The 144,179-nt window shown below is 41.6% G+C and overlaps 3 protein-coding genes across 7 annotated transcripts in view; 1 reads left to right on the plus strand and 2 right to left on the minus strand.

The window, feature by feature from the left end:
- ATP5MC1 (ATP synthase membrane subunit c locus 1) overlaps positions 1-1,996 on the minus strand; it is a 3,761-nt gene extending 1,765 nt beyond the window's left edge. The window contains exons 1-2 of one of the 2 annotated variants that reach the window (XM_072646140.1): positions 1,553-1,996; positions 522-573 (exon numbers count right to left, since the gene is read on the minus strand). In XM_072646140.1, coding sequence (XP_072502241.1) covers positions 522-560 — 39 coding nt within the window. In that variant the 5' untranslated portion in view covers positions 561-573; positions 1,553-1,996. Of the gene's footprint in view, positions 1-521; positions 574-1,467 lie in introns of both variants that reach the window. The other variant, XM_072646139.1, reaches the window with a different exon arrangement.
- Positions 1,997-31,660: 29,664 nt separating this feature from the next.
- CALCOCO2 (calcium binding and coiled-coil domain 2) lies at positions 31,661-61,380 on the minus strand. Of its 2 annotated transcripts, none has more exons than XM_072646149.1 (13): positions 61,299-61,380; positions 52,513-52,703; positions 45,802-45,904; positions 45,409-45,542; positions 43,259-43,384; positions 42,027-42,154; positions 41,286-41,376; positions 40,500-40,622; positions 40,137-40,223; positions 37,008-37,103; positions 34,606-34,744; positions 33,555-33,583; positions 31,661-32,693 (listed from the first exon to the last, which is right to left on the minus strand). In XM_072646149.1, the coding sequence occupies exons 2-13, from the start codon at positions 52,690-52,692 to the stop codon at positions 32,520-32,522; spliced, it is 1,410 nt and encodes a 469-aa protein (XP_072502250.1). In that variant the 5' UTR covers positions 52,693-52,703; positions 61,299-61,380; the 3' UTR covers positions 31,661-32,519. The 2 variants fall into 2 exon arrangements, with proteins under 2 accessions (XP_072502250.1, XP_072502251.1); XM_072646150.1 differs by having other exon boundaries at positions 61,286-61,360.
- Positions 61,381-62,474: 1,094 nt separating this feature from the next.
- TTLL6 (tubulin tyrosine ligase like 6) lies at positions 62,475-120,311 on the plus strand. Of its 3 annotated transcripts, XM_072646146.1 has the most exons (17): positions 74,923-75,437; positions 82,356-82,430; positions 83,248-83,328; positions 84,661-84,851; positions 85,889-85,927; positions 87,302-87,420; positions 87,595-87,725; positions 88,772-88,928; positions 90,985-91,128; positions 93,601-93,686; positions 98,846-99,071; positions 101,041-101,216; positions 102,622-102,810; positions 108,132-108,288; positions 109,174-109,458; positions 111,329-111,686; positions 112,458-120,311. In XM_072646146.1, exons 1-17 carry the CDS (start codon positions 75,349-75,351, stop codon positions 112,715-112,717), a joined length of 2,763 nt encoding a protein of 920 aa, XP_072502247.1. In that variant the 5' UTR covers positions 74,923-75,348; the 3' UTR covers positions 112,718-120,311. The 3 variants fall into 3 exon arrangements, with proteins under 3 accessions (XP_072502248.1, XP_072502247.1, XP_072502249.1); XM_072646147.1 differs by lacking the exons at positions 74,923-75,437; positions 82,356-82,430 and adding an exon at positions 62,475-62,555 and having other exon boundaries at positions 84,661-84,852; positions 85,887-85,927; XM_072646148.1 differs by lacking the exon at positions 74,923-75,437 and having other exon boundaries at positions 84,661-84,852; positions 85,887-85,927.
- Positions 120,312-144,179: the final 23,868 nt, after the last annotated feature.

Consider the following 144,179-nt stretch of genomic DNA (forward strand, 5'->3'; position numbering starts at 1 on the left):
CTGCCACTCAGGTTAATGGATATAGACTTGTTTGGTGTTCTGGGGTGGAAAAAGCAGTCCATACCAGTATCCAGTCAGTTACAAAAGACTTTAATACTCAGGTCATCTCAAAGGTCCCAATAATGCAGGAACCCCATCTTGCTAGGATTCAGTGCGACACTTCCAAGACCGAGGAGGGTCATCCATGTGGTAGGCTCCTCACCCCTGTGAGGTCTCAAACAGGAGTGTAAGGAGAGTGAGCTCTACTTCCTGGTTTCCTTCCCTCCATTCACTGGGGAGGATCCCCAAGCTGCTAAGAGTACCAAGTCACAGAACTTCTGACAACATCTAAGACCAAAGAGAAATCCACTTCAAATCATCTGCTTTTTACAACATTATTCAAGCTACTGCTTTTCTGTACTCTGCCTGCACTTCCTAGGCATCTCATGCAGATCGCTGGTATCTACTCTCTTCAATTCACCCATTTATATGCATGGCACTGCCACCTTGCTAGTACAAGGCTCCCAGGAGACAATGCTTACCAGGGCCGGAGAAATGAGGAGAGCCCCTGTGGTCTGCATTCTGCTCTTTTTACTGAGAAGGAAAAAAAAAGGTAAGAACAGTGGTCTTCACTAGACCAGTTTCAGAAGCAGGCTTCCCTCCTTTGCCCTCACCCCTGCCCCTGTACTTCCTCGGAAAGTAGGAATCCTACCACTGCCCTCCATCCCGTGCCCTTTCGCCCTTCCTCAACCACATGAAAGATAAAGGGCAGGGAATGAGAGGTCAGTGGAGCAGATTCGGCATCCCTCCTCCCCACCTACTGCAGCCGTGATAAGAAGGTCACTGAGGGGCGGCTGAGGGTGGCAAGAAAACCACCCCACACCCCCACGGAGACTTGAGACAGAGGTTGGCAGGTCCCATGGGGCCAGGGCTGTTCTCAGGAACAAATGCTACATGGGCTCATCTAATGGAAACTCCTCACTTTAAAAGGGAAAAGTGAGGCCCGGGGGAGTGAGAGGACGTGTCCCCACGCGGCAGAGCAAGATGAAAATAAAACCTCAGTCTTGGGATCTGGAGCTGGCCGGAGGGGCCCTTAGAGGTCACCTAGGCCAATCCAGCTTGCTCCTTTTGGAGAAGACCAGAGAGGTTGTGTCGAGCCCAAGGTCACACAGCACTTAACGGAGCATACGTGAGAATCGAAGCCCGGTCCTCTGTCTAGCTTCCAAATCTAGGGCTCTAGCCACGACACCACTGCCCGGGGAAGGGAGACCACCCCAGGGCGGAAGCAGCGTGAGCCGCCGCCGTGCCAGCCGCCTGCTCGCTCCCCTGGAGGCAGGGAATCCCGCCTTTGCCCTCCTTCGCCCGCCAGCCATTGCACCCGGCGCCCTCGGGTCCCCGCTCCAAGCCCCGGAATCCCCGTAGGCGGCATGTCTGAGGCACAGCCACGCCCCGGCTGCCTCCTGCACGCAGGCCTGCAGCCCCGGTCACCTGCGTCCCGCGCTCCTTCCTGCTGCCCCGCTCCCCAAGGCCCGGCCCGCCGCGGATGCCTCTAGCTCCGCTCAAGGTGACTCACCTCCCGGCTTCAGCGATTCTCGGCCTCAGAGCCCAGCTCCGCCGCCCACGTGTCCCGTGGTTTCTCCGCTCTCATTGGCCACCGCCCCAGCCCACCCCTTTCTCACTGGAATCCGTCAACCGACGAGGCGCGCCCATTGGCTCCCCGTCGGGCGTCTTCTTCGTATTTTATTGGATATTTCCAGCGAGTCCCGCCTCTTTGCGGCCCAGGGGAAAGTGGGGGCGGGGGGAGGGAGGGAAGGCCTTTCTCTAACACTCGGTTTCTGATTGGTGGATCTTCCGAAATGTTTCTACCATAGAGTACGAAGGACCGGAGGTTCCATAATCTCCTGCACAAAATGGCTGCCAAGGTGGGACCGAGAAAAAGACGTGAGAAAGCCGTAGCGTAGGGACGCCACTTGTCCTTGGAAAGGAGGCTTCCCGACAGCCTGCGTGGGCGTGTTGCATCTTGGGATCTGTAGTCGCGTCATGGCACCAAAGCAGGCTGGGAACTGTGGTTCTTTGCTGCGACCAGCTTCGGGAGCCTTCCCCAGACCCCGCTTCGAAACTTGGCTGAGAAGGTGCCAGGGAGAGTAGTGTGGCAAAATCGATGGCCTCATGTGGTACCTCTGTGAACCTGAAACGCATTTAATCTCTCATTATCGGAACTTTTTTGATCATACGTCCCTATCAGCAAACGCCTTTTGAACATGCACCTTCCATGTTTGTATATTTAATTGATGCACGAATTTAGAAATATCTCTCTCCCTCCCGAATGTTCTTGGTTCTTATGGACTACTGGTGCCAGACTTGTGGCAGAGCCTTCCGAGCTCATATTGGTCTGATCACCCACAGCCGGACACAACATCATGAGGCCATATTGCCCTCTTCCAGCAGGAATAAGGACAAACAATAATATTTAATTACTTGTATCGGATATGCTCATGATTATGCCCCAAAATAGACATTTTAAACGGATGAGATAAAGAAGAAATAATGTTTGATCCGTCCAGATCCAAGACCACCTTTCTTCTCTTTTCAGACACCCTGTTTTCCAGAACTGTGCCCTGAGCTTGGCATGACAACAATCCTTTGGGCTCTGGATGAACTTTGCTGCCACTAAATCACAGAGCTGATGATCCCTGAGCTTGGGCAAGCACCACCAGGCCCAGATATGAGGCCCGACTATGAATGGCTTTTTGTCTAGACAGTGTTGCTGCTGGGTCGAATTGTTGTTGCAAGGTCTTAGCACTGTTGCTACACTATGGTGTTTGATTCTTCATCTAGCCACAAATATATAAATCAAGATTTAGTCCCACTGCCTCATGTCTCCTACGAGAGGAGGCCTCTAATTTCTCTCCCCCAATGGAATAAAGAAAGCTTTTTGCTTTTATCTTGTCTGAGCTCTTTGGTATTTTTGGAGTTAACAATGGTTGCAAAACCTCTGTGACAATTTGGTCACTTGTTACCAGAGTTGACAGATCCTAGAGTCAGTAAGGAGCCACTAGAGTTTATTGAGTAAGAGAGTGACATGGTCATATTCAGGCTTTAGGAAAATCAATTTGGCAACTTGTGGAGAATGGATTGGAAATGAGGCAGGAAGATCAGTTAGGAGGCAATAACAGGGGCAGTAAGGTGTCCAGGTGGATGGAGCACTGATTCTAAAGTCAGGGGGACCTGAGTTCAAACCCAGCTTCAGACGCTCACTAGCTGTGTGACTCTAGGGAAGTCACTTAACCCCGAAGGCCTCCAAAAAAATTAAATGGAAATCATTACAATGTTCCAAGTGAGAGATGATGAGGACCTGAGCTAAGTGGCAGCCTACATGAGAGGAGACATATCTGAGAGATGTTGTGGGAAAAGAAATGAAATTTGACAATTTATTGGAAATGTATGGGGAGGAAGCATGAGGGGCAGAATACGATGACCTAGTGACTGGAAAGGTGGTCCCAATAGGGAAGTTTAGATTAGGAATTGATTTGGGGTGAATGAGATCAGTGATTCAGATTTCAACCTATCCATTCCTGTTTATTGTGTGAGAGAGTCTGTCCCACCCAAAATGAAAACAGGAAAGGGCAAGGAGTAGAGAGCCCAATGCCAGGGGGTATTTACCACAGCCAGTAAGAGAGAGCAAGAGGGAGGTCACAATGGAAGACTTGGAGTTTTCCCAATGGCACCTGCACATAGCCTTAGGTTCTAACTATCAAGGGTTAGGGGAGATTGGGAGACTACACAGGGGAGGGAGTGGGGAGAGTGATGGAGGCTAAGGGGAAGTATGGATACATCGGAGACAAACTATAATAAGCTACTGAAGTTAAGGTAGGATGTAAACCCTCTTCCCACCCTCTCATTGGTTGACCTCAGGGTCAGCTCACTGTGCAGATCTAGGTGATAAGTAGCAAAGCAATATATATATATATACTGGTAGGAGAAGTTTCCTCACTGACAGTTTCCTACATCAGTGAAATCTCAGTTCTGTACCAAAAATGTGCTGGACACTATGCTAAGTGCTGATGATGCCCTCCCACCGAAAAAAAGTCCTTGTTCTCAAAGAACTATCTGGGGAAACAAAAGATAGGGTTGGACTACAGGATCTCCAAGATCACTTCCAATTTTAAATCTATGATCTATGATAGAGAAGCTGGGTTCAAATTCTGACTCTGATGTTTGGGCAAGTCCTTTAATGACTCTGGACCTCAACTTTCTCATCTGTAAAATGAGATTCTCTGAGCTACCTTCCATCTCTCTCTTTATCACAGGATCATAGATTTACCTGGAAGGAATCTCAATGGCCATCTAGTATAGCCTCTTTAATTTTAGCTCTATGATCCATACAAGGTAATTTTGGTGGAGAGGGAACACTAATAGCTGGGAAAATCAGGAAAAACCCCACGTACAAGGGGGTGCTAGAGTTGAGCTGAGTAAGAAGTTGAGAATTCTAAGAAGCTCAGGTAAGAAAGTGTATTCCAGGCATAGGGGCACACATCCTAGGCAAAGGCAGGGAGATGGGAAATGGATTGTCATGGGTGGAAAAATGACAAGACCACCAGTTTGGCTAGACTATGGAGTGTGTGAAGCGAAATGCTGTGTAATAATCAGTCAACAAGCATATTAGTACCTGTTAGGCTTCAGATATTATACTAAGCTCTGAGGACACAGAGAGAAAAACTGTACAATCCCTGACAATATATACAAATATAGGTAAAAACAGGGGAATATACAAAATGAACACAAGGCAGTTGTTTCCCATCAGGAGAGTCATGTAGAAGGTGACTCCTGAGCTGAGTCTTTAAGGAAATTGGAGATTTTGAGAGGCAGAGGTGAGGGGGAAACACATTCTAGTCATGTGGAACAGCTAATGCAAAGGCCCAAAGACAGGAGATGGAATGGACCAGTGTGGCTAGATCTCAGGGCATGTGGAAGGGATTAATGTACAAGTAGATCAGAAAAGCTAGGTTGTAAAGAGTTTAAGTGCTAAACAAAGGAGTTTCTTCAAATGTGCCCAACTCTTCATGGCCACATTTGGGGTTTTCTTGGCAGAGATACTGGAGTGGTTTGCCATTTCCTTCTCCAGCTCATTTTACAGTGAGAAAACTGAGACAAATAAGATCAAGTGACTTGCCCAGGATCACACAGCTAGTAAGTGTCTCAGGTGAGATTTGAACTCAGGAAGATGAGTCTTCCTGACTCCAAGCCCAGTGTTCTATCCACTGTGCCACCTGGCTGCCCAGAGGAGCTTCCACTTGATCTTAAAAGCAACAGGAGTTCATTGGAGTTTATTGAGTGGGGGTGGGGTAGGGTAGCATAGTGAGACCTATACTTTAGGAAAATTACCGTGGTAGCTCTAAGGATGTATTGGAGTGGGGAAAGGTGAGAGCTATAGAGACAAAATAGGAGACTATTACAATAGTCTAGGTAAGTAGTAGGTAATGATGACCTGAAAAAGTGTGGTGACCTCTTCAGGGCAGAAAAAAAGGATATATATGAAAGATGACACGAAGGTAGAAATGATAAGATTTCGCAACTGAATGAATTTATGGAATATGTGCAAGTGAGGAAATGAGGTTGACACAAAGGTAGAGACCTTGGGTGACTGGAAAGATGGTAGTGTCAAGACAACAATAACAAAATGTTTAGAAAAAATGGGTGGGTTGGGGAAAGATCATGAGCTCTATTTTGGACATGTTGAGTTTGAGATGTCTTGGGGACATCAACTTCAAAATATCCCCAAGGAAACTGGAGTCATGGAACTGGAGCTCAGGACTAGAATTGACATAAGTGGATAAATAGTTGGACCTAGAGAAGATAATGAGGTCATCATAAGAGAAAGTGTAAAGAGAAAAGAGAAGAGGGCTCAGAGCAGAGCTTTGGGGTTATACCCACAATTATAAAAGAGCAAAGAAAACTAAGAAGGAGCAGCCTGACAGGTAGGAGGAGAATCAGGAGAGAGTGATGTCAATCTCCCTTGGATTTTCAGAAAGGAAGGATCTTTGTTCTTTTCCCTCTCCCCCAAAAGCAATGGTAACTACATCCATGCGGCAGCAAGAACATATACTTGTCTAGACAAGCCTAAGATTTCATATCCCTAAATGCCTGCTCTTCCTACTTTCCATATTTGCTACAATCCACGCAATCATGCACCAACACTCCCTCCACTTTGATCTTGGCTTGTAACCTTTTCAAATTGAAGAACTTACCATCAGTACGGTAGTTGACCTTGATGCCTTGTTCATCCTCATTGAAAGCATTTGTCAACATGGCTCCCAAAAAGCATGGCAGCAAGCACACAACGCTGTTTCACTCCACTGATGACTGGGAAGGCACGAGAGCTTTGTCCATTATCCAGAGCCCGTGCAAACATGCCATCATGAAATTGACGTACAATATTGATGAACTTCTCTGGGCAACCAAATTTAAGCCCTCACGACTAACAGTGTCAAAGGCCTTTGTCAGATCTACAGACATTGTGTACAGACTTCTATTCTGCTCCTGGCATTTCTCCTGGAGTTGTTGGGCAGCAATTACCATATTGACTGTTCCTCGGCCCTTTCTGAATCCACAATAGCTCTCAGGTAGATGACCATCTTCCAGGCGAAGGATCAGCCTATTAAGGAGGACTCTAGCAGGAATTTTGCCAGCAATGACTAAGAGAGAGACACACCCCCTCTGTGATTGTCACAAGACAACCTATTATCTTTATCCTTATAGAGATGGACAATGGAGATATCCTTGATCTCCTGGGGGATAACCTCCTCTTGCCATATAACCTAGAAAATTTCAGTCAGCTTTTGTATGAGTAATGGTCCCCCTAACTTGCAAATCTCAGTTGGAATAGAATCAGCACCAGGTGCTTTGCCACATGAAAGGAGCCTAATGGCCCCCAAAACCTCTTCTTCAGTTGGAAGTTCAGCTAAGGAGGGATTGACTTCAACCTGAGGTAAATGGTCAATGGCCTCAGCATTGATTGATGATGGTCTCAATGCAGCCTCTGAAGCTGAGATGCAACAAAGTATGGATCAATTCTCTGCTGCCTGTGCTAATTTTAGCCTAATAATTAACACCAAAAAAAAAACACAGGTGCTCCCTCAGCCACCATCACACCATCCTTATGTGGAACCATCAATTACAACAAATGGAGAAGTTCTGAATGCTGTGGATAAGTTCACTTACTTTGGTAGTGTACTTTGCAGGGATGTACACATTGACAATGAGGTTGACCCACACGTTGCCAGAGGTAGCTCAGTGTTTGGGAGGCTCTGAAGAAAAGTTTGGGAGAGAAGAGGTATTAGAATGACTACCAAATTGAAGGTCTACAGAGCCGTTGTGCTGACCTCATTATTGTATGCCTGTGAAACATGGACAGTCTACCAGCGCCATGCCAGGAAACTGAATTGTTTCCATTTGAACTGTCTTAGGAAGATTCTGAAGATCAGCTGGCAGGATAAGGTACCAGAGACTGAGGTCATTGCTCGAGCTGAACTGCCAAATATTCAGACTATGCTTCAGAGAGCGCAACTCCAATGGGCTGGCTACTCTGTTCGAATGCAAAATGTACGCTTCCCCAAGATTATTTTATGGAGAACTCAAATAGGGCAGCCGATCACATGGTGGCCAGAAGAAGCGATACAAGGACACTCTCAAGAACTTTGGATTTGACCGTGCAACATGGGAGACACTGGCACAGGATTGCTCAGCATGGCATGCCCACATAAGAAAAGGTGCTGTGCTGTTTGAGCAAAACAGAATTGAGACAGCACAAAGTAAACACAGGATGCGCAGATTTGGGATGTTCACCCCAAATATTCACATGAACTATCTATGCCCAACCTGTGGTAGAGCATTCTGAGCTCATATTGGTCTGATCAGCCACAGTCGGACACACTGAAATTTCACTTTACAGTAGTGATTTCATTTTGGTCCTCTTTGAAGACAAAGAACAACCAACCATCCAACTATATGCTACAATCCAGTGACCTTGGCTTCCTTGCTGTTACTCAAACAAGACTCTCCATTTCCTGATCCAAGGCATTTTCACTGGCTGTGCCCTATGCCTGGAATGTCCTCCCTTCCAATATCTGCCTCCTAGATTTCCTGGCTTCCTTCAAGTCTCAGATAAAATCCCATCTACTTTTTTTTAAATTTTAAATTATTAATTTAGTTTTAGTTTTCAACATTCACTTTTATAAGATTTTGGATTCTAATTTTTTTTACTTTCCCTTCCCTCCCTCCCCAAGAAGACATGCAATTTGATATAGGCTATATATGTATAATCATATTAAACATATTTCTACATCAATCATATTATAAAATAATCAGAACAAAAGGGAAAAACCATGTGAAAAGAAAAAAACAAAAATAGTTTGCTTCAATCTACATTCAGACTCCAATAGTTCTCTCTCTGGATGTGAATAACATTTTCCATCATGAGTCTTTTGGAATTGTCTTACATCATTGAATTGCTGAGAAAAATTAAGCCTATGAAAGTTGGTCATTAAACAATATTGCTGTTACTGTGTCCAATGTTCTCCTGGTTCTGCTCACTTCACTCTGCATCAGTCCATGTAAGTCTTTCTAGGATTTTCTGAAATCTGTCTGCTCATCATTTCTTATAGCACAATAGCATTCCATTATATTCATATACCACAACTTGTTCAGCCATTCCTCAATTGATGGGCATTCCCTCATTTTCCAATTCTTTGTCACCAGAAAGAGTTGCTATAAATATTTTTGCACATGTGGGTCCTTTTCCCTTTTTTATGATCTCTTTGGGATACAAACCTAGAGGTGGTATTGCTGGATCAGTGAAATCTCACCTTCTAAGGAGCCTTTCCTGATCCCCCAAAATACTAGTGACTTCCTCCTGAGATTATGTCCTATTTGTCCTGCTTATATATGTACAGGATTGTTTCCATGTTGTTTCCCCCCTTTGGCTGGAAGTTCCTTGAAGGTAGGCCCTGTTTTTTCCTTGCTTTGAATCCTCATCACTTAGTCTGGTGAAAAGTGTGATTTCCCAGTCTCCCAACACTTCTCCCATGAGTGCTGCTTGTTCCACACTGCTTTTCTGGTGTTTGACTCAGTCTGTGTCTCTTGGTTCCTTCATTGGGCCCAAGGCGTCCGCTTTTCCTTTCCCTTAGAACAGGAAGGTCAGCTGATTAGTCAAGATCTGATCCCACTCACAGGGCTAGGTAGTTCCCCAGGGGACTGACTACAAGAACATGAGAAGATTTCTTGCCCTTCAGCATCCTGTTACACAAGAATAGTGGAGAGCTGGCTGGGCACATTTTCTGAAAGGAGCCACAAGGAGAGATTGAACGTGAGATTGAAATTTGGATCATGGTGGGTGGTGGCAAGCTGCTGGAGGTGGGGAAGGTATAGTATAAACGTATAAGTGGAAGGGAAGCAGCACTGCTAGGTATATACCCCAGGAGGTTAAAGACAAAAAGTGGGGTCCCACATACACCCAAATAGTCATAACAGTATTTTTTGTAGAAGCAAAGAAATACAAAACAAGGTAGGTGTGAGTCAGAGGAGCAGTGGAGGAGGTACAATAGATAGAATTTTGACTTGGGATGAGGAAGACGTGTTTTCAAGTCCCAGGATGGAGAGGAGACCCATATTTGGGAATGAGGGTGATGGAAAAAGCAAAAGATCTCAAAAAATATAAGTTTTTTTTTTTGTAAGAAAAAGGTTTGACTTTTTCATTTTCATTTAAAATTTTCATTTTAAAACTGTGTAATTTGGGCAAGTCACACTCTAAACTTCAATTTCCTCATCTGTAAAATGGGGAAAATAATGGCACCTACTGCAAAGAATTGTTGTGAAAAGATCAAATAAGATCATATGTAATAATAATAGCAACTAACATTTTTATGGTCCCAGTTATGTGCCAGGCACGATGCTAACTGCTTTACAATCATCTCATTTGATCCTCAGAGCAACTCTGGGAGGTAAGGGCTATTATTCCCATTTCACAGATAAGGAGACTGAGATGGGGGTGAAGTGATTTGTCCAGGATCACACAGTTTATAAGAAGAGTCTGAGGTAGAATCTGAACTCAGTTTTTCTTGATGCCAGGCCCAGGGTGCTATATATACTGTACCACCTAGCTGGCTTAATACACAAGGGGCTTTGCAAATTTAAATGGTTTGCTATATAAATTCTGATTGTTGATATTATTATTACAAATTGTGGCAATGAATGTAATGAACTATTTCTGTACTCTAAGAAACAGTGAATATGATGAATTCTAAAAAATAGAGAATTTTATAAACTAAAACAGAATGAACTAAGCAGAACTGGTACAATTATATGCACGATAATGGCTGTAACTATAAAGAACAAAAATTGGACCACTGTGTAATGATAATATCACTACCTACTGCAAAGAAGAGCTGAAAACACGGCTCCTTTGCTAGGGGTTGGGAGGCAGGGAACTAGGGGAGTGGAATATTGTATGTACTGTCAAATACAGTTGATTCATTCTTGGTTTTGCCCAACTGCTTTTCTTCTCTTTCTTTTAAAATCTTTGATACAAGGGAAAGTCTGCTGGGGAGGGTGAGGGGAAAGGAGAGAACTATATTTGAGAATGAGCTTAATGGAAAAAATAAAAGATCTCAATAAATGTAAGATTTTTTTCAATTTATTTATTTATTTTTCATTTTCAACATTTGCTTCCATAAGTTTTAAATTTTCTCCCCCTCCCTCCCCCCTTCCTCCCCAAGATGGCATGCAATCTGATATGGGCTCTACACATACTAAATATAAGATTTTTTTAAAAATAGAGGGACTGACTTCACTAATTTTCATTTTAAAAATTTCTGTTTCTAGCTGGGTTAGTGAAGCCTGGCTGGCCTTGGAAGTGGGGTTCCGTCTGCTAAAAGTGATGGAAAGAAGCATATCTTCTAGCAAAATTATTTTGCAGGAACCTATAGCCTTCTAATTGATCTCTCTGCCTCAAGTCTCACTCCAATGTATTCTCCATTTAACTGCTAAAGTGATATTCCTGGGGCAGCTAGGTGGCATAGAAGATAGAGCACAGGCCCTGGAGTCAGGAGGACCTGAGTTCAAATCAGACCTCAAATTCTTACTAGTCCTTGTCACCCTGCTCAAGTCACTTAGCCCTAATTGCCTCCAAAAAAATACATGAAGTGATATTCCTGAAGTGAAGGTCCAGCCATGTCACAGTCTCAATAAGTTCCAGTATTTTCCTGCTATCTCTAGAATCAAATACAAATGTCTCTGTTGGTATTTAAAACCATTCGTAATATGCCTTGATCTGCCTTTCCTGCTTGTACATCATCATTGTCCTTCTCACACTCATACTTCCAGCAAACTGACCTTGTTTCTCTCCCCCACACATCATACTTCCTTCTCTTGTCTTCAAGATTTTGTACAGACTATCCTTTCAGGCCCAAAACGCACATTTTCCTTATCTCCTTCTCAGAATCTCTAGTTTACCTCAAAGCCTGGTTCAGGGCTGCTCTACTAGGACACCAACGTTCATTCCCTACTCCTCAGGGCCGAGTGCTAGAACACCCCCTGCCCCCATCAGCTGCTGCAGATCTTCTGTTTATCTTTTATTCACTTTGTCTGTATTTTCTATCTATTTACATGTCTCCTTTCTGTTTTCCCAGATAGGATTTAAGCTCCTGGACTGCAGGCACCAGTCTTGGTTTTGACTTTTTGTTCCCAGTACCTGACACATAGTGAGCATTTAATGCATGTTTGTTAGATAGACTGATTTTAGTGGAAGGAAGGTTAGTAGCGCAGTTAGGTAGAGAAGTGGATATGATGGGGTACAAGCCCAAGCCAAGACTTTTTCCCCCTTGGATCAGGAGGACTTTTGTCACATTTGTCTGAAGGGCCCTGGAAAGTTTGGCCTTGGGGGAGGGCTCCTTGGATTCCCCTTCCATTTCTCCCAGGCCAGATATTCCCTATTTTCTATTTAGCATTTTTTTGATATTCCTCCCTTTGATCCTATTACCAGCCACTCCCATCAGTATCCTCCCTGGGTTTGATCTATCAAGACCATCCATGGGACCCCAGACTACCTGGCAACACCTGGATGCTACCCTCAGTCTTTTTCTGTATTTAAGTTCCATCTCGCCTCCCTGAAGGTGCTCAGATTCAATCCAGCTCAGATTCTGTCGAGCTGAGATTCTATTTGGTGCGCTTGTGAATATAACCATTACAAATGCTTAGGCTCCTTAAGAGTCAACCCAATATGGCGGATCTTTAATATACTTTGTTTTTCTTTGGCTTTAAGAAGGCTTGAGTAGAATTCATTTGAGCAGGACCCAGCGTGTGAGTATTTTGGGGTACAACACCCCTAACCTCAGATAGAGCACTGCTCCTGGACATGTATTAGTTGTGTGACCCTGGGCAAGTCACTTAACCCCAATTGCCTCCAAAAAAAAGAAAGAAAAAAAGAAAGGAAGAAAGAAAGGAAGAAGAGAAAGAAAAAAGAAAGAAAGAAGCCCATGGAATCAGTCAGGAGACTTGACTTCTAATTCCAATTTTTGATATTTACCGTGTGGCCATTGACAAACTATTTAAGTTCTCTGGACTTAGACTCAGAAGACCTGTGAGAGTCTTTCCATTTCTAGATCCGATGAGCTCCTATGAACAATATAGGCAGGCCTAGCCCATATATGTTTGTATTCCATACTTGTATTCTTTATCTCAGAGGGGTGTTAGAGGAAAAGTACTCTAGAAAAATTTGAAGTAATATAGAATGCCTGAAAGACAGCATGGCACAGTGGAAAGCTTGAGAATAATCATAATAACCATAATAATAGCATTTATATAGCAATTTAAGTTTTATGAAGCAATTTACATGTACTGTTTTGTTTGAACTTCACAATAACCCTATGAAGTAGATTCTATTATTAGCCAGATTTTATAGATGAGTAAACTGTGATAGAGAAAAGATTAAATGAATTGCCCAAGATTATACCGCCTAAGGCAGGATTTTTGTTCTTTCTGGCTCTTAAGATGAGTATTTTATCCACTGTACCATCTAGCCCTTGAACCTGGAATTAGGGGAGACCAAATGCTGCCTCAGATATTTAGTGTGATTTCAGGCTTAATCTCTAAGGTCTCAGTTTCCCTATATGTAAAATGAAGGGCTTGAACCTGATGGCTTCTAAGGTCTCATTCAGCTCTAAATCGATCATTTTCATTTGTTTCATGGTAAGCAGGGGCTTATTGTATGGAGAGGAGGGCACATGCCAAGCTAACTTGGGGGAAGAAAGCCTGCTCAGAGAGAAACCTGAGAATCCTTGAATTGGCAAAATGACCTCCTATGGAAGAGGCAAAGTGCAAAGCAAGACTGTTAACAAGTCAATTAATGCCCATTTCCAAAGACATTTCTCATACTTGCTATACAAGACATTCCATTCTCTCTCTTGCCTCGTACTTCATACAGGCTGGCCCCCAATACCTACCAGGTTCTGCCTCTTGGAATCCCTTGTTTTCTTATAAGATTAACTCAAGTGCTGCCTATTCTACAAACAGGACTTTCCTGATTCCCTTCGTTGTTATTGATACTTTCCTACCATTACTCCAAAATGGCTTTGTCTTTTTTTTTTGTATAGTACTCTCTCTAGGCTACTTCCCTAACTTGGATTTGTGTTCAAAAGTTGGGTCTCCCCAGGGCAGCTTGCTACTAACTTGGGTTCTAGGGGTTGCCCTGTGGGTCCCTGCTCCTGCTACTATAACCCACAAGTCTCACACCCCCAGTGTTCTCTCTTAACAATCATTCAGTAGACATAATAGTTTTCATTTTTTTGTAATACAATTATAATTTAATTTTTTCCAATCACACATAAAGACAATTTTTAATATTCTTTTTTAAAAACTTTGAGTTTCAAATTCTCTTTCTCCTTCTCCCCTTTTCCCTCCCTGAGATGGTAAGCAGTTTGATATAGGTTATAGTTATGCAATCATGCAAAATACATTTCCATATTAGTCATCAGACACAACAGCTTTTAGCAAAGATATTTACTAAAAAAGTAGCTATGAAAGGGCTATAAAACTGTGCATAGCCTTTGACACAGCAATACCACTACTAGGTCTATATCCTCAAGAGATCAAAGAAAAAGGACCTATATGTGACAAAAAAAAAATTTATATATATATATATATATATATATATATATATATATATATATATATATATATATCAATATAGCAGCTCTTTCTGTAGTGGCAAAGAATTGGACATCAACAGGATGTCCATCAATTGGAATGGCTAAAGAACCTGTGATATATGATTATAACGGAATACTATTTGTTCTTTAAGAAGTGACAAGTGGGCTGATTTCAGAAAAACCTGGAAAGGTTTACATGAACTAATACATAGCGAAGTGAGCAGAACCAGAAGAACACGGTGTACAGTAACAGTAATATTGTACAATGATCAACTGTGAATGACTTAGTTATTCTCAGCAATACAATGATTCAAGATAATCCCAAAGGATTCATGATGGAAAATGCTATTCATCTCCAGAGAAAGGATGGAGTCTGAATGCAAATTGAAGCATACTATTTTTCCCTTTATTTTTCTTTACTTTTTTCTTGATCTGTGTTTTCTTTCACAGCATGACTAATATAGAAATATGTTTTACATGAGTGCACATATATAACTTATATAAAATTGCTTACTACCTCAGAGAGGGGATAGAAGAGGGAAGGAGGGAGAAAATTTGAAAACCAAAATTAAAAAGAATGAATATTTAAAATTGTTTTTACATGCAATTGAGAATAAAAAAATTAATTAAAATAGTAGCTATAAAACATTCCCCTATAAACTTGAGGTCCAGTTTCCCAATAATACATATACCAGTCATAGGAAGAGCAACCACAGTCTTAGAGTACAATGATAATGAGGTACCTATGTAAGGAACATGTGGCCAAATCTACCCATACTCTAGACTGGGGTGGGGAACCTGTGGTTTCGAGGCTATATGTGGCTCTCTAGGTCCTCAAGTATGGTTCTTTGAGTGAATCCAAACTTCACAGAACAAATCCCCTTAATAAAAGGATTTGCTCTGTAAAACTTGGACTCATCAAAAGACCCCACCCAAGGACCTGGAAGGCCACATGTGGCCTCAAAGACACAGGTTCCCCACTCCTGCTTCTAGCACTTCAGAGCTTGAAAAGTCTTTCTGTCCTAGTAGAGTTCTTACAAACCTCCCACCAAGGTATAGGATCTCTGTTGGGTAGGTTGTTTAGGTATCTTAGGTTGAACCTTCAGGCACTGGATGGGATGTTTCCTCCTTCCAGGTGAGTAACTTTGCTGCTATGTAATGGTCAATGGAGGGTTCTTAGGAAAGATGTTCCTATTTCATAAAGAGAGTACTGAATGTGAACACATGATTAATAAACACCTCATTACTTCTTTTTAAACTAATATTTTATTTTTCCCCAATTGAATGTCAAAGCAATTTAAACATTCATTTTTGAAAATTTTGAGTTCCAAATTCTCTTCCTCCTTCCTTCCCCTACCTCCAATCTAAGCTGGTAAGCAACTAGATATAGGTTATACATGTGCAAAAACATATTTCCATGTTGGTCATTTTGTGCAAAAAACAGACTAAAAACACACACACAAAGTGAAAAATAGTGTGCTTTAATCTGCATTTTCATCATGAGGATTGTCTTGGATCATTGCATTTCAGGGAGTAGTTGTCATTCTTGGATGATCATCGTACAATATTGTTCTTACCATGCTCTCCTGGTTCTGCTCATTTCACTCTGTATCAGTCCATGTAAGCCTTTCCAGGTTTTGCTGAAATCATCCTATTCATCATTTCTTATAGCACAATAGTATTCCATTACAATCATATACTTGTTTAGCCATTCACCAGCTGATGCACATTCCCTCAATTTCTAATTCTTTGCCACCACAAAAAGAGCTGCCATAAATATTTTTGTGTAAATAGGTCTTTTTCCTTTTTTAAAAAATCTCTCTGGGACACACACTTAGTAGAGGTATCCCTGGGTTAAAAGGTATGTAGTTTTATAGCCCTTTGGGTGTGGTTCCACATTGTTCTCCAAAATGGTTAGATCAGTTCACAAATCCACCAACAATGCATTCATGTTCCAATTTTTCCACATCTCCTCCAACATGCACCATTTTCCTTTTCTGTCATATTAGCCACTCTGATAGGTGTGAGGTGATCCCCACACCTCATCATTTCTGTGATCTACTCTTTGCTTTCTGTATTGTGGAGGGGGAGATGAAACCAAATCCCCATCCCAACATGTAAATACTTCTAATTTACTTATTTACACGTATGTTGATTCTCCCCAGGAGAATACAAACTCCTTGAGGTTAGGGACAATTTCATTCTTTCATCTTTCTGAATCCCCAATGCCTAGCACAGTGGCTGATACTTATTAAATGCTTATTGAATTCAATGGCATGATTCTCTGGCTTGGACTCTCCATTCCGAAAGGGAAATTGAGTCTCATTCCTCCCCCCATCCACAATCCAGGATACTTTTACTCTAGTCCTTTCCTCTACTTCATCCCTTTTGTCAGCTAACCCTGTCCTTCCTGTCCTTCCAGGCCCTATTCTCCTCCTTCAGGAAACCTTCCCTGATTTCCCCCCGCACTTCTTCTTCAATGTCCCCAGGTTTGGCATCCAAAGCTCTGTTCCTCTGGCTTTTGTACTAGCTCCAGGACTTAGGGTATGTTTTGTCTCTCCTATCAAAATGGAAGGGATAGAGTTGAATCACAGAATCTTACAGAGGTAGTAATCTACCTTGATAGTAATCTAATTCAATCACTTTTCCAGTGCAGGAATCTTTTCTTTGGGGCCCCTGATAATTGTTCAGACTCTGCTTGAGCACCCCCAGGAACAGGCAATTCAATACTTCCCAGGGCAGTACATTCCATTCCTGGGGAGGTCTCATTGTTAGGGAGTCCCTCATGTAGCTTCCTTGTACAGGGCTTAGTTATGCCCCACTGAAGCTATGTAGAATAAGTCTATCCTGTATTACACATGACAGCCCCTTTTCAGCTCCCTTTCAGTCAATCTTATGTGATAAGATGTTAAGTCTTCTCATGATCACTGTACTCTGGCCACAAACCATTTCGTTACTGCTGTTCCTAAAATGTGGCATTCTTAACTGTGATGTTAAAAAATTTAAGACACAATTTCTGGACAATTAATCATTTTATTAATGATGCTAGTATTTTAATAAAAGGTCAGAGGCATTCTTGAATGCTAAAGACAGTCATGGCAGCAGGCTCATGGCTTATATGTCCTTGGAAGAGAGATGCTCCTAAGGTTAGCAATCAACTCTGATTGGTTAACAATTAATGAAAGAATGAATATTACAGTAAAGGGCTGGACTCCTTCTAATTATGTCATTTACTTCTAAGTTGCCCCCAGCCTTGGACAATCTAAACAAAGAATTTGCCCCAACCCAAAACTGAGTAGATGGTTGGCTGCAGTATGACCAAGATTAAAGAGAGTTAACTTAACCTCATTATCAGTAATGAGTAAAGTACAGGAAACTGAACTTTGAAATGAGGATTATAGAAAGGGGGGAAACTTTGGATCTCCCCAAATCATTGGTTGTTAATAATCATTTATCTCAAAACGGAATACAATACTTGAAATGTGGTTCGTCAGGACAGAGTCCAGTTTATTCTGCCTCTGTTCAACCTAATGCCAAATTAGCATTTTCTGAGATCATATTACGTCATTGATTCATATTGATTGGCATTGCTGAGTCCTTTCAGTCATGTCTGACTCTTTGATAAATTCTTTTTTTCTTTTTTGGAGGAGAGGCAAGGCAATTGCCCAGGGGTCACACAGTTAATAAGGGTCGGAAGTCGGATTAAACTCAGGAAGATGAGTCAGTCTGACTCTGGGCCAGGCACTCTATCCACTGCACCACCTGACTGCCTAGTTCATTAAAATCCCCAAATCTTTTCCACATGGGTTGCTGTTAAGTCACATCTCCCTCAACCTGATTTTATGCAGATAATTTTTTTTTTTGGACCAAAGTGGAGGATTTTGTGGTAAAATTTGACATTCCTCCATTAGAATTCTTCTCCAATGGCTCCACCATGACAAATGACCCTGAGTTCTCAAAGGTTATGCCAGCCTGTCAAAAGACTCTGTGTCTATCACCAAAGGAATTCCCTAGTTAACATTGGGAAACTTTGTCACTAGAGAATTAGTGGTAGTTTTTGCTTTTCAGTCACAGAAACCCATGACTGTCTACTACGGCAGAGGGATCTGCTGACTTTACTGGTGGCAAGACAGCTTACACACTGTATTCTGGAGATTTAAAGTCTAAATTTCTTCTTCTTATGTACGGTCCATCACTCAGACCTTTCTAGATTCTTTTACAGCTTGGTGTCTGTTAAGCCTCATACTCCAACATCCTGGATACTCTATGAGGACTATAGAGCTCCTAGCACAACGGAGCCACCTTCCATTAAAATGTGCTTCAGTTTTTGTCTGAGTTTTCTACACACTTCTTGACTTGTCGCTCATGGTTTATCTTGACAACTGTCACATCCATGCCAGATAAAGTATAAAATTGGGGCACCAGAATTGAGATAATATTTGTAAAGCATTTTGCAAACCTCAAAGTGCTAGACATATGCTAGCTCTTATTCTTTTCTTTTTAAAGCTATTATTATCTTCAAAAAGATTTCTGATTTTAGTTTTGCAAGCTGCAGGGTTGAGAGGAACAGTTGCCTTCTTCCCTTGTGCATTGGAAGGAAGGTGTTGATTTCCAAATGCCCAAGCTTCATAGAAGGCTGCTCTCCTAAGCAGGTGATCACTGTTTCCCACTGGCTCTGGAGTCAAAGGACCTGGGTTCAAATTCTGCTTCTCACACTATGCTCTATGTGGCAAGCTCCTTATTCTGCCTGGCCTCACTTTTCTCATCTGTAGAATGAAGGAGTCATACTAGATCAAATGAGACAACATATGTAAAGGTTCTTTTGCAAATTTTAAGGCATTCTCTTTGTTTGGTCATTTCAGTTTTGTCCAGCTCTTTGTGACTCCATTTGGGGTTTTCTTGGCAAAGATACTGAAGTGGTTTGCCATTTCCCTCTACAGTTCATCTTACACTGAGGAACTAAGGCAAACAGGGTTGAGTGACTTGCCCAAGGTTACACAGCTAGTAAGTGTCTGAGGCCAGATTTGAACTCAGAAAGAGGAGTCTTCCTGACTCCAGGTATGGCATTCTATCCACTTTGCTACCTAGCTGTTGGCAAGGCACTCTATACATGTTAGGTATTATTACATTACTTCTGTTCTGTTCCAGCTCTAGACATATGATCCTATGGCTAGGAAAATGTTTCTGTAAGACAGAGACTTTCCTGGGTGAGACATTCCAACATCCTATTCCTTCAACTCCCTCAACACCAGGGGTTCTTACTTTTATGTGTGTCATGGACCCCTTTGGCAGTCTGGTAAAGCCTATAGACCCCTTCTCAGAATAATGTTTTTAAATGCAGAAAACACATAGGTTTGCAAAGAAAACCAATAATTATTGAGCATAAAGATATAATTTTTTCACATCCAAGTTCATAGACCCTTCTGAAATCTATCCAGAAACTCCCAGGGCCAAACTATTGCCCCTAAGGAACAGGATGGTCACTTGCACCTTCTAGGAGCAACCCCTAGAGGGCAGTGTCACACAACAATTAGCTTTCCTCGTCCATTTACTGAATTCGATTCCCTTTCTCTGCCCATTGATTTTCTTCAGTCAGATCTGGGGCTCTCTCTGTTCTGCTGCTGGAAGAGGAGATGGAGACAGGCAAAAGTCCACCCCAGGAGTAAAAGGTGACCTACACCCTGGCGCTTAAATAAGCAGACCAGGCAATGGGTGTCAGCAGGATTCAGGTTAGAAACATCTGCAAATGAACACGGCTCCATCAGTGTCTGGCTCTGCTGGTTAGTTCAACTGAATAAAGGTCATCAGACCAGAGTAGAGTCCCTTGCATAGAGTAGGTGCTTAATAGTTGTCTTTTATTAGATTAGATTGGATTGCCCGAACAAATCACTCCCTGCCTGACATCTTCTTGTCTGGTGAGATGAGAATATATGGCTTAGTACAACCCATTGTAGATAATGAGAAGACAGGTCCGATTCAATGCTCTCTCTTCCAGGAAACATTCCCTACTCTCTATAGTTGATGATGACATTCTCCCTCCTCAGATATCACTTTAATTTGTACCTCTCTAGTGCATGTATCATGTTATACTTCAAACCATATAAACAATATGTATGTTGGCATCTTCTCTCCCCATTGATTGATGTCAATAAACCTGACATTGGGCTAGATGGTAAGGATACAAATAGAAAAAAATGCAACAATCTCTACACTCAAGAAGCTTATGTCTATTGAGGGGAAATATACAGAATAAATACAGAATATGCACAGAATACAAATAATATAATAGAAATATACAAAATATATACAGAATAAATAAATGTATGCAAAATATCTTGAATAAATACAAGATAATTAAATAACAGGGAATGGGGGGCACTGCAGTTGGGGAGGATCAGAAAAGGCTTCCTGTAGAAGAAAACACTTGAGCTTTGTCTTGAAGGAAGAGAGATGCTCTCTGAAGAGGAGCCGAGGAGGGAGTCCATTCCAAGTAGGGGAAATAGCACAGAGGGGAGGGATAGAGAGCCACACGAAAGGAAAAATACCAGTTTGGTTGAGAATGTGGGAATGGGAATTATATACAATGAAGTCGAAAAGATAAGTTGAGACTGGGTAGGGAAGGGCTTTAAATGCTTGTGTTTTATCCTTACTAAGCAGGGTAGAGACATGGTCACATCTTCACATTAGGCATATCACATTAGCAGTCTGTGGAGACTAGATTGAAGTGGGAAGAGACTTGAGACAAGATCACTGCAGTATTTAGGTGAAAGATAAGGGGGCTGTGACATACACAGTTTCTGGGTAATTAATCATTTTATTAATAATGTTAGCATTTTATTAATAAAAAAATGGTCATTTAGCAGTCTCTCTCTGGGAACAAAGACAGTCATGGCAGTGGGCTCATGGTTTATATGGTGTTGGAAAAGTGGGTGCTCCAGAGTGTGGCAGTCAATGATAGCTGAACTTAACAAAGAGAAATAGGCTCATTCCAATGAGGGACTGGGAAAGTGACATCTTGTCACTCTTAGACCAAGGCACTACCTCTATACCGAGACCACTCACAGCCTTGGGCAACCTAGGCAGAGGATCTACCTCTCCCAAAGTAGCTTGAGTGAAAGCAGGAATTCATTTTAGATTAGAAGTCTGACCTAGTTGCTTTGGAGTAGCACTACCCAGAATGAAGAGAATGTTAATCCTATCTTCCATCTGTCTTTTTAGGACAAGGAAATAAAACAGAGAAAAAAGCTAGGGTCTCTCCAATTTTAATAACTGGCCATTAATATGAGAGAGAAGGGATAAAACTAAGATAGATGCTGTATAAGTAGAGAAGGGGTCAAACTTAAAGAGATATTGTAGAGGTAGCACCAATATTTGCCAACTCATTAGATATGTGGGGTTAAGTGAGAGTGAGGTGTTGAGAATACAAGCTTAGGGATACAATAAATTAGAAAAATGTTACTTGACTAATGGGCTGAAATAGGTATGTTGGGAAGAGGAGTGGATTTTGGAGGAAAGATAATGCGTTCTGTTTTGGGTAGATTGAGTTTGAGATGTCTCTGGGATATTTAGTTTCCTATGTTGAATAGACAGTTTGATCATGGAGGACTGAAGCTTGGAAGCTTGAAATCATCTGTGTAGAGATGATAATGAAGCCCATGGAAGCCAAGAGTAAATGGGGAGAGAGAAGAGGGTCCAGGATATGCCCTTGGGAATACCTGAAGCTAGAAAGTTGCTATGGATGATGAATCAGTAACAGATACATAGAAAATGGTCAGGTAGGAGAAAATCAGTGGAGCAATGTCATACAAATACAGACAGAAGAGATTATCCAGGAGGACTGAGTGAGGGGTAGTAGTTGAGTCATTTCAGTCTTGTCCAACTCTTTATGACCCCATTTGGGGTTCTTGATGATGCTGGAGTGATTTGCCATTTCCTTCTCCAGATCATTTTACAGATAAGGAAACTGAGGCAAGGTTAAATGACTTACTCAGGATCACACAGCTAGTAAATAGGTGGGTTTGGATTTGAACTCAGGTCTTCCAGCCTCCAGGCCACTTCATCAACTAGCTGGAGTATAGAGAGAATGTCAAATTCAGGAGAGGGGTCAAGAAGGTTGAGGACTGAGAAAAGATCATCAGATTTATCAAATAAGAGATAACTAGAAACTTTGGAAAGAGAAGTTTCAGTTGAGTGATGGGGTCAGGACCTAGTCTGCACTGGGTGAGTGAGAAGGTAGAGATAATGAGGAGTTTGGCTAGAAAGAAGAGATATAGGACAACAGTTAATGACTTCTGGACAATAAATCACCTGAGGGTGGGAATCATCTTATCTAAACATCTCTAACTCCTAGCACTGTGCTCTGCATGCTACAGACTCTTAATAAGTATCTTTTGTATCCATTTGCATTGTACCTACTTCACAAGGCAGAGAGGAAGACACCACAGAAATGGGAATTAAGTGTTGGTTTGGCTATGGTTATCATTATATTATTAAATTAATATGACCACTTAGAGGGCTGTTGTGAGTCTCCTATAAGACAACATGTATAAAGTGTTTTCAGTATGGTGTAGTGTAAAGAGAACTGGATTTAGAATCAAAAGAACTGACTTCGAATCCTGCTTTTGCTACTTGTCACCCCTGTAATCACAAGTAAGTCTTCTCCCCTCTCTGAGTCTTTGCATGCTCTCCTGTAAAATTAAGGGGTCCAATTGGATGATATCTAATCATCTTCTGTCTCTGACATTCTATGATCCCATAAAAACCACCATTATTATTATAAGCTTCATATATGTTATGATGTATGAGAGAGATGATGGGACACCAATAGGAGTGCACTCAGGGCAAGAGAGAATGTTCAAAACTCACAGAAGTCTTCACTTTGGAAGTTCAATCAAGACCATCTATGACATTCTTAGCTTTCCTAAGCAATACAATGATCCAAGACAATTTCAAAAGACTTGCGATGGAAACTGCTATCCGTATCCAGAGAAAGAACTATGGAGTCTGAACGCAGACTGGAGCATACGATTTTCACTTTTGTTGTTTTTTTTCTTTCTCATGGTTTTTCCCTTTTGTCCTAATTCTTCTTTCACAAGATCAGCAATGTAGAAATATGTTTAACAGATTGTACATGTATAACCTATATCAGATTGTTTGCTCTCTTGGGGAGCGAGGGGAGAAAGAAAAATTTGGAATTCAAAATCTTACAAAAATGAATGTTGAAAATTATCTTTACATGTAATTGGGGAAAAAAATACTATTGAGAAATGTTTGTTCAAAAAGGGATATGCAGATTATTCAACTGGTGTGACCCTGGTCAAAGGTTGGCTTAAGAGTTGACTAGGGAATTGACTAAGAAAGTCTTCCATTTTGAGTTAAACAACAGTCAGAATCCTTGAGATAAGTTCCAATATTCCCATATCAAAATAAGAAGAAGTAGGGGCAAGGGGGCAAATGTGGTAGGAGAGATGCAAGGAGAGACCTTGAAAAGGGCAAGCGCTAGAGAACAATGTGGAAAAGATTAAAGAGAAGCCATGTGACCCCAAAAATGGATGTCACATTCTCCAAACCTCTGTTTGGAGAATGCATTAATCAAGAAAATCCACAGATGACTGCCAGAAAACAATAGAAAACAACAACCTTCAAACTTCAAGATATGTAGTGATTCAATTTATTAATTTCAGTGACATACAACAATTTAGCAAGCATTTAGGTGAAAGACCTTCAAATATGAAGGAGAAAATTTGAATAACACAAAATTATTCCACAGTCATAAGAAATCACAGAAGGGAATGGAATTGTAAACCACCTACCTCCTCCCAAAAAGGTCAAGCTGCAACCCCAAATGACATATTCCACAAACTTGAGTGTAATCACCAATGTTAAAAGATGGAGTTCAACAAAAGGAGAGGAATTTAGAACACAGGATCATAGGATCATAGGTCTAAAGCTGGAAGGAACATCAGAAGCCTAGATAATCCAACCTCATTTGAAGTATTCCTCTCTCCTTAAACCCCAAACAAAAAAATGTGAGCTGAATATTCAACTTGTAAACATCCCAAACAGAAATATAAGAAAGGTAAATAAGCATAACTTATCAAGAAAAAAATTAAGAAACTGGGTTATTCTGCCTGGAAAAGGAAAGATTTAGAGAATATTATATATGTTTCAGATCAAACAAGAGAAACCGGGCTTAACATGAATCAAAAGCACTGTAAAAACGTAAACAAAAACAACACTGTTATGTTGCCAAATTCTGACTAATTTTGACAATCTTGGCTCCAGAGAAAAAGAGGAGACATACTTCTCTCCTCCCAGTAGAGAGGTGGGGAATCCAGGGATAGGATGATGTAGTACTGTCAGATGTGGGATTGGTACAAATTTTTCTTCATTATGAGTGTAACTCCATTCCAAAGTCAGTTGTTTTGGGACTCTCTCCTTATTGGAGATGAATGCCCTGCCCTGCATGAACCAGTGAACTTTGACACAGGGAGGAGCCAATGAGACACTGGGAAATAATTTTGACATAAAAAGAAAGCATTTTTTGGGAAATAAAAAAGATGCAGTGATAGGGACTAATTGATGTTAGCTAAAAGAATTTTCCGGTGGCAAAGAGTGGGGGCCCTTGGGACAAAATGTGGCATCTTTTTTAGGGCTTCTGCAAAGGAAAAAGGTTTCCATCCATCTCAGAGGATGAAACCAACTCTTCATGGAGGGAAGAAGCTGTATGGGATGACCTTAAGAGATTTTCCTGGTGATTCTCGCCTGGTGAAGAGGTTCTGGACAGTGTCCGGAATTCAGAGCTGATCTTAAACCATGGCTGTTTGAGATCCTGTCAGGTCTTGCCTGGAGTTTATTGGCAGGAAATGGTGCACCATCGCTTCCAAAGGTCTCTATTTATAGCTCTCCTCTGGGCCAGGATGAACATCCCTGTTTATAGCCAGGAACTGCCTAGCAATAACTGTTTCCCCTTCTTGGTCTGTAGAGAATATTGCTGAAGTTGTTAGATGAAGGGAGAAGAGGATGAAAAGAGGAAAGGGAGAGAGAGAGGAGGAGGATGCAGGGAGGGAGGAAATAACAATTTTATTAATCCCTCTTACATAGTATGTCCCAAATGTTGCAGTGCTCTTTTAAACTTTAATAGCTTAAAAAACTGCCCTAAGGCTTTTGGGATATATTGTATGATGTCGCTAAAAAGCATTTTCATATATACAGTATTTCCCCTGATTCTCAAAGCAACCCTGTGAGGTAGGTAGTACAAATATGATTAATTTCTATTTTAGAGATAAAAAAAAAACAGCTCAGAAGGGTATTGTAATAACAATATCAATACAGTGCCTTAATGTTTATGAAGTTTTATAAATATTATTGTATTCTAATCTCATAATAACCCTGGAAGGGAGGTGTTATTATTATACCCTTTTTTCAGATGGAGAAACTAAGGCTGGCAGAGGTTAAGCAATTTGCGCAGGGTGACACAGCTAGTAAGAGTCTGAGGCCAGATTTCAGGTTCTCTGGATTCCAGATTCAGAGTGTTTTCCCCCGTCACTTAGCTGCCCAACTTGCTCAGAGACAAGTGACTTGCTCCAAACCACACTGCTAGTAATAGATAGGCTGCAACTTGAATATGAGTATAGGAATTATGGGTATAGGGAAGCTAGATGGCTATAGAATATAGAGTACAGAGGTATAGAGTATAGAGGGTATAGCATACTGGGCTTGGAATTAATCTTCCTGAGTTCAAACCTGGCCTCAGACACTTATTAGCTGTGTGACCCTGGGCAAGTCACTTCACCCTAATTTGTCTCAGTTTCCTCATGTGTAAGATGAACTGGAGAAGAAAATGGGAAACCAAGAGCAGCCTAAAAACAGGGTGATGAAGATTTGGACACGACTGAACAATAAGAAAGGAATCTAAAATAATTCTATCATCATGCCATTAATAAGTGATTGAGGGAGATTGTGGAATATTTTTTTTCCCTGAGGGCCTGCTGGCATGGTTCAATTGGGGATTACAAAGGTATACAGGGATTGGAAGAGACAAGCTTTTCCAGACCCTGTCCTGTGCTGGATTTTCAAGGTTCTTCTCATCATTACTTGGATCTTTGGATCAAATCTGAACTGGATTCCAGGGCTAGGACAAATAAAAAAGTCCCAGATTTCCAGTAACTGGCAGTTGGGTGGGAGAGACAAAGTCTCTATCCTTGGGGCGATTTCCAGTCTGGTAAGAGATTATATCAGGGAGCTCCCAGTTGTTTGGGAAAACCATCTCTGTCCTCAGGAAACTTTCAGTGTGATGTACTAGCATAGACATAAGTGAAATTAAAAAAAATATAGTCAGCTTAACTAATGCTAATGATGAGAGGGAGCTGGGGCCCTGATAACTTTAAAAAATTATTTTGGTTATGAGGTATATTTTTTTTCTCTTTGCAGTTTTGCTCAATTCTGCTTTGCTTATTATGATAATCAGATGGTGTAGAAGAACTAGCTTATGAGGATTTGAAAAAAAGCCTTTACTCATTGACTAGTAGAGGAAGGTATTCCAGAGGTAAAAATCTGCCTCAAGTTAAGCAATACACAAGTAAGTAATTTCAGGACTGACTGACTGTATAATTACAAAAGTGTGTTGAGGAGAAAGGGGGAAGAGGATCTTTGATCATGCCAGCTGGTTGGAGATGATAGTTCAATTCAATATGTATTAAGAGTGGCTACTATAAGCTCAGCACTGGGCTAGGAACTGTGAATGGAGATTCCCTGGAGGTGTTGGCATCACAGGAACAAAAAATTGGAGTGTATTAGTGGATACCATCTATGAAATGGCATGGGCCAAGGGTGGGGGACCTACAGCCTTGAGGTCATATATTGCCTTGAAATGGTAGGTTCTTTACCCCTGGGGGCAAAGGTTTGGGGGTAGAAAAGGGAAAATAGCATGGATAAGGGGAGGCCAAGGAGACATATTGGGGTATATTGATGAATTGGACTGGGGACAGCAGGATTCAGGGTAGGAAGGTAAGGTCATCTCCTCTAAGTAGACACAGAGGACCCAGGAAGCAGGTGTTGAACCTGCTCATGAACAGATTAATTAGGCATACAATATTGACCCAGTAAAAAGGTGTCACTTGTTTGCATAAGCAGAATTGGTTGCTACAGCTTAGACTAGAGGAGGAGCCAGAGTGACTTCTCCCTAAGAACCAGTTAGTTAAAATCTTTATTCTTAAACCCCAGAGAACCCATTTTATTTATTTAAAAAAAAATTTTTTTTTATTTAACTTTTAACATTCATTTTCACAAAATTTTGGATTACAAATTTTCTCCCCTTTTATCCCCTCACCCCCAAACACCGAGCATTCTAATTGCCCCCGTGACCAATCCGCTCTCTCTTCTATCATCCCTCTCTGCCCTTGTCTCCGTCTTCTCTTTTGTCCTGTAGGGCCAGATAGCTTTCTATACCCCTTTACCTGTAGAGAACCCATTTTAAATCCCATTCTTGAACAGTGTCTTGCTGTGTCAGTACTGAAGACAAATTAGGAATCAGGCAGAATGTTAGAGAAATCTCAGAGACTTGAACTCCTTATAACGATCATTAAAAGGGCATTTTTTCTACCTAGCAAATCTTTATCCTTCCTTGCCAAAGTGTTCCTATGCACCTTTCCAAATAACTTAAAACTCACTTTCACTCAATTTTTCCTGATTTGTGCTTAAATTTCTTGGCCAGGCTTCATTCTCCCAAGGACCTATCAACTCCTTGCAATATATCCCAGCTTTGTCAATATTTTTCATTTCAGTGCTGTGATCCCTCTATCAGTCCTGGGTAATGGGAACATTACCAGGGATGAAGACTATGCCTTCCAAACATACTGGAACCTCTCTGGTAGCAGGAGCTCCCAGACAGTAGGGAATGGATCACAGCACACTGGGAGTTCCCAGTAAACAGAGACTGACTCTCCCTCATCTGACTGAGAGGCTCTTTAAGTTTCCTAAAACTAAGAGTCCACTTTAGTTTGAGGAATAAAACTGTCTTTTTCACTAGTCTCATAGGATTATAGATTTTACAGACAGAAGGGTCAAATCCAACTCCCTCATTGTACAGATGAAGAAACTAAGGCTCAGAGTGTCAGAGGCAGGGGTTTCCATCTAGGTCTTCCAGACTCCTACTATACCACATTGTCTCATAGCTCTCCCAGGGTAGAGACCAATCTTGAAAGCATTAAAAAAAAAAAATCTCCCAAAGCATCTGCACAATGGGCATTCGATAAATGTTGATTGACTGTGTGTAGGCAAGAAGCCTGGCTCCCTCCTGGAGTCACATTTACTTTCATTCTACTGGGAGAAGGCAATAACATTAGGCAGAGAAGGCCAGATCCCTTAATGTGATTACTTGAGATTTGTGGACCAGTGGGAGACCATCCCTCCAGCTTTATTAGTTACATCCATCTCCATGATGAGAGCAGCAGAAAATGTTATCCACTATAGACCACGGATACAGACGACCAGATGATCAGGAACCAGCTCTGGAATGGGCAGAGGTAGATGTGATGGGGATGGAGGTTGCTGTGGGATTCCCCTGCTCCCCAGCATTGCTTCAGCTGTAGTAGTATGCATTTGAAATCAAATGTGAGATGAACTGATAATGAAATGGGGGGCAGGGGAGAGAAGACAATGTATTTTACAGGGCTAGATGGGCTAAGGAAGGGGGTTAGCATATGAGGAGGGTAGGAAATTACTGGGTGTGAAGGACTTTCAGTCTGATTAATTTTAGGGTAGGAGGTTATTATTTTTGTTCATTTCCTTAAATCAACAAGTTACCCTTACTCCTTCAAGAGATCCTGTCCCTACTTTTAATAATGCTGAAAAATACTACTGTGACCCTAGATACTCTTAAGGGTCTTGAGTTTACTAATTCTCTCTACTCTTCAGGTGAGAAATGAAAGTACAATTTTCTATGTGCAAATCATGTGCAGTATATTTTTAAAATTTTAATTCCAGGCTGACTTGCTCACTTGCTCAACACATTATATAGGATGGGCCTCCTCCACTGTCCAGGTGACATATACTCAGAAAATTAGCCTGAGCAAAACTGAACTAGCAAGGTAAATGGTGTTTTTAAAAAAATTCTATTTGTTTTTAGTTTTCAATATTCACTTTTATAAGACTTTGAGTTTTAAATTTTCTTCCCCTCCTTCCACTCCTCCCTCCCCAAGATGGCATGCAATCTGATACAGACTATACATGTACAATCATATTGAACATTTCCACATCAGTCATGTTGTGAAAGAAGAATTAGAACCAAAGGAAAAACCACAAGAAACAACATAAAAAAGTGTGCTTTGATCTGCATTCAGACTTCATCAGTTCTTTCTCTGCATGTGGATAGCATTTTCTACCATGAGTCTTTCGGAATTGTCTTAAATCCTTGTATTACTGAGAAGAGCTAAATCTATAAAAGTTGCTCGTTTCACAATGTGGCTGTTACTGTGTACAATATTCGCCTGGTTCTGCTCACTTCACTCAGCATCAGCTAATTTTAAATCTTTCCAGGTTTTTCTAGGTATATGTCAACAAAATAATCATGGTGTAGTCCCAACTCAGAAGTGGAGATTACCTACCCTAACCTCACCTTCTCCAAGTGTCAGCTGTCACCTCAAAGGGTCCAATTCTAACCACTCTGTATGTATATTGTGCATATATATGTCTAATTACTTAGGTTCCCTAAGCTATTGAAAGCAGGAGTTGTCTTTGCCACTCTTTGTATCCACAGCCCTTAGTATAGTGCCTGGCATATAATTAGACTTAATGTGGGAGGTAGAAAACACTGGTAAATATGGAACACTACGTGGGAATATCTGCACAGCTAACCCACAACACTGTGTTGACTAGTAAAAACCAATGAGCGACATTCTTTACTGAAAATGGATGAGGAAAGTGCAGAGCCTAAACCAATTGATAACTTGGATGTTAGAACAAATCTTTGCTGTAAAGGCTTCCTCTGAAGGAATACCACTGAATGCCTGCCCACTTTATTCTAGGTTTCCCCTCAGGAATTTGTTACCACCAAGGTTGGTTTCTTGAGATCACAGGCTCTGGTGAGTCCAACTAGCCTCTTTCTCAGTGTCTCTAGAGCAGGGGAAGTGATGTATTCAACTTCTTCTTAGCAAGGTGTAAAATGAAAGGCAATGTAGCAAATTGGCTGGAGAGTTACACTCAGTCTGGAAGTTCTAAGTTGGAATCTTGCCTCTGACATTAGCAATAAGTCACAACCTGTTTCTGCATCTCTAAAACAGGAACCTGCTGCTCCTACTTTGTGGTGACGCTGTGAAGCTCAAATGAGATCCAGTACTTTACATGCTTTAAAGGGCTATATAACTGCGAATTTTTAGTGTTATAACTAGATGGATCTCCTAACTGGTAGGGAGAATACTGACACTGTGGACCTGCATGAGAATTGGGGAGAGACATGTGGCTCAAAACTCTGCGAGATATGTGAAGAGGTTATGGAAGCTGCAGACCTGAAGGCAGGCCCCATTTTCAGCTTGCTACCCTAGACTTCAAAGAGAGTCTTCCCTTGCTTGAGATCATGTAGTCTCTCAGTTGAGCTGATATATATATTAGGGTATATTCTAATGTGCCTAACTTCTCCAGTTTCTGACTGCTGTTAGTTTGGATAACAGGTTTATTGGCTATGTACCATCTGTCATGGTTTTCTTTGTGACCAGTATTTGCTGGGGAGCTAAGCTAAGCTGGTTAAGTGTAAACTGCCTTAATCATTATCTTCAATGAAGGGACTGGTTTTTGTTTAGAAATTGCACCCTTGCATAGCAATAGTTGATGTTACTGACAGAAATCTAGCCCAATAACCTTCTTAAAAATAGGCAAGCAAGCATCCAGTCACAGTTCTTCTCCAAATACCCATCGATGTGGAAATTGTAGTCTCACCTGGAGAAAGGTCACGTAGATTACAGAGATATCTATCCAAGTTGCTTGTCTTTACATTTGGACAACCCAAGTGGACCCATGTATTTTTGGATGGGAACTCAAATATCCTAAAATTATACAAGAGTAAGAATAGTACTTATTTTCCATCACCTTGTAGTAGCCTATACAAGGTTCTTCATACAGCAGCCACTCAATTTTACTCACTTAACAGATATGAGCAGATAGGGTGGAGAGATGTTTTCTCTGTGATTTAGTTCTACACATTTGGACAAGGGACTTTGCAATGAGCTCACAAAGAGGGCTCAAATTCTTAATTATGTTTCTGAAAACTGGAATATGGGATTTTGAAACAAGACTCAGGATTTCTTGAGCTACGCTTGATCCACTTCCCACTCCAATGATATGTATCCCTTGGGTCCTCATTTGCCAAACAGTAGAGTGGGGATAGAGGTAGGAGTGGGGGTAGTTACAAGGTTTCTCCCTCCCAGCATCCTCTGGGGCCATTTTTCCATATCTGCTAGAGCAAGTCACAACTTAAATCACCAAAGTCACAGAAATAGATGAGGATTTTATTAGTTTTCAGCAACCAAAAGATTAACAGAATTAAGTATCCATTATTTTTGCTTATCCAAAATAATTTAAACCCACCTGCTGCTCAGGGAAACAATTACAAACCACTGGCTTCTAATTACTCACTATAAAAGGCTATTACAGCAAGGACTGTATTGTTTGCATAGAAAAAGGCCCAAATGAGGAAGTTACAGCCAGAGAAGCTGGAGGTATCTCTGAGAACATTTCCTGTGCTCAAGATCACAGAACTCCCCCCTACTTGCTTCAAAAAAAGTTACTTCTATGAGGAATGGGGAGGCTGGGGCAAGTTAATTCACATGGCTAGACTAAGGCCTGGATGCATCAGTCCTCTGCTTTGCTAAATGTGGCCAACCAAAGCAGCTAGTGAACAGAAGGAAACTCTCAGTCATGTCCTCAAATGACTTTTAGATGCAGGGTTATAACTCAGAATAGTCCAAATTCATTTGGACCAGTTTCATCTTGGCTTGACCAGTTCAACAGCAGTTTAGGCAACAGAGAGGTCTAATCACTTCATTGCCCAAGTCAGGCTCTGGTCTGTAAAGCCAGGACACTCTGGGATAGGTTCATTGAATCTCTTTTTAGAAAGGTAAAGGCTACAGGCTAGTACATCCTGAGCTGTTATCTGAGCTAAGAGACTGATCCAAAAAGAGGAAGGTTAACAAGTATCTCAAAGATGAGTCATCAGGATACCATGCCCAGAGAAAGGAAGGACTGAGTGGATTTAGTAGTTTTAGGTTTAGAACCAATCTTGACTCACTACTCTTAAGAGGGGCTTTCTGGCCTACTCTACCCAAGGCCAAGCAGTTGTGACACTTTTTAAAGTGAGTGGCAGAACACATGGTCATCATACACTTGTCGCTCAGTCTCTGAGAAGACCTCATCACAATATGGGCAGTCCAGGATATGGGTCTGTAGGTGCTGCTCAAAGACGTTTTCCTCCACATCATCAGGGAAGACCCCATGGCAGATGGGGCACTTTTTGATAGAGGGCTATGAAGAGGAAGAGACAGAGATCAACAACCATTCAGCCAGCCAAGGAGTGGAGGGTTTCTGGTTCAGAGGTGGAATTACCCAAACAGAAGCATAGCTATGGGGTTTCAGATCTGGAAGAAGGCTAAACTCATCTCCTGTCCCAGACTCACTTCCCTTTTGATAAACTATTCTGCCTCTCAATCATATGTTTAGGATGAGTGATGTACTGAAATGGCTACCAGTTCAGAATGTGCAGTCTTTATTTCATCTGAGTCACATCTGCCCAAGTGCTCTGTTGTTCAGTCATGTCTGACCCTTTATGACCCCATTTGGGGTTTTCTTGGCAAAGATAATGGAGTGGTTGGTCATTTCCTTTTCTTGCTCATTTTTCAGATGAGGAAACTGAGGTATACAGGGTTAAGTGACTTGCCTAGGGTCACAGGGCTACTAAGTGTCTGAAACCGGATCTCAAAGAGGAGTTTTCATGAAGTCCACTGTGTCATATATTTGCCCCAACAACAGTAAGAGTAAAGCAGTTGTGCAGACGTGGTTCCGATGGAAATAAAGAGTATACAACCTTCTGAATCAGAAGTCATTTCAATGAATCATTCACCCCACCTCTAATTGTGACAAATAATTCCCAGAGGTGAACTGAAGCAGAAAAGGCAATAGATTAGCTTTGTCTCCTTCTATGCACACCCACTTCAGAGGAGAGGGCTCAGTTCTGGTCATAGACCAAATTGACCACTGACCCCTATAGCAGTAATAACTATCCAATCAGTTCCTTCCTGGTCCTCAGGATCAGGTTACTGGACTTGAGCAGGGAGGGATATTCTCTTTAGGATTTAATATGAGAAAGCCCAACAATCAGATACTTACCATGATGGGAACATGGATGTCTTGGGTAGCTGGAAAAAAACCAAAAAGGTTTCATTCACAGAAATTAACTTTTCCTCTTCTCCAGCTGTTACCTAGCAGGCTTATGTGTATGTTTTCCTCCCCACTCACTCCCACTCCACTGCCTCCATCTCTCTATGAGCACTTTTATATATAACTAACTCTGAGGTGGGAGGCCCTGAAGTCAGTCACAAAGAGAAAGAAACAATGGCAGGAGGCAACAAGAAGTGTCAAAAAGAGGTAACCCTACCGGTAACAAAAACACCTTAAACTGACATCAGACTACATAAGCTCTGCAGATGCAAATGTATTTTATGCAAACCAGATGCAATTTTTAAAAATGAAAAAGTCTTGTGATTGCCCATTTCACACATCTGGATGTGGCTCAAAAATAATCCCAATGGTACAGTCTCAAATGGCCCTCTGGGACACAAAAGAAAGTTGAGCCAATAAACCAAAACCAAACTCCCTCCCTTCCCTTCAAGCATGTTCACCAAGGAGTCCTGAAAGGCAGGTACAATTTGACTCTCCTCCCCGTCTCGCTTCTCCCTTCTTCTCTGCGTGTCTAATGAAGCCCATACCTCCCCTTCCTTACTAAGATCTGTTTGGGTGACTCTCTCCCCCTTCCCCCCACCCCCAGCTCTTCCCCAGGTGCCTGTTACTGGATAGCACATCTCATCTCTCCTTCTCACATTTCCCAACCTTAATTAGCTTCCCCAGCTTTGGTGCTTAGTGTATATCTTCCACCTAAAGACATTTCTCTGATTTATACATTGGGTCTATAGCCACGGACTCAATTTGTGTCTGCTGCCTCTGGGCGAATGATCTGATTTGCATCTCCCAGGTCCAGATTTATTCCTCAATTAACACATTCTGCCAAGCAATCTTTCCATTGGGCCCTCAGCTTCTGCCCAACAAGCAGTGTCTGTCCTGACAACAGGGCTGCTATCTTAATGAGCAGAAGACAGATTTAATGGGGGGATAGGGATGAAGGCAGAATATTACAACTGGAATGATGTGGTAGGGGTCTTACCAGAATAAGGATTTCCAAAAACAAGTCCAGTGTTTTCTTGTAGGGCTTCTTGAACAGGAGTAGGGTTAGAGAGAAGATTAGAATCAGAATCCTCACACACATAATAACACAGTAGCCTCTCATTTTCCTTCTGCAAGAGCTACAAAGAGAATATTTGGATGAGGTTACAGGCAGAAGTAATGAACTGATCAACGCTATCAGGGAGAGGTTCCACTAGTATTGGCTCTCAATTATCCACTGGCATGGGGCGAGCCCATAGCAATAAAATCTTCAAGTAATCAGTAATTTCCTAATCCAGGCAATTTTAAATAAAAAACCAGTTATATTTCTTTTTGGCTTATGAAAACGAAGAGTTTGCATGCTAGACTGGCTAACAGTGGGAGAAAATGACCTAAGAACATGCTGTGAACTAAGTGCCCAGGCTAGGACTGAAAATTTGCTTGAAGAGATCCCACTATTGCTTCAAACTTCTCTATTACGTAACTTTTAACTTTGGGCATGTAGTATACACTGGAATTCCCCTCTTCTTTTTTTCCCCTCACCTTAAGCAATCACAGGAACAGGGACAGAGTTAAATGAAAGACAGGAAGAGTTTGAGACAGATCATCACCTTATTTATTACTTTCAACTATCAAGTACTTAACTGTTAATATTCCTTAGGTTTCTATGTGTATCATAGTTTTCCATATGCTATCTCCCAATATTAAGATCTATTCTGAATACAGCTTGAAACCCTGTCATTTCTCTACCTGTTAGCAAACTCTTGGGACATCTGTGAAACAGTGGAGAGTAATGACCCCCAAGGTCAGGGGATCTGGATTTAGGTCCTACCTCTGGCCTTTGATACTTCTGTAACCTTGGGGAAGCTGCTTAACTTCCCTGGGTTTCAGTTTCCCCATCTATAAAATGGGGAGGCTGGAACAGATACATGGCCTTTGCTGTCTCTTCCAATCTAAGATCCACATAACCTGCTTTCATTACTAGCTCCTTCAGCCAAGAAGCATCGATTCCAAACTCAGGAGCAGTTGTGGCAGGCAGTCAGTCTCAGCCAACAGAAAATAGAATGCTGGAGCCACATTTTCTGTGGGAGCATTTATACCTCAAAATTGGTAATCTACAAATATTCTGTTGCTTGTCTACACTTAAAGAGTTAATAACGGAAGTTAAACTTGCAAGTGTGTGTCAGCATACATTTTTCTTCTTGTTAAACACTGACCAGCACCTCTGCACTGCTCTAGAAATTGCAGTAGAAAGCTCAAGGAATGAAATCATCCCCAGACTGGAGGCCTGGTGACTATAGGCCAGGTGTGGGGAATCTGTAGCCTTTAGGACATGTGACCCTTTTGATCATCAAGTGTAGCCCTTTGACTGAATCCAAACTTCACAGAACAAATACCCTTAATAAAAGGATTTGCTCTGTAAAACTTGGAATTGTTCATAAGGCCACACCTAACGACCTAGAGAGCCATACATGGCCTAGAGCCTGCAGGTTCCCCACTCCTGCTATAGGCTTATATGAATGGGCATGTATATAGCTCTTTAAGGCTTACAAAGTGCTTTTCTCCCTTTATGTCATCTGAGCCTCACAAAGCCCCTGACAACCCCTGAGGCACAATGGCATATCTTTGATTCAGGGGTCAACATAACATGTTCCTACTCTCAAGGTACAGGCCAGAATCACAGCTTGCTAAAATTGGAAGGAATCTTGAGGGTATCTTATCCACTTCATTTTACAGATAGGGAAACTGAGGCCCAGAGAAATACTGGGTGCCCAGCTACAAGGAGGAAGGAGCTAGAACTGCTCCTAAGCAGTCAGACCATGAACACTGTGTTCATACAGGCGCATCCTCCATTCTGTGGCCTTGGACTGACAGACCAAATAAATTCCCTCCCTGCTTATTTGATACCACTGTCAATCCACTAAATGGGGCTCAGTAAATTTGGGTGAAAAGAGTAATAACAAACCATTGATGATAAGGCAGCTGTGTGCCTCACACCAAGACAGCTGCTGTGTTTTCTGTGCATAGCTTGGCAATGGAAACACTGAGCCAGGGGATCAGCAACTGCTCACATGGAATTAGTGCCTGGGACCAAATCCAACCCTTCACTCCAACCCTCTCCTCATATAATAGCAGTGAACTGGATGAGAAGAAACCAGTGAAGTTCAAACCTAAAAATGACCTGTTTCAAATGAAACCACTTCTCTGCAATGTGCCTAGGAAGTTACAGTTGTCACACAGAAATCAACATTTGGAGTTGGACTAGAACATTCTCCCTTTTTCAGGATACTCTACCAGAATGACCATCAGTGAACTTTCAAGTTCCTGTTTCATCATCAGCTAACAGTCCACCATTCCCCTCCAATTTTGGGAATCTAATCTCTTGTCCTTTTACATCCTTACATCTTTTTCTCCTTCTAATCTGGTCTTCTCCCTCTGTAGCTCCTGACAGAAAAACTTGCTCTCATCTAGCCTCTTCATCAGGTCACCAATCTGGTTCTGTCAAGAGAAAAGACATCAGATTAAGAACAGATTTTGGTTTGGGAACTGGGCCCATGTGCAACATGAAGTAGGAACACAGCAGAAACCTCTAGCTCTCACAGGTGAGGTGGGGGAATGGGGAAGTGAGTTGGCACCCAATATCCCCCTGGTCTTACCAGGGATATAAGCAAGGCAAAGTTGAAAGTGGGTGATTGGATAGAACCCTAAAACTGACCACAGGGAAATCTGAGAGAGCTGTGAGCACAATCATTCTTGTTTGTGAAAAAAAAAAACAACTTCATTCCAAATGTTTCCACACTCTGCAGTGAATCCTACCTTAGCCTACCCTATCTGGTGAGAACCAGGATTAAGACTACACACCAAGTGATTCTAAGAAATTAGGGAGCACTATAAGGGCCTTGTCTAAGGTCACAGATGGAAAAAGGATTGAAGTCTTCTGCTTTTCAGTCTGTTGGTGTCCCCTTCCCGGCTGAAGGCCTAACAGATTAGTTCAATAGTTGCCGGAGGCTTAACGGTTTCTCATTTATGCTTTCCCCACCTCCTCGTACATACATACACGTGCACACACTTCAGAAAACACTAAAGTTAATTCTCCTTTTTATTACAGATTTTATTGGAATGCTGATGCCCAAGTTGCTGTATGGTTTTAGCTGGCCCTGATGTAGCAAGGGGGAAGGGTCTACCCGATGGCAGGGGTGACTGCAGGCTCCTTGCTCCCCAGCCCCACAGGCTCCTGTTGGCTTTTCTTGTCCTTCTGTTTGTCCCCGTTCGCTTCCTCAAAAGGCAGAAATGAAAAAGTACCATCTAAGGCTGTGGAGGAACTTGCCTGATGATGATAGGAACCCTTTCTGAGATCTTTGGTAGGGAGGGGGCCAAAAGGTCTCAGGGGATCTCAAGACCACAAGTACATGCAGACATTATGCTCCTTTCCCCACCCTTACCCCAGCCCTTAAATTCCCTTCCACTCTGCAACTAAGAGGACAGCCCCCAGGGCTTAGCTGCCTAAAAACCCCCATGGCCTATTCCCCCTGCCTTCCCACCCCTGCCTTGGTCACCTACCAGCACAGCCGCCTTCAGCTGCCTGATCTGTTTGTGGAGGCGCTGACACTCTTTGTACTTCTCTATGAAACAGGCTCTCCCAGCCTCTACCTTCGCCTTCAGCCGCTCCACCTCCTGCACTAACTGCTTCTCCACTGGCGCTTTCTTGTCCCTAGGTCTCTGAAGTACAAGATACATTGCCCCCAGGGTTAGCTGCCCTTTGGAGGGATATGGAGCTGGTACCTGAGAGATGGTGGAGCTTGTGGGCCCCAAAATACATACTATGAAAATCAATGAAACGCAGGCACTGTGAAGCACGCCATCATAAGACCTATCTCTCACAAAACAGTAGGCTAAATCATCAGGCTCCAATTAATCTAATTAAATAATTTATTGTGCCATACACAGTAGAATCTTTCCTTATAGTCTCATTCTGATGTCTCACTGTGGCCTAGAGGTGACTGGGTATACTCCAAGACTATTTCTGTAAAGCACAAGCTCTGGCAGGTCTTTACCAAGGGGGCAAGACTTAGGAGTCTATGTCCGTGAATTGTGTACCTGTCTAGTTAGCTAAGTGTGAAATGGCACACTGCCTCAATGGCCAGGGCTCCTTATAAAAAATGGAGAAGATGCCATCTGGGTCAGTTGAAGGAGTAATCACATCAGTGAAATCAAACATCTTTCCAAATAGAAAGCACAGCATCACAACAGAAAGAATTACAGTCATCTCCACTCTTGAGTATACAAATGCAAGACAAAAGCTCCCAAAGCTCAGGATCTCTCCAATGCTTGCCAAACAATTTTGAAAAGTTCCTTTTTGACACCTGTTGTATCACCCATGACAGATAATGGTAATATACTAAGAGTTCACAGTGTTTTAACCTTAAGAAAGGAATGTCTTCATAACTAACCTAGGTAGGTAGTACAAATGGTTGTTGCTCAGTAAGTGTTATACTACCATGCCAATTAAGGTCAGGGAAAGCTGGACCATACAACACTGTAATATAATATGCACTTGTGTATATATACAGAGACCTACAAGGACACATACACACACGTTTACCTATTTGCATAATTTTAGCCCAGACTTATGATTTCTTTGGCATAGGGAATACAGGGAGAATTTTTCAGAGCTGCCTGGAGTACTAAGACATTAAGTGACTTACTCAGAGTCACAATGTCAAGTATGTATCAGATCTGGGACTCGAATAGGACACACGTAAGTGCGTACCTGCATGCGTATGTATTGGTTTGCCTTGTGATTTCATCTGTGTAGGGCATTTCCAGGAAGGAGTCTAACTTCCTCTAACTATACAAATCAGAAACTCACAAGTTACTGTGTGAGGAAGTTGCCTGGGGCACTGAGTGATTCACTGTGTTGTCCAGGATCACATAGGTACTATGAGTCAGTCAGTGGTCAGCCTTGAAACCCGCTTTTCCCAATTCCAAGTCTGGCTCTTTATGTGGTCTCTCATTCATTCACACATATGTATACACATACATGTACTTGTCATCATAAAACTCTCACTACTTGGAATGCTACAGCCCCATTCTCTTGAAGAGTTACAAGTTTTATATACAGTATATCAAATATGTCTGTCCTGATACCATCTCTAGGAGGAGGAAGCAAAGGATTATCATCATCTTTTTGGTGGAGCAGCCAAGGTCCTCAGAAGTCAGGGAACTTAGGTGAGGCTCACATAGTGCCTATAAAAGGACCCAGAGAGCCCTGGGACCCAGGATTCCTACCTCTTTGTTGAGGATACACCAGGAGGTGACAGCCAGCTTTCTAAATGTCCTTCTAAGTCACTACACTTTTCTACAGGAAGATCCTCACTACCCCTGTTGTCTTCAATAGCCTCTCTTTTCCTACTTTTATAGAAATAGAATGCTCAGAAATGAGCATTCAAAATGCTGTCCTCTCCATGTCCCTAAAACAATCTCTATCTCCCCTTCTCTCAGGCCCCTTCCCTCAGAACCATTCAGACGTGCCGTGAACTCCTGGTGCTTCCGGGCTGATTCAGTTTCCTTTTGTTTCATCTCTTCCACAGTCTGTTCAAGCTTCTGCTGGTGCTCCCTCTGCACAAAAATACAGACTTAAGCCGAGCACCATCATTGGGGGAGGGGGAAGGAGGGTCTATGGGTGAACAGGACTCAAGGGGACCCCCTCCTCCTAAGCTTCTGGGAGAAAAAAAACCCCACTGAGACACCAACATTCCAGATGGGTTCCCTTGGCCTCCCCCAGAATCACATGCAGGTAAAGAAGCTGACAATGGAGGGGCAATGTGCAAAATGGGCTATCATTTAGAAAGGTCTAGACAGATTGGGTATTTCTATTCTTCCCCATGGGTCTACCTGTTTAGTCAAACTGAGAAGTAGCTGTTCATTTTCCTTCTTCAAATGCTCCAATTGCTCTGTTCTGTCCCGGTCTCCCTGAGTTAGTTTCTCCATTTCTTTCTCTTGTACTGAAATTTGTGCCTAGAGCAAAGAGGGCCAATAGGACAAAAACACAGAGGGAATAGAATGAAAGAGAACTGCTATTCTGTAAAGCACATAAAGACAAAAGATATGTTTTCTCAAGGGAGCCCCCAAACTTTCCAATAAAATATCCCTAGACAGTATTCCACTTCATCCTCATGTGTGGAAACTTTATCTCCACACATTTATATGCTAAGCTGATATCTCCACATGGATATGACTGATTCCATAAGCACCTTCAATGCTAGCTCTTAAGGGGCAGAATCCAGCACAGCTCCAGAACAAGGGGTTCTGGCTGCAGTGCTTGGCCCTTCTTTCTAGGCAGGAATTGCCCTCAAGGTTAGATCAAATTGAAAAGGTTGAACGGGAGGATTTGCAGCTGTAGTCAGTACTATGTATCTTAAATAGGAATGGAAATGAGCAAATATATAAACTACTTGTAGACTCTGGGATGTAAAGTTATGAGGCCAGGCCTTAAAAGTAACGAGGCAGGGGCAAATCAAAATTGTAATAAATGGAAAATGCAAACTCAGATTCTGGCCTAGTGCTTCGTGCTTACTATCCCGAGCTACAAGCATCATTAAGTCACTGTGGAGGAGCAGAGACGGAACAGAAGTTGTCTAGGAAGATATTCAGGATGGGGGCGACTGCGTCATTACCTACCTGAAGCTGATCAAGGTGATCAAGACTGGTCTTCAGCCTGACACCCATTTTCTCATTTTCTGAGGCCACATTCTGGTTCTGCACTTTAAGTCTAGGAAATGAAGAGGTTGATTTTAGCATCTGTCCCTGTGTCCCATCCACTGGGTACAGGAAAGTGAGATCAGTTATATCCTCTAGATGTCTTGAATGGCTTAAACAAGGGCAGCTTCACCTTAGCTCTGCCAAGCACCATCCCCCAATCCCTTCTACAGTCTTGTTTTGATTGCCTGACTCTTGCAGACCCTGTCATGCTGGGGTCCCTTAAGTGTATTCTCAAATTCTTGAGCTTCAATCCAGAATTCTGGGGCTCTTCATTTGAAAGGAGATCCTCTTTGCTTTTTGGACAAACATGCTCTTAAGAGGGGCAATGTGGTAGAGTGGGAGGAGTCATGAAGTTGGAACAGGGTTTGAATCAAACCTCTCACTTTTACTAGTTGCGTGATACTTCTTAGCATGTTAAACTCAGTTTATTCATATAAAATAGGGGTAACACCTACAGCTTCTACCTTACAGAACTGTTGTAAGAATCAAATGAAACTGGGCATATCAAATGCTCTGTAAACCTTAAATAAATATCAAATAAATGCCAGCTATTATGATTAGTATCATACAAGCATCATTTTCCAATGGCTTCTAACCCATCTCTATTCAGGATCACCAGGGAATTGTTAGTATCTCAGAAGTGCATAAAAGCACACTCACTGAAGCAGTTCTGTCTCCCTACAGCCCTTCTGTACTTTCAGACTCTCGTTCTCTTCATTCAGGACAATGACCCTCTGCTCCAGTGTCTTATTGATCTCTGTCAGAGACTCCAGTCTCTCCTGCAGATCCTGAAGAAGACACATAAAAGTCACAGGTAGAGCCATCTAATCCCAAGAATCTTTGCAGCATTTAACATTCAGTCACAGAACCCTGTACACCTCCTCATTCCTGCTCTCTTTCAGTCTCTCATCTTCAAAATGCATCAGACCTGAAATTCTTCCAAAATTCCACTTTCAGCAGTATAGCAATTTGGTGGTTTGGGGAGAGAGACCACAATAACACCATCACACTATGACCACAAGATGTAATCAACTTTTCTCAAGTGTGTCCAAAAGGAAGTTCATTGAAGGTGGAACAAAGAACATGGAAGGAAAAAAGCCACAGGGAGGAAACAGCAAAAAGGAATGGATGAAAGGAGGAACACTATTGAGAAATATGAGGAAGAAAGCTTTTTAGCTCTTCAAATACAGCAAGAGACTATTTAGAGGACCTCAATGGGGAAGATGGAATCAAAGACCACTATTTTTTATTTCTTTCAGGAATTCTATGGAATAGAAAAGGCCTAGAAAGATGAAGCAAAAATTGACAATAACTTGTTAGAATAGTTCTACAACAGAATTTAGACAGGGGATTTATGAAAAGGCCTGGAGAAAGAAGATGGTCGAGGGGGTCAATAGGAACAAAGCTCAAGGACATAAAGAAAAAAATGTATAAAATTGGAGAAGACCTCCCCCGCCTCCAGTGAACCCAGGGTTTATCTTTTGTTTTATATCCTTCATTTTTTTTTCTCTGTATTTCCTCCCCTCCCAATTTCAAAATTTTGTTCAGAAATTATCAATGTTTTATAGAATCTGAGCTAAATTTGTTAGTTAATACTCTTTAAAATAGTAAGGCAGTCTGGATTTCCACATTGATTTATATTACATGCCAATGCCCAAATTCCAATCAACTTATAATGGTTTAGCACATGCCTGTCAAACACTTATTCAGATTATCTGGGCCTTCTCCCCCTTCAGCTGCCTGCCATATGCCAGTCACAGTAAAATGATGAGGTTCAGCTAGATCTTCTGAAGCAATATAAGTTATTTTATACACAGATCATGAAGAAAGGATAAATTCACAAGCAGGCAAGAAATGAAGCTCAAAGTTGCTTTCATAGGAGTCACCCATACCTGAGTTTTTTGTAGTTCAGCGTGCATGTCTGAGTTCTGTTTCTGGAGACTAACACAGTTGTCTTTCAACTCTTGGTTCTGTTGGCGAAGTTGCTTGTTGAGCTGCTCAATCTCCTCCACCTCTCCCTGGGAAAGAACATCTGATCAGATCCAAAATGGAAAATAACAGAATTCTAACTAGCAAGACATGATGTGAATTACTTCTGACTGAGATTCACTCTTCCTTCTCTACTACTGATCATACTTCAATGAAATGGAGAATTAAATCCAATACAGCATTTTTATTTTCTGAGTATCATTCATACTCCAGGAGTTAAAAGACATTCTGGGTTAACAATTATTAAAAATCCTAGAGAATATCATGTTCTCAGGAGCAGATATTGGCCAATGTTATTTCCTGTATATTAAAGTGCCCTCCCTTCTTTTATCCACCAATCTATGCCTCTCATCTGTCTCAAAATTCATCTCCCCCAAATAACCTTCTATAATTAATCTCAGAGAAGATTTCTTCTCTATCTCCTTAATAGTTATACAGTTTGTATAAAATATTTTGCATCAGACAATACATATTAATTGAACAGAGGCAATATGCTAACAGCTAAGTTATATATGTAAGTAGAATTAACCATTTCAGTCCCCAAAAGGACTCACAATCCAGTTGGGAATGTGAAACGTATGCACAAAGACTTAAGTATTGGTCAGTAAATTAATATCAGGGATGGTAAAGATCAGTTATTATATATGTTGTTACTGTTTTCTTAAGTTACTTCAATTTGGGCTCCACAATTAGACTAGAAGGTCTCTGAAGGCTGGGGCCATTGTCTTTTGTATTTCCCCAGCATTATCTATTCAATGCTAAAAAAATGCATATGGACTCTGCCCCAGGACATGGTAATAAACTGTATGGTCCAGTGAATGTACATAGCCCACAAAGATAATTTTTCCATCTCCTAATTCCACATTGGAAGTGTTTTTCTTTCTTTTTCTTTTTTATGCACCCTTTGCACTACATGTGCCCTCAGGCCGTGTAACTAACTAACTCCAACTAACTCCACCAAACCAGGAAAAGGAGTTGCAAGTGGAAAAACTTTAAGAAGCCCTGCTATAGTGTGTGTTTGTCCTTCATTGCCGAAGAAGACCATGCCATCAGAGAAATCATGACATGACTTGCACTTGACTTTGTTTTGAGTGAGGGAGGGCTGTGCAGGTCACCAGCCTCACTTCTCCGCCAGAGCCATCTGAATCCAGTGACCAGATAGTCATCAGGATGACTGGAGATGACCCAGGATGAGGCAGCTGGCGTTAAGTGACTTGTCCAAGGTCACACAGCTTGTGAGTGTCAAGTGTCTGAGGTGAGATTTGAACTCAGGTCCTCCTGACTCCTGCACTGATGCTCTGTCCACTGCATCACCTATCTGCCCTGAGCCCTGCTACAGAAAATCATTATGAAAGCTTGCCCATAATTTTATCATATTCTCATCAAAGATACTCTTAATGTGTGTAGATAGATACTCAATGAGGCAGCTAGATGGCACAATGGAGAGAGCGCTAGACCTACAGTCAGGAAAACCTGAGTTCAAATCCAGCTTAATACACTTTGTAGCTGTGTGACATGGGGAAGATCAATTAATCCCTGTCTGTCTCAGTTTTCTCATCTGTGAAAATAAGGATAATAATAATGTCTACTTCCAAAGGGTGTTATAAAGATCAAGTGAAGTAATATTTGTAAGTTGTTTTGCAAATCTTAAAGCACTATATAAGTATTAGCTATTAGTATTATCATTCTTTTTTTTAAAATTAATTTAACTTTTAACATTCATTTACACAAAATTTTGGGTTCCAAATTTTCTCCCCCCTTGTCCCCTCCCCCCACCCCAAAACACCGAGCATTCCAATTGCCCCCATCACCAATCTGCTCTCTCCTCTATCATCCCTCTCTGCCCTTGTCTCCATCCTCTCCTCTGTCCTGTAGGGCCAAACTTTTTATACCCCTTTACCTGTATTTCTTATTTCCTAGTGGCAAGAGTAGTACTCGACAGCTGTTCCTAAAACTTTGAGTGGAAGTGTTTTTCTTAACCGGAGCAGGAGAACTGGGGAAAGGGTCGGGGGAGGGGAGGGAAGCACAGAGGAAGAAGGATGAATCTGCACACCTGAGTGGTGACCACCAAGATGTCCTCCTCACTTTCTGGACGGAACTGGAAAGGGACACTGGCTCCCCGTACAACACCATCTTGATCCACGTAGCAGAACTGATAATACTCATCATCTTTGGGTAGGTAGTAAGCTGAAAAAATAGCCATATATCTTAAAAGGGGAGCTCTCTGCAGCCAGGAACTCCTGACCTGGGAGAACTTTGTGTCCTCCAAGGAAAATTAATGCTGGAACTAGAATCAGAGGAAACAAAGCTAGCTATGTATAGTTATAACTAGAGCTCTGCTTGGCTGACCTAGATGTCATTATGGTTGAGAGGTTCCTTTTAAGGTCACTCTGTAGGCAAAAGAACAAAGGGTAGGGCTGCTGACTCTCTCAGCACTGCTTCTTACCTTTAAACTGCACTTGTTGCTGCAAGGATGATTTACTGTTGAGGTCGGCAGGCAAAGAAGCCCACATAAAAGTGTAATATTCTCGGGTTGTCTTCCATCCTACCTGGAGTGACAGAGGAATGATAAAAACAATTAATGAACATTTCCTTGCTAAGTACAGAGCACTGTGACAGAGGTTGAGAGAGCGACAAAGTTTAGGTACAACACAATTCCTATCCTTATGGTAAGAGAAATAAGATAGATAATAAGATACATGCAGGGATAACTCTAATAAAAATGTTGCACAATGGCTGGCTAAACTCGGAATTATAAAACAGGAAGGAACAATAGTAATTCAATAACAATTACTGGGAAAATTGGAGATGGTGAAAAATGGGATTAAATCTGTTTCTCCTACTATATATGAATATAAATTCTAAGTGGATCCATGATCTAAACACAAAAAAATGTGTGAAGTGAGCAGAACCAGGAGAACCTTGTACACAGTAACAGCAATACTGTGCAATGATCAACTTTGATATACTTAGCTTTTCTCAGCAATACAAATGATCTATGATAATTCCAAAAGACTCATGATGGAAAATCCTATCCACTTCCAGAGGAAGAACTACGGAATCTGAATGCAGATCAACACATATGATTTTCTTTTTCCTTTCCTGCAGTTTCTTCCTTTTGTTCTGATTCTTCTTTCACAACACGACTAATGTGGAAATATGTTTAATATAATTGTACACGTATAGTCTACATCAGATTGCTTGCTGTCTTGGGGAGGGAGAAAAAAATTTGGAACTCAAATCTTATAAAAGTGAATGTTATAAACCAAAAAAAAAATTTTAAAGCAAATGAAAATTTTTAAAAAGTACACTGCTTATTATAAAAAGTGAGGAGAAAAAAGAATGATACCCTTATCTCAACTGTATAAAGAACAAAAATTCTAATTTACCACACAAATGTTAGAAATTACTGGTACAAGAGATGAAATTTATTATATAAAAATAAAGGTATTCAAGATAAAAATTAAAGAAATGGATAGGAAAGAGAAAATCTTTGTAGTAAATACACCTGAATCAGATGATATCCAGAATGTAGAAAGATCTAATGTGAATCTGAGGCTCAAACCTACTTCCTTAACATAGATGGGTAAGTCAAAAGATATGAACAAACAAAGGAAAAGTGCACAAGGGAGGGAACTTAAAAGGAGAGAGGGAATACTTGAAAATATATGTGAAATAAAATTTAAAAGTATCAATAAGACTTAAAAAAAGAGATATGAACAAGCAGTTCATGAAGATATACAAATGACTAATAATCACTTAAAATTAATCAAACTCTCTAGTCAGAGAACTCTAAATATCTTTGAGGTACCATATTACATAAATCAAATAGGTAAAAAGTTTAAAAATGACAAAATTCACTGTTGGTGGGATTGTGGGAAAAACAATCACATATTATTGCACCAAAACTAAATTGCTTCAATCATTTTGGAAATCAGGCCACCTAGCGATACAAAATAAAAGATAAAACTGATCACTTTGACCCAGTGATCCCACTGCTTACACATCCTAATCATGTTAGAAAAAGGGTGGAAAAAGGTTAAATAAGCAACTTTATGTGTAACAGTAAAAAGGTAGAAAGTATACATGTCCAACAAAAAGTCGCTAAATAAACTGTAGTATGGCAATGAAATGGAATGTTATTATACCCTAAGAAACTATTAGTGAAGAATACAATGAAATGTAGAAAACCTTACTTGAAATAATGTGAAGTAAATAAAACTAAATCAGAGCAATATGATGTGACTGTATAATAATAACAAACTAAAGAAGAGATATGAAACACTAGGGGTCCATATGTGTTGAAGACCCTTCCACCACCAGAGTTACTAGAGGCAGCTAGGTGGCACACTGGATACAACACTGGGCCCAAAGTCAGGAAGATGTGAGTACTCATCTGGTCTTAGACATTTATTAGTTTTGTAGCCTCATTCATGAAAGCCTTCATGTGTTTCGTGTGTTCCCTTTTCAAATGTTCAGTAAAGATGCCTTTGGGATGCACATTAACTCTTATTCTCCTGAGGATTTTGTGGCAATAACATAGTAATTACTGATATCCTCTCGATTTTCCCTTCTGGGGAGTGTGACTATAACTTTTTCCCAATCGTTCATTCTTTCCTCCTCTTTCACATATCAATTCCTCAGTGCCATCCAAACTGTGCTGCTGCCAGCAAAGATGCCTTCCACACGTGCCTGTTCTCTTCTGGTCTTCTCAGCTTTGTTGTCTTTTAGTAACATGTTTACTTTCTCATGTAAGTGCACAGAGGACTGTGATTAGAGTCCCAATGTAGTGGTTTCACTGTCATCAATGATTCCAATCTGTTTCCTGATGCAAAACTATTCTTTGGAACTCCAATATTCTGTTGGCAAGACTTTCTGGCTTCAAAACCTGGGATACCATCATCTCCAGGCAATCAAAATTACAGGTCATCCTAAAAGTAACAGGGAAAGACATGGTACCTGTAGGTAGGCTACAGCATATTGAAAACAATAAACTGGTCTCAAAAAAATTAAATAATCTGACAAAAATTATCAGAGATATATATCCATAAAAGGACTGTAGATTTAGAGTTGGAAGGACCTAACAAATCTGGCCCAACCCCTTCATTCTACAGATGAGGAAACTAAGGAACAAGAAGATGAGGCAACTTTCCCAACATGCCGCATGTACTGTCTAAGTTAGGATCTGAACCCAAGTCCTCCGACTTTGTATGCAGCAGTCTTTGTGCCAGGCAAGTATGAAGAATAAAGGATAAAAGATGAACAATCATGGGCACTACACAATGTCACCTTGTGCAATGCCACGGGATCAAAAGGAAGGCCTCCTGCACATCTGGTGGAATATCAAGAGGACAGAAATAACTTCCTGGGAGGTTACGGCAAGGACATGGGTAATGATAAGGCTGGTGGAGGTCAGAAGTCATGAATGGGCTTTAGGCCATACAACCCACCTTGAGGAGCTCATGGATCCATCATCATAAAAGATGTCCATGTCCATGCTTGTTGTGTACCTTAGCCTGGGAGCTGTCAAACATCTAGATTTGTTTATTTTCCTTTGTATATTATATAATATACAATTAACAGAGGTTTTCTGGTGATAATGACTATGATTCAATGACGATAAAGGGCCTTCCAAGACACTGATGGAAATAAAAGATCTCATGGCAAAAGACACCTTAGGTGGAAAAGGGAGAAAGAAACAGGTGTCCAAAAGACAAAAGACCCACCCAAATCAGTTGTGGAAGAAGAGCATGTCAGAGAAAGGAGGAGGATTCACAGCACCTTCAGAAAGACTTTTCAAGGAGAAAAGAAAAGCAGCTCATTTGCTATATTTTGAAACTGCCTGGGCCCAGTGAGGGGAGGGAAGACTAAAAATAAATTCAACTTTAGTTTATTAAAAAATTAAAAGTAGAGTGGAAAAGGCCACATTGAAAACTTAACAGAACACACTAGGGTATGTTTTAGTATCTAATTAGCATAAACCCCAGTTGTTAAAAGCAAGTAGGAGACATCACAACCTGAGGAAGTCCACAAAAACTGGGATTTTATAGAGTCTTCATTCATATCCTGCAGTTTCTTAATGCCCTGTGTCCAAAATATCATGTTGGAAGGCCTCAGAATTATGGCCGCCTCCAAACAGAAGAAATATTTTTATCTGTGTATGATTCCTATTCTTTGGTTTCTTCACTGGGGTAGAGCTAGGAGGAGGACCACTGGCCTCTATGCTACCACTTTGTGACTATATCTTGGGGCCTTAGCCATTTGAAGTGGCTAAAAAAAAGAGAAGCCTAGTTCAGAAAACAGTGACAGTGTAATATAAAGAGATTTCAAATGGGGAGATCTGAGATCTATGGGGATCATATCTATGACATCAAATGGGGAGATCAGCTCAATCGCTGGCTTGTGGGGTTCCCCATTTGTAAAATGGTTCCCACCACAACAATTCTCACATCCTGCCTCAAAGAATGAAATGAATTCATACAGAGAGATCCTTGGAAGTCAGAAATGAAGAATAGAAGGGTAGAATTTTAATGTACAGTCAAGTCTCAATTATCTATTTTGATTCCCATGATGCCCACCACATATGAACATAACTGATGTGGATTAATCAAAACAACACACTGGTTCAAAGCAGAGATCCAACTAAGCCACATTTCTGTCTCTCACACTGGCTCAGAGGGGAAAATTCATGGTAAGGTGAGGCGATAGCATGTCATGAGTTTATCCCTAACATCCTTTAATAACAGTATAACAGGACGTGAATCTATTATAAATTAAGTCACCTAACTGAATCAAGCAACTTTGAGGATAAAAAGTCCATTATGGAATCACAGAGCTAAAATGGATGTGACGGATCATATGAATCAGCCTTCTTTGTAAAAACAGCTGAGGAAACTTGCGGTGACAGAAATTGTCCAAGTCAGTAAACTTGTTCTAGTCAGCTGATTAGTGATAAAGCTATAATCCAGACTTCCTGATTCCAGTCTAAATATCTTTTTTTAAAAAAACAATACCAATCTATTATATACTTACTACTTTTCTACGTCAAGAATCTTCCTTCAGACTTTGAGAGCTCTAATAATATTTTATGAATCTGGTGGATAAGTCCATTATTCACCAAAATAGAACCATTCAAAATTTAATACACTGAAACTTCTCACATTTGTATAGTGGTTTATGATATGGCAAGTATATCTTTTGTAATAGCCCTGTGAGGTAAGCCCTGCAAGTATTACTTAACACCATTTTACAAATAAGGAAATTGAGTCTCAGAGGAATTAAATGGTTTGGTCTTGGTCATACAGCTAGGATCAGAACAAGTTATCATCTTACCTCTCAATAGGAAACTGCAAACATCAAAACCTTAGCATGGCTGTCCTGCTGCCCTCCCCCTTCAGCTGTCATCTCTCCAGATAAATCTCAGTATGCTGTCTTGTGTCTCAGCAATCTGCCCTCACACTGAAGCTGCTCTACGCCCCTGGAGAACTCTCACTGTTCTCTGGACTCTTTGTAGTATCCTTATTTCTTTACTGAAACGACATGCAGCATCCCACATGCAGACATACTACAGTGGGTGTTTCTTTGGCTTACTGGGTTTTGGTTACTTTTACAAAAGTAAGATTCCTGGTTTCAAATATCTTTGTGATAACATCTTCACTATCAGCTGGTAGAATGTGTTCAGGAAATACAACCATTTTCCTTACAGCTAGTCTAGCCTGTGGCCTCAAGGCCACATGTGGCCCTCTAGGTCCTCAAGTGTGACCTTCTGACTGAATCCAAACTTCACAGAACAAAGGGCTTCACTTGAGGACTTAGAGGGCCACATGTGGCCTTGAAGCCAAAGGTTCCCCATCCCTAGTCTAAGCAAATGGAAATTTCAAAATGTTTTTTGGTACAAAATAAAATCACAAAATGTATTCCAACATTGGTTAAGTAATTAAAAAAATTATTCTAGTTTGAATTATGGTACTATTACATAAAAGGATAAAAAGTGGAGCAACACTTTTAACCCTGCCCCTTGTTTCTGAGACAGCAAACACTTAGCTGAGGTCCTAAAATGACAGTCAAGGCTCACAATACCCATATTACTCTGAAGGCTCAAAACCCTACAGCCTCCGAAGGTACCACTGAAAAGACTAGTGCTATTTTGGCACCTAAAGGGATACCAGCCTTACTCTGTCTGGGTTCATTCAGTCCGTCAATGAGCTTAGTATTCCAAATGACAAAGGAGTGAAGAAAAGAAGTTGGCTATTTTGTTTTATTTTTTAAGGAGAGGGGTGTGCATTTGTGTGTATGTATGTGGGTGCATGCTTGTGCTCAAAGAAGTAACAGCTCCTTCTCTTTCACCGTGCAATCAGCAATGGTGTCTAGTTTCAGGAGCAGCAGCATAAGGACAAAGGCATATAACATACAGATGTCAAACCAGAGGTCACTACTGTTGGTAACCCTGCAACGTAAATAATATAGATCTGACCTTTATCATTCATCTCTGAAAAATACAACTTTGCCAGGGACACTTCTGATGAGTGGGTGCCTGTCATAAGAAATGAACAGTGCCTCTCCTTGATCATCAGAGTGACTAAACATTGGGAAAGGTTGCCAAATGAAATCATGAATTCTCTATCCTTGGAAATCTCTTTAATAACAAAAAAGGAGTAAAGAAAATCTCCTGTTTTCGGTGATTTAGGCAAAGACTCAGGCAGAGGGCAAGGGCCCATACCAGGTTACCTCCTCCTTTTAGCTTTATGACACTATGAAATTTCAAATAACTAGAAGTTTTATTTCAAAAGTAATTAAAACAAAGCAATGATATCAAAAAAGCAATGTCTTCTATACCAGTATTAACTGACACAATGAATTCTCTATTAGGCTACTATAGGAAAAGCAAGACAGACGGATGGAAGGGAGGAGTGGAAAATACAAAAGAGAAAATAATTTTAAAAAAATTTGTAATGCACTATGATACTTTGGGACAACAAAATATCCTGTATCAGTATGGCTCAGGCTAATAATGAAAATAAATTTGTATTACAGACAAGAGGAATTCAATTTAGGATTTTAAAAATTGGTTGCTGGAAAAAAAAATCCACAAAGGAGGTAACACACAGGAATCTTAATTCAACTATAGTTTGTAAGCTTAAAACTTCTAATCTCTTACCCTAAAGATGCCAACCCAATCCTTCCTTCGGGGAATGAAATGCTGGGTGAGGGTATAATGACATGTGATATCTCCCCCTGGAATATAAAACTTCTCCACGTCGTTAAAGATGATCTGAGAGAAATGGCAGTGATCCAGCAGGACAGCTGATGTTGGGGGCTCTTCGCCTGTCTCTTCCATGGTGGGGGGTCCTGTCAGGGAATGAGGGGCATGGTAAGATATGAGGAAGTGTTTTGCTGCAATAAGAGAAATCTGGGCTCTCCCCCAGGGAACATTCTGTACACATCTGAGGTGAATCCAGAAAGCACAAGCCTGACAATTGTATGGAACACAACCATTTTCCTATTTCAGTTCAGGTCTTTTCACTCATGATTTCCACTGCCAAAGGAAACCTGGTATTATTTTCTTTCTTTTCTAAAAATTCTGAATGTAAAAAAGGAAAGAAAAGGAACATTTTAATATATGTATATAAAATCACTAAATATTTATTGAATAGTTGGGCTTTAAAAAAAAAAAGCAAGCTGCTCCTTTCAAAGCTAGTTTGCTTATCTGTATTTCCTTCTACAGGTCCTATTATTTCTTACCATCCTGCCATAGCCAAGTCTCTTCTCCAAACATACTGAGCGTCCTCCTCTGCTGGGATTCAGTTTGCTTGCTTGCTTGTCTTGTGCCACCAATAAAATATGGACAACAGATGACACAAGTGTTTTGTAAACCAAAGCATTATATAAAACATGAAGAGTGAATATATTATAATAAAGCTTCCCACAGTTCAACTACTCGCTTGACTTTCAATCAAGTTACCCTGAAGTAAAAATTAAAATTCCTCCGATTCTTTACTGAACAGCACAGGACAATGACTTCTACCCTGTGCAGACTCAATAAATATTTGTTAAACTGGACTGAGGTATCAATGCCATACATGCAAAAAAACCATGTCATTTCTTATAAAAATCATATGTTGGAACAAGGCAACCTGCCACAAAGGGTGTCAACAATTAAGAGACACTGCAGCCTGTTGGGTTCACAATCAGCTGGCCCCATCTAGCCTATTTCCTGGTTTTATCTGATGCAAAGGATGTAGGGCTTTCTCTGTATTCCAATAAAACCTTTTTGTTGTTCCTGTTTTGGTAAGGAAAGAGTCAGGAATGAAGAATTTCATGTGATAAATTGTCTTCTGTTCTTGGGCTTGAGCAAACAGGGAATGACAGGATCTAAGTGTTTCTTCTGTGCCATGGCTAAACCCACATCCTCAACTTTAATCTCAGATCTGCTTTTCTGTGAGGGCAAGCCACATTCCAGATGAGGTTAGAACTAGTTCTCTGTGGATAAACCACAGCCTGTGTGATTATCGTCTCTCAGTGGTATTAAGAGAGGGTGGAAATGTTCTTGGTGTGCACTGATTCCTAAGGGCATCCCAAATTCATTAAGCCCTTTCTTCGGTCCAGTAACAATCCAGCCAAGCACTAGGGACTGCCCAGTTCTTTTCCCCTACCAACTACAGCATAAAAAGCCAGCAGGAAAGATTTTTACAACTTGATAACCTGCTTCTCCTGTTATAATAGCCAGTCACTATAATTCATTCAGTATAATTTCGAAGGAAGGTAGTTTAATTAAGTAACTACTGAAGAAATATGGAAAATAAAAGCTTTGTTCCTAGCCCTGCCCTTCAATTTGCTTGCTTACCCCGAGGCAAGGTACTTAAAATAGGGTGAGGGGTAGGGGTAGGGGTAGGGGTAGGGGTGGGGAGGAAGTAAAAGGAGAACAGCAGTGACATGTGGGTAGAGTAGAGAAAGCAATGTAAAACTGATACAGTCTAGGGGGTGCTAGGAACCCTGAAATGCAAGTGTACAGGGTGGGGTTGCTTTCAAAGATATGGTGTTTTCTTTTCAGGGGTTCAGATCCCACCCCCATCAAAAGTACCATGAGCTGCTTGAGTTGAGTGAGGTAAGGGTATAAGTTTGCACTCCATAATGATCAGGTAAACTTTGCGCGAAGAAAACTCAATTTTCTTGCTCTAGTATCCACCTCTAAATAATGTCAAACTCTTCTCCAAATGATTATTTACAGTTAAGAGTTAAAAAACTGATTACACTCTCTGACCCAATGATCCAACTACTAGGATTACATATCCTGAGCACGTTGGCAGTAAAGTATAGTAGTGGCTTGAATGCTGGACTTGGAATCAAAAATTTCCAAGTTCAAATCCTGCCTGGGATACTGAATAGCTGTGTAGCCCTAGGCAAGTCATTTAACCTCAAGTTTTCTCATCTGAAAAATAGGGATAACAACAGCACCTGTCTCACACAGTTGCTGTGAGGATCGAATGAGTTAACATATGAAAAGTGGCTCTGCAAAACTTAAAACACTATAACTATGCCCCAGCTATTGTCATGTTACTAAATGGTTTTAAAAACTATACAAAAATATTGAGAGCTGCTTTATATGTGACAGCAAAAAACCGGAAACAATTAAGTACAATCAGAGAATGGCTGAAGAAACTGTGATACTCTACTGCAATGAAATATTTTTATGCTATAAAAATTAAAAAATGAATAAAAGAAATATGGAAAGGTTTATACAAAGAGGTACAGAGGAAAGAAAGCCAAGATCAATAGAACATACTCATTCACAACAGAAATATAAGGGTAGCAACAAAACTTTCAAAGATTCCAGATGGGAAAGGGGACAGAGCCACAAGAGTATTATTTTGTCAGTTATACCCTTATACGAAGCTTTCTAGAATTTAGTTTCATTGGGGATATTATTCTTAATTCTGTTTACTTGATTGATAGTATTTGTTAAGATTATTATTTATAATTAAATGTAATTACTTTAAAAAAACCCCAACCAACGTGTATTATTTTTGTATGGTGGGACCTAAACTAGTGAGGGTGTATGACTCAATACAACTCATTCCCCACCATGGGGAAAAAAAAGCTCACTGTCCATATCCTAATGAAAACAGATCACCTGGATATTCTATGAAGAAAAAGACAGCACTTAAATGAAAGAAAGAAATATATATCTCACAAAAGCGGCCAAACAAGTCCCTTTTCTATTCATCTAAAAATCAATTGTCCTCTGAGAAAAACCAAGAGCCCTACCCTCTTATCAAAAATTTAACAGACTCCATAGGGTAAAGTTTCACGTTTCAGAGATTTCACGAAAGAATTCAGATGACACCAAACAGAGCTCTATGTATTTCAAAGGAACTCAACCAGCCTTGAAATGAAGTATAGAAATGTATCTTCCTCATTAGGCAAGACGAATTGGAGGGTAAGGAAGAAGAAGCAGGTAGAATAATGGTATGGAGACAGGCATGATGAGGACAAACCAAGTGCTTGTCATTTTGTGTGGTACCCAGCCAAGGCAGTTGGGAAGCACCCATTCTAGTCTCTCTTCCTGGAAGAGATATCTGCTAATTTGCAACAAATGAAATGAAGATAGGGACAACTAGAATCAAACACTGATTGTTGAAAATAATTTCTTCCAGAAAATGTGTCAGAAATGGAAGAGTTAATGTAGAACAGAAAAAGGAGAAACAGATTATTTGAGAATGAACTGCTTTTTAAAAAACAAAACAAAACCAAAACTAGATTATATCAATGAAAAAAGACTGACAATTACCACTACCAGTCTTAGAATGATGCAACAAGTTGAGAAAGAAGAGAGAAAACAGAGCAGGAAAAGCAGAAAAGAAGTTAAAATAAAAGCTTAGGGAGCTTTGGACTGGTGGGATGAATTAGCCAGGTAAGGTAACATAAGACCATATATTTCCAGATCCATTCTTTGAATAGCTAGGCTCCCAATTTCTAAGAAAGCCTGACACAATTCCATCTACTAGGCTATCCAAAAATAATGTACTGTCCTTATGAGAGTTCTATAAGAACAGAAAAAGGTATAAGTAAATAACCAGTCCTTCTATAGGACCCTACAAACTCAGGTGATGCTTAGTTTTATTTTTTAGGAATCCAAAAGGGAAGGAGGGGTCCCATGGAATTAACCTATAATACCTTCCTTCTACTGTTTCCAACTCTGTTTCAACAAAAAAGCAACCAAATTAATTGTAATTTCCTTAAGATTTGTCCTCATGGCTATTGAACCATCAGTAAAGAATGACATAGTTAAAAACAGGAGGGTAAATAATGTCCTAAAGAATAGTCAGATAGCAAGAAAAGACCAATGTAAATAAAAACATAGTAGGATTATTTGTCATTTTTTAAAAAAGCTAAAAAAATATGAAGAAAGCAGTACATACACACTCTGACTACAGCAATATAAATAAAGGTCAAACTAAGAGGCAACAAAATTCTAATCAAATGAACAATAATAAACATTAGTACTATACTGCCAAAGAGAAAGAGAACATCTCAGTGTTAAGTGCTTTGAATTAAATTAACTGTTTTTAGGAGTGCACTCTGTAGTATAAGTAGAAAGGGTTTGTTGTACCAAAACAAATTATATCAATTATTTTTTTAAATGCTGAGAAAGAATTTTCACATCACCCTTTCACCCAGTAGGTGGGGCTGTTTTAAGAGAAATGAAACTGTCGTTTCAAGAGAAATGAAGCTATTTAAAGCTCCTCAGGTTCAGTTCATAAAGTGAAAGTAATGTTCAAGAAGTCAGAAAACAAATCAATCCTTAATTGCCTGTGCTAACCTGAGCTAGTAAGTGAATAACTAAAACTCCCAAATGATATATTTTTTAAAAAGTCATTTTGTTCAATAGTATCAAGATTATGTCCAATAATTTTTTTTAGCTGTTGAGGTAAATAGATATGTTAGCCTCACTTCTCGCTGACTTTGGGAGAAGTAATTATACAACAATATTGTTCCTTTGTACTCAGGCAGTATGGATCATGAAAACTATAGTTGTGTTTTGATGGATTCAGCTGTGGTCAAAAGACCCAAGTATGACTTGCTAATAATATTAAAACAGCCATGAGACAGGGAGCATAATAAGCAAAGAATCTGTAGCAGGGCCCTCAAGTTGGTGACTTGGCAAGACATTGCAAAATGCAACCAAAAATATCATGGCTTAGGACACAAACGGTATATTTGATTACTATGCCTGGAATTAACAGCTTTTTTGCAGCAAAACTCCAAACAGCAAAACTCAGAACTCCCCCATTTCCCTGGAATTGTGGATTTTTCCTTTAAAAAACGTAAGTGACTTTTTCCTTTTAACTAGACTTTTATCTATTTCTTTTTCTTATACTGCCCCAAATCCCACTCCCCAACCCCTTCTCCAGAGAATTATTCCTTATAACAAATGTTTTGAGAAAACAGGAAGAGAAAAAAATTCAATAAAATTAATTAATTCATAGAAAAAAAAACCTGTGGTTATTTGCAATGTCTCACACCCTCCACTTCTGCAAAGGAGCAGGGGCAGGTTATCTTCTCACAATCCCTTCCATGTAGCCCAATATGTTCCAAAAATTTTTCTCTGACATTGTTTTGTGGCAATTCTTTTCATTTACAGTGTTCTAGACATCGTGTGTGTTGTTTTCTTAGTTCTGCTTACTTCACTGTGCATTAGCTCATATAAGTCTTTCTAGGCCTCTCTGTATTTAGTATGCCTGGGACATGTGATGCCAGTACCACAAACTGTTTAGTCCTTCCCCAATCAAATGAGGTCCACTTTGTTTCCAGTTCTTTGCTACCATAAAAACTGATAAAACATTTGTGTGTGTGTGTGTGTGTGTGTGTGTGTGTGATATAATCACAGTGCTGCAATCACTGGGTTAAAAAAAGGTAAGAACATTTTAATCACTTCACTTGCCTTCCAAAATGGTTGTACCAACCCACAGTTTCACTAACAATGCATTAGCTTCTTCTCAACCTCTCTAACACAGACTATTTCAATATTTTTGTTAATTTTCTGGGTATGAAGTAAAACCTCAGTTGTTTTGATTTATATTTCTCTTATTTTTAGTGATTTGGAGTATTCTTTCATATGTCTGTTGATAATTCACAATTCCTCTTTCGAGAAGTTCATATCCTTTCATTACTTCTTTATTTAGGGAAGGTTACATCTTCTAACTTCAGAGTGTCTTGGGAAATGAAGAGTACTTAATGTGTGTGAAACAGGAAGTTTGCCTCTTCAGGTCAAATGTGTATCATTCTGTTTGAGAAAAGATTATTTCTAAATAGGCACAGTCCTCTAAGGGCAAGTCTGCTAAGTCAGCATGATGTCAGGCTTTGCTGGAAAGATCTGGAATTGAGCCTTCCCAAACTTCCCAATTGAGGTTTCACTGGTCAGAAAAGACCCCCATCGGTAGGACTGATTTAGGTTGCTTTTTAGTAATGGGGATGGGGTGTGCTAATTCATTTTCCCACTTCCTCAATCTTTGCTCCCCAAGTGATTACAGATTACGTAAGACATCAGGCATGAGTATTCTTTCTCCAATCCACAATTCCCACTGCAGCCCAAGTAACCTTCCTTTTCTACTATTACACTTACAGTATTTCATAGTTTATTCAAAAATTTTCAGTAACTCCCTATCGGGAAGCACTATGTCCTTTGATGACTATAGGCAAATTAGTTAAACTCTCATTGTCTCAGTTTCTTTATCTTTAAAATGGTGACAAACACTTGTACTATATTTCACAGAGTTGAGGAAAGAACTTTTTTTGCAAATCTTAAAATAGCTACATAAATGTGAGTTACTATTATTACAAAACGAAGAGGTGAAGAAGGAAAAGTGATGGAATTAGTCTCAGAGTGCTTAACATAATGGAGCATCAGTTTGTCTCTAAAGTCTTTTCCAGCTTTCTATTTGTAATGTATGTCTAGCCTTTTGTCCTAACTGAGCCTTACCCTCTCGTATATTCTTATGTTCTATCTAAACTGGGGTTAATTGCTTTCATGTCCCTCCCATTTCCATACTTTTATGCACATTATTTCCCATGCCTGAAATAACTCCATGCACCTCAGGTCTAAAGAACTCCCTTCTCCATGAAGCCCTCCTTGAGCCTCCCAGCTCCCTCCCCAAATCATCCCTTGGCTTTTATCTCACTCTCTGGCATTACTGTTAGGTGTTATCTACAGGTGTTACTGTTATCTACACTGGAGCAGTAGATAGAGCATTGGGTTTGGAGTTAGGAGTCCCAAGTTCAAAACTGGCCTCAGACACTTATCTGTGTGCCCTTGGGACAAATCACTTCATCTTTTTGTCTGTTTCCTCTTTCCTCAACGGTAAAATGATGATAATAGCTCCTACCTGGAAGGGTTATTCTGAGGATCAAATGAAACAATTTGTTGTAAATCACTTAGCACAGTGCTTCGCACACAGTAAGAAATGTGAGTTATTACTATTAGTTATTGCTTCAGTTACTTATGTATTACTCCTCCCCTCCTTAAATTATAAGCTACTTAAGAAGTCAGACCCGTAGAAAACATTCAAATAATTATTTGCTGTCGTGGTTGTTGTTTGTCCTTCATTTTCAAAGAGGACCATGACATCAGCGAGGTGATGCCATGACATGAAAATGAATTGGACTTCAGCGAGGGAGGAGTGTGCAAATCAAGATACGGATCAGGACAACTGAAGATGGCCCAGGATGCAGTGAAGGCCCTTGGCCTTTTTAAGCTAAGGTCTTTTTAGTCTCAGTTTGACTGAGGCAGAGTCCACTCTGTAATACAGGCTAAATAAGAAATAGGGCAGAGAATATCCTCTTTATCTAGACAAAAAAAAAAAATCTGGGAGAAGACCCTTAGGGTTTCTGGCCAAAGAGAAACAACTGCAATTTACCTTCACCTTGAGCCAAATAGGGTGCAAAGACTAAGTAGGGCTGGCCTGGGACTTATCTTATCGTTGGCCTAGAACTGGTTAAGAAAGGGAGTAGGTAACTGGTCCACAATGTAACTGGGCTTCCCACTCAACAGCAGTCAAAGTCAGAATAAGTAGACAGAGGGGAACGACAATTCTCTAGTAAGACGTTACTAGACTTAGGCAACTACCTCCCCACATCAGCTAGATGGTGAGCTTCTCTTCTTTCTCCATGTACCATTCAGCTCCAGCCCAGGATCCCCAGAAGGGGTCACAAATGAATGCCTGTTCTGGGATCAGTGGACACATGTGGTGGTATAGTGAGGTGACGCTGGGCTCTGGTACTCACTGTCTGACCTTGAACAAGTCACTTCGCCTCTGTATGCCTCAGTTTCCCCCTCTGTAAAATGAGGGGTTTGGCCTATATGATGTATAAAATTTCATCCAACTTTAAAAAGACTGTAATTAGGCTCAGATCCCAGATTTGGGGGGATTGCCCCTGAAAGCAGGAGCATCGCCTGGGAATGAGAAGGGGCTTCAGCGCCCCCTTCCCTTTTCGCGGCCCCGCCTCTTCGCAGAGAGAACCAAGACGCCGAGAAGCGAAGGGGGAGACGACCAACCGGGAGGGGGCGATTGTCCAATCCTTGAGCAAGACACCGTGACGTCACGACTCTCCATGCCCGCGGAGACGCCATGGCGGAAACCCCCAGAGAAAAGGGGAACGTGTCCACATCGCCGCCCCCGCCCGCGCGCGCGCACCCGCCGGCGCCTCGCTACCCTCCGGAGATCTTCCCCGCGAACTCCTTCCAAACTGAGAGGGGCGCTACGGAGGCCATCTCGTCCCCCACCCCCGCCCCCGCCCCCTCCGGCGCGACCACGGAGGAAGCGTGGCGAAGCCTCCGGCCTTCCCTTCCCGACCACGGGCTTCCTTCGCCTTCACGGACACGAAGCGGGAAAGCAGCCGTCCCCACTCCTCCCTACGCCATCCACCGTCTTCACCTTAGAGACTCACCCGCAGCAGCAACAGCCACCAGCAGCTGCGTCGCAACAGCAACAGGGGCGGGGGCGGGGCCGGGAAAAGGTCCCAGGGGCGAACTTCCTGGGCCCCGCCCTCCAGTGCGTCATAACGTTAGCGCCCCGCCCTCAGCGTCTTGCGCGCAGGGCCTCCTGGGACTGGTAGTTCTTTCTGGGCCGAGAGGAAACGCACAGACGTGGAAGGAGCGCCAGGATGGTCTCGCTTGCCTCCGGCTCCTGCAGCCTTGTGGGTTCGGCACCATCGCCTCACTCTCAGGCACTTGGAATCCGCCTCTTTCCCCTAGATGGTGCTATTAACTTAGTTTTCTCCTTCTGGACCAAAGAATCCCCCTGAAAGGTCATCTCGTCCATTTATCTAGGTTCCGCTGAGCGTCTTCCCTGGGATCATAGAGTGACAATGATACAGTGTTCCATCTCCCGCTTCCGTGCCTTTGCATAGGGGTTCCCCACTTTTGGAATGCCTTCTCTCCTCACCTCCTCAGCCTCTCGGACACCCTTCTCCTTTCAAAGCACTAAGTAGGTGTAACCTTTCACAGGGACTTTTTCCGATTCCCTCAGTTGTTTAGTGCTGATTCTATCTTGAAATTATTTTGTAAAATGTGGCCGTAGACAGAGCATGCCAAAGAGTTCTAAGTCCCAGCTCTTAAAGCATAATGCCTAACCCATTGGAAGCACTTAATAAATTGTCTGCCTCTCTGTCCTTGCCTTTGTGTCTATTTCTGTCTGTCTGTCTGTCTCTTCTTCCTCTGACACCAACTCTATGACCCTAGGTAAGTCACTTAACTTCTCCGGCAGTTCTCTTAACTTACCATCCCCTGTTGGTTAAAAAGTGTTTCCTTTTCTTGAAGTTCCTTATTCAAGTGAATAGGATCCAGCCCTTATTCCTATCTTAGTATTTACATGTTGCATCCTTGTAAGCTCCTTGAGGGTAGAGAACTGTTTCATATTTGCTTTTGTATTCCCAAAGCTTTGCACAATAACTTGCACATAGGCATCTGATAAATGCCTGGTTGAATTGAGCTGAAAGAGATCTCAGAGATTTAGTCCAACCCCTTAATTAAAAAATTGATGCCTTTTGTTTTACATCACAGTTATTCCCAGATATGCGTACATCATACACACACTCCCCTTAAGTTGAACAAAAATAGGTAAGCAAAGACAGAGTGACCATCTCTGACAATGTATATACAACATTCTGCCATCACTCTCCTGCCCCTCTGCTGTGAGGAGAAAGGTATGTTTCATTACCGAATCTCTAGGATTCAGCACCCTCATTTTACCAAGAAGGAAATATCTTCAATAGATAAGAAAGAGCCTCTACTATATTAATTCTATCTTCCTCTTAAAACAAAAGACCCCCAAACTCCCTGGGACATCAGAAATCACACCTGTGATCTCAGGAGTGTTCTTTGATTTTACACGGTAGGACACCTGGAATCTAAGAATCATAAAACGCCATAGCTGGAAGGGAACTTGGAGACCATGAATCAATACATAAATATTTATCAACCCCTATGCATCAAGTACTGTGTGTCATCTCTTGGGGGAAGTGATTTGGTCAAGGTCAAGTAGGTGAGTGGGGGAGTTAGAACTAGATTTTGGTTCTTCCGACTTCAAGTCTACTCTTCCCACTCTACTTACATCCAACATGAATATTCCCTGAATCAGTATGAACTCATTTTCTTCTGATTCTGTTCTAATAAGTCTTATTCCTGGAATCATCTAGTTCTTTTTGTCTGGCTCCAATTCTTAGGAGGTTCACTACTTGGAGGTTTTCCATCTTAGTTCTAGGCTCTTTATACTCCTTCCACTTACTTCTGATTTCATTTTTTATTTTTTTCATTTCTTCTAGACACTTTTAAGAGTCCTTGTGGCCAAGCCATTTTCCCAACTCTGCTCTGCTTGTACTTGTAGAATTAATGTCTTTTTCTGGGTTTGTCTCTTGACCCATTATATTTATCTCTTCATTGTGTTTGGTACATTTTATTTGTTCATGCCTCTAGCCTCAGTTCCTGCTTTGGGATTGTATAACAGGGCCAGGCTCCTCCCCTTTCCAAACACTTGGATGGCGTCATCATACCTGGTTTGGTGTTCATCTTGATTTCCTGGGTTCCTGATAGCTGGTTTCCACTTTTTCTGGTGTGTCTACACTTTTAGTGCCGTCAGGTTTCAGGCTTCCCTGAGTCATCCAGGGTCAGAGTGCTGAAGTCTAAAGGACTCCCTGAATTGTCCTTGTCAAACCCTCCTGGAGCATTAGCCATCTTTGGTCAGTCATCTGTGGACTTCCACACCCTGACCCTCCCAACCCCACAGAATCCTACTAAGAGGGCAACAAGTTTCTACCATTCTAGGGATTCCCTTTCATAATTCCATAGGTTTTCGATGCCCTTAGAGCATCTCTGCTCAGAGGGTTAGAAGGCTATTCTCCTGTTTACCTGTGTTTATACTGGCTTCCAGGGTTACTGAAGAGTTGGACATGACTGAAATGACTGAATAACAAAATAACAAATATTGTCTTCCACCGTGGAATCCTTAATCCCAGTGCTCACAGGCTTCTGACTTAGTCCTGGTCTACAGGAAGTTTGCCATTGCTATTTCTCTTTGGATTTCTGATCATTATTCAATCTGGTTCTCTTTGTGGGAATATGTGCAGGAGAATCGGGCTCCTCTACAACCTTTCCCTTCTCCATCTTAACAAGGAGTCTCTTTTCCTTTTGTTTTTCCCCTTCCTGAGGGGCAAAGCCAGTGCTCAGAACTCTTCACATACGTGGGAAAAAGTGCTATAATACAGTTTCTACTCACTGTACATTTTTCTCCAGATCATAAAATGTCAATTCTGTTCTCAGACCTTATTTTCCAAACCAAAAAGTTTCCAAACTGCTTTTGGTTGAACTCTAGTGTTCTGCAGGACATGACTATAGTTATTCCATCAGAAAATTTCAATGACAGTGATATATTTCCCTCTAAAATATAAAACAAGAAACTATATTGATTTTTTTTTGTTACTGTATTGGTCTGAATCTAGTTTGCATGAAATTTTAGTACATCCTATATTATTTTTCAATTCAAGAAATGTTAAATAAGGAACAAAAGCACTGTGTTGGGCACTGAGGATATGAACCTAAAATGTGATACCATTGCTATCCTAAAGGAGCTTACATTCTAGAATAAAATAAAACACAATACACAACATTCTACTTCTTTACACGGGGCAGGAGGGTACGGGGGGGACAGAGGACCTTGTAGCTCTGGGAAAATGGAAGATAAGTTCCACCAAACATTAGCATTTAGAACCATTACTGTGAGAGCCACAGGAATTAAGGAGCAGGGGATTCTGATATAGAGATGGCAGATCTAATTCCTTCATGAGAGATCATCTTTTCAGGAAAAGCAATTGCAAAGGAGTCCTATGCTATTACCTTGTCTTACCAAAGCTGAGTCCCAGCTTTATTAAAATATGTATAATATACATCTATATCTGTCTATCTATCTATATCTATCTATCCATTATCTTTCTATCTATCTGTCTGTCTGTCTGTCTCTGTCTGTCTGTATATCTATCTATCATCTATCTATCTATCATTGTAGGTCTGGACCTCCTCAAGGGAGAAGTCAGAGGAGAATAGGGCTATCTCAAAAAGCAGTGACATTAGATCTTAGCCAGCTTTGTTTTTCTTGTCCACACCAGCCTTCTGGTGATTCAGACAATTCCTAGTGGAATAGTCGTGTGTCTATACATGTCTGCATATATGCACATATGCATACAGTGTATTTACATATACATGCATATTCCATTGTAGAGTTGTAGAGCTGTCTCTCTGGGGATGGGTTTTCATGGTGCATTCCATATTAGCCGTTTGGCTACGTTTACTAATCATAAGGAAGACAGGTAACGATACTATCCAGTATTTACTATGTGGAAGGGTCCTTGCTGGGTGCTAAAATGACTAGTTGGTTTCTGTATCACTACACTTGGAACAGATATGATTCAGATTCAATTTAATAAGTATTTACGTATTTACTACGTGTAAGGCACTGTGCCAAGGCCTGGAGATTACAAAGACAAAAAAGTAAAGAGTCCCTACCTTCAAGGGGCTTACATTGTACTGAGGGAGTGTCGTACTCTCTCTCTGTGTGTGTGTGTGTGTGTGTGTGTGTGTGTGTGTGTGTGTGTTGTCAACCTTCAGAGTTCTATCTAAGAAAGACAAATAGAATTAAATTGCATCCATGTTTATTTCTCTCAAAGTGAGTGGCATGCATGGAAGCCAGTCTGGAACTGAGCTTCCTTTGGGTTTAGGGTGCACACTTTATATAGCCTTCTAGCAGGAGCTGATGTCACTCCCTCACCCCTGGACAGAGAAAATATCTTATACCAGACTTCTAGTCATGTTCATATAAATAACCCCTAATTAAAGTGGATGTTTCTTTTAAGGCATTTACAAGATAGGTCACAAGCCATTTTTCTTCTAAGATAACTAATTGTAACAGAACTGAGACAGTTATATTAACTAAATAACAGAATCACATGCTGTTTTTACAAGTTTTTGATCTAATTATTCCCATATTATTATAAAGAATTAAAGGACCCTAGCTTATAATAGGTAACTAGTAACAGATGTCAAGGCTAAATACTTAAGTAAGTTGTTTGGAATATAGAAAGGACTAAAATTCTAGGCTAAGTAGCTCAAACTTTATAACTTGTATCTTATAGTAACTTAGGTGTTCCAACATCAACCTATCATTTAATAGATTTAATATTGTGCTTACAAAACTTTTTGATTATAGAAACTTGCTATAAAATAATAAGGATATAATTATACAGTAAGGGAAAAATGTTTTCCTAACTTCATATCAATTCCAGGCAAAAGTTAGGTAGATGGCCAATTGCATTGAGCCTGATTTAAAGTCAGCCAGGTGGGATATTTTCCATTCCATGTGTCATACTGGGGAAATTGCATCAGGAGAATCCTACCTCAGCTCATGGAAAAAGTCATTTTCGCAGTTCATACATCTAAAACCCCATAGGTTACCGGCATCATGGGTCATTGGCTCAGTAGCATTTCTTGATGATCATACTGGAGTCAGAATCAGAATCACATCAGTTAATAGTCCCATAGGTCTTGAATGGCAAGTACCAGTAATCAGAGTTTAGGTTCAGCTCTCAAAGATAACATATCTGACTATAATCTCATATTGGTAACAGTAAGAGATTTATCACAGAAAACTATTACTGCTCTCAGAGTCCCTTTAAACAATAGGAACATCTTTAAGGCAATTCTTAAGTAGTTTACATACATTTCTACACCTGTTTTAATTCCAGATTAAATAACAAACATAAGTAAAATCAGATTTCCCATTAAGATAACACAAGATAGTTCACAAGTTATTATTCTTCACTAATATAACTGTCTGTACTGAAATCCTATTCCTTAAAATAAAAACAAAAGAGATTCCTGAATTTTAACTTCACAACTTCATAGATTTGCAATGTTTGTTTCTCAAGTTTTTTTGCCCTTCTCTAATTATACTTATCATTCTGAAAGTATGAGACACTTTAGCAACTGAATCTTATATATATGATAAGTTCAAATACTAATTTTAAACCTTGTTTAGGTCATGGAATGACAACAAATTCAGATTAAAATAGCAAGATCTTTCCCACTTACAGCTCATTACAGTAATTCAGATGCTTTAGTATTTATCACTAGCCTTAGATCTCTGATGTTGCTTCCACTGAGCTGCTGATTCCGCCTGTTTTTCTGAAAACATCCATTTAAGGCTGGTCCAAGAACACAACAAACCTAGGAATGAAACTCAGAAATTCATAGTAGGTTTAGACATAAATTGTTATCAATATCAAATTATTATCACAATAAATTATCTTGTAAATGAAAATTTAGTAAGCCTTCTAAAAACCACATAAAAGATTTTTTATAAAATATTTCTTCATAAAAGCATTTTCTTAAAAACAGCTTAAAATTTATCCTGATGCTAAAAATGAAAGACGAAAGAATATGTCATAGTGCCAGCTCTCAAGGAGTAGAAATGAGTGTGTAGAACATGTAACCCTATATGACCCTATATACTCCTTAGTCTTTCCCATTGTATCTGAGAAGACACCCTATATGTTGTATGTGCTTAATAAGTATTGATTGGCTGATTATATTTTTTCAGGTATATGTTACATTGCCAAAGGACTTGCCCCAGGGTCACACAGCTAGTAAGTATCTGAGGCCAGATTTGAACTCATGAAGATGTCCTCCTGACTTTAGGCCACCTAGCTGTCTGACCTATGGCAGAGCTCATACTGGTCTGATCAGTCACAGTCGAACACACTGTTACTTGACCCCAATATAGTGATGTCATATTGGTCTTCTTTGAACGTGAAGAACAACTAACCACCAACTAGATCTCCAGCTTCCTCAGGATAGGGACTATGTCTTCCTTATTATGCAAAAAACACTCTTGACTATAGGGGTCCAATTTTTTCATCCTTTTAAAATCCCTTTCCTTCTTCCATCCCAGTATTGGGATCTGTATGTGGACATGTGGTGGGGGAGGGAGGGTATACTTTCCATTTATTCACTTATTATTAATAATGATAAGTATATTGTATATGCTGATTTTAAGTCTTACTGAGTTCTTTGCAAAGTCTATCTCCTCAGTCTCTGAAACATAGTAACTCATAAACCAAAAAATACATATGAATGGTCGTATTTTATATATGCATTATTAAGAGTAACAATAAACACTTTAAGGTTAACAAAGTATCCAAATCGTAAAGGTATTATTATATCCATTTTACAAACTATGCAAACTGAGTGTCAGAGAAATTAAATGACTTACTTAAAGTCTCACAGCTGGGAAATATTGTAGTAGTGGCTCAAACGCAGGTCTCCAATTTCAATGCCAGCACTGCTATCATACTTCCAGAGTGCTGGCCATCGCACCAGGTGCTGAGTGTCAGGGAGAGGACAAGATATAACTTAGTCTCTGTCTGTATGGATCTTACATACATAAAGGTAAATGAAATAAAAATAAAGAGTGGGAGTTGGAGACAAGACCTTGGGAAAATCTGCCATCTGGGAAGAGAGGCCCATGAAGCAGGGCCAGAAGGTAGTGCCCCAGAGCAGCTGCTGGGTACCATCCTGCCTTTATCTTTAACCCTCACAAAAAGTTCACTTGAATGAATTAACCCTTCTCTCCTTTAGCCCAGCCTAGCCCACCAGCTGAGTGCACCCTTGGATTCTGGCCTAAGAATTTTTTTTTTGACTAATTAGGGTTTTATTTCACATGAAAAAACATAAGTCAAGGGAATTTTTTTGATATCTTTTATACATTTCCCCCTGCATCCCACCCCCCCACCTGAAAGCTATCTTATCTAACAACAAATACTCATTTAATGAAAAAAAAAGAAGAAGAGGTAGGAAAAAAATCAGCAAAATCAATTAGCTTAAGAACTTTAAATATGAACTCTACTAGAACTGAAGACGAAACCTGCTCCTCCCTCTAATAATCTTAGGTCTGGGCAGGCTACCACGTTTTATGTTATAAGTTGTTTCTATTTATATCCTATGTTGATTCAGAAGAAGGGCAGAGAGATCAATGGAAGATGAGTATTAACTATCTATTGCCATCACTTTTATCATCAAGTTAAATCCAAAGGGGGCTGATTTTCATATAGTACAGGCAAAAGTCATTGGAACTATTGGGAGCCCTTGAGTTGTATTTCTGAAGGATTGTGTATGCCAATCAAATCATAAGAGGGTACTTGGATATTTAAAAGGCCCCTGAAGTAAATCTTTTTGTAAGGCAAAAAAAAGAATCACTTTGTACTTTATAATTTTGTAAGTTTGAATTTTCAAATGCCATCAATCTATAAAAGAAAAAAATAGGGCATCTGAAGTCAGAGGACTTGTGTTCAAGCCCTGATTCTGCCACCCATCCGTGAGACCTTGGACAAGTCACTTCAACTCTCTGATCCCGTTTCTTCCTTTGTAAAATGAGCATAATAATACCCACAGGGTGCTTTCATAGGGCTATCTTGGGGAGAGTACTTGGAAGAGCTTCAAAGGGCTCCATCAATGTGAGTTTTGTAGGTCTGCTGGTGATCACAAAAGGTCTTTCTCTTATAGGCTTAGAGAGTGCCCCAAGGCTAGAAAAGTGAAGGGACTAATACAGGGGAGGGGAATCTGATTTAAATCCGGAAGGGGAAAACAGCAGGAGGATATGAAAAGAACACTGAGTTTTACGAAATCGGGGCAATTCCTTTCCCTTTCCCTGGGCCTTTGTAAAATAAGGGGGTTGGACTGAATTACGTCTAAGACACCCTTCAGAAAGCCAAGTGTTCTATCCAGTATACCATAGAATCTCTCCTATTGAAATTTATAAGGGACTTCCTTGTTCTATGGGGCTGGGTAGTTATACAGAGACAGTTTCACTTTCTGTGCATCGTTAAAAAGCAAGGCACCAACATGACCAATGTGAAAATGTGTTTAATAGGAATGTATGTGTAGAGCCTATATCAGATTATATGCCATCTTGGGGAGAGGAGGGGGGAGAAAAATCTAAAACTTATAGAAGTGAATGTTGAAAACTAAAAAGAAATTAACTAATAAAAAAAGAAAATTAAAAATTAAAAATAAAAGAAAATAAGGCTCTTCCCCAAATTCTATCCCTTAGCACCTCCTCTCCCCCAATCCCCCCCCCCCCCAAATCAAAGCACTTCCCACCAATTCTGCTCCTTGGTCCTTGGATAGAGAGGGCAATTATGGGATTGGTCATTGGCAACAATGTAGAATGGACTTATGCATTCATATACCTACACTGATCATATCTATACCAGAATGACAACTGGCGAAGGTACCCACCCTGCCACTAGAAATAAATACACTACCTGCTGCTGGTCCCTGAAGCTGTTCACCTCCCAAATAGGGTCGGCTATAGCCATAACTACCTGCACAGTGACCTTGCTCAGCTCCCTGTAGGTCCACTTTTAACTTCCAGGTGTCATCCACCTCCCTTAGCAACCATGCAGAATCTCTGTACGGTCTGAACAACTCTGAAGTTGATGCCTTCTGCCAAGATGGGCCAGGTACTTGGGGTGGGGGTGGGTGGGAAGGGGGGGCTCCTCTTCTTAGCAGCAGTCATCTTCTCCCAGAAGCTTTGTGTACTATAGTGGTTTTAGGAGGGTCGTTCCAATACGGCAACCACAACTGAATGAGGCATAGCTTACTGCTGAAAAGTCCATCTCTCAAAATCTCTTTGGGCACCTATGCCCAGTGTAAAAACAAAACAAAACAAAACCATATAGCAGAAAAGGCAGCCAGAGCATTGAAATCCCAGCTTAGGTTCACTTGTATGAGTCCCTGCTCTAACAGCCATGTGCGAGCAATCACCATTTCTGCTAGGGTAGGGAAGGGGGGGGGGGGAGAGAGAGAGAGAGACAGACAGACAGACAGACAGACAGACAGACAGAGACAGAGACAGAGAGAGACAAGATAGAGAGATTCTTTTGAAGTGAGAATAGAATCTGTCTCTCTTTTTAAACTGAGGCAACCTGCTACTGTCATTATGACTCGGGTACATGGGGAGGTTTAAGATATAAAGGGCGAGATGTAAACAAAGCATTTGCTACGTTATCCTAAAGCCCCAAGTCCTTCAGAATGGAGCTCCAGATATGGCCCAAAGTCTCACACATAGGGAGAGTAGAGAAGGTGTTTTGTTTACCTCCATTATGCTAGAATTCTTTGTCCATTCATGCTGAAGATCCAAAGAATTGAGTATATTTCATCACCCTCCTGGTTAACTACCTTTCCATATTTCAAGCCTTCTTCATTTTAGTGGGCACAAGGAAAGATATGGATTCCAATGGGAACCTGTGGCTAAGCAAGGCTCAGAGGATCCAAAATATTTGTTTTATACATGTGATTTTAAATATGTTAATAGTTAATTTTAACTCTTCAAGTGTTCATTCATTCGAAAGTAGGAGATATTTTCAAATTTCCACAAATTTTAAGAGGCAGCTGGGAAGCTCCATGGATACAGCAGTTGAACCTGAAGTCAGAAGCCCTGAGTTCAAATCCAGCCTCAGACACTTACTAGATGTGTAACCCTGCAGAAGTCAATTAATCTCTGTTAGTCTTTCGGTTTCTCCACTTGTAAAATGTAAAATGGGGTTAATAATAGCACCTGCCTCCCAGGATTGTTGTGAGAGACAAAATGAGAGAATATTTGCAAAGTGCTATATAAATGCTAGCTATTATAAATGGTATTCTTCCAACAACCCTGTGAGTTCTGGGTCCTAGGTCCATGAACCAAGGAAAATGATGCCTGATCAAGCATTACAAATATAGTGTGTTAAAACAACATCATCATAAGACAATATAATAAGTATTACTTTATTATTGATGATTTCCCCTCGGAAGAAAGAATTAGGTGTCCTGGAAATAAAATACTTCCAGCATCCAGGACCTTTGTCTTACTGGATCTTAGCTTTTCAGGTCTAATCTACTTAAGAAACTATGATCCAACCCTGCTACTGACTAGTGGACATTATCAGGGATGTTGGTGGTAGAAAGAAATCCTCAAAGTTCTTCTTTAATCTCTCACCCCAAGCATACAAAGTCCTTCCTTCCCCATCATCATTTGGCCATGTGGCTTTTGTTTTTCTTAAGCAAAAACCACAGATGCTTCTGAAGCCTTCCCATCCTTCCCCTGGTGGGGAGGGAGTATCTGATTCAATCATATACTCTTTGCTTTGGCTTTTCAGTTTCCCCTTTCTTTATTCCTGATGGGCATCCCTGATGCCAGACCTAGTCTGGGATATTAGCTCAGTTTCAGCCAGCCCATCCATAAATAACCACTTGTCAGGGATTTTAATGGAAAACTCCTCTCTAAGCTGTAAATCTTGGCCTCTCAGTCCTATACCCCCCACCTTCATTTCCATCACAATATCACTCCATTGGGAGCAAAGACTGAAGCTGCACAGATTGGAAGGACACTGGGGAGGGAGGTAAAATAAAGATGCAGAAGGTTGGGAGGGGGTAAGCCTAGAACAATTGCTCTTTCTGAAGCATCTGCTGGGTGGCCAGTTGATGATGGTCACCTGGGTCTCTTCTGCTTCTCTTCTTCCCATCTCCCTCCCCTTTCCAGGATGGGAAGGTTGGGGGTGGTAGTGGTAAGGGCAGTTTAGCCAGTAGCCTGAGGCAGCAATGGGGAGAATGGCTTCTGGGTGAGTAGCAGATGTGTAGATAGTTCTACTTTGGGCCCTCTGTTCATCCTATAGTAAATTTCAAAGCCATGTGGCAAAGAGCTTTAATGTCTATGGGAAAAACTGTGTCCTTGCCTCTAGCACCTGGTTTTTTTTTTTTAGCAGATGAGGCTCCTGGTCCTAGAGATGGTGATGGTGGTGATGATGGGGTGGGGGATTTCTCCCGTACCCCAAAAGAAGCTGTTCTTGTGAGGGTGCTGTTTTACTTTATTTTACTTAATCTTATTTATTTACTTTATTTAATTTATCAGTCAAGGCCTTCCCAATTCATCTATTCAAAGATCTCCTCCTCTAGGAAGTCTCCCTTGATATGCAGTCCATTCCAACACTGACTTTTCTTCCACTTTCTAACACAAACTTCTAGTTGCCTATGGGACATTTCCATCTGGATATTTCACTGACTCCCTCAAACTTAATATGTGCCCCCAAACCACGTTCATTATTTACCCCAGTTCAATTCAATAAACATTTGGTAAGTACCCACTATGTACACAGCACTGTGCTAGATCACACAGATGTGAAAACAAAAAAGAAACAGTCAAGAATCTGAAATTCTCCTGGATTATCCTTATCTGTGATCTTCTATTCTGGTCAGTGGCTTCATCATTTAGTGTGCCATATTTGAAAACTTATTCAGGAGTTCTTAGCCTTAGGTTGGTGAAATTGTTTTAAAAACATTTCAATAGCTATGTTTCAATATGTGACTGATCTCCTTTGTAGTCCTATGCATTTTATTTTGTGCATAATATTAAAGATATTATTCTGAGAAGAGGTCCCAAGGGGTTCATGGCACAAAAAAAAGTTTAAGAACCTCTGCCTTATGTTTAACTTTAGTTCTTCCATCTCCTCCCATGTCCCTCTCGGTTTTAGCTTGACTGATCTTTCAAATGCAAGGTTGCCTCTATCTTTTTATCACCATCCTCCCTCCCAGCCTTCAGCCCAGTTTACTGATTACTAGATAATTATTTTATCTGGATGTGATAGCTTCTAAACTTGTCTTTTTGCCTTCCCTCTTTCACTGTCCAATTCATTCATCCTACCACTGCTAGATTAATCTCCCCCCTGCATCAATTTGATTATATAATCTCTCTGTTCAAAATTTCTCTTTAATATCTATGACAAAAAAAGGACTATTCTGCTTGGCCTAGGAGGGTAGAAAGAAATAGAAACATGCAATGGATGGAAATTACAGGGAGGCACATTTTTTGGGGTTTAACGTAAAGAGTGGCTTCCTCATAATTAGAGTTAGTGTAACATCTAGTTCCCCAATATACTGTGAATTCCAGGAGGACAAGGCTGAGTCTGTTCAGTCCTGTCTGACTCCATTACCCCATTTGGGGTTTTCTTGGCAAAGATACAGGAGTGGTTTGCCATTTCCTATAGATGAGGAACTGGGGCAAACAGGGTTAAGTGATTTGCCTAAGGTCACACAGTTATTAAGTATCTGAGGCTGGTTTTGGACTAGCAACAGGAGTCTTCCTGACTTGAGGCCTGGCACTCTTTCTACTGTACCACTTAGCTATCCCATGATCTAAACTTTTAATTTTCCCCAAACACCTTATGATTTGGTGGAGAGCACCAAACTTGGCATCAGAAATCTGAGTTAGAGTTCTTCTCCTGGCTCCTCATCTGTAAACAGAGCTGAAGAATAAAATATGGTGAAAACCAAGTGTATCTTCAGGGCAGTGATTTAATCTTGTAGTAAGTAGGTAATTTGTAAAACTTAAACCATTAACTTTATGATAGATAGATGGATGAGTGATGGAGAGATGGATAGATAGATGGATAGATAAGATGGAGGAATGGATATGATAGATAGATGGAGGAAAGATAGGGAGAGGAAGAGGAGAAGGAGGAGAAAGGAAAATGAGAGAAGAGGGAGAGACAAAGAGATAGAGACAGAGACAAAGAGAAAGAGAGACGTTTAGTAAGGCTTATTATGTGCCGGGTACGATGCTAAATTTTGGGATTACAAATATGAGCAAACAAGACGGATTCTGTCCTCAAAGAATTTATATTTTAACAGAGTAAATCAACGCATAGAGGGGAAAGCATGATTGGAGGATGTTTGCTGGAATGCGATTGCTGTCCGAAAAAAGTATAATTAATAATTAATAATAATAATAGAAACGTAAAGCGCTATAGCTGCTTAACCTATTGCCATCCGTCTTCCTCCACGGCCTTGGCTAAGACTGCCCTACTTTGTGTTGGCCCATCTAAGGGGAGGGTCAAGGTTGGCTACATCACAATGTACGGAGGATGGCGTCACCCCCCCCCCCCCCCCCCCCCCCCCCCCCCAGAAAAAGAAATGTGCATTCCAGGCTGGGAACTTATTTACGCTTTTGCATTGGGTGGCATATCTGAATATTCCGACCCAGCACGCTGATTGGCTGAGCGCCAAGCCCTGGCCCGGACCCGCCTCCCCAACTCCCGCTACCTTAGCCGGTCTCGCGCTTGCGTACCCGGATTCTTCGCTCCCCAGAAATGCGACTGGACCTGGGATACAGCCTTCTTTCTTCGCTCGCGCTGGTTCTCGAGGGCTCTGCGTCCTGGCGTCTCCCGGGACAACCCTCGGTCTCTCCCCAAGGGGAAGAAGAGGGCGGTTAATTTATTGGGAAAGGCGGTGTGGAGGAAGGGCCAATCTAGAGCTCGAGATCTGGCTCATTCCAAAGCCAAGCTCCGGCCCACCCGAAGTTGCGGCGACCGCAAAGTGGGTTTGGGGCTGGCACTGGGGCACAATGATAGCCTGCAGTCCATGGAGTGGGAGAGGGAGGCAGCGTCCACTTTGACCGAGAGCGATACGGACAGCGGAATGGGGGCGAGCGGAGGCATGAAGAGCCGTGGGTAAGAGTGCCCGCTGCCCACCCTTCTCTGCCCTGGATGTCCCTGCTGCAGCCCACCGTGCTCCCATCCCACCACGTCCTGATTGTGCGCCCTCCAAGCTCCGTTCCAGCCCCCCAAACTCGTGCAGCCAGCCCCCCTTGGCATACCTCATTCCTCATTGTAAACGGACTCCCAAACTTACCAGTCTGGCTCCTGATTCTCTACACTAACTCCTAAATCTCACCCTCACTTCACTCTTGGTACCCCTACTTTGCTCTCCATTTCTGTAGACTCTTTAAAATATACGTGTCTGGCCCTCTTCCTCTCCACATGCCCTTTCTTGACCCAGCCCCCATCCCTTTCTCTGAGCTTCAGTCTTCTCATCTGTAAAATGAGGAAAACGCTTCCAACTCTGTGAACTATGATAACTAAGAACCTCTAGCTTCCTTCCAAGACTTTCCAGATTTTCCCATTCTACCACAGAATAGGGCTTCTGGTACCATGCGTTCCTCAAGAGTCTGAGTCCAAGTATTCTATGTCCAGAGACCTCTTTGCAACAATACCTACTCTCATTTCTTTGAAGGAACCTTCCCAGAAAGGGAACTTTAGACCTTCTTCAGTACTCCCTTATCTCCTCCCTGGCTGGCTTTCCAGTTTTTCACCACGGGGCAAAATCTTTAGAGCTTGGATGAAAGCTCTACCTACCATAGATTTGAATCCTGGAAACAGTAGCAAGTCCCATTTGTTGGATAATTATAAAACCCTTCCACCTTATGGAGAGCAAAGTTGGGCTCAGTAGAATCACAAAACTAAAAGGGACTTTGGAAATTATGTTATCTAATGAAGTAAACTAAGGCTGGGAGAGGTTAAATGAGATATCTCCAAATCTTATTGCAGCCGAGGTAGTAGTAAGTGTTAATCAACAGGCAGTTTGTTAAGTTGATACTGATTGCTCAGCGCTATGTTAGGCACTGGATATGCAAAGACTAAAATGAAACAGTTCTTGCTCTCAGGGACCTTCCATTCTATGGGGGTGACAAGTACATTTATAAACATATACAGAATGAATACGAGATGTGTATTGGGGGTATTGAAAGAGGCTTCAGGGAGAAAATGGCATTTAGAATCCTGATTCTCAGTCCAGTACCTCATTACACAATCCCAGGCAAGCAGTTAGGGTTTTTTGCCTTACCTGAAGAATTCTCTAATATATCCATCCAGCAGGATAAAAAGTTGGGCTCTGAGCCACCCAGCAGTGTTATTATTGCTCTTGGTGGGTGGCAGTATTATTAATAAGCACTTTATATTGGCAAAGCACTTAAGCAATTACTTAATCCTCCCCGTGTTGCTGGTTTCCAATTTTACAGAGGATTGTTCCAGGCCTCCTGCTGAACTAGTGAAAGGGCCAGAAATAGAACCCAAGGAGTTACAAACTCCCAGGTGTGAGGTTCATCTTCGTCCTCTGGCATCTTTTGTGTGTCATTGCATCTGCTTTTAAAAAAAACTTCAAGCACTTTCCAATTGGGACCTCATCAGTCCTTTTGATAACCTTGTAATAAGAGACAGATTAAGGTTAAAGCTTTTATAGTTGCTCTGCTTAATTTTTGTCTTTAAGCGAAGAAACTGGCGTAGAAAAGACAATTTAGTGTCTAACAAACTTGAAGTTAAATTCTGATTTCACAGGCCCCCATGTGCTTTCCAGTAAGACTTTTTTTTTTCCCAGGGACACTTTGGCGACAGAGTAGATAGAGCACTGGGGCCTTGAGTCAGGAAGACCTGAGTTCAAATGTGACCTCGGACACTTTTCTAGCTGTGTGACCCTGGGCAAGTCACTTAACCCTCTTTACCTCAATTTCCTTGTCTGTAAAAATAAGCTGGAGAAAGGAAATGGCAAACCACTCCAGTCTCTTTGCCAAGAAAACTCCAAATGGAGTCACAAAGAATCAGACACGACTGAACAACAACAAAGGCCTTGAGTCCAACAGTATGGATTGACAAAGGCCTTTTTTCAGCCTTATTACACGTTAGTACCCTCCAGTCACTCCACCGTAATGTCATCATCTTGCTGTTCTGCACACAAGACCTTCAATTCCTGCCTATGACTGACTGGGATACACAGCCTTCTTCTCTCTACCTCTTGGAGTCTTTGGTTTCTTTCAGGCTTAAGCTCAAATGCCACTTTTTGCAGGAGGCCCATCTGGTCCCCCAGTTAATGCTCCCTCCCCAGCCCCCCAGCTTAACTTACCTCTGCATTTCAGAGGTTGTCTCCCTCCTTAGAATGTAATCTTGAGGGCTGGGACTCTTAATGTTGTCTGTGTAATCCCTATTGCCTAGCATAGTGCCTGGCAAGCAATAGGTTAATAAATGTTTACTGCTGTATTGATTTCCAAAGTGTGTGTTGTTGGAGGGAAGGGTGTCAGAGGGACCTCCCATGTTAAGAGGCTTCAAGGTGGAGAGGGAAGAATTGGGAATAAGAACTAAAATATGAGACACAAAGAAATTTCCAATCTGAGCTGATGAAAGAGAGAGAAACAGACATAAGCAGACATTGATTTATGCCTGCAGCCTGAAAGAAAAGAAAAGCCTGCTTTGGAGGTGAGAAGGAAGAGGAAATGGGAATTATAATAATAATAGCATTTATATAGCACTATAAGGTTGGCAAAGCACTGTAGAGAGACTCTCATTGGATCCTCACAACCAACCCTGTGTGTAGGTACTATTATCATTCCTATTTTACAGATGAGAAAACTGAGGCAGACAGGTTTTGGTCACACAGCTAATGCCTTGAAGCAGGATTTGAACTCAGACCTTCCTGACTCTTAAGTCAATCAGTCATATTGAGGATGGCATAGTACGCTCTTTTTACAATGCTGCCCAGCTGTCTGATAAGGCTAATTGCCTAATTTTGGCATCTTGACATTTAATCAGCTTCCTCCAGTAAAATTCCCTCTTTGAACCACCAAGAAATTGAAACCCTTTCTGTTTATAGGACATCCATATTCATTTGGAAAACGCTAAATATTTTCCACTTAGTTGGGCCTCCTCCTCCCCAACATATATAGTGTGTGCAAAGATTTAATTTCCCCTTCTTTTGGAAATGGAAATAAGTCACAGTCACTGGGATTTGCTTTTAGGTTGTTCTTCAAGTGACAGTGAAGGACAGCCCCAGAGCCATCTATATCCCTTTGGGGGTGCATTTTCAGGATAGTTGGTCAGGATTTTAGAGCTTGTTAGCCCATGGCCATGGGGGAGAGCAAAACTTAAGTCTTTTAGAAAGAATAAGTCAGTGACTGTAGTCTCATTATCAGCACCATGCTAAAATGAAGGAAATCATTCAGGTTGCTTTTGTTATTTGTCCCGGGTGAATAAGATTGACTCTTGGGAAGCTAGCCAAACATTCCTTGAGTTACCAAAACAAGTGGAATATCTCGGTTTGGTTACTATGGTTACCATTGGTGACACACCTATCAGCGGTTGCTTTTCCTTTTTCATTAATCTTGCAACTCGTCTCCAGAGTGTGGCAGCATAGGCTTATGGGAATTTGAGTCCAAAGCTACAAGAGATAGGATATCCCTTTGGACCACATTGGACTACATTTCCCATAAGGCTATGTGCTACACTCTGGATCCTGGTTATACTCTTATTAATGCTTCATATCCATCACCAGGAAAGATCAAAGGAACCCAGAGATGGCAAGGAGCATGTTGGTCCCTGCTGTGGGCTCCAAGGAGCTAGAGACTAGAAGCCACAATTGGATTGGAACTGAGCAGGTGTTTCTAGGGAGAAAACCCAGGTAGAAATCCTGGTTCTTCTTTGGAAGATTCCAGTTCAACTTATGATTCAGATACTTATTAGCTGTGTGACTCCGGGCAAGTCACGTTTAACTACTGTCTGCCTCAGTTTCCTGGTTTGTAAAATTAGGATAATAGTACCTCTCTCACCAGATTGTAGTGAACTCAGATGAGATAATATGTAAAGTATTTTGCAAATAGGGATACATAAATGCTAGCCATTGCTACCTTTGTGAAGTTGAGAAAATCACTTCCTTTCTCTGGGCCTCAGTTTCCTTTTCAGTATAATGAGAGGTTGGACTGAATGATCCCTTAGTGTCCCTTCTGCCTCCAAATCTTATAATTACAAGGTACAACATGCTTTCTACTCCTGTATTTCCCCACAGTGTGACATATATAAAATAGCTGTATTTAATGTTAAAAAAACCCAAAACTCTCCCCTCCCCCAGGGTGAACTTCACTCCTCTCATTTCCATAAGAGTGTTGATGTCATGTAGTACAATGGAATGATCATTGGATTTGGAATGGGAAGCCCTGGGTTCAAATTATGACTTTGCCACTTACTGCTTACCTGACCTTGGGAGGGTGTTTTTCTACCTCTCTGGACCTCACTTTCCTCATTTGAAAAATGAAGGGGTTAGATTAGATATCCTTTAAGGCCTCTTTCAGTTCCTTAGATCCTATGATGTTGCAGTGATTTTTTTTTTATGGATCTAAGGTGCTATAATAATCTGAGGAAATGAGATTGCTTCCACAAAACACACAGGATAGCCACATTAACTGCTAGTCATATTTTCTACAAGTAATCAGCACATGATTCATTGTTGAAACATTTCGTTTTATAGCTGCCATGTGCAGGGAGTTTAGCTGTATGAAAAAAACAAAACATTGCAATCTTTGGGCTCAAACTGCTTCAAACCCAGCAGAGGAAAGGGGGAAGGGGAAGTTAAGTAACTATAATATCCATAGGAAAGACAAGATTTGGGGAGGATCCTTGGTCTATAACTGAAAATGTCCCTAGAGGCCATTTAGGCCAACTCTGTCTCTTTAGATAAGAGGAAACCAAGGCCCTGGGAGATTAGTTGATTTACTCATGGCCAGACAGGTTATAAATGTCAGAGGCTGGATTTGAACCTCATTCTGTGACTCTGTAGTCAGTGTTTTTTCCATTGTACCATGTTGCTTGCTTGGGAACTTCTAGATGGGATATCAGAGAAAACTCCATGAAGTAGGCGACACCTGATTCATGGAAGAATAGAATTTACCAGGTGATGTGGTGGTTCTGTTTAAGGCACATGAGCAGTGCATGCAAATGCAAAGAGGCAGGAGAAATCAGAATAAGATGCAGCCACAGAGAGTGGTCCATTTGGGTTGAATGAGAGTACCGAAAGAGGAGCAGAGGGAAGTAAGCTGAGAGTAGTAGGTCAGAGCCACATAATTGAGGACCTTGATTTTCAGTTAGGCTAAGGAATTGGTTTTTCCCCTACTAAGACAATGGGTAGCCACTGAAGATTTTGTAGGAGAGGCAGTGATATAATCAAATCCATTCATCTAATTCAATTCAACAAGCATTTATTAAGTTCTAATCCCAATGCCAGATACTGGGTATAGATACAAAGACAAAAATTAAACAGTCTGCTCTCACTGGGAACTCCATAACATGGACACAGATAATGTATATGAAGTATATTCATGCATATATGTGCAAAATGTATACAAAGTAATTTCAGTGAGCAAAGGAGCACAGAGGACTGGGTGGGAGTAGGGGGTGGGAATTGGGAAAGGCCCTTTGTTTTAAGTAGGTGGCTCTTGAGCTAAACTTTGGAGGAAATTAGAGATTTGGTCAGGGAGGAGGAGAAGGGAGAGAGTTTCAGCCTTGTGGGCACTCCTGAGTGGAGAGATGGAATGTTGTGGTATGAGCAAGTAGGTTTGTTTGGCAGTAGGGAACCACTGAAACTTTTTTAAGTGGGGGTGGGAAAGACATGCTCAGACCTGCTGCTTTAAAAATATCAGTTTGGCAACAGATGGTGGTATGGGAAGTGGAGAAGAGAGAGACCATGTAGGAGGCTATTAAAATAGTTACAGGACATGTCTTCACCTGACTGCCTGGCAACAGTATCCTTCTTTCTCATATACCACCCGTTCCCCTGATCATGTTGCCCTCTTGTGAGGTCTCCTCTTTTCTCCATCAAGGCTACTCTTTTGGACCAGATTCTACCTGAATAAAAATGTACGTGGTGGTGGTGGTGATGATGGGAGGGAGCGGGATATAGTGGGATCTCCTCTTTAGGAGGATACCTCCTTAGGGATGGGCCTGATGTTAATAGTAGGGGGGAAGGAGGCAATAAACACTTTTTTCCCCCTCTGCTCATAAATTCTAATTTGTATTATATTTAGTGGTGGTGCCTGTCTCTCCCAATAACTTGAAAGCCCTTATTAATCATTTCATTGCACCTAGTAGACTCTTAATAAATGTTTGTCCGAAGAATGAATGAATCAGACATCTTAATTTCAGGCAGGCAGGGAGACTGGAGGTCAGAGTCCAAAGAGCAATGGACTGAGTCAGACAATCCTCACTTGGGTCTTGGTTCTTACTAGCTATGTGATCTTGGACAACTTCCTCACTATTGGGCCTGCTTCCTCATTTATAAAATGGGAGGGTGGTATGTACTAGATGATTTCCCAGGTTACTCCCAGTTCTAAATCTATGAATCTCGTGGGCAGGACCAAGGTCACTTGTTTTGTTAGATAAGAAGAGGTAGGACCGCATCTTTGTTCAGCCTCATTTGTGTCTTTGAATCACAGGGCCAGGAGAGTAGTAGATGTTAAATGAATTCTTGTTGAATTGAAAGGAGGGAAGAAAATTCTCTTTTAATCTCATTCAGAAGTTGGGCTAGATGATCCTTCTTTAAGTCTAAGGTGGCTTCTAGCTGAATGTTTAGTCAAGAGTGCCATCACTAAGGCTGAATTGTATGTGTCTATGGAAGCCAAAGAAATGCCAGCAATACTGGCAAGAATGGGAGGGAAAAAAATAAAACAGAAGGAAATAATAGAAGAGGATAGTAGAGAGATAGAGAAAAGAAAGTTAAAGGTGATGGAGACTTGACTTTATTTTTCTTTTCTCTTGACATGTGTCCCCTTGGGCAAGGACTAGAGAGGGAGAGAGAACAGAACCTATTCCAGATGGAAGAGGCTGGCCTAAGGGTCCGTTTCCTTACCTCAGGTTAGCATTAACCTTTAAGTAAACAGAGCCTCTCCTTGAGGGCTTGGTAAACACTAGCTCCTTGCGCTGAGAATGGAACTCAAGGTATCCTTACAAGAGAGTAAGGCAAGGTAAAGATTTCTTATCCTTCACTTCTTTTTGAATGTGACTCAGAATTTATCAGAAGCTCTTGGACCTGAGTTTCCATATCTGCAAAATGAGGGGATAGGAATAGGGAAATTTTCCACTTCTAAATCTGTGATCATAGGATCACATGGTCCTATGGCCTGTACGATTTAGGTTTCATCTGTCAATTTATTGACTCAAGTTGCTTTTCTATTGGAACAGATAAGACCATCCAAGCTGTTTTTGGTGCAGGTACCAGTCCTCATATGTAACAGCTTTGTCTTCTAGGGAAAAATCCAATCTGGCTTCATTCATTCCTGCTTTCTATCACAGGGTTATTATGAGAAAGCTGTTAGACAAAATGAAATTTCATGAGACTTTGAGAATCAGTGTGCTGGACCTGGAATCCACAGCCCAAGGTTCAAATCCTGGGTCTGCCATTCACTGCCTGTGTGACCTTGGTCAAATCATTTAAGGTCCCTGGGCCTCAGTTTCTCCATCTGTAAAAAAATGAGAGGGTTGGATTACATGACCCCTGTGGCCCCTTCCAGCTCTAAATATCTGATCTTGCATTTTGCTTAGTATGTAAGAAGTGGTTAATAAATAAATGTTCATTGAATTAATTTATCAAGTAAGATAGATGATATATATGAAAATGGTCATAAAACACTACACAAATGTAAAGGATTATTAATAAAATCTGCCAATGCAGGTGTGTGAGCAGGGAAGGGAATGTAAAAGGGGCCCCCATCATCAATTTGAGAGAGTCCATCCTAGAAGAAGAGGAGAGGGGGTAAGTATACAGTGGGGTAAATGGTACTAGGGTCCAGGGTATACATGGATGCTGGGGAGCGGGGTTGGGGAGGGATCATATTGGAGCTAAAGAGTTTGAGGAGAGAGGTAAGGAGAATGGCGAGGGAGCAGTTAGAAAAAAGATTGGTGAAGGAACTTGGATTTTCAGCCTGTCTCTGGGCTTAATAATGTACAAAGCCTAGAGCAGGACTCAGAGAAGACAGAGGGTATAAGTATTATTGAGTAACTTACATGCTCTACTTGGGATGTGTTCGAAGAACAGATGCAGACCCTCCTTCAAAGAGCTTATATATAATTGAAAACACAAGGCAAACCCACTGAAATTCATAATAAATATTTTCTAAGTTATCTCAGAGACAAAGGTTGGAGATTGTGTTGGATTTTTAGGGAATAGATGGAGCTAATCCGGGAAAGCTATTTGGATCAGGTTCAGAACTGTGATAAAAGCAATGTGTGTTAGGGAGGGGAGGGAGGGGGAGATTTGGGTATTTGGTGGGAGGTTTGGACAATCTGTCCAAAAACTTGAGAGCAGGAAGACCAAGGCCTAGTAGCAGGAGACTGTCAGAAAATCATCTTGACTCACCACAGGGACTCTGTCATTTAATATTTAATTTTTTCCCAATTATATGTAAAAACAATGTCAACATTCTTTTTTTTTTTTTTCTTCAAATTTTGAGTTCTAAATTCTACCACAGGGACTCTAGAGCAAAGTATAGGGAGATATGCCAAGAGTCTTAGAGGTGAATGGAACAAGAGTGAATGTATAATTTTATCATAAATTCTTTTGGGGTAGGCTTCATGCCAATAGGTTGCCTTAACTTTCAAGCCAGCACCCTACTTACTCTCTTAGTGGTCTCTTTGGGGCTTTAAAAAGTTAACAGATTTCCTCAGAGCACCTAATTGTATCCTCTGGGAATAACTCCCTCCCCTAATAAGGCCCAGGGCTTGCCTCTTGAATTGTAGTATCCAGCCTGGCACCATCTGTGCTTGTTAGGGAGAGCTTGTTTACCGGTTGCCACTATGCATTGGAAAGTTTCAGCCTACTCTACAGTCACAGGAGAGAGAAGCCAGGCCTGGGGTTGGTTGGCTGACTCTCTAAGGTTATATAGTTAGCAGCAGAAGGAGGAATCAGTCCCCACCTTGAACATGCACCAGCAGAGTGGGTTGGAGATTTTGTCACATTAACCCCTTGCTCTTGTGGTGGGGGAATGCTCTTGCCATCTAAATGAACAAGGAAGGGGGTCCCCCTGGAGGTGGGTTCATGCAACTGCTCTCCACCCTTCCAGTGGTCCTACTCTTGTTATTTTCCCAGAACTCCATCCCCAGAGATGCCGCAATTCCTGGCCTTGGAAGAAGTGGAACTGGGAGAGTCAGATGAAAGGGAGGACATCTCGGTAGAGGGGGAAGCAAGAAGGCATGTTACCTTGGCTTTTGTCGAGAAAGATCCCGTGGTATCCTTGCAGAAGTGTTCTCAGCGTCATAACAAGAAGAAGAAGAGAAGGAGGTTAGAAATGGAGGATGGGAAGTGGGAGAGGGGAGGGTAGACCATGGAGACAAGAGCCTCAGAAAAGTACATGGGCACCATGGAGAGCTGCCTGTTATAAAGAAGGAGGATGCAGAAAGAGGGGATTATTGGGAGACAACTGTGACTTTTATGCCAATATAAAATTATCTGCTTTAATGAAGGCAAGAAGTGGGATCAAACTCAAATAGAAACAGCACCCATCAAACAGGATCCCTGTAGAGACATATTGATATAGAAAAACACATATTAACATTATCGACATTCTTTGGTATTTCTATATATTTGCTAAATATTTCCCATTTTAATCTGGTTCTCTAAGAGCAACTCTGATGTACGTAATCTAAACCATTGCTAACCTTACAACCTTTCTGTTCACTGTTAGAATGTGATTTTTTTTCTTTTGTAATTTCTTGCAAATAAATGCTGTCTATTGTCCTGGGAATTCCAACCACTTTGAGCAAAACAAGAAAGGTGTTCTCTGAAGATCTGAGTTGCTGAATCTGACTCTGGCTCTCCTGTGTCTCCTTCTCCATTTGGCAAAGGAGCTGTCCTTTCTCTGAGCTTGGACTCTTTCTGACTCACCTCCTTCCTTTGGGGACATGGAGCAAAAAGGGAAACAATTGCATTTTTTAAAAGACCTATAATTCTAGCTCCTACCTTCCTATAGATATAAGAGAAATAACATACTGGTAATGGAGATACAATTTGCCATAGGCAAAACATAAATTTCCAATAATGGATCAGACACTTCTACATTTAATGGTACACATTCTCATAACAGCTACACTCCCTCTTGATCTGTGAAATATCCTGCAGTGGGAACTGGGGAAACTAGTTTTAGTAAAGTTAGGGATTAAGTTGCCCTGACAACTCATATTTTAAGGACCCCCTCCCTCCCAACCATGGATGGAATATTTTATGATATAGCTCACTGATTTGTGGGTCTTGCCATCCCGTGGTCCTTTTCGGTTTCTCTGTCTCTGTCTTGCTGCTTTCTTTTTTCTCTTTTCCAGATGATTGGTGATCAATCTATCCAGTTGCCGATATGAGAGTGGTGAGCATTTTGTGTTTGGGGAACCAAGTTTGGTTGGTGAGCCACTGGATTCCTTGGAAGGGCCAGATTGCATTTTTATGCATCCTTAAGGATACAAGAAAGTAATTCCAAATTTTGTATTTCCCTTCTCATTCAATTTCAGTCATTTTTCAGTTGTGTCCGATTCTTGGTGACCCCATATGGGGTTTTCTTGGCCAAGACACTGGAGCATTTTGCCATTTCCTTCTCCAGTTCATTTTACAGATGAGGAAATTGAGGCAAACAGTTAAGTGACTTGCCCATAATGCTAGTGAGCGTCTGAGATTGGATTTGAACTCTCTATGCATTGCACAATCTAGCTGCTTTCCATCTCATAGTCTGAGCTAAATATCTAGGGAACTAGTCTCCCAAGATGCCTGATTTCCAACAAGGGAAGCCAAAAATACACACCTTCCACATACTTTATACCTCTAGCTGTCATGTCAGCTGTATGGACAGCAGCTTTGAGGCATATGTGGTGTGAGTTCACAACCATGAAGGCTATCGGGGAGGCATCTGTCACCCTTGCATGTCTTGTTCAACGGGTTTTCCCTCTGCATTTTTATCATACCCTCCAGATGAGTAGCACGTACAGCTAATTTGAAAACAGTGGACTATCTGAAAATTAACAATATTCTGTAGTAAAGTATAGGGTAATCTTTTTTTCCCCAGACATTTTGCTGTTCTAATTAAGTTTTACTCAGGCTTAGCATCCTAAATCTCAATTCAGAAGGGACTTAGAGATCATCTAGTCCAAACCCTTTATTTTACAGGTGAAGAAACTGAGGCACAAAGATAGTAAATGATTTGTCCAGAGTCCTGCATATACTTTGTGGCAGAGTCAAGATTAGAACCCAAGTCCCCTTGACACCAAGTCCAGGACTCATTCCATTGTACCACAATTAATTTGTGTTCTCTAAGTGTTCAGTAAACAGTGTTTGGAAATAGTTCAGTTTGTTCTCTGTAACAAAAATAAGCCATGAATTTAGGGTGAAGTTTGCCACAGATAAGCCAAACATGCTGTGTTCTTCAATAGAATTGTACCCATCCCATTTGCCATCAGTGATAGGGTCCTTCTTGGGCAAGGGGAGAGAGGGTGGCTGTAAAAAATAGAGAGCAGAAGGGATAGATAGATGGTGCAGTGAATAGAGCTCTGGCCCTGGAGTCAGGAGGAGCTGAGTTCAAATCTGGTCTCAGACACTAGCAGTATGATCCTGGACCAGTCACTTAACCCCGATTGCCTAAAAATAAGAAAAGAAATAAAGAGCAGACAGTGCCCAGCTTACCTGACACAAGGTAAATCTTCTCTTCTAGTTCATGGTTTGATGTGCTCTTCTTTCTGTATCTCTAATGCAGTTCGTCGGGCAGCCAGACTTTATGGCTTACGGGAGGGAGGAGACCATGATGACTGGACCCTTTATTGGACAGACTTCTCAGTTTCCCTAGATCGAGTAATGGAAATGAAGAGTTACCAGGTACTAGAGTCTGAATCAGTCCCCAACGTAGGGGAAGCATCTGCTCTGGGGAGCAGAGGACGTCTGGCCCCAAGCTCCCATGCACAGTGAGAAAATTGGTTCCTTGTGTGTGGGTGTTTTCATTTTCTCCTTGGAGTTGAGGTTGGAGCTCATGCCTTCTAGCTTTCTTTGCAGAAGATCAACCACTTCCCTGGAATGAGTGAAATCTGCCGAAAGGACCTGCTGGCCAGGAATATGAGTCGTATGATAAAGCTTTTCCCTAAAGAATTCCATTTTTTCCCTAAAACGTGGTGTCTTCCAGCAGAGTAAGTGTCTATGTTCCCTACTTCAGTCTTCCCAACTTTTCTTTCTCTTTTATCAGTCAGTCATCGAGTCAGTTAGCAGATGTTTCTTATGTACCTACTGGGTACAGGCACTCTGCTAGGCTATGGGGACAAAAGGAATCACTCCCTGCCCTCCGAGGGCTTATATTCTAACGGTGGAGGCGACTTGCATGAATATAGCTACATGCAACACAGAGACAAGGTAATCTTGATGGGGGAGGCACCAGCCTCTGGAGGGACTAGAAAAGGCCTCTTGAAGGTTGAGTGTTAAAGGAAACCCAGGATTCCCAGAGGCAGAGACAAGAAGACAGAGCCAGTACAAAGGCGGACACTGGAGATGGAATGCCGTGTGTGAGAAACAAGAAGCCTGTTTAGTTCAAGTTGTTGTTAAGTCATTTTCAATCATGTCCCACTCTTCATGACCCCATTTGGGCTTTTCTTGGCAAAGATAATGGAGTGGTTTGCCATTTCCTTCTCCAGCTCATTTTACAGATGAGGAAACTGAGACCAATAGGGTTACACAGCTAGTACCATCTGAGGCAAGATTTGAACTCAGATCCTCCTGATTCCAGAACCAGTGCTCTATCCACCTAGTGTCCCCATGGGCATTGAATTATGGGGTCCTAGATTTAGAGCTGGAAAAGGCTTTAGAAATGGTGTTATGCAAACGCCAATCAAGAGAAACAGTGTTGCCCAGGGTCACACAGCTAGTAATTGAGGTCAGATGAGTCTTCCTGACTCCAGGCCTGGCACTCTGTGCACTATGGCGCCACCTAGTGCCCAGTAAGTGCTTAATAAAAGCCAAACCCAGGAGCCTTTCCTGCGTACTTAAGAGAAGGGGACAAATTTAAACATTCTGTGAACTCTAAATGTTAGTGATCATCTTATTATATGATTATTATTATCTTATCAAAGCCATTGCCTTCCACAGTTTTTATATGTTTGGTTTTTAAAGAGTTAGCCTTACTTTGAGCTGTCTCACCAGCTAATATACTTCTTTCCTATTTCCTCTCCACTCACGCTGGTAGTTGGGGCGATTTGCAGAACTATAGCAGGTCAAAAAAATTTAAGACCTTTATCTGTAAGCCGGACTCTGGCTGCCAAGGGAGAGGTATATTTGTTACACGATCTGTGAGAGATATCAAGCCAGGAGAAGATATGATCTGCCAGCTCTATATTTCAAAGGTAATTAAAAAACAAACAAACAACAAACCGTGGTTATTTATCACTTGTTGCATCCTTTTTGTTTGAGTTGCGCTGTGCAGTATGTGGAAGAAGGCCAAGAGCCTGCTTTAGGGGCATCCTTGTGTTCAGTGAACCAAGGGTGCTCATGTGTGCCGGAGTCAGAACCTGGAATCTCACAGCACTCCCTGTCAGACCGAGGTATCCCACACTGACAAACTGGGGCAAAAGAGACAGTTCAGAGGATCAAATATTGAGAGTTGGGAGGGACTGTGGAGGCCTTTGAGTCCCATCCTCCAATTTTACTACCTAGGAAACTGAGGCCCAAGAAGGTTAAGTACTTTATCCAGGGCTACAGAAATTAATGTCTTAGCTGGATCCAATCTTCAGTCTCACTGAGTCATTAGCCGCTGGTAAGAGGATTTTTTTTCCTCAGTAAATCTCTTGTCTCATGTCAGCCTGAGGATGAGAATCCCGTTGAAGAATAACTAGCTTCCCAATTCACAGATCTGAGAGTGGCATAAACTCACATAGGAGTGGGATAATTGTATTTCTCTCAATATGAATGGCCAGTGGACATTTTTTTCTTTTTTTAAAAAGGAAATTATCAATACATTTTGTTTTGGCACGCTAGACATTTCCTAGCGTACACCTAAACACTCCCTCTTACAAAGTACGTTATCCGAAGAGCAGTTTTATCAGTTGTTAACAGAATAGATAATGCTCAGTCATTTTCAGTTGAGTCAGATTCTTTGTGACCCCATGTGGAGTTTTCTTGATGTGGTTTGCCATTTCTTTCTCCAGATCATTTTTTACAGATAATGAACTGAGGCAAACAGGGTGAAGTGACTTCCCAAGGGTCACACAGTAAATCTATAAGAGGTCACACTTGAACTCAGGCCCTCCTGATTCCAGGCCCAGTGTTCTGTACAATATGACACCACCGAGCTGCCCCTGCAGGCACTAGATTATAGGATCCTAGATACAGAACTGGACATGAAAGGGCCATGTTGTACAACCCCCTCATTTTACAGATTGGGATATCGAGGCTCACAGATGTAAAGTAAATCTGACCACAGTCAGATTGTAAGCAAGAGATAGATCTGGGATTTAAGTCCAAAGCATCAGGATACAAAGGAGGATTGTGAGGAACCTAGACTTTAATTTTGTCAGTTTCCTTCGTTCAGACTGAGAGTTGTGCTGATTCTCCATGCTGATCTCATTTGCATTGTTGTATCCATTTTGCCTATTACTCCTTCATCTCTGCTGTCTTCACTTTATACAAAGTTGCCTTCCCACATTTCTGATTTTTTTCGTATTTGTCATTTTTATAGTGCAGTTATATGCCATTATATTTATATGTCCTAATTTGTTCGTTTCCCAATTATGAGATATCATAGATTTATAGCTAGAAGACACTTGAGAGGCCATCTAGTCTAACCTTCTCATTCTACAGATGAGGACACTGAGACCTAAAGGGGTTAAGTGGTTTTTTAAAATTTTTTTTGAGGTTAAGTGATTTGAGGTTAAGTGACAGCTGTCAAGCATCAGAGGAAAGATTTGAACTCAGGTCTGCCTTTGTGCATATTATCTGTCTCTAGCTTTTTGTTATCTCCAGATAATGCTGCCATGATCATTTTTATCTTCAGATATTTTACTGGGATATAATTCTTGCAGTAGAACTCCTGGGTTAAAGAATCAGACAGTTTTTCTTCCCTTCACATCTTTTTACAGTAACGTTCCAGAGGGAAATAGTGCTATAGGAGTGATGGCACCTTGCATCTGTACATAGATATTTTCCCCTGAGGTCTCCTTTGCTCATCATAGTCTCAGACATCTTTGTGAGGTGGGTTAGGCACACTATTTAACAGACAGATACCCTGACAAACATTGAACTTAAGTGCCTTGTCTAGGCTCACCCAAGAAGTTAGGAGCAAAGCATTGGTGCTCTGCCATCCACCAGACCTGGTCCATCCCTGAGAATGGGCTCAAGAGGAAGGCAGAATGGCAGCTTGTCCCAGGTCATGGTGTATGGTTTACATTTCCTTCTCTCTTTCAGCCTTTTATCATTGATGGCTTCAAGTTCGACCTTCGGATTTATGTGTTAGTGACCTCCTGTGATCCCCTCAGGATCTTTGTGTACAAGGAAGGCCTGGCTCGGTTTGCCACCACATCTTATTCTAATCCCTGTTCAGATAACTTGGTGAGTAAGGACATTTTGCATCCGGTCCAACTGTTCATTTCAGGCATATGCTAAAATGCAGGGCAGGGGATGTTAATCCATTGAAAGATGACCCAATTAAAATCTGTCTTTCCTTCGCTTGTCACTCTCACCTCCCATCAGTTGCCAAATCTTACTGATTCTACCACACATCTCCACACACATAGTTACCACCCTAAAGTTTCCAGAATACAGCCCCAGACTGAGTCCATCCCAGGGGTGGGCAGCCCCATACAGCCTTTGGATAGAGGCCATCCTGGAGGCAAGGGGGTGCACGAGGCCTTCCCTTCCACTCTTAGGATTCCAGAGTGCCCATCCCACTTCATTTCAGTAAGATATAAAGCTATGTCATTTCATTTAAAAAAAAAAACAAAACTCCAAACTTTTACTTTTCTTTGATTTTCTTAATTTCTCCAATTAAATATACAAGTCTTCCCCCTTCCTTTATATCTCTCTTTAATCACTGAGAGCTAAAAGAAAAAGTGAAATGAAAAGACAGAAGCTAATTTCCTGTGGTTCCCTCAAACTGTCATCCAGGGATCATAGATTTAGAGTCAAAAGGGACCTTAGAGGATCTCCAAGCCCCTCAATTTTACAGATAGGGAAACTGAGACCTAGAGCAGTTAAGGAACTTGTTCAGGGTTCCACAGCTGCAAAGAGTCTGAGGTAGTCAGCATTTGAACTCATACCTTCTTGACTCTAGGTCCTAACCATTATACAATATTACCCTATGCTGCCACATTATAGCTCTCTTCTCTTTCATAACCAAATGCGTACAAAGGATTATTGGCACTGCTTGATTCCATTTCCTCACACTATAATCTGGCTTCTGACCCTACCACTCAACCAAAATTGTCTTCAAGGTTGCCAATGATCTCCTCACTGCTAAATTACAACGTTTTTTCTCAGTCCTGATCCTTCCTGACCTTGACATCATTTGACACTATCACATCTTTCCTCCTCCTTTATTTTTCCTGGGTTTTCCTGATACTGCTCTCTCCTGGTTTTTCTCCTACTTGTCTGACTACTCTTTCTCAATCTCCTTTTCTGAATCAACATCCATATCTTGACTCCTATGTGTAAATGTACCTTCTAGTGCTCTATACTGAACCCTCTTCTCTCTCCTCTGCTCCCTTCCCCCCTTCTCTTCCCCTCCCTTCCTCTCCCTTCCCCTCCCTTCCTCTCCCTTCTCTCCCCTCATCTCCCTTCCTTTCCCCTCCCCTCTCCTCCCTTCCTCTCCACTCTCCTCTCTTCCCTAGGGTCTCCCACATCTACATGAAAAGCCCTGACCTCTCTCTCAGGCTTCATCCTGTGTCACCAGTTGCCTCCTGGCTATTCCATAACCATTTCAAGCGCCTTATGTCTAAAGTGGAACTCATTATCTTTCCTTCTAACCCCATTCCTCTTCCTAACTTTGTGAGGTCTATTAAAGGTACCACCTTTTCTTTCAGATACTCGGGTATGCAACTTTGGAGTTGTCCTTCGCTTGTCACTCTCACCTCCCATCAGTTGCCAAATCTTACTGATTCTACCACACATCTCCACACACATAGTTACCACCCTAAATCAGAGCCTCAGCACCTCTCCCCAGCAGTATTACTATACCTTTCTCTTAAAAAAAAAAAAATGGTATCTTTTGTTTTGTTTACATCATCAAAATTTTCCCCAATTTCACTCCCCACCTAGAGAGTCATCCCATGTAACAACAAAAAAATATGTTTTTAAAGAAGAAAGCAGGAGAAAAAATCAAGAAAACTGATTAACACATTGAAAAAGTCTGAAAATGTGTGCAACATACCATGCATTATATAATAACCTATTGGATTTCCCTCTATATTTCTTCTCCAATTCATGCTCCACATAGCAAATGGATATTTTTAAGGCCTGGTGATAACCGTGCCATTGTCATGCCTTTCAGCATATTTCAGGGTCCTTCTGTTTCCTCTAGCATAAATCCAGCTGCTTCTGTTGACCACCTAGGGACCTTCCTAGTCTGATTATGACCTCTATTTCTAGCTGAATTGTACAGTCGTCCCTTCTAGAGTCTCCATTCCATCTCCTGACTCCGTTCTTTTGTGCCCAGTGCTCGCAGTGCTCTTTCCTCACTTCTTTCTGCGTGTTGGCATTCCCAGCTGCCTCCAAAAGCGACTCAAATGCCCTTTCCTTCTGATGGTCAATACACCATTCTCCCCACCTCCTCCCAAATTTGTATTTCCTTTCAACATATATTTTATATTTTTAAAATTTCCCTCCCACACCCTGAAAAATGTAAGTTCATCCAAGGTAGAGACTGCTTCCATTTTTGTATCTCAACCCCTCTAGAGTCCAGTGTGTGGCACATAGCAGGGGCTATAAAATATGACAATCCATAATAATAATGATAAATGATTACTAAATGGGATTAAAGCATATCGAATTTTTCTCTCTGACTTTCTGAACTCATTGTCTTTCTAGGATAATATATGCATGCACCTGACTAACTATTCTATCAATAAACACAGTTCTAATTTTGTACGGGATGGCAACGCTGGCAGCAAAAGGTAAGCTAAATGTTTCCTTTTCTACCCCACCTCACCAGAAGCCAACTGCTCCCTGTGATTCTGTGCAGATTCTGTCCAGGCCCAAGGGTGTTCCCAACCTCTGGGTCACACAGGCCCAGGAAATATTTCTTTTTGCCCTCCAGTCATGGAACAGTATCTTCTGTGCCTATAGGCTGTTAATCATTGAAAGGAGGCCAGATCATAAATTCTGGGAGCCTGGGAGAGGGAGAGATAAACACTGAACTGTTCTGCCAGTAGAATATAAAAAGTGTTCTTGTTACAACTGGTTCTTCTCCCTTCCTTCCTTCCTTCCTTCCTTCCTTCCTTCCTTCCTTCCTTCCTTCCTTCCTTCCCTCCTTCCCTTCCTCCCTCTCTCCCTTCCTTCTTTCATTCTTTCCATCTTTCCTTCCTTCCATATTTTTCCTTCCTTCCTTTTTTTCCAAATCAACAAATATTCATTGATTGCCTGGTAACTAGAAGCACCCTGCTGGGTGCTTTTCCCTTGGCCTGTGGTTTTCTACGGTATTGCTAAGCCATTATGGAATATAGGGATTGATAGGATATATATATATGTATATATATATACATATACACACACATACATGATGTATATGTGCATGTAAATATACATATATACATACATATAATATATGTGTGTGTGTATGTTTGTAAACTGTAAAATTGGGATAAACTGTAAAATTGGGACTTACCTCCCAAAGGTATTGTGAAGATCAAATGAGAAAATATTTGCAAAGTGCTTAGGACAGTACCTGGCACATGTTGTTCAGTTGTTTCAGTCACTTACAACTCTTTGTGGTCACATTTGGGGTTGCTTGGCAAAGATACCGGAGGGGTTATGCCATTTCCTTTTCCAGCTCAGGAAACTGAGAAAAACAGGGGGAAATAACTTGCCCAGGGTCACATGGCTAGTAAGTGTCTGAGGTTTTATTTGAGCTCATGAAGATGAATCCTCCTGACCCCAAGCGCAGTGTTCTATTCACTGTGCCACTTAGCTGCCCATCTGTGATTGTTATTATTACCCTTTCAGTGCCCAAAGGTTGTGTCTCAGACTGTAGGTTGGTGTTCCTAAGACTATACATTATGAAGAAGCTGCCGGTATGCATTGGTAGAGGGAGTTTCCTGACTTGGGAGGTCTCTATACCCATACATTCCCAGATGCAGTCCCCGTTCCTAGGTGACTATGCTGAAATTCTTTGCCTATTCATGCTGTAGGTCCAAAGAGTTGAGAATATTGCAAAGTCCTAGTTAACTAACTTCCAGCTCCTCATGTACATAAAAGCTGATTCTTTAGAAACAAAGGGTCTAATGCTGTAGTGCATTTTGAAGTGGGTTTTTGTAGCCTTTTCAAAGAGCCAGAGCAGTTTATCTCCCCAAGCTGGTCTAGGTGAGATGTCCCTGAGTGATATGGCTATCCCATGTGAACTGTTCCATGAGCTGGTTCATTTTTGTACCCTGGTCGGGGACCTTTTCCTGCCTCATTTCTTGCTTCCTTATTTTCATTTGGGAAGATGCACTGGTGCACCCATTCTGAATGGGAGTACAAGCTGAAAAGCTGGGTGAGGGAAGTGGGCCAGGGTGGACAGAGTAGGTGTAAGTTCCTTCTGAGGGTATGAGCCTGCCTCACTGGACAGATGGTGTAATGTAATGTAGGAGTTGTATAAAAGGAAGAAGTCGTCAGATGTGGTCCCTTAGAGGGGTCCTTTTAAGCAGCTTCGTGACATGTGTGAAATTCTTAAAGAAAAAAAAAGAATTTCTCTCCCTTTAGCTGTACAGTCATGGTTTGAATCCATGGTTGTGCCTTATGGTTCCATTAAAATTCTACTCTCCCATTCATCAATAAATACTTGTGGTTAAAATGGAAATAAAAGCGGGGGTGGGGTAGGGTGGGTACTGAATTGGAAGTCAGAGGGCCTGGTTTCAAATGTGATTTCTGCAGTTTATTAGCAGGGTGGCTCAGATCAATTATCCTCTCTGGGCTTCATTTTTATCCTATGTAAAAGGAGGGGATTTGAGCTAAATAAGCTTTAAGATCTTTTCCAGCTCTAAATCTGTGATCCTGTGATCAGCTCTCCCTCGGGTGTCTGATCTCCCTGGGGCTTCATTATGAGAGGGAGGGAGAAGCTGAAACTCTAATAATAATAGTAGAGAGAATCTGAAGTGGCCCAAGACTCAGGTGAGGATGTAGGGAGGTGGCTGTAGAGAGGGCAACCTAATACTGTTCTTTTCCCCATAACCAAAGCAGCCTTCCTTCTAAACTCCCTCCTCTTTTTTCTCTTTCTCTTTCTTCTCTTTCACTCACCTTGAATTCTGTTCTTGATATTCTGTTCTCGATATTCTGTTCTCCTTTTTATATATAGTCTCTGTAAATGAGTTTAATTCAATTCATTAAGCATTTTTAAAGCACATACTATGTTAGGCACCAGGGCAGGTAGGTGGTGCAGTGGTTATAGCACTGGGCCTGGAGTCAGGAATTTCTGAGTTCAAATTCAGCCTCAGACACTTTCTAGCTGTGGGAACCTGGGCAAATTACTTAACCTCAGTCTATCTTAGTTTCCTGAACTATAAAATGGGGATAATAACAGTGCCTACCTCATAGGGTTTTTGTGAGGATCAAATTAGATAATATTTGTAAAGTGTCTATACTATGTTTATATAGTTCAAGGACCATTTCTCATTTTATTTTATCCCCAGCAGTTCCTAGCAAAGTGCTGTGCTCAGTGTAGACAATCCATAAATGTGCCTTAATTTCTAACTCCCTTCTTCTCCCTCCTTTCCCCCTCTTCTTTTCTCTTGTCATTCTTTTCTCCTTTCTGGTCTTCCACTTCCTTTCATCCTTGTTCTATAGATGTTTTTCCTTTCCTACAGATTGCCTCATTCTTACTTTTATGTGAGCCATTTTACCTTAACCTTAGGATCGTGGGATCATAGATTTTTAGAGCTGAAAGAAACCTTGGAAGCTATTGAGTTCAATCCCTTTATTTTTTGCACAGCTATAAGTGTCAGACTTACTCAAAAGTCCAGTGTGCTACCTCTTTTCGCCCTTCTTCCTCTTCTCTTCTTTACTTCCCCTCCTTTCATTCCTTCCTCCTTATGTGTGTGTTTTTTTCCAATTCACTTCAACAAACACTTACCAAATGCTTAATATGTGCCCAGAGCTTGTCTAGGTACCTTAGGGGATACAAGGGATTTTAAGACAGTCCCTGTCTAAAAGTCCCTTATTGTTTCTTCTTTCTCTTCTCCTTTCCTCCCTTCTTTTCTTCCCTTTCTCCTTTCCCTTTTTTCCCTTCCCTCTTTGCCCTTGACATTCATCAGGCTCAGATACTGACTGCTTCATTTGCACTTAATCATATTACATTATGTCCAATCCTCTCCTGTTACAGCTGAGGAAACTGAGACAGGGAGGTTAAGTGATTTGTCTGGAGTCACACAGCTAGTCAGTGCCTAAAATAGGCTTTGAACCTAGATCTTCCTGACTCAAGTTTAACAATCCCTTACCTCTTGGACTACCCAGCTACCTCCTAGGGAACATTTTAAAGTAGGAAACCAGATTGTAGAGGGTTTAGAAGAGAGGAATTTGACTGTGAAAGGGAGGAGAGATCGGAGGGTACTGAACAAAATTTACCCCTTTCCCAGTGTCTAGAGGTCAGTATTAAAAATGTTGATTATTATAGTCTTCTTAGTATACAGCATAGGTAAGTTGTGACTTTTTTAGTTTTTCTGTTTCTTGGTCACTATCAGTAATAATATACCAATAGCACTTATATAGCTCTTTAAAACTTACAAAGCTCTTTAAAACTCACATTTGATCTGACAGAATATCAGCTGTCAATTTCACTTCTCTCAGTGGGCCTACCTGTAGCCACCTTCCCCCAACCCATTTCTAGTTTGCTGCTACTTATCTGTTGAGGGGATTGGAAATCAAATAATTAATTTTTTATTAAGAATTGTCTGTTAAATAAGAATCATTTAGCTCTGAATGATAGCCTAAGGATTTCTGGATGAAATTAAGTACCTGCTTTTACTGCCAGGGGCTTTTAGACAATTGTTTCTGATGTTTTTAAGTGCTTTTTTTCTTTGCTTGCTTGCTTTTAGATTTTAATACCCCTTTGTGGAAACCCAGGGATTGCTTTGTAAAGAGTAATAAAAGCTGCCTTTATCTGTCTGAGTAATCTTAAAATTAATCAACATACTATTCCCTGAGCCTTCATTATTAGAGTAGTTTTAACTTACTTTTGTTATTGCCACTAGAACTCTAACTTCTTTTTTAGCTCAATTGTTAATTTGAGGAAGAAGGAATAATCACAGGGGAATGGACATCTCAGCACATTCACCTCCTTCCCCTCCAAACCAACATCATTTCTATAATTTTATTTTGTGACTTTTCATTCTGAACTGTGATGTCTGGGTCAAGGACTTCTCTGTCCCTTGATTCCCTGATATGTGCCCTGGCCACATCTCTAGTTTCTGCAGCTCAGTCTTCTACAGCATTGTTCTCAGAGTAGCCACTTGGCAGTATAATAAAATGGAAAGAGCACTGGATTTGAAACCAGAGGAGATCTGGGTTCAAATAATGGTTCTGTCCCTCATTACCTATATTAACCTTGGGTAAATTACATCTTAGGTTCATCATTGATAAGAAGAGGGGATTAGACTAGACACTTTAGGTCCCTTCCTACTTTAAATCTAAATCCTGAAGATTCCAATGAATTTTTTTTGCAGGGGGGTGGGGTGAAGTGGGGGTAGGGAGAGACTGGCTCTCTCCATCTCCCCCAAGCTGCAGTTGCAGAGGTGCTCATAGTTTTCTGACCTGGGCTGTTTTGCCCCTCTCTAGGCACTCTGCTGCACCCCCATACACGCACATTCCGGGGTTCGCCATATTGGTGCCAGACTAAGAGTGACTATGATAGCTTAGACCTCCTGAACTCCAGCAATTCACCAGCCTCAGCCTCCCTGACTTGGTAGGGAGAGTAGGCATGCCCCTCCAGAACCAGGGCTCAGAAATGTCTCTTCTCCTGGAGTGCTTTTGTTTTTCAGTTTCCAACACCTTTTGATCTCCACACAGCACTGAGAAAATCTTAGGGGACCAGAAGGTTGGCCTCTCTCCCTTTTTAACATTTTAACATAATTTCTTTTTATAGGAAGCTCTCCACCTTCAATGCCCACATGGATAAACTTGGCTGTGACACGGTGAAGATGTGGCGAGATATTGAAGATATAATTATCAAGACTTTGATTACTGCTCACCCTATAATTAAACACAACTATCATACTTGCTTTCCTAACCACATCATGAATAGTGCCTGCTTTGAAATTCTGGGCTTTGATATTCTGCTGGACAGAAAACTTAAACCCTGGCTTCTGGAGGTAATCCTATTCAGCAGATTTTAAATCAGCCCCTAGCTAAGAGATGGACAGGGGGCAGATGTGTTCCTTGCCCTGTTTTTCTTCAGGCCGTCAGCATCCCCGGGGTTTTGTCTCTTTTTCACTTGGGCTATTCTCCCTTATCCTTCAGTACCAAACCAGCTTGACTGGGGAGTGACCAGCAGAGGGGGATAGACTTCAGGGAATTAGAGAATTTCTGAAGTCCTCCCTGACCTGGAAATTCACACCCAGTTCCTGGCTTGTGAAAATACCGGAGACCCGGAGACAACTGCACCTCTTGGCACAAAGGAGGCTCCTGGGGAAGGGATATTCTTGATTAAGGCTATAAGTAGCAGAGTCCTAGATCAGGCAAAGACAGGCAAAAAAAGATAAAACTGTTTTATCTCCTTTCCTGTTTTCATAGCTGATCTCTTCTTTCCCATAGTCCTTTATTTGATATTCTTTTGAAAATAGTCCTGTTACTTTTTAAATATTATATGATTTTTAAAAAAATACTTGGTCCTGCTGCTTTTTTTGAGGGGGGTAGATGGATCACCCCCAACTAGTGTCAGATACAGCAACTTTCCTCTCAGGTCACTCTAGGGTTGACTTGAGATGGGAGAAGAGGGGAATGAAAATTGAAGTGGTTCTCTTCCTTATTCCCTTCCCTTCTGTGTGCTCCCTGACCTCTCCACCCACCACACACACCCACACACACCCACATACACACACACACACACACGCACACACACACACACATATCCCCTACCTAGGTGGCATAGTGGCTAGAATGCTGGGTCTGAAGTGAGGAAAATCTGAGTTCAAATCTTGCCCCCAGACAATTTTTGACTGAATTACCCTGGCCAAGTTACTTTACCACTCCATGCCTCATTTTCCCCATCTGTAAAATGGGGATAATAATAGCACTTACCTCCCAGAGTTATTGTGAGGATCAACTGAAATAATACTTGCGAAATACTTGGCGCAGTGCCTGGCATACAGTAAGTGCTACATAAATGCTAATATGGGGTTGTTATTATTAATCCGTCCTCTCTATACACACACCCTCAAAAAGTACCTGAAGTGGAGAGAAAGTGAGTTGAATTAGAGGGCATTCCACAACTCTTTTTCACTCGCTGAGACACAGTAAAACGAAGTTAAAACCACTCCCCAAATGAGAATGTTGTCTCTTCCTTATTCCCCTCGAGCTCAGACCCACATTCTTTTCTCACACTCCAAACTCACGTACCTCCTCTAAGATCCCAGGATAATTCTTGGTGAAAGGGAAGATGGTTTAATGGGAAGGAGTTCTAGACTTGGAGTTTGGAGAGACTCGGATCCGAATCTCAGTTCTGACACTTACTAGCTTGTGTGACCACGGGCAAGTCAGTTAACTTTTCTGAACCTCACTTTCTCTTTTTCTAAAATGGAACCAATGTGTGTGCTACCTACCTCTGTGGGGCAAGTACTTTATGAGCCTTAAAGTACTGTGTAAATGTGAGTTATTGCCCAATGTGGTTGTACACACCTGTAATGCCAGCTCCTGGAAAAGGTGGAGGCTACCAAATCTCTTGAGCTTGGGAGTTCTGAGCTGCTATAAAACTGAAGCTCATTGGATGTCTGCACTAAATCTGGCACTGATATGGCTAGCTCCCAAGAGGAGGCTGGAACTTATCCACCAGAGTGCCTAAGGATAAATGAACCCACCCAGGACAGAAACAGAAGGTCAAAGCTCCTGTGCTTATCAGTAGTGGAATTGAGCCATGACTAACCCTTGTACTTCCAGCTGAGGTAATGTGGTGGTGGTGGTGGTGGTGTCAGGGACCCAATCTTTAAAAAAAAGAAAAAGTGAGTAATCCTTGGTGGACTACTTGAAGGGACAGAGAGGGTCCCATCAATTTCTACTTCTAGTAATTGTTCCCTTTTACGGTCTGGTAAGCCTAAACCCCAAGCCACCGTCTTGCCCTCTCAGGTTAATCACTCTCCAAGCTTCTCCACTGACTCCCGGTTAGACAAAGAAGTCAAAGACAGTCTGCTGTATGACACCCTCGTCCTGATCAACCTGGGAGCCTGTGACAAGAAGAAAGTCCTAGAGGAAGCGAGGCGCAGGGCAAGGTTTCTACAGGATATCCGTTCCAGGGAGACCAGGTGTGCCCTCAGGATGAGGAAGGGCAAGAAAACCTCAGTGCTCCTTCCCCCGATCTCCCCTCCCAATCTCACTTCCTGTTTCCCTAGGCATCTTTGCCACCCTTTCTCTGTGCCCAGGAGTCCCAGAACTGCCCACTTACAGACCTTGTTCTGGACAGCAGCTGCCATTGAAACTCTAAATTTTTTCATTCCCGCCCCACTCACTCCCTCTGCTTAAAACTTGGTCGGTCATGTTCACATTCCCTCATACTTTCCTTTCTGTCCTCTGAAATTGCAGTCTAGTGAACTTGATAAATTAACCCCTATTGGTGCTTATGTCTTAGCGTTACTCCTCCCAGGTAACATTTTTAGATGTTTTAATCAGGGTCTTTTGGAGTCACAATTCCTTCATCTTGCAGTAAAAATTCCTGACTGGTGTGGGATGTACTTTGGGGAGAAGAAGGGGCCTTTCAGTGTCCCCAACTGATAAAACTTGGGAAACCCTGAATTGTCACATTGCAGACTGCATTACTTGTAACTCCTTGAAAGGGAGACCTTTGGAGGACTGAGGGGAAGGCGAGATGGGGGGGAGGAGATGGGGCAGTCAGGTGGTGGTTCAGTGGATAGAACACTGGCACTGGCCCTGGAGTCAGGAGAACCTGAGTTCAAATGTGGCCCAAGACATTTGACACTTCCTAGCTGTGTGACCCTAGGCAAGTCACTTAATCCTGACTGCCTAAAAGAAAAAAAAGAATTGGGGGTGGCAATGGGAGGATTGGTAAAAATCAGAAAACCTAGGTTTTGCTTCTGGTCTGGCTGCATATTCAGTGACATCACTGGATATGTCATTAGGCCTTGATTTTGCTGCTTTGAAAGAAGTCTCCTAACATAGAAAAAAAAATCACAGTTATAGAGCTAGAAGTGACTTTCAAGATCTTCTTGTCCAACCCCCTTCAATTTACAGATGAAGGAAGGAGCTGAGGGCTGGGGACTTGTCCAAGGTCATATGTAGGGCCATGTCCAGCACCTGAGGCTTTTGAATTTCTGTTCTTTCATTGCTCTCCTTTTGACCTTTACTTTCTAGGGAGACTGAGGAAGAAGAATATTGTGTCCATAAAAGCATGTCAGCCTCCTGGGAGAGAGTCCCTTGAATTCAGGAAAACACAAACCTTTTCTTGAGGAGATTGTTCCTCTTTTGGAGGGGGATGATTCCCTATCTCATTAGAACTAAACCAAGGAAGATTTGAAACACTTTAAGCTATTTCTCTCTTGGTACATCCGAGAGAACGTGTCCATTGGCAATTCTGATCAAGGAGGGGTCAAAAGTGAGGTCTGGCTTGGAGGTGGGAGAACTGGACGAGATGACTGCACCCCAACTCCCATTCCAAGAAAAATTGTTGCAATCCCCTATCTCTGCTTCTTGCAGGGTTGAGGAATTAAAGAATTATCAGACTGCATGGCTGGAGAAAATAGAACATTATGAGAAGGAAAAAAGTGGCGGCTTCCGGAGGATTTATCCTGAGTTTGGGTCTGAAAAGTATCAGAAATATTTTCATCACAGCAATTCACTCTTTCAAAATACGGTGGCCTCCAGAGCCCGGGAAGTGCACACCCGGTATGAAAAGGAAAGCCAGGGCCTTCAGAGGGTGGGCAAGGCAGCGGGGTTTGACTCTAGGAGTTTCACCAATGTGTGCCATCACCATAAATTATTCCTTGGCCTTAGACGGCCTGGCTTGACCATAGTTGCTAGAAGAATATTTATCCCCTTATCCCATAGGCCTCTCAGAAAGACTGAAAAGTATAAAGTTTCAAGTTGTCAAATAGGTGGGTTCTTGTTTGTGGACACTCATTTAACCCAGATGGACAACATTGCAGACCTGGTTCTGGATCAATGTATTTTCTTAGGAACAGACAGGAGTGTCTGCTACTGGACATCTTTGTCCTCTGGATTCCCCACAATTATCTTCCTCATAATCAAGGGACCAGAAAGGTATGGGATGTGAAGCAGCTTGGAAAAAGAGGCCCAGTCTTCCTAGCTTGCATTCTAGAGTAACCATACTGGGGTATGAGCTTGGCAGAAGGGAATGGTTTCCCGTTTCCTGTCTTCCCCCAGAGATATTATTCCTAGAATTAGAAATTATGTGTGTATGTGATCTGAAGTTGAGAATGAGGGGGTTGTGGGGACAATGAATAACTCCTGTTTCCTGCTATTAGATTTCTAGGTTTCAATACTGATTACCTTAGAATCAGCTGTTGAGGATGGGGCTGCTCTGGGAAAAGAGGGGTGAAAACTTGTAGAAAACCAGGTTTCCCTTCCCCCTGTTTAGATAAAAACCCCATCTTGAGTGGGAGGACCCCTGGGCCAAGGTGCTCCCCACCCCTACTAGTTGTCACCCCCCCAACCTCAGTTGTCATTATCTATTATTATTAACAAGGGTTTCTTCACTTCTCTCCTTTAGTACTCAATAGTTTTAGCATCATCATCCACCATTTTCCTTTTGGTCACAGGAGGAAATAACCTCTAATAACCCTGTTTCTTGTCAGAACAATCCTTCTCTCTGTACCCTTGGTTTCATTATCTTCCATCTACTCCCATAGTTGAGAATTCTCCTCTTCCTCTTCCTCTTTTTGGTTTTTGAGTTCATAGCTATGATTTTACTGATGTAGGAAGCTCATGGTGGGGAAATTTCTTTTGTTAAAATGATTAGCAACTGTTCTGAAATTTAGAGAGTTAATTGTGAGGGTCACTGAGAGGCTGAGAGGTTTGTCCATATGTCTTTCAATCTTCCTCTTTTCATTGACTCCTCATATATACTTATCAACATCCTCATCTCCTCAATTCTAAATCAAAAAGCCTCTTCTTAATTCATCTACTCTACTTTATCCAGCTACCATCCCATACCTCTCCAAACTCTCCCCCTTTCTCAGTCCTTTCCACTCCATACCCCACCCTAACTTCATTTCTTGACACCGCTTTCTTGATCACATCTCCAGTGATCACCAAATCCAGTGAACTTTTTTCAGGCCCTTTCCTCCCAGACTTCTTTGTAGCTTTTACCCTTGTTGACCATGTATTTCTTCCAAATACCCCTTCTTGTTCAACCTCATAGATACCAAACTCTTCCATTTTCTTAGTTTTCTAACCATGCCTTATTTTCTTCCATATGCCTTTGTAATGTTGTTCCCCAAGGGTCTATCCTTTGTCCACTTTTCTTTTTTTTCCCTCTTCTCCTCCCTATCTTTTCCCTTCTCTCTCATTTCTTCTCCTCTCCTCTCCCATCCTCTTTTTCTTTAGTAACTGCGTCCATTTCCATGGATTCAACTCCTACTTCAATGCAGATGCCTCCCAGATTGGTACCTCTTGCCCTCAGCTCTTTTCTGAGCTCCAACTAGCTTCTCTGGCTTCTTTTAGATTCAGCTCTAACCCTTGCTTTTAGAGGAGGCCTTTCCTGATCTTCCTCTGTTTTCCTTATGAGATTACCTTTCATTTGCTTCATGTATATGTGTCTTGTGTATATATAATGATTGGCATGTCACCTCCCTTGTTAGAATAGAAGCTCCCTGATGGCAGAGATTGTCCTATTGCCTTTCTTTGCATCCCCTTGCTTAGCACATAGTAAACCTGTTGACTGATGGCCACTCAAATCTCAAGCTACTCAGGATATTCTTAGCTGGATTTGAGAAGCATGAGACATTTCTCTAGGACATTTCTACTTGAATGGTCCCCCAGTACCTCAAATTCGAAATGACTATAACAGAGCTTCATTATTTTTCTTCCTACATCTGTCCTCCCCTCCAGTTTCAGTATTTCTGTCAGTTGCATCAACTTAGGCTATTTCTATGTTCTATTTCAGGGGTGGAGAACCTGCTGCCTCAAGGCTACATGTAGCCCTCTAGGTCCTCAAGTAGGATGCTTTGACTGAATCTGGATTTGCTCTGTGAGGTTTGGATTCAGTCAAAGGGCAGTCTATCAACTCAGGGATTTTTTTCCCTCTCCTTCACATTTCCTATCCAGTCAGTTACTGAGTCTGGTGGAATCCAACTCTACAAGGGCTCATCTCTTTCCCTCCTGTCTTTTACCACTGTCACTATCACTAATTCCTTCCCTTGTCCCAACTTGTCTTGTATAGTTAATAACCTCCTAAGAGAACTTCTCTGATTCAGTTCAACCGATGTTCATTAAATAAAAATGTTCAGATACAAACACAAAAACAAAAGTACCTGCCTTCAAGCAGCTTACCCTCTACTAGAGGTGCAAAGAAGTACCAGATAATTTGGAAGTAATTCGAAGTAACCTGGAAAGGGTGAGAACTTGACAACTGGGAAAATCAGGGAAAGTCTTCTCTAGGAGGTGCTTTGAAAGAAGCCAGAGTTCCCCTGAGGTAGAGGCAAGGAGGGAGGACGATCCAGGGGGAATGACCTGCTGGACGACGTGGCCAGTTTGACTGCAACAGACTTATGTGAAGGGGAGTAATGCCTAATGAGACTGGAAAGGTAGGTGAAAGTCAGATCGTGAAGGGCTTAACATTCCAAAAATTCTGATTTTGTACTTTATCTTGGAGGCAATGGAAAGACTTTCAGCCTTTTGGAGTAGAGGATGGAGAGATGGAGGTGTGGCATGGTCAGATTTTTATTATAGGAATATCAACTTGGCAGCTGTGTGGAGGAAAAACTGGAGAGAGAACTGGAAGTAGAGGGACCCTTGCCTTTCCTGATTCCTGTCCATCTTCCTTACCCTGCCCCCCAAATTGTTAATATTCTCTTCCTTTTAAATTTTTTAATATTTTGTATTACTTTTGCAGCTAGGTGGCATAGTGGACAGAATGCCGGACTTGAAGTTAGGAAGACCCAGGTTCAAATCCAGCCTTGGCCACTTAGAGCTGTGTGATCTGTGTAGGCAAGTCACCTTGTTTGTCTTGGCCTCACTTTCCTCATCTGTAAAATGGGGATAACAGTAGCACCTGTCTCACAGGGTTGTTGTGAGAATCAAGTGAGATAATAGATGGAAAATTTTTGGAATGATAACTCTGATTATTTAGAGGTGATCCTGGCATAATGGATAGAGAGCAGGCCAAGGAGCCAAGAAGATCTTGGTTCAGAACTGTCCCTTGATACATGCTGGCTGTGTCACCCTGAGCAAGTCATGGAACCTCTTGATTTTATAGGTAACTTTTAAGATTGTAAATTCCAAAGAAGAAACCTCCCTGCCTTGGTAGAGGGAACTTCATCACTTGAGAGTTCCTAAGTCAAGTCAGTAAGCTTTTATTAAACCCCTGCTCTGGGCCAGATATTGTGCTAAGCAATATTGATACAAAGAAAGGCCCCCAAGTAGTCCTGACTGTCTGGGAGCTGAGAAGACCAATGGGGGAGATAACATTCAAAGAACTATGTACAAATAAGCTATATATACATGTACATATATATTATATATATATATACATATATACATACACACACACACACACATATAGGATAAACTGGAGATAATCCACAGAAGGAAGGCACTAAGATTATCACAAGTCCTTTTTTGACCTCTGCTTTGTATTTATGTAACCTTGTACCTATTATATGCCCCTCCCACCTCTCATGAAATACAGTGTGATAAGGGCTTGTGTGGGCAGGAGAATGGGCACAGAAGCATAAGGTGCTATTGTGGAAGACTTCAAGTTTTAGCAATTGTTTGGATATATGGAATGAGTAAAAGGGAAGAGTCTCTTCCTGGCACTGTGCTAAGCACTGGAGATACAAAGAAAGGCAAAAGACAGCCCCTGTCCTCGAGGAGCTCATAAGCTGAGACAACAAGCAAACAGATATGTACAAATAAGCCGTATTTCAGAAATAATTAACAAAGGAAAGTCATTTGAATTAAGGATGATTGGGAAGAGATTGCTGTGGAAGGTAGAATTTTAGCTGTGACTTGAAGGAAGCCAGTGAGTCAAGTCTGATTTAAAGATTGAGAACCTGGGTGAATGGGAGGATGATGGCCACCAATCCATTCTTCATATTGTTTCCAGATTGGCTCTTTATGTATACATCTGGTCATGTCACCCCTCCACTCAAAGCATCTCTCATCAAATAATATCTCATCAAGTAAGATAAAAATCCTTTGCCTCATATTCAAGGCCATCTTTGATCTTATGTAGTGACATCCTGCCTTTCCAGACTTATTTTCTTTTACAACACACATCTCCATCCACTTTACATTCCAGACTATTTTCTGTCTCCTGAGCATTCCCTATACTTCTCTATCCCTGTGCTTTTTTTTTTTGCACTGTTCCTTATATTTGTTCTGGACTCCCTTTTCCTCTTAGCTTCTTACCCTTTAAAGTACAACTCAAGTATTTTCTCCCCTCCTCCCCCATGATATAACCTATGTAATTATTGGCCCTTGTAGCATGGTCATTCCTCCTACCTTCCCTTTTTCCCCCAGCACTTCAACCCACCTAGTCAGGAGTAACCTCCCCTTGGCAGTCCCAGGCTGACACCATGGTGGCTGTGGGGTGCTTCTTTCCTATATTTGTCCAGATCCTATCTCCTCTGTGTCTCACGTGTGTCCCTGAAGCAGTGTCTGTAAAGACAGATGGGATCAAGGACTAGCAGAGGTCAAGGGAGAAGGAGGGGTGAGGATAGGCTGTTCCCCCTCTGGGTATGACTGCAGGTACAATTGGATTGTCTCTCCTGGGTCCTCCTATCTTGCCCTCCACCCCCAAAACTGAATTTAATCCAGGTGTCAGAACTCCTAGTTATGGCTCTGGTACTGAGAATGAATTATTGTTTCCTGTGGCTATGTGTGTTAGTGTCTTATCCTTTCCTAGACTATCAGTTTTATGAGGGCAGGTCCCCTTGTCTTATCTAAACTTTGTATTTTCCCCAGCAGCTAGCACAGTGCTCTGTTAGTGTTGTAACAAATTTGTTGAATTGAATTGAATTGACCAGGCAGCAGATCCAGGAATTACGGCTGAAGCAGGAGAAGAAAGCCTTCTGTCCTAAGGAAAAGAAGAATGAACTTCAGGGTGAATCAGCAGGCGATGGGACCAGAGTCTCTCTCCCAAAGGAGACAAAACAAAAGGCTCCCATATACAGCGCCAGACAAGTAATTGCTGATGGTCGGGAAAATCGGAAATGTCCACTACACCTCCCTGCCCTGCCTTTGGGGGTGGAGGGGCTGATCAAGAAGACCACGAGCCAGTGCTCAAGCACGCTGAAAGTGTTGGGCTGAGAAGAGGGCTGGGAACGGCAATGGGAGTGGAGGGGTGGATGGAGAGGCACAGGGTTCCCCCTTGTCCTTTCTAGACTTCTGCTGGCTAAACAGTAAAGAATGCTGCGCAGGTCCTATCTTGTACCCCTTCCTTTCTGCCTTCAATAAGGTATCTAGAAAGGCCACAGGACTGTGCTTCTACCCACCTCTCCAAAACAAAAAAAGTCATGGGGGGTGTGGGAGGGGGTGGTTCCAACACTATGTTTACCCCCCACTCCTAGTTCCCCCTCTAGGAGAGGATGATTTCTCTCTATTAGACCCAGCTACCAGATATCCCGCTACCAGACAACTGGGCAAAACTTCTGAGATGTGGAAATTTCAAGGGACTCTGGTGATTTTCTGAAGGACATAACTTAGGGATGACTGTCTTCTGCTGTTTCTTTTGGCTCCCATCTGGAAAAAAGCATGGCACTTTTCCTCCAGCCTAGTCTTGCCTTGTTTCACCTAAGTCTTGAGCTTCCCTGCCAAATCCCACCTTATCATTCCCCTTGTACATTACAACTCCCCCTTTGTACGTGAGTGCAAAAACCCAGCTCATTTTTTTATTTTGCCTACTATCTCAAAACCCTAGGGATGGTAAGGAATGAAACAGGCTTTTATAATGGGCCCTTCCCTCCCAGCACCCCATGACCTCAACACCCTCCTATTCAAATGACTCTAACAGGGATAAGAGGTGGATTCACCAAGTACCATGCATATATTTGGTTTGCTCCTTCCCAGCTCTCCACTTCCTCCATGTTGCTGCCCTGTACATCCATCTTGGTTCCAAAGTCAAAGTTGAAGCCAAAGAAAAATGAAAATGAGTCTATGAAATGCATAGAACACTTCAACTCCTATGAGGAGACCCCCAAGCAAGAGGCCAATGCCATCTTTCCAGAGAAAGCTGGTGTATGTCACTACAGCTCTGTACCAGACCTCAGAAAGACACTTCTCACCAGCACAGAAAAGCAGGAGCTCTGGAAACCCATCTCTGCAAATATTGAAGGATCCAAGTCATTTTCTGATGTGAGCATGTTCTCGAGCGTTTCTGGGATGGAAAGCAATGGTGCTATATAGTAGAAGGGTGCTGGGGGTAGCTAGTTGGGGCAGTGAAGAGAATGCTGGAGTCAGGATGACTTCAGGTGTAGCCTCAGCCACTTACTGTGTCAGTGACCTTGCATAAGCCACTTAACCTCTGTCTCAGTTTCTTCACCTGTAGATGGAGATAATAATAGTAATAACTTAACCTTCTAAAGTTGTTGTGAGGAGAAAATGACATTATAAAATGCTTTGCAAACCCTGAAGCTCTGTGTAATAGTAATAATTGTTAATATTTAGAGTTTCAGGACCTTCAAATCCTGGTTCTGCTACCATCTCTATGCAGATCCTTAACTGGCACAGGACCATTAGGGTTTTATCCAGGGTGGGATGGTACCATCCCAGGAAAGGCTTTCTCCCCCTGGCATCCACACCCCAAGTATATCTCTCCTTCCACCTTTTCTGCCATTTGTTCTAGGTACAAAAATGACTCCTTATACCTCTGCCTGGGTGCGCCTGGCCAAGTGATTTAATCTCTCTGGACCTCAGGAGGAAGTTAAGATGTAGATGGCCCCTATAGTCCCTTCCAGTTCTATATATGATCTTATATCCAAATGCTGAAGCTCCTAGAGGCCAAGACAAGGGGGGAGACTCCTGGACCAATGGTCAAGTGCCCTGGACTCTGGTTTCATTACATCTTATGTGTGTGATGTTGTGATAGTCACTTAACTGCTTCAGGTGTTAGTTTTATAGTATCCTAAATCTATCCTATTTTTATAGGATATAAATATCTAGATATCTAGAGATGGAAGAGACCTCAGAGACCATCTGGTTCAGCCTCATCTTACAGTTGAAGAAACTGAGGCCCAGGGAGGGTGACATTTGCCCAAGGTCCCACAGATAATATGCATCAGAGGTGGGATTTGAATCAATGTTTTCTGAGCCAATGCTTCCTCTTTTGCAAAATTCTCCCTCCTTAGTTTTAAAACTCAGGGAATGGAATGGCACACTAGGTGAGATACCTAATCCAACAGATAGGTGGTGCAGTAGATGGAATACTGGATTTGGTGCCAGGGAGATCTGAGTTTGAATTCTGCCCCAGCTGCTTGCTAGCTGTGCTGCCCTGGACAAGTTATTTTAATCTGTCTCAGTCTCTGTGTTCTCACTATAAAATGGGGATAAGAGTAGCACCAAAGACCCTAAGTGGTTGTGAGGATTAAAGGAGATAGTAATTATAAAGTGTGTCGCAAATCTTTAATGATAACTATCATGCTTGTAAGCAATGGGTGGGTAGGATTAGGGTCTTAGACTTGGAAGTGACTTATCCACCTCCTTGTCCTTGTTGAGGCGGCTAGGTGTTTGGATAGATCACTCGACTTGGAGTCCGGAAGACCCGAGTTCAAAACCTGCCTTACTTGGTGGGTAACTGGTGTGATCAAAATTATACTTGCTGCATGAACTTGGGCAAGTCACTTTAAACTCTCTCTGCTTCGGTTTCCCCATCTTCAAAATGGGGGTAATAATAGCACCTACCTCACAGGGTTGTTATAAGGTTCAACTGAGATAAATGCTAGCTGTTATCTCTATCATAATAATACTTGTATTAGGTAGGATCCTACCCAGGCCAGTGAGGGCAGTTATTTAAATACCTCCAGGAAAAAAAAAGACCTTCACTAGAAAGAGTCCCTGTAACCATAGTCAGTGTGTTCTAATGCACCCTAACCCATGGTTAGAAAATTCTTCTAAGTCCTTATCACCCATTAAACCAATTTTTCATAGTTCTGCTCCTACCAAGGACTCATAGGGAGAGGCTGTTGGGGCTTTTCCCTAACTGAGTTTTGCCCTCCTTTTCTTTCAGCTTTTTGCTTTGGTGGAAACCAGTGACTATCCCCTACAGCCCCCAGAGCCATTACCAACTCTGAGCACATCCTCCAGACCCACATCAACTCATTGCATCCACTTGGAGCTAGACAGTCCCCTCGACGTCTTCTACAGGTCACAGAAGTTTGCCCACAGCTCCTACCTAGAGAAAGCGTCCTTTTCCACCAAGCCTCAGGGTCTGTGGTGTGACCTGCCACAAAACTTGAGCCTCTTCAGCCCTGAGGGCAACAAGAAGCAGTTCCTCGAGACCAAGCTGACTAACGGGATTTCCCTGGGGGCACAATTCTCCTTCCCAACCAATTTCAACCCAAAGCTGTTGCAGAACAAACAAAAAAGTGAGTTAGCCTGGTTATAGAGGCTTATTGCATCTCCCAAGAGGAAAGGGCCCTGTGGGTTCTGAGGAAGCTACCAGTTTCCCTGGGTAGGGAGACCAAATAGTTAAGAATGGAATCATATTTTCAAGGTGCCCCTATGGATGACTCCAAGTTGACCTCTGTCCAGGGCCCAACCAGCTGAACTTATTCTGGCTATAGTCAAGGAATGAACCGCAGGTGTGAAAGTGAGAATGTGGCCTGAGGCTTCCTGAAAGTAGCATCCATGGTAGTTTCAAATCCTGAAATCTCTGATACCTTTTGAACTTGAGGCTATTTGAGATCATGATTTTTTAGAGGCAAGAGATCTCCTCTGCATGGGTGACTAGGCAAGGGGAGTTGGAGGACCTGAGTCTGGAGCCCTGATCAAGCATTTACCAACTTTGTGGCCTTCTGTAGGGTTAAACATCTTTCTTTGTAAAGTAAGAGGGTTGGTCTAAAAGGGTTCCCCATCTTTTTATGTTGTGGACCCCTGTGACAATCTGGTAAAGCCTATGGACCCCTTCTCAGGAGAATGTTTTTTAAATGCATAAAATAAAATCCATAAGTTTATAGTGGAAACCAATTACCCTGAACAAAATTATTTTTAAAAAATTTAATGCTAAAGTTTTAATTTAAGAATCCTTGGATTAGGGGCCTTCCCAACACTGGATCCTATTCTTCTACGAACTTGTGTCAGATTGCACCTACTCCAGTGCCACAGTTTGAGGATGATGCTATTTTTTGTCTTTCCAGAATTTGCCCCCCAGCGCTGTGGCTGCAAGAGCCAAAGTTGCATAGAGAAGAAATCTGTGGAGGGTGCTGCCTTACAACTGCTCTTTCAAAGACCAAAGAGCCTGCAGATGCCTAAGAGGGAACTTCTGGTGATAGCCACACCTGCCCGGCTTGATCCAAGGCCTCCCAAAACCAGCAAGATTATAGGGAGGGATCGTAGTGGTGGGCAAGATCGGGCACCATCCAGGGGCTCCCCATCTTCCAGCAAGGAAGCTACCTAGAAGACTAGGTAGGCAGGACTGACTTTGGTCAGAATTTTTCTGTAGGAAGTTCATTCCTTGCACCACTGATGATACCCACTACCTCACTTCCACTCATATCCTAAGTCAGGAATGCCAGGAATTCACTTCACAAAGACCAAATTCTACCTGCAGTTGAGGAGATGATTTTGATGCTCTTTCCTTGAGGTACCATGGATAGGGGCAGAGATGAGTGGCCAAAATCTGTTCCTCTAAGTCAATAAATAGGCTTGCAGGTGGGCATAACACCCTCACCTTGTAGGCTGGGAGTAGTCTGAGGGTGGAGACTTTAGAGAAGAGCCAGTGTCTTATCATACGGCAGAATATGGGGAGATTGGAGAAGATGGCAACTACCTCTATTAAATCCTTAGAGCATTTTGAAGGAAGGCAGTATGTAAAGATTTATGGGACTTTTTTTTTTTTGAGCATCATACATATCTGGAGATGCTGCTACCAATGTCATCATGGCGGGCACATACTTTGGGGTGACTTTCTTCATAATGAGAGTGAATTTTGCTGAGCCATCATATACTGACGATCTTTACCTGGTCCCCCAAGTGATCAACAGCATACATGGCAAGATGGTCAGGTATCTAGCAAAGCTAATCAATCTTTAAAGAACTCCAACCCATGCTGTCTTTATCAATGCCATGTTTTCGTTAACTGGCCTAGATGGCTTCTAGGATTTTCTGGTATGGATGGTAACTTTCAGGCTGGACTTCATGAATTGGTTTCCCCTTGTGTGGGGTCAGTAGAAGTTCTGGGTTGAGTCCACATATTTGAAGGTTCAGAAACTTGACTCTTTCAGTGTGTCCTGGGGAAATCAAGGCTTTGGATGATTGACTCACTCTAAACAAATTCACAAGGGGTTAATTTATAAGATGATGTGCCTATGTTTCACTTTTGCTTATTTCTAATGGGCATAAAGGGTAGCTAGGTGGCAAATGGATAGAGTGGCCCTGGAGTCAGGAAGGCACATCTCCCTGTGTTCAAATCTGGCCTCAGACGCTTATTAACTGTGTGACCCTGGGCAAGTCACTTACCACTGTTTGCCTCAGTTTTCTCATCTATAAAATGGGCTGGAGAAGGAAATGGCACACCACTCCAGTATCTTTGCCAAGAAAATCCCCAAGTGAGGTCATAAAGAGTCAGATATGACTGAACAACACAAAATGGGCACAAGAGCTGGCAGTGGGTGACTGCTTAGGACTTGTATGACCAGGCAGATGGGTTCCTTTCAGGAGACTGGATTTCTATGGAGGTCAGGAGATTGCTTGTAGAGAAGAGTGAATTATTAGCACCATTAAGAGTAATAAAATCCATTACCCTGTGTTTGTATTAGAGGTGACATGATAGAGTGGATAAAGGGCTTGCCTTTGAGTCAGAGGGACCTCCAACCCATACCAGTAGTGGGACCCCAGGGTCTTGGGCAAGGTGAGGGATTGGCATTACAGGAGGGAGTTTTGACCTGAGGGGGTTTACTCACACTAATGAAATCTTAAGTCCAAACCAAAAAAAAAAAGTGTCTAGTATTTTGTAGTTTTGTCATTTGATCATCCTCATCAGGCTGATAAAGAAACAACGTTCTCAAAGAGGTGAAATAATGACCAAGGTCATGTGTCTGCTGAGGGTCCAACAGGACAAGAAACCTGGATCTCCTGACTCCCCGACCAGTGGTCTTTCCACTCACTCTACTTTGCTGTCCCAGAAAGGGAGAAGGGAAAAGAAGGGAATAAGCATTTATATAGCACTCTTTGAAGTAGGTGCTATTATAACCCCTATTTTACAACTGAGGAAACTGAGGCAGGAAATAAATTACTTGCTCAGGGTTATGGAGCTATTCATTGCTTGAGACTGGATTTGAACTCAGGCCATACATAAAGGCAGTACATATTCTTGACTCTTGGGCTTTATTCAGGGCCCCACCTAGCTGCCAAATCTAGAGCATCAAGGAATTCAGAGCCTCTAAAGGGGCGCTTCTATCAAGTTTGTCCTTCCACATCCTAGGGCTATTTTCTGGAATCAGAGCATCCTTCCTCCTGTGCAGTTCTAGGAAGGAAGGATATACTCACAGATCCTTCACCTCACCTGTTCCCAGACTGTGCAGGAGACTGTCTTTCTGTAATTGATTTGTTTTCCTCCATTTGTCTTAATATGATTGCTCCCTTTCTTTTTGACTTCAAGGTACAGTACAAGATTTCCAAGCTTAGAGTTTTATGTTTAATTGGCTGCACTCCAATCATCTACTCCCTTGATGACCTGTGTGCTCCCTCCAACTCCCTAACATCTCCTTTCTCCTTAGTAACCTATCCCCAAATCACAGCACAGAGTGGTTTATTTCTGGGAAGATTGCCTTACAGTGCACTAATGTGTGATTTAGAAAGGATGGGGGGTTAATTTCAATTGCACAGAGTTGCATTAAGTTCTAGATTTAGGGGTGTGCCTCAGTGTGGGGCTTATTGCCTTCTCTCTACTGAATTAGGAGCAAATAAGTGAAAGCAAAAGCCAGCGGGAGATAATTTTCTATGAATGCCACACCCTGCCTTAGATCCTTTCCCATGATTTAAAAATACTTTGCTTCTCATCATAATAACCATCCTTTCCATGTCGATTTAAGGTATGCAGAGCACTTTTCTCAGGACAAATCTGTGCGGTAGGTAGTGCAAACAGTGTCCATTTCACAGATGGCAAAACTGAGGCTCAGAGGTAAAGTGACTTACTTAAGTGCAAGCAGCTAAGAAGCAGAGCTGAGAGATGAACCCAGGTTTTCTGACACTAAGTGCGATGCTTTCTCTCCCCTACACTCTCATGGCTTCCTCATCTCCTGCCTTCTTCCATTGTGCTGTTGGTCTACAGAGGAAGATTCTCCAGTGCTGCCTTCACAGTGACAAAAATTGTTTGGATGCAAGGGGTGGGAGCAATGGGGCTATCCCTCCAACACTATTTCTGGGATGGGAGAAGAGTATCTAAGGGCTTAGGGTATCATATGGGTTTTGGCTTCATTGGAAATACCCCCTACTCCCAAACTGGTTTGCCTTGGAGTCAACGTACCAGTTGTTGCCAACGACTTTAGAGCAGAACAAAGGAGGATGACCACCCCAAAACTTTAGTGTGACTGGGGTTGGGGGGAGAGGGCTGGCTACTGGACCAGGCTGTGACTCACGAACATAGCCAGCAGGAAGGAAAAGCTAATTAGATTGTAAACTCTTCAAGGGTAAGAGACTCTTTTTCCTCTTTGTGTCAGTGCTTTTCAAGAATCAAGTGCTAAACAGATGTTTTAATGAATGGATGCTGGACCCCAGCAGCTGTTTTCCAACCATTATATCCTTTTCTCTTCCCCAGGCCTGAGATATCTCTTCCTAGGGTTCCAACACTGTATATAGAATCAAATGAAATCTTTATTTTCTTTTTCAAATGTCGCAAACTGTAGATAACTCCACCAATAGTTACTCCCCCAGACATAAAACTACACTACTGACACCACTAGGTCTGCTTTTCACATCCTGACAGCTGTCTGGCTAGGCTTCAGCTATTGTTGTAGAAATGTAACTCTTTGGAGGAGATGCCTTTCCTAGATTTGCTGAAGCTGACCAGAGGCTGCATCTTTGCAGCCGCTGCCCATTGAATATCTCCAGCATTACTGCTATGAGTGAGTCTACTGGCCCCTCGAATGGCAACACCATCCCAACTTTTGTCTGAGTGCCAGCAAGATCCCACTTGAGAAAGGTTTGGAGAAGGAATTACACTGTCCAGGAATCCCAAGGGAGCATTTTCCTTGACAGTTTTATGTCTGTGTTTAGATCTGAAGGAAGGAGAGAGGGCCAGGGACTTAATAATGGGAAATTCTTGGGATGTTGGAGGTAAGAGAGGGTAATGCTGGTTCTTGCAACTGTTTGAGTATACAAGTAAAAACTAGCCCCCTCATCCAAGTCCAGTGACTATCCCTCTTATTGATCTGGTAGCCATCTTTCTGCTGCAGTCCTTCCCTGTTCATTGGGGAAAGGAGAGGGGAGGGGAAGAAGGAAATAGGGGAAAGCAGAAGGGAAGACGCTATCAGAGATAACACATTCAAGGATCCCTCTTTCCTATTAACCTATGAAAAATTGTGCCTGCTCTTGCTACATGTTCAATAAAAAAATTAAACAGTACTAAATACAGGGGATGATGGGGCTTAAAGAGACTGGGGCCCCAAGTATGATAAGAAAGATGGTAAGCACCATTAAGACAGGTACAAATCAGTTGCAGAGTTGTCAAGAGCTGATGACAACTAGGGAAGCTGAGCTATAAGACCCATCCTATGTTTTCTCCCAGACACAGACACTGTATGCATAGTTGCATAGTTTTTCAAATAAAGGGGGAAAGCCAAAGTACAAGGAACCATTTTTAAATTGGGATAAAGCCAGCACACCCATTTCTAGGTTACCTTTGAACCTGATCTTCTGGTTCAGAGCCAGAAGGAACTTTCAAGATCACCCAGTGCAATCCTTTTATTTAAAACAGAAACTGAGTCACAGAAAAGGGGAACATATTGCTGTAGGCCAATTAGCAAATTAGCTACAACTCACCTGGTTCTAACTCTGGGATCATAGGATCATAAGATTGTATAATAGGATCAGAGACCTAGAATTGAAAAGGTCCTTTTGAAAGATTATGGAAATGAACCCAAGACCTTTGACCCATAATCCAGTATGCCTTCCACTGTACCATACTGCTGCTAATCCTGGTGTTGATCCTTATTCTCAGTGGCTGTACCCCTTTAGCCCCAGTCATGCTCCTTTGAAGATCTCTAGTTCTAACCCTTGAATCACCATCCTTTAGGGACATGACTAAAGACCATGATGCTCAATCCCTGGAGCATACTTAGTCCCAGGAGCATGAAAGCTCTTGGATAATTCATTTAGATTTCACAAAATTTGATCTGCAGTTGGGAAGCAAGACAATTTACCAGTTCCTTAATGGCTACATGCCTCCATCGTGTTTAGTGTGTGCTGGTTTTGGTCCTTTAATATTAATAGTACTGATATTTTTAATTTCAGGTAAACTGTTTCCAAAGGCCACCTTCAAAGTAGAATAATATGCAGAGTCCTTATATGCCTTTTGCACTCTCATTGATTGACGTTTAACAATCAGATCTCCAACCCTTTAGCTGAAGACCCTACCAATGATTCATATGCAAAATATGCAGAGAGAATTTGTTAGACATTTACACTTGACTCTGAAAGACCTGAGAGCAGGTTTTTACAGGTTTGCTTTGTGGTGAGAGAAGGCTGGGGAGTAAAGACCATAGATAGTTGGAACTCCAAAGCCATCCAGTCCAACTCCTTTATTTTACATATGAGAAAACTGAGGCACAGGGAGTTTGTCTTGTCCAAGATCACATAGTAAACTTTAGAGGCAATATCTGAATACAAGTCATAATTCCATAACCAGTGCTTCCCTTCCCCCTACCCCAACTATAACACTAGAGGAGAAAAAAACGGCAGAAGGGAAATATAAGTACTTTCAAGACTACACTTGGGCCAGGAAAGTGTGTCAGGTACTGGTCCAAAGCTTCGGAGTGGAATTCATCTATACCTTAGTGACTCTTTGTGGAATCCAAGAAAACTGAAACTCATGGACCACTTACATTCCCAGTTAGCTAAAATAGATGATTTAATTTTTCATGAAAGCAAATAGGCAGAATAATAAAAAATAAAGATCCTTAATTTGTATTTAGCTTTGGAGTACACACATTGGAATCAAGTCTCATTTCTCTCCTGTGAGATTTCTACTTTCTCTTAATGTAGACCTACTGGACTCAAGTAGATGATTTAAGATGAAGGGATCCATGGGTCATCCACAATTCAAAAGACAGAGTTGAATAGTCCCTTCAGTCTCTTTCACCACAACAATTCAGGAGAATTGAGAGGTGGACTGGAGTGAATTTCAATTCTTTTCATTTATGCAAAACAGAGGAGTTTACATTTGATCTTGAGATAATGGGAAGCCACCAGAGTGTGTGGAGTAGGGGATGGACATGGTTAAATCTGTGCATTGGGAGATTCAGTTTGGGAGCTGAGTGGAGGATGGATTGCAATAGGGAGAAAATTGAGGCAGAGAGACTAGGAAGTAATAATAATTCAAATAATAGTAAAAATAGTTCAGAAAAGAGGTGATGAGGGCCTAAAATAGGGTAGCAGCTGTATTGAGTGATGAGAATGGGGTAAATCTGAAAATTTTGTGGCAAAAGAAATGACAAGATTTGACAACTGATTGGTTATATGGGGTGATCAAAGGTGAGGACTTAAGGATGACACTGAAATTGAGAAGTTGGGTGACCAGAAAAGGATGGCAGTACCCTTGAAAATAAATTGAGAATAGGAGTGAGTTTGAGGAGAAAGATGACTTCTGTTTAGGACTTATCGAGTTTGGGGTGTCATCAGAACATCCAATTAAAAAAGTCCAGGAGATAGTTAAGTGATATGAGACTAGAGGTTAAGAGACACTAAAGTTAGATAATTAGATCTAGGAATCATTTGCATCCAGATGATAACTGAGCCCAGGAGAGCCAATAATAAGATCATCTAGTGAGAGTCTAGGGAAAAATTAGAAGAGGGTCCAGGACAGAGCCTTGAAGGCCACCCAGTTAGTAGGCTCAATAATCCAGCAAAGGGCATTGAGAAACAATGGTCAAATAAATAAGACTAAGAGCAGTTATGAAAACCCCAAAAGAAGAAAGTATGCAGGAGAAAAGTGCTCAACAGAGCTCTCTCAACAGTCTTCAACAGAGGACAAGGATTAAGAAGTCATTTGATATGGCAATTTCAATTGAATGCTGAGATTGGAAGCCATATTGGCAGTGGCTTAGATGACAGTAAGAGGAGAATAAATTGCTCTTCTGAGGTGTTTAACTGACTTAGAGTTTATCTTCTAAAATTGCTGTTTAACTTGGTTTCCTGTTAGAAAATTGTTGTATTTTATTCTTGTTTCTCATATTCAATCAGTTACCAAGTTCTGTTAATTTCATCTCTGTAATATGTCTTTCAGCAGTCTCTTCCTCTTCATTTTCACTACTGTTGAGGAGTAGAAGTAGTCAGATAGTACAAGTCTTCTTTGCAATAGGCTTTCTTACTTCATTGCATTGGGGCTTTCCTTTATTCCCCCACTAATTCAACATTAATCTCCCTGCAAGATTAACATTCCTCATGTGTAAAGATAGTGAAGCCAATGCATTAGTTTTATGACATTATAGGCCCTCATATATTGCATGAGAAAGTAGAAATGGCATGAAAGAAAATATAAGAGCAGCTGGGCCAGATCAAGTGCAGGGATGAATAGGTCCCTGTTGGAGGTGATACAACTTTTGATTGCATTGTGGTATTGAATCTGAAGATGTCTGAAAGAGGGAGAAGATATGGATAAATTGGGAGAGAAATCACAGATTCTAGTTCTATTACCAAAAGAAGGCATGTCAGTAACTATTGAACCATATTCCCACTTCTCATCCCTGCAAAGTCATGAGAATAATTTACAACAGGAATCAAGAGCATCCTTGATGAAAAGACAAGAACTAAATAAATAGCCTTTGCAAGGAATATTCAACAACAGGCACCATCTTCTTCAATTACACATGTAGCCAAGAGGTGAAGAAAAGCAAGATCTATGCTTATTTTTTATTGACTGTTAACAAGCATTTAATCCAGTATGGCAATATGCTTCATTAAAGGCTTTTTTTCTTCAAAAAGGTATCTCTCCAGTGCACATGTAATGAAGGGAGGGATGTCTGTCCAATGGGACTTCCATTCTTTGGACCTGTACCTTGTTTTGCCCTCTGTAATCTCTTACATGGATGCTGGGTAAAACTGCTTTGAAGCATGCATAATGGAAGGGCTTTGCTCCCAGACTCAGAGCATGTGCTGTACTCCATCACTATTTCCCATCTGTTTGCTGCTCGATTAGGAAAAGATTTTTCAATTAGCTGCCAAACCAGAAGTGAGTGTGTATATATATAAAAGATTCCCATGGAAGTAATTCCTCTTTTTTCCTCAGCTGCTTTTGAGTGAAGAGGGACTTCAGGGTGATAGAGGCAGTTCAGAGAGCTGTCATGAAGCCAATGAGAGCAAAACCTCTTAGGTAACCTTGAATCTGAGATGGAGTTGTTTCTTGTAGTTGTCTTTGCATTGGCATGGGGCCTTTCGATGTCTCAAAAATCCATACCAGAATTTTCTAGCGCCTGAGACAGGTAAGGCACCCGCAGAACCCTAATGATCAAACTCTCATTGCAGTTAGTCTACCAGAAACTGAAGCAGTCACAGAAGAAAGACTCATTCATATCAGCTATGCTGCATTCAGAAGTCAGCTTGATAGGATAAATGCTTTGTAGCAGCTACATTAAGTTTGAGTTCACTTTGCCCTGGGGAAAAGGTGGTGGAGAGGACAGTAGCCTTGACACTAGGGTCTTTGACCTTTTGTTTTTGCTATTTTTTCCAGTAAATAACCTTTTGCAAAAGCTAATTGCTGTCAACTAATTAAATTAAATTGGGAATATTATTCAATAGATGACACCGAAAACAGATTAACTGTCACTGAGAACTGATATTGGGGAAAACTCACTAGAATGAAGACTCGAGCTGATAGCATTAGACGAATAGCATCATTCCCAAAAATTGAGGAATGACTAAAAAAAGATCATATAGGAGAATAACAAACAAAGTTAGAAAAACAATATAGACAATGACTGCAATAAAGTACGTACAAAGAACAGCAATCATAAAAAGGAATTATAACAAATGTTGTCAAATGATAAAAAATAAACTTTGCTCCAAAGAATAAGAAATATTGGAAGATAGCTCTCTCTACTCCCTTACAGAAGTGCTGGTGTAGAACAGTGCATGTGATATCAGATTTTTGTCAATATGTTGATAGGCTTTGCTGAATTTTTTCTCTTCCTCTTTTTTTCTTTAAAAAAAAGATTGTTAGAAGGGGTGGCTCTCTAGCAGAGGAGAGGAAGTAGATGGGGAAATCTAGGTGAAGTAAAAAAAGAATAGCAATAAAATCAATTTTAAAAGAGATTAGTCTGATAATCCCGATTGTTATCAAAGATGTTTGCCACAATCACTGAAAATGTCCCATAGAGAGTCTGAATGGAAAAGAAATTGCTAAGTAATTTACTCAAGGTCACACTGCTAGTTAATAGCAAAACCTGGGCTTAACTCAGATCTTCTGATCATAAGTTTGGTGTTTTTTCTACAACACCATACTACCCTTTATAGGAATTTATTATGGATGTTAGTCCCTTAATTTATCTGAACATTCCTTGAAACTATCTTTCAATTGTCCTACTTGCTGTAGGTTAGAAGAATCATAAATTTACCATATTCCATGCAGTTACTCTTTTCTGCCCTGAGGCTATGTTGTCTAAGCTCTAAGGAAACCTCTTTCCCCTTAGTATTACAGGGTCTGAGCAACTTTTAAAATAGTATTATTATTATTACATACATGCTGTCTTTTCTGTGACTAGACTATAAGTTCCACAAGGCCAAGGACTGTATCACCCAATTTAAAAAAAAAATTTTATTTTTATTTTATTTTTTACATGTTACATTTACAATTAACACTCCTTGCCCTAAATGTAGGGAGTGTTCATTTTAAAATGTGTGTTGAATTAAACTGTAATCTTCATTGTTGAAAGGAGTAACCATATCCAGAGACAAACTTATAAATTTCTGTGCCTGGTTAAACTACCACAAGCCACATCTGGGAAAAACTATAGGAAAAACACCTCCAGTAGATGTGGGGGCATGCAAAGCACCAGTTGTAAGAGGAGTAGATAGCCCAGGAGGATGCAAGAGGGAGTGTAAGCAGAGGAATATGGGAAAGAAGCTCATCCCATCAGACATTTGATAGCTTCCTCTTTTGCCAATTAGCTAACTGCTAAGCTCTTTTTTTCTACACTACTGTCAGGGCTTTTAAAATTTCCTTCCCTACATCTGGAGTTCTGAGACAAGACCTTGATCATTCTGTCCTAGTTATTGTTCTTTTCAGGTGGAAGAAATCAGAGACCCATCAAAGTATTTATATCGGGGATGGGGTGGATATGGGGAGGGATAGAGTCAATTATCCTGGCAAGAAGTTCTTCCTGAAATCTAACCTAAGCAACATTTCATTTGTCAATGTCTCACACATTTTCTTCTGCTTTTGAAATGCTAGCTAATTTAAAGGAAGCATATGTAATTGTTTACAGCAAATTTTATTCCCAACAGGTTTGCCTCACTGACTGGCACAATGACTGTTTTAATTTTTCTGGGGGGAAAATCAGTTAAAGCAATAAAGGAGGTCTGAAAATTGTTGAGTAGGGCAATGCTATAATTTGCCAAGCATAATGTTCAATTATTTTACATTCTTTCAGTCATGACTGTATGCTATTAACTGGTGTTTCAAGAAAGCCAATAAGGCAATGTGTCATATGAGGGTTATTCAGTGTTTCCCCAGCACAAACAGTGTGTTCTTAGTACACCCATAGAAAGGAAACCAGGAAATTGCTAGAAAGGTGGTTGAAAAGGGAGTATAGTCCAGGGAGCAGTGGTAAGAGATTAGATAGATAGATTAGAGATAGATAGACTAGACAGATGCCTTCCTGGACCCATGACACTATTTGACAGCCAACATTTTACAATGACTCTCTGATAAGCACACTCTTCTCCAATCAATCTCCCAATATACAAAGAGATTTCCTGCAACCAATGTCCATCCCTGCCCCTTCTCCCCCCACCTTGAGTTCTTCTAAAAACCATAAGAAAAAGCTATGACAGAGCTATAACTAAGGTGGGGCCATTCAGACTTAGCCAGGGTGACAAATTGAGACAGTTGACAGCAGAGAGAACTGTACCACTCTCTGATTATCTTCCTCATACTTTTCTGATCTTTTCTCTAGTGCCCTAAGGTCTCTTTCTTCACCCACAAGGTAATGTCTCTTATACTTATACAGTGCCACTCATACTTGATCCTAGTTTGGCTTGTGATTCTGGTATGTTCTTGCCCCAACACACACCTAGTTGTAGATCTATATTATTGGGTGGAAAAACTAAGCTTTATAAAATCCCAGGCCCATTTGACACTTCAGTTTAATACCTTTTCTTGGTTTTCTGCCTGATTTCTTTCAATCCTTTGACCAATACTTGCTTGGATTGTCCCTTTTGAAGTGAAACAGATATAGGGTCTCTCTTTCTTCCTTATATCCCTCTCCCTCATTTTCTCATTCTTGGGAAGAGTTTCTTTTCTTTTAAAGAATGCTTTCAAAAATTAGTCTCTTCCAAATGACTCTCCCCTCCTTATAGAACCCTTCTTTGTAACAAAGAAATAGTCATGTAAAGCAAATCATATCTGAAAATATATGCCTTATTCTGTACCTGTTGTCCATCACCTCTTTGTTGAGAGAACTAATGCAGGCTTAAGTCCTCTGAAGTTATGATTGGTTATTGCATCAATGAGCACTCTAAAGCCTGAATTCAGTGGTTCCCCCACCCCTTATCTTATTGTGTTTCTCATGTAAATTGTTCTCTTAGTTCAGCTGATTCACTCTCCATCAGTTATTTTTCAAGTTACTCCAAATTCTTCATATTTGCTGTTTTTCCCTGTGCAATAACCTTCCATTATTTTCATATACCACATTTTGTTCAACTTTTCCCCAAGCAAGGCACTCATTTTCCTCCAAATTCTTTTCTATTACAAAAAGAGATGTCATTAATATATTTATGTATGTATATATGAAGCTATATATCTGTATATATGTATATCACCTTTATATACTTTTTATTTTAATGGGAATATATGCCTAGAAGTGGTATCATTGAGTAGTGTCAAAGAGTGTATTTCCAGAATGACAGGATCAACTGACTGTTTCTCTAATAATACATTTTCACAGCCCTTCTAACATTTGTCATTGTTGTTGTCATATTGGACAATCTGACAAGAATGAGGTGATACCTCAGAGTTGTTTTAATTTGCATTTTTCTTATTTTTAGTCATTTAGAACATTTTTTAAACATGGTGGTTGATACCTTTTATTTTCTCTTTTGAAAACCGTTCATATCCTTTGACCACTTATCCTTTGGGGAATGGATTTTGTTCTTATCTATTTATGTAAATTATTACATATCAAATATATATGCTGAAAAATACTCTGAATTAACTGGGTTTTTTTTTTCTTTTTATTAGGGAATCTGGGTTGTGTCAAGTGTCTGAGGAGGCATTTGAACTCAGATCCTCGTGACTCCAGGGCGCCACCTAGCTGCCCCTTGTTTCTTTTCTAATTCTAGTTGCACTGATTTTTATCATGCAAAAGCTTGTTAATTTTACATAATTAAAAATTTCCATTTTTGAAGGGAAAAGAACTTACTTGCACAAAAATATTTATGGTAACTGTTTTTGTGGTGGCAGAGAACTGGAGATTGAAGTAATGTCCATCAGTTGGGGAATGGCTAAACAAGCTGTGGTATATTATTGTGGTGGAATATTATTGTGCTACAAGGGGGGAGGGTCTGTGTTTTACAACATGACTAATATGGAAATATGTTTTACATTATTGCTCTTATATAGCCTATATAAAATTGTTTACCATCTTAGGGAGGAGGTAGGGGAGAAAGAAGGGAGAGAATTTGGAACTCAAGATTTTTTTTTTTAATGAAGATTAAAATGTTTTTACAGGCAATTGGGAAAATACTTATTTCTTTAAATTTCCATTTTAGCTTCTATGATAATTTCTATTTTTTATTGATAATTTTCCTAATCAAAGTGATATAAAAATATCTCTTCCCCCTCTCTTTTTTTTAACCACATTGCTTTTTATATTTAGGTCATATGTCCATTTGTAGTTGGTTTATACCTAATTCCTGCCAAACTGATTTCCAGTTTTCTCAATGGTTTTTCTCTAACAGAGATAAGTAGTCCATGTTCTTAGGTTTATTGAATACTAATTATGTCCAATTGTATCTTCTGAGTTTTACCTAGTAATCAGTTCTTCTATTGACCAACTCATATTTTTAATCGGTGCCAAAGCTTTTATCATGGCTATTTTATAGCATAATTTGAGATCTGGTAACGTTCTTGGTTCCCTTTATTCCTACTTTTTTCCATTAGTTGGAGGAGAGTTTCCAAGTCTAGAGCTGTCTCCAGGAGGCCAAGGAAAAGGAAAGCAATCAGGAGCCAGGGCACCAAAGACTCATCTCATTGGTTCAGAGCACCTCTTGGGGAAGAAAGGCAAACAGGGGATTGGTCAGCAAGGAGAAAATGGAGCAGAATGCCAGCTGCCTTAGCAGCCATGCCAGTCAGGAGAGCAAACACAAAAATCCTGTTGGCAACTACTGCAGAACATTTGCAATGTTGCCAAGACAAACAAAGGTAGTTCTGGACTTGCTGTAAGAGACACCCATCTCACCCCCCACCCCCACCCCTTGAGGTGGGCATAGATTGAGTTGAAGAACAAGCTCAGGGCAGGTGATTTGACACTGAAATGTGTGGAAGGGGGCTGGGTAGGTGACCTTCCTAGGACATTTTTTATTTTGGTCCTCAATCTCTGGAATAGCCCTGACTGAAGAATCTTTATCATATCATATCATATCATATCATATCATATCATATCATATCATATCATATCATATCATATGTGTTTCTACATTCCCCCCTCCAAAGGCAGAGTAATCTCTCCTCTCAGTCCCCATTCCTAACTCCACCCTTCCCCCATCTATCTCTATCTCAAAACGATTTCTGTAGTTCTTTCCAAAACAAGTCTCCCATAGAAACTAATCTCCCCTAAAACAGACTCTTTCCTTCCATTCTGTTGTTGGGAAGAGAGAGACATTTTAAATAACCTCAGTTATTTGGGGTATTTAACCAAGTGTTTACTGCTTTAAAAAAAATCTGAATAATCTTGATCTTGACCTCAATTCTACACTTCATTTTGTAGGTATTTACGTGGTGGACATGAGTCTGAAGATAATCCCTTGCATGTAGAGGAGATGACTGGGTGATTCCCAGGACCTCTGGGGCTCTATGTTCCTATAAAGTGTAACTTCTAATAGGAGACTATGTTTTATACATTGACTCCATCCACATATGGAGGGAGTGCTGCATTTCCATTTGGGACAAAAGTTCTTAACCTCTGATATTATGGAAGCCTTTGCCAAACCTATGGATTGCTTTTCAGAGTAACGTTTTAAAATTCAGAAAATAAAGTAGTTGGTCAACAAAAGAAACAAATTATCTTGAAATAGTCATGAACATATTTCTTTATAAAGCCATTTAAGAGATCTCGGATTAAGAACCCCTGATTTTAAGACCAATAGTCAGCTCTGGAAGCTACTCTTTCTCCTGGGGATATATATATCATATTGTGTAAGCATTTAATATTTTTCATTATTCAATGAACTTACCAAAACAATGAGTCAATTTCTTGTTCTCTTCTCCCCCTTTCTTTTAAATATCCATTTGAAATAGAGCATGCCAAAAAATCTTTTGAAGATTTTTTTTAAATAGCATTGAAGAAAAACTAAAGTAAAAATAACAGAGAATGTTGGAGGAGCAGTGAAATGGGGGAGCTGCAGGGTGATTCAAGTGGATGGAATACATTAACTTAACGCATTAGGTCAATTCTCAATGCCCTTCTTCACTCTCACTCTAGAGACCTTGTGTCCTGGGTCTATTATAGGGTCGGAGTAAGAAGCCTAATCTAGTCTTCCTTGAAATACTGTCGGACATGAGGGGGCGGGTTGGGAGTCCTTCACTAAGAGAACTCCTCGATGGGTGGGCTTGGAGAAGCTATAGACAGGTAACTGAGGATGGCAGACACCGGATAGGCGAGTCGGTCCTCACCCTTTGCGGTGTGACTATCATCAATTCATTCGGGTGAGCCAGGGTGAACCCGGTTGTTTTCCTTTCGAGGACGGATGGAGTAACATCACAAACTTTTGAAACGTTGCTTTCCCCCCAAGGTTTGAGCTCTAAAGTCAGGAGCGTCTGCCAACGTCAAGGCCCTTTCCACAACTGCCAGATCGGAATACCATTCTCGCTTTCTCCCCGCAGTGATTTGCAAGTATGCTCGTGTTGATTTACCCGCGAGTCTGGCCGCTACGAGTCAGGGAGCCCTTCCCTTCTCTTGCTCCTCTCTCCGCTGGGGGGGGGGGGGGGGGGGGGGAGGGAAGGGGAGTCCCAAGAGCTTGGGGGTCGAAGAGGAGCGGGGGCGGGGGGCAGGGAAAGAATACCAAACGCCCTCGCGACAGTGCTGCAGTCGGATAAAGGATGAGACAAGCCCCCTCGGAAGACTGCGGGTGGAAAGAAGGCTTTTTGTTCCTTGGGGCAGCGGGGCACTGACGGACCAGTCTGGACGGGGGAGGGTGGGAGGGTGAAGAATTAGCGCCCTCTTCCTGTCTAGGAAGAGGTCCCTTTTAGGGAAAGGGAGTGGAAAGAGTATGGGGAAATCCAAGAAAATTCTTAGCAATGCAAGCAGACTGTTCCAGTGTTGCCTCACAAACCCCATTACACCGCGTTTCTCTATGTACCCAACGTTTCCCATGTCGTTCTTCCCAAAGCCCACTTCTTTCCGGACAGTCATCCCTTCAGTTATTGTTGCAAGCTTGGAACTTGCTATGTCAGAGCGTTGGACAGGGGCTTGGCGGCTTCCCAGATATCCCAGATACCAGGACACTGCTAGTCCCCAGATTAAATCCCCAGATCCTCCAAAGGATCACAAGCATAGAAAGAAGGCCCTGGAGCTGCTCGTCTTTTCCGAAGCTGAGAGGAATGCTGAGGCTACAGGGCACTAGTGTTGCCTGTAGCATCATCATTCGAAGAAGGAAACCTGGAGGGTAGGAGATACCCTGCTGCTCGGGCCTAAGTGACCAGTTCACTCCCGGCACACGTTCTCAGAGTCGGCCTGGTTGTAAAAGCGAGTTTCTCCCTTCTGTGCGACAATGGGCGAAAGAGAACCGAGAACTGGGGATACCCGCAATGAGGGATTTATTTATGCGTCTCAGTTGCTAAGAGCTGAGGCAGGCAAGTCTGTCTGCACGTCAGACATTTTTTAGTGCTAGAAGGAAACTCAGAGGCCAGCGAATCCAACCCTTTTCTTTCTACAATAGAAGAAACCAAAGCCAAATGATGTTAAGTGGCATGCCCAGGGTCACACATACATTAAGTGTCTGAGGCCAGATTCCCGAGCAGGTCTTCCCTACTCCAAATCTAGCTACTGAACCACCTAATTCCAGGCAGCCTGTTCCAAAGGATTCAGGTTAGCAGAAGCAGCCAAGGCTATATAGAATTCTCAGGTCTACCAAAGGAGCCCCGTGGCTGACTGGAGAGCTGCTTCTGAGATGCTGAGTGTTATGAGAATTTCTGATTCTTGATCTCCAAATAAAATAAAATAATTTTCTCCAACATCATCTTTGCATTGAAAAGTACACAGCCAGAACTATTTTCTTAAAACTCAATGATATCCTCTCCCACCACCGAAAGATGAAAACTCTATTTCCACAGAAATATCCTCCCATTTCCAAGGCCTGTTATTATTATTATTATTATTATTGAAAAAAATCTTCCCATCCAAGCGGTTCAGAGCAAACTTGATACTCACCCATAATTTCCTTGCAGTATCTTCACCCATCCTAGGTGCTTTCCAGTAGCCTCCATTTCCGAAACTCGTTTAACGTGCTTCTCGGTCTAACTGAAAACGAAAATCTGTCCATTTGGATGCATTTTTTAAAAAAGAAAAAAATAGAAGACTATACTGTTCCTCCCTCCCTCACCACCAAGTCTTCCATAGTAGGTTACTTCTCGTTTTCTAGAGAAACAGTTTTTCCTCCTTTCCCCCATGCTTTTCGTTTCCCATTCATTGATTTGGAAGGGAGGAGGGAGAAAGGGAGAGAGAGGGAGAGGGAGAAGAAGAAGTAGAAGTAGAAGAAGAAGAAGAAGAAGAAGAAGAAGAAGAAGAAGAAGAAGAAGAAGAGGAGGAGGAGGAGGAGAGAGTATTCTGGAAAGGCTGGAGATCGAATCGAATTGGAGATAGCAGGGAGAAGGACCTAAAAGAGTGCTGGTGCACAGGACCCACCTCGCAAAAGAAGTAACTGACGTGCAAAATAGGCACCTCTCTTCATAAATTATATCTGTATCTCCCTCTGCCACTACAGTTTTTCCCAAGCTAACCTTCAGGAACTTGTGGCACATTTATCTCCGTTAAAAACAAAATTTCTGGAATTCCTAGTGCTCACTAATTCGTGAAACAATTTCGAATATCAGTAAGGAAAGTCAAACCTATAGGTTCAACACCTTTCTCTCTAAGGCTGTTTAAGTTAAAGTGTAGAGATTCTACTTAGGATAATTTGATGGTCCAATCCAATTTGGGGGCCTCATGATTGGGACCGGAAGGTTACCTATCATAACCCTACAAAGTTCATTTCTTTTTTGACAGTATAGACAGCCTGTTTTGAGATCTACTTAGCGCCTTCATCTGCCGAGATGGAATGTTTTCGTACCCTCGAGGGAATAGGATCCAAGACTCCTGGGTAGAGTGAAAGTTCTTGGATCATTCCCTCTGGGAGAAGTGGACTGGGATTGGGAAGCAGACTAGGGAGAGTTTTAGGGACTGGATCAAATCTGGGGGCGAGACGAGTCCTTATTCGCCCTGGCCTTGCATCCCTTGTCCCAGATAATCTTTCCCCGGGAATGACCCTACAGTTGACTCTCCCTGGCGCCGCCGCAGACCTCCGCAGCTCCTAAAGGCTTAATCTTTTACCAGAAGGCCTTTCGCCGACCCCTCTTCTCAGGGTGGGGGTGGGGGGCTTCCGAATTACTCTTTCTCGCAGCCAGAGCTGGCCCAGTCTGCAACCCAGGCAGGTGGGCGGGGGTGTGTCGGGGTCAAACTGGTTGAAACCCGCCACCTCTGACCTTATAAATCGGCTGTTCCCTAGTCAGGCCGCGCACCTGCGTCTCTCACAGAGCCCGGGGCCTTGTCTGAGATCCCCGAGGAAAGCAAACGTCTTTCAAGTCCCAAGTTGACTCCCACATCTGCTGATAAGAAGCTGGCCTCGCTTCTTCCGTCCCCGCTGGCGGATCCGAGACAGCCAAACCTCGTTAATTTCTTTGTGTTGTGGGGAACTTCCCCCCTTGCACTCTCCTCGACCCCCGGGCCTTAGGGAGCTGCCTTGAACTTCGTCTACACTGGCTAAACTTGGGCAGGGAGTATTTCTCCAGAAAATGTGACCCCTGTAGACAACCCGCCTCATGTAAGAACTTTATAAATCTTGAAGCTCTAGACAAACGCGTGTTATTATTATTACCTCCGAGATTCCTTTTTCCTCACCAGCAAATTCGGAAGTGACTCCAAAAGTCACTTCCTTCTTTTACTTTGCTTTGCCTTTGTAGACACAGTTCGGAAGCATCTCCAAGGAGCTTTGAAAATTAGCTTCGCCTTGTCGATCCTAGAACCGAACCCAGAGACTTCCTACAAATATTTCAGAAATTGAAGAATCGCATCCACCCATTCCCATCGAGATGGAGGTGGGATTAAAGTGGGGATGGGGAAGCTTGTTTTAGGATCTATTTCAAAAACAGTTATTAAGAATTTGTCCTTGTTTTGGTGCTGCCGAAAGTATAGGGTTGAAATCTTGAACATACTGATTGGGTTGTTCCTTTGACCCCTGCTTCCAGTCGTAGAATGGAAAGGTGGGTCTAGAGGTGAGAGGGGCACTCCAGCAAAGGCCATCGGTGGGAGACTAGGACCAGGCCGAAGCTGGTCTTGCGGGGCACTTGTTTCTACTCTGCCAAGACTTCGGGATATCCTTTCCGTAGCTAAATCCAATCTGGTTCATAGTGTGAGTGGCTAATACTGTGAGCCGCAGTTCGCTCTACATCTGGTGGCAGAAGCCGGCGGTGGGGGTTGGGGGGTGCGAAACTAACAAAGAGGAGAGGGACTAAAGCTGTTAGGTCCTTGACGGCTGAGTATAGGGAGTTCTCACTGCTGTCTGAAATAGTCTGTTTTTATGAGTGTCAGGAGTAAGCTTGCTCCGACTGCAGCCGAAATTCCTTGGTCATTTTCTCCTTCTTCTCTGAACTCCCTGGGAGTTTTCTCACTTCAGGGTGGGATTGTCTGAGGAAGAGGGGAAAAGAAATTCAATTATCCGTGGGCCGGAGAAAGCTCCTGATAGGTATGGGGTGGGGTGGGGGTGGAGCATGAGGGCCAAATTCCAGGCCTCAGCAATCCACTTTCACCCTGTGAGGCTAACAGGATAGTCCTCAAAGTTTCCACTCTGAACCTTGGCCACTAGCCTTGAGAAACGTCTAAGAATTAATCCATATCCTACCAAGATGTGTGCTCAGATTCATCTTAGCCTAGAAGAGTGATAAATTGAGTTGACTGAATTGACTGGATTCAGTTCAACAAAGGACTATCTTGATAAATCCTGTCTTCCCCTCCTCCCCCCCCCCCCAAAAATCTTTCATCAGAAATGTCTAGATCATTATAGACAAAATGTTAAATTGCATTTGGACTAAAGGATCTGGCTAATTGCTTCCACACTTCATCACTGGTGTATCCTTGGCCAGAAAACAGGGTAGAGAAATGAGGCTATTGTCCAAAGTAACTCAACAAAGATACAAACTTGTTCAATTCAAGCTTTTCTAATAACTGTTTCTTCATCATGCTCTCCACCCACCCCCACTGGAAAGCTTCTTTGTTTATCTGCTCTCAGTCCTTCCCTCTCTCCCCTCCTCCCTTTCCTCTTTCCTTCCTCCCTTGCTTTCTTTTTTGATCTTTCTTTTTCTCTTCCTCCCTCAAATCTATTAAGGTTGTGTTATGGAAGCCTCAAGAGCAAATTCTTAGGGTAGGTGGCTGCCTAAGGCCCAGCGCAGAGGGGACCATAATAAGAAAACTCTTGAATATTTCCTTTTTATGAGGGTGTTGACATTGTACCTTGATCACTATTATGTATATGTGTGCATGTAGACAGACAGATATGACTTTGCCGTGTTGGCTCTTATGGCTGCGACAAGATGAAATCGTTCTCCAACTTGGAGCACACAGATGCCTGACCTTGGATGGGTGTTTCTTTCCCTTCTATACTGCCAGGAGTTCGCAGCAACCTTATGAATAGCATTATCTTATTTTGCAAATGAAGAAACAGTTTCGGAGAAGTTAAAAAACGTTGTCCCAGGCATATGCAGTAATAAGTATCACAATCAGAATTCTAAGGCAATGAGTGACTCCAAGACGGTTTCTCTTTGCTTCCTTATCCCAGTCTTCCTTCCCTGCTCTTCACTCCAAATTAAGTCAAGATAGTTACAATCTGCCACATCTTCAACATCTCTCATCATTGAAGAGGAGCTTTCAGAAAGGATTGAGAATAATTGCTGGGGCCCATTCTTCTCCCTGAGCCAGAGTCTCCAGAAAAGAACTCAGAAACCCTTAGGCTGGTTATGTGCCAGCCTAGTACATGGCACCCAGGAAGAAGTATCCCTATGCTTCACCATGTTTTCAGTGAAAGCTGTCCCATTGCCTAATCTGAGTAAATTCATTCATGGGGGACATCTCAAAAGGTAGAGAAGGGCTGTCCAGAACACTGTCTTGAGGCACACCCTGCTTACGAACCACTGTCTCCTCCCTTGCACCATACACATCCTTGAAGGTGTGGATTATTACTGACATTTGGTCGAGTAAAATGCCCAAAATGACTACCCGCTACCTCATCCAAATCCCTCCGCCACTTGGGACTCCTCACATCTTGGGTTCGGGGTTGCTGCTCATCCATAGCTATTAACTTTCTCCTTCCAAACAAAGAAATATACCCTAGAAGATGGAAGATTTGATAGACTTCACCAGTTTGCGAGATGGAGGGCATTTGTGTGTCCCTTCCCGGCTTTGAACTGGGAAGTGCACTCTAAAGGATCCCTAAGTTCATTTCTTGCGTTTATGGTCACCCAGTGAAACTGACCTTTTAGACTTCACCCTCATTCTTTTTGAATTTATTCTGGTGCTAAGCCAACGGATTCTTGCGGGGGAGGGAGTAGACTGCCATGTCCATTGATAGGAGGGAGTGTGTGGAGTGGTAAGATTCAGAGGGGACTGGTGTTGGGCACAGGGAACAGAGTTTTCGCTAATTTCTGCTCCTGTTGCTTCAAGAGTAAGAGAGTGGGGATTCGGGAGTCCAAGGCTAGAGATTTGGATCTTCGACACCTGTGTAGGGGAGTACATAGGAAAGGATCTGCTGAGATCGTTTAAAAGTAGGCAAAGGAGACGGTGAGAAGTAAAACTCTGTCCCTAACTCCTAGGCTGACTGTCAGCCAAAGGAAAGAATGACCTAGGTTCCCTTTCTCTGTGACAGACCTCTGCAATTCGCCATCTTTTCCAAAGCATAGTCATACATGCTCTTATTTATTCTACATTTTTTTCTTTTTATGCTTTAATATACTCATTTCAAACCATTGACTTTTCCTACCACAGAGTTCAGACTAAAGGATGATTTTCACAGTCCAACTAATTCAGGGAAATTATTTTAAAATAACGGTTTTGTTTGAGGGTGAGGCTATAAGACTTGACACTCCGCTAATTTCATAAAAGGGGCTCTATTGTCCTCATTCTCAGTGGAAATTATAATTCTTGTGAACATGTTAACAAACCCATTTTTTTTTCTGGCCGAATTTACACTTCCTGTACCAGTTGATTAAAGGGCTGGAGAGGGAAAGGAGAAAGTTATCTATGCAGTTCTGACTAAACTACCAGTCTTAATATTTGGAAATTTTGTACAAAAATAACCGAAACAAACTCTGGATCTATACAACCCAAATTGTGACTTGTAAGGCCAGAGAGTTATTGGATGCCTTCCTATCATATCATTAGGCAAATCTTCAGAAAATTCAGGCCAAAATATTTTATTGCTGATGTTGCATGAATCTCCGAATCTGTTGTGGTTAAGTAACCTTCATGACAGTTAGAGACCTTCACGGAATTCGCTAGGGTGGAATGGGAACAAGTTTAATTTTCCAGCCAGCGAATCGGGAACTGGCGCCTGATAGAGCCGGGTTCGGATTTCTCTCTTCTTTACCCCCAACCTCCAGTGGGAAAAGGGGGGTCACTACTTCTTGGGGGTGAGGAAGGCCTAGAGGGAAGCTCAAGGCAGAGTAATCTGTAGTTAAAGAGTCATGCATTTTTTCCACCAACTTAATCTCTGGCCCCTCTTCCCTTTCTTAACTAAATGGGATCACTTTAAAGGTCAAGGAAAAGCGGTTTCCCCACACCTCTACCTCTTTCTGTCCTCTAGAGGAAGGTCAGAGCAAAAGATTGAGGGTCTGAGAACAGGGAGGACACCAGCCTACAAAGAAGAAACCGAGATTTCTGGGTGGCTGCAGTTCAATCTCTAGGGTAGCGTCCTTCTCAGCATCTGGTGGACAAGTCCTTTCGCTTTTTGGGATTTCGCTACGAAAATGAGAAATAATGCATTATCAGAGCGTTTCATAGAAACTCAAATGACTGGAGAGGTGGTTGATGGGGAGGGGTGGCGTTCAAATTTTAAAAGGGAACAGAAAAGGGAACAAAGACTGGATGCAATCTGGAAGGGATATTCGCAGCTTGCCCGGTCCTTATTCTTTCACCCACAAGATCTCTTTGTATCTTTTTTGTGAGACTAAAACACAATAGTTGGACCCTCTGTTTCGAGATTTTGGAGTCGTCTTCCTCACTGCTCTCGATTTACCCTAACCCTGCAATTTACCCCGCCCTCTTTCCTCACCTCCTAGGCGACTTCTGTTGAACTGATCTCAGAAAGTAGGCTTATTTAGAGGCTAGCAAGGAGAAAGATGGCTTGGCATAAAGGAGATGGTTGGACAAGAAAAGAAGACGCAGGAATACTGGAATCCTCATTTCAATGATCTTTTTTATAGAAAGGGAAACTCAGCTGCCCTGGCCCTTTCGTGTTCTTTCTGAATGTTCCTGGGAGGAGGATTCAGAATCATTTGGTTCGGACAATATGCCAACGCGCCACACGTTGCAGATCCAGGCTTCATTAGAAGAACAACTTCAGTTTTCCAGGGCTCTGCAGGACTTTTTTATTTGTCGAGGAGAGACCCATCCTCCAAGTCCCTAGTACAGCTCCCCTTCCATTATCAGGAATCTATTCTGCGAATTGCATCCTTGGTTCTGTGGCCCAGAAAACTTCCGTTTCTAGGACTCAGCGGTCCTGCAGTACTCCCCTCTGGCTTGGAGTGTGAAGACTAAACTACAAACTAGTTGAGTCATTGCCCAAAATGTCATCCGCACGAAGACATTAATGATTCTGATAATAGCCTAAATTCTTTTTGTGTATTAACTTGCCTCCCTCCTCACTTCAAAATCCTCTTAGTTCTTTTATCCCCAAACCTTCAAAATCCTCCTCGTAGTTCTTTTCTCCACAAATCTTCTTAAACTCTCATATTCTTAACTCTAGGAAATCTTCACCCTGGTCTGTTCGATAAATTTGCTTATTGTTCACTTATTATGTGCTAGGCAGGCGCTGTGCTAAGCAGAGAGAATATCAGTTCAAAAATAAAAACAGTCCTTTCCCTCAAGCAGCTTATATTCTAACTGGAGGAAAGACACAGATACACAGAGATAAGTAAATTCAAAGGCAGGCTTGATATTCACACGGGGCAAAATAGGGCGAACAATTGAAACAAAGATCTAAATCCTTTCAGATCCCCAAATTCTAAATCAAATTTAAATTTACAGGTATAGCAGGAACCAATTTGAGGAGTTTGGGAAACTCCTCAAACGGTTGGGAAAATTGACGCAGTTGATGTGGCTGATGTGTGGTTAGATTTGCGCAGCAGTCCAGGGACCTCCAAGTTCCACACCGCTGCCTCAATTCTCGGATTCTTTTGAGCAGAGAAACGCTCAGCCTCCTTTTCCACCAAGCAAACCTGAGAAAACAAGAGGAAATGAGAGAGAGAGAGAGAGAGAGAGAGAGAGAGAGAGAGAGAGAGAGAGAGAGAGAGAGAGAGAGAGAGAGTTTTTATCTTCCAGTTCTTCCAAAGGTTCATGAATCTCACCATTTCGGACTCAGCTCAGTGAAGGCTTTTTACACACACTCAAACAAACGTGGATTTGAAATAGCTGACTTACTGGTACCCAGTGTTTTGAATGACCATGTCAAACTCTTTCACCCCAAGTTTCCAAACTGTGGAGAATGTTTCCCTCAAAGAATGACCTAGATTTTTGCTTCCCCTTTCCTTTTCCCTTAAGAACCAAAGGTCTGCTCTACATCAGACTACAAAAATCCTTTGAAAGGTAAAAAATCTAGTTCAAGAGGTCTTAGCTCTGGTACACAAGGGGCCTGTAGATAGCTTTCAGGGGGTCTATGAACTTGGGTAGAGGGAAAAAAATCTTTTTCCCCCTCTAACTTCTAGCTTTTCCTTCAATTTTGAAATTAAAAATAAAATATTCTGGAAAGGAGTCCATTAGGTTTCACCAGATTCCCAAAAGGGTCTGTGACACAAAAGAATGTTAAGAACCTCTGGACTGGTCAATCAGTCTGTTATTTGGTTCCAATCCCCACCCCCCACCCCCACCTGCACTAAACAAGCTAAGTGTGGCTGCATTGACCATTTGGGACAGCTAACCTTAGGTAAGTGCTGAGTTGGTTGAATGTTATCTGTGGACAAAGATGGTTTGCCTGGAAAATTCAAGTAACCTATCATTGCTTATTACCCTCCCCCCCCCCCACACACACACCCTTTGTTTTCTGTAATGCTTTTGGACTTGGACAACTTCTAAGGTAATTATTTGCCTCTATTTTCTATCATCGTTTCTTGTGAAGGTCAAAGACTCTACCCACATTTCTGCCCATCTGTCTATTGCTTCCTCTATTTGGCTGGCTACTTCTGCTTACTGGGAGAGGGTGGGGGTGGAGGAATGCCATAAACCATTGGGACTTCAGTGCCAGGTTCCAAACCTGTTTCTAATTGATTGTTTGTATTGACCAGGAAGTTTAGTAAAAAATGATTTGTGTGTGTGCATCTGTCTATTGGTCTGTCTACTTTTCTTTCGGTCTATGTGTACATGGGTTTCTGAATATACATGTATATGTATATACATGTGTTTGTTTATATACACACCTTTTCATGTTTTCAGATCTCTAATTTCAATTTATAAATTAAGAGAGGAAAAGAGAAGAGGGGAGGGGAGACACAAACACACACACAGATTTTTTTAAAAATTGTTTCTAGTCTCCTTGGCCTGGGTGGACTTTGAGGACCCTTTTCCATCAAACCCTAGTTGAAGACGAGTGGGCATTCTCTACCTTTGGAGGGGACTAAACTTGTTCCACTGACTTAGGTCTCTAGAAGGGAGAAGATCGGAGTATCTAAGCAATTGAATTTCTAATCCAGCCTTATTGTTATCCAGAAATCTTATTTCCAGCTCAAAGAAAGAAGTAAATGAAGGTAGAGAGAGAAAGGGCTTGAGGCAGAAAGAGGAGGAGAGCAAAGAGAGAATCCTTTCCCTGATTTAAAATTCCATTGGGAGGCAGGGCTGTTGGGTATGGCCTTATCCCAGCTTGGGACAGGCCAGGGCAAGGATGGGGATGGGGATGGACAAGAGAGATTGCAATCAAAGGTCCCTTTTCTAAGCCATCTGTTAAAGAAAAGGGCCACTGGGCAGAGAAAAGAATTGGGACGCCTGTCCCTGGGACTCTTAACTACCTCCTACCTCCACTCTATCATCCAAACTCACAGGGAGGCTTTTTCTTTTCAGTCTTTTGATGAGAGGCAGAACTGAGGTGAGGTTCATGAATCTTTCTTTTCTTATACTCATAGCATCATTTATGTTGCTGTCTGACTGAGGAAGGTAGCTACTAGAGAAAACTAACAAGCAAGTCTAGCTGTAGCTTGAAGCTGCTTTTTGTAGGTTCCAATGCATCTGAACTTTTAAAATATAAACTTTGTGGTTTTTTATTACCAAAAATCAACAAACTAGTAACATTGGCAAAGAACAGAAAAGAGGATTATCTATAAAACTATGGATTTATGTCAGATAGATTTTTTTAAGAATGCATATTAAATTTAACATGGTAGTAGCCGAAGTGCTCTGCTTGGCTGTGATTCCCTCAGAATTTCCTTTTGCTCTGTTTGTATTTTTTTTTTTATGTTTCATCAGTGCTTCCTCCTTTTTCCTTTTTTTTCCCCATGAGTATCTCTTTGTGGTTGTTCAGTCATGTCAGTCATGTCTGACTCTTTGTGACCCCATTTGGGGTTTTCTTGGTAAAAATATTGGAGGGTTGTTTTTTTTTTTTTTTTTGCCATTTCCTTTTCCAGTTCATTTTTTACAGATGAGGAAACTGAGGTAAACAGGGTTAAGTGACTTGCCCAGGGAAACACAGCTATTAAGTATCTGAGGTCAGATGAATCTTTTTGACTCTAGAACTCTTTCTACTGTGTCACTTAGCGACTCACGAATTTTCTCTCCTTTCCTCCTCCATAAAAGTCTTCCCTTGTTTTAAATAGAATAAAGAATCACCACATTGACCATGTTTGAAAAGGAATGTCTCATTATGTATTTTTAGTCCAACATCTTTCAGCAAAGAAGTGGGAAGCATGCTAGATCATAAGTTTTGAAATCACAATTGGTTACTGCACTGTACAGAGTTCTGGAATCTTTCGAAGCTATTTTATTTCTAATTACTATAGTCATGGTGTAAATTATTCTCCTGCTTCTACTCACTTAATTGGACATCAATTCATAAAAGTATTTCTGTGTTTCTCTGAATCCCTCAGTATTGCAATTTCTTAGGGCTCAATAATATTTCATCACATTCATACACCAAAATTTGTTAAACCCTTTCCCAATTGACCCACTTTGTTCCTAATTTTATTTCTTAGACAAAAATGCTGCTATGAGACTTTCCCTACATATTGATCCTTTTTCTCTATCTTTGACCTCTTTAGGGTATAGTCAGTAAGTCAATAAGCATTTATTAAATGACTACTATGTGCCAGACATTGTGCTAAGCCCTTGATAGGTCTAGTACTAGTAGTATCCCTTGACTAAAGGGCATGTACAGTTTAACTTAAAATTTAGAAGAAAGGTTCCAGTGGGTCAGAGGTAAGAGAGGATATTCCTGGGTTATGTGCACTATGTAATCTCTGCAACAACTATCAGAGTGATCCTATTATGTGTCTTTTTTCACTGAGACGATGTTCATGTGAACAGGGAACAAACAATGCTCTGGAAAATGATGATGATGATGGAAAGTGATATCATAGATTAGTGGATAGAAAGTAGACTTTGAGTCAGGGAGATTTGACTTCAGCAGACTGGTAATAAAACACGGGCAAGTCACTTTGTTCTTCAGTGTCTTTAAAACTAGAGGAAGCTACTTCACTGGGTATCTTACTACAATGAAGTCATGGGTCTGGACCAAAGTAACGATAATAATGGTAACGATAGCAATTCTCTCTCTCTCTCTCTCTCTCTCTCTCTCTCTCTCTCTCTCTCTCTCTCTCTCTCTCTCTCTTTCTCTCTCTGTGTGTGTGTGTGTGTGTGTGTGTGTGTGTGTGTAAAATTTAAAGTAAGACTTGCAAAGAACATTGTGTACGTTAGTTCATTTGGTTCCCACAACAGCCTGTGAAATTAAATACCACAAGTATTACATTGGTTTTGCAGGTGAGATAATCGAGGCTCATAGACTTGACCAGAGTCACAATGTGGTACAATTTTAGCTTTTTGCTTCTTTTTGGTGTGTGGATCTCCCTGGTTATTTGACAGGGACAATCTGGTTTCTGGCTTTGGGCGGTTCATTCTTCTCGGAGGGAATTGCAAATAGAATCAAAATTACAACAGAGCAGAAAATCATCTGTCCTGAAAAACATATTTATAGCGAGGAACAAGGGCACAGGGTGTGTGTGATGAGTCTGAAGAATTCGGCACTTTTGGGGGGTAAGAGCCTCTTTCTCTTGGGGTTCTGGTTTGATATTGTAATCGACAGCTGGAAAAAAGAAAATCAAGCATCCCTCCCTCTAACGCTTCCACGAGGTGTTGCTCAGAGAACAAATTGTGGACTCTGCGTATTTTGTGAGAGAAATCTGAGGTTTATACTCGAATTACCTGGAATAACAGATAATTAACGAAGACCACGTGGTGTCCCATGGCTAATTTACTACTCCAGACAACAGTGTCCTCTAAGAACCCGGTGAAGCTTTCAGGGAAAAGATTGAGTCTGCATCCTAAGGTCTCGGTGAAGAGGAAGGAGGAATTCCTTTGCATTCCCACTCCGCATCTCCAAATCACTGAGTACTGGCCTCCGCTCTATTTTTCTTTTGCTAAAAGCATCTATCGGGTAGAGTCAATTTGTCTGGGAGATAACCCCCTCCCGCCCAATATTCCGGTGATCGAGGGAGGTAGTTAGGTTTGATTTAGAGAGGGTTATAATGGAGGAGTGAAAAAGAGGGTGAGAACAGGGGATTCTTTAGAAATGAAGACATAGCATATAAACGCAAAAACAACGGACATTTATATAGCGCTTTAAGGTTTGCAAAAACGCTTTACCGATATCATTTTAAGGCTGCCGGGAACTGTACCCGATGATTAGTGAGTCTGAGAGTAATATATGTAGGAAATAGGAAAGAAAGGGGGAAAAAGGAGCTAGGTTATTTTTCATCGAAAACTATCACCCTTGGATTATTTCTCTTCCGATTCGACATTATTTAGTTGGCTTCAATAAACATTATTAAGCTCCTGCTGTGTGTAAAACACAGTACTAAGGATCTGGAAATGCAGAAACAAACAAAAGAAACAATACCTTCCCTCAAGAAGTTTACATTGTACTCAGATACATAAGTCCGGAGGGTTGGCAAAGGATGAATCCACCGGCAGGTGACAGGTAAACTCGTTCTCCTCAGTCAGTAGATGGGTAACTGGGGCTTCTACCCATACCTTAAGGAGGGATCTAGAGGCTTTTCTTGGTTTTTCTCCCCTCTCCAATCTTCGTTCTCCTTTCAGGAGCTGTGTCTAAATCTATTTTGGATTAAGCTTCTCTTCATGGGTAGAGAAAAAGTGGATGGAAGCGGGTGCAGGGACAGAGCATGACTCTATTTCTCGACAGCCTGCTCCAATCTCCCATACCCATGAAGAGACAGGCTAATTTAACTTTAATCCACTTGGTAAAAGCTCCTTGGAACTGTAACGTCCTAGTCACTTAGCGTCCGTCGACATCTGCCTGTTCTTCCGACGAAGAATTGTGAGTATATAAGTTCAGCTATAGAGGAAGAAGGAGGTCCGAGGGCCAGAGCATCTTCTTAACCCCTTAACTTTTATTTCTTCTGGGGAGGAAAGAATCCCGAAGCTTGTTAATGTCAATAGGAGCCACAAAAATTTGCTGAAAATGTTTGCATATGTGAGTGGGGAGCAGGGTGGGGGAGAGAAAGCCGGCTTGGGGATACCATGTAGACAAAAATATGTTAATTTATGGAACAAACATAGATTTTATCTAGTTCAGCCAGCCACTCACTGTGTGTCCTTGGAGAAGTCACTTCCCTTCTATGCCCCAGTTTCCTTTTTCTATAAATTTAAAGAATGGGACTTGTTGTCTCTGAGGTTCCTTCCACTTTGTTCTTGCTGACATTTTGTCTCACCAAACTGGTCAGGTGGACAAATTGTTTTGGAACATTGTTAGCAGAGAGAGAATTTTCTCTGCGTGTCTACAGCATTGTAGTAGGATAACCTGGCTAATAGACACTGTTCATTGTGAATATTGCTGGATAAAAAAAAAAAAACATTTGAAAAGTACTTTGAGGCTTGTAAACCACTTTATACATATTATTTCATTTGATCTGAAGATGAAAAGAAGATTTGGACCTGAGTGGATGATGTAACAGACAGAATTTTCCATAGTGTCACTATCTTCTCTACTCCTTCAGTGTAGACATAGGCCTTTATAGAGGTATGGTTGGGGCCCAGCTAGTAGTTTTCCTGGGGCCTAACTCTAAGGGGCCTACCAAGTCTCTGCCATCTTCTCTGTCTCCATGGAAAGGAATGTCCATGAAAGAAAGAGGGGGAAATTAAAAAAAAAAAAAACTGAAAGCAAGTTGGAGCTGACAGCTAGAAGTCTCTTTACCAGAATGTTTAGCCTGGATGAAAACCTTTCAAAGGGTCTCTCAGGAAGTGGTTAAGAGGGCCTACATAATCAGGTTTTGAGTCCAGCAGGGCTCCCCTCACTTCAAACCTGGTCTCATCTTCTCCAGCAAATAAACCTGAAGGAAAAACCATCTGGTACTGAAATGAGGGTAGGAGATGAGAGTTGGGATGACTTACTCAGAGATCATGAAGCATTTCTCCCACTATTCTGCCAGGCCACATTGGCACAAGGAGGGAGCACTCCATGGTCCAATGACTTGTTTACAGAGATACTAACCTTAAGATAAGGAGAACCAGAACCTGAACTCCCTACCATCTCCTCTTAAACTGCTTGGCCCAGAGCAAGCTCTTCATGACCCATTACTACATAATTGATAGCAAGTGGATAGTTTTTTGGTTTGGATTCCCTAGATTCATGGGACAATTGTCCCCATTGTCTATCACCCAGTCCCCGCCTCCCCAGATCCCAATCTATTTACATAGGCAAAATTTGAGAAACAAACAAACAAAAAACAACAGGGGAGGCAGATAGAGAAAAATGTGTTAACTAGCCCTCTCTCACTGTAGAAAAATCCTGAGATTTTCAAAATATGATTTGATTTGACTAATATTTACTAACCTTGAATTAAATTAGCTGAATCATCTCTCAAATTTTCAATCTCTGTCTCTCTTCCTCTCTCTCTCCCTCCCTCCCTCCATCTCTCTCTCTCTCTCTCTCTCTCTCTCTCTCTCTCTCTCTCTCTCTCTCTCTCTCTCTCTCTCTCTCTGTCACACACACACACACACACACACACACACACACACACACACACACACACATTCTCTCTCACTTTAGGTCCAGGCATCCCAGTCTCAGCTTTTAGTCTCTCTTGATTGACTTCATTTTATGCTCTCCTACCTCCTCCTGTTTTCATTCTTCTTCTCTGGTCTTCCTGATTCACTCAATATTGGCTCTGATCTTCCCATGGGACCAGAGCCAGAAGGGGTGGGTCAAAGAAACTGGAAAACTGAGAACAAACAGGTGGGGGGAGGGGAAGTCAATCTGCTAGTATAGTCCCTTTAGAAACGAGCACATTGTACATCTTAATTTTGTCTTTTAAATGGACCTGGAGGAGAGAAACTGTACTGGGCTAAGAGATGGAAGGGGAGGATACAGTTGGAGCAGAATCATCTTGGGGCATTTGCTGGTGCTCTTAGTGAGGATGAGAAAGGAGAAGAGAAAGAAGGTTAGGTCTATATTTTGCTCTTTGAAAATCTTTCAGGGACTTGCTTCTTCCTGTCCTTGGTCCAGGAGCTCAGTAATCCTAGTCCAACCTAAGGATA

Source organism: Notamacropus eugenii, chromosome 2 (genome assembly GCF_028372415.1).
Source record: "Notamacropus eugenii isolate mMacEug1 chromosome 2, mMacEug1.pri_v2, whole genome shotgun sequence".
Lineage (NCBI taxonomy): Eukaryota > Metazoa > Chordata > Mammalia > Diprotodontia > Macropodidae > Notamacropus > Notamacropus eugenii.

Bases quoted from the DNA above. Each gene is read 5' to 3' on its own strand.
- CALCOCO2 (XM_072646149.1), bottom strand. From the start codon at position 52,692: ATGGAAGAGACAGGCGAAGAGCCCCCAACATCAGCTGTCCTGCTGGAT. The intron at 41,377-42,026 runs GTGAGTGTGCTT...TTCATTTCCTAG, and splicing joins AGGGAGACAGAACTGCTTCA to ACTTAAAGTGCAGAACCAGA. The intron at 32,694-33,554 runs GTAAGTATCTGA...TCCTCTTCATAG, and splicing joins ACATCCATGTTCCCATCATG to CCCTCTATCAAAAAGTGCCC.
- TTLL6 (XM_072646146.1), top strand. From the start codon at position 75,349: ATGGAGTGGGAGAGGGAGGCAGCGTCCACTTTGACCGAGAGCGATACG. The intron at 84,852-85,888 runs GGTTAGAAATGG...TCTTTTCCAGAT, and splicing joins CAAGAAGAAGAAGAGAAGGA to GATTGGTGATCAATCTATCC. The intron at 99,072-101,040 runs GTAATCCTATTC...TTGCCCTCTCAG, and splicing joins TTAAACCCTGGCTTCTGGAG to GTTAATCACTCTCCAAGCTT.